At 41.9% G+C, this 133,099-nt stretch overlaps 6 protein-coding genes across 14 annotated transcripts; 3 read left to right on the forward strand and 3 right to left on the reverse strand.

The window, feature by feature from the left end:
• The first annotated feature begins 20,654 nt into the window (after positions 1 to 20,654).
• On the forward strand, positions 20,655 to 45,910 carry mcf2lb (mcf.2 cell line derived transforming sequence-like b). 3 transcript variants are annotated; one of them, XM_078285938.1, is made up of 33 exons: positions 20,655 to 20,738; positions 24,171 to 24,285; positions 28,725 to 28,815; positions 32,758 to 32,877; positions 33,173 to 33,289; positions 33,891 to 34,040; positions 34,501 to 34,625; positions 35,623 to 35,737; positions 35,841 to 35,960; positions 36,322 to 36,513; positions 36,639 to 36,830; positions 37,498 to 37,657; positions 37,939 to 38,006; positions 38,111 to 38,196; positions 38,380 to 38,446; positions 38,548 to 38,663; positions 38,861 to 38,930; positions 39,034 to 39,126; positions 39,246 to 39,338; positions 39,452 to 39,577; positions 40,414 to 40,635; positions 40,751 to 40,843; positions 40,991 to 41,069; positions 41,212 to 41,284; positions 41,467 to 41,573; positions 41,905 to 41,997; positions 42,223 to 42,279; positions 42,666 to 42,740; positions 43,013 to 43,084; positions 43,574 to 43,683; positions 44,347 to 44,459; positions 44,586 to 44,689; positions 44,810 to 45,910. In XM_078285938.1, the coding sequence occupies exons 1-33, from the start codon at positions 20,663 to 20,665 to the stop codon at positions 44,887 to 44,889; spliced, it is 3,570 nt and encodes a 1,189-aa protein (XP_078142064.1). In that variant the 5' UTR covers positions 20,655 to 20,662; the 3' UTR covers positions 44,890 to 45,910. The 3 variants fall into 3 exon arrangements, with proteins under 3 accessions (XP_078142064.1, XP_071775292.1, XP_071775294.1); XM_071919191.2 differs by lacking the exon at positions 43,013 to 43,084 and having other exon boundaries at positions 37,939 to 38,010; positions 38,115 to 38,196; XM_071919193.2 differs by lacking the exons at positions 42,223 to 42,279; positions 43,013 to 43,084 and having other exon boundaries at positions 41,215 to 41,284.
• Positions 45,911 to 47,172: 1,262 nt separating this feature from the next.
• On the forward strand, positions 47,173 to 57,212 carry phf11 (PHD finger protein 11). Of its 4 annotated transcripts, XR_013505140.1 has the most exons (19): positions 47,173 to 47,389; positions 49,073 to 49,177; positions 49,295 to 49,428; positions 49,645 to 49,679; positions 49,804 to 49,889; positions 51,189 to 51,259; positions 51,391 to 51,440; positions 51,529 to 51,582; positions 51,715 to 51,739; positions 52,282 to 52,352; positions 52,473 to 52,561; positions 52,681 to 52,700; positions 52,836 to 52,870; positions 52,956 to 53,020; positions 53,442 to 53,511; positions 54,480 to 54,911; positions 55,039 to 55,110; positions 55,626 to 56,800; positions 56,857 to 57,212. XR_013505140.1 is itself a non-coding variant. In XM_078286101.1 (18 exons), exons 1-18 carry the CDS (start codon positions 47,279 to 47,281, stop codon positions 55,700 to 55,702), a joined length of 1,602 nt encoding a protein of 533 aa, XP_078142227.1. In that variant the 5' UTR covers positions 47,173 to 47,278; the 3' UTR covers positions 55,703 to 57,212. The 4 variants fall into 4 exon arrangements, 2 of the variants coding, with proteins under 2 accessions (XP_078142227.1, XP_078142228.1); XR_013505141.1 differs by lacking the exon at positions 56,857 to 57,212 and having other exon boundaries at positions 54,484 to 54,911; positions 55,626 to 55,691; XM_078286101.1 differs by having other exon boundaries at positions 55,626 to 57,212.
• Positions 57,213 to 57,219: 7 nt separating this feature from the next.
• LOC139927175 (RCC1 and BTB domain-containing protein 1-like) lies at positions 57,220 to 64,445 on the reverse strand. Its single transcript, XM_071919215.2, has 12 exons — positions 64,327 to 64,445; positions 63,039 to 63,294; positions 62,460 to 62,610; positions 62,190 to 62,356; positions 61,497 to 61,655; positions 61,303 to 61,410; positions 60,311 to 60,453; positions 60,024 to 60,214; positions 59,636 to 59,762; positions 59,395 to 59,546; positions 59,155 to 59,285; positions 57,220 to 58,901 (listed from the first exon to the last, which is right to left on the reverse strand). Exons 2-12 carry the CDS (start codon positions 63,162 to 63,164, stop codon positions 58,761 to 58,763), a joined length of 1,596 nt encoding a protein of 531 aa, XP_071775316.1. The 5' UTR covers positions 63,165 to 63,294; positions 64,327 to 64,445; the 3' UTR covers positions 57,220 to 58,760.
• A 1,004-nt stretch (positions 64,446 to 65,449) lies between these two features.
• Positions 65,450 to 83,068, reverse strand: kpna3 (karyopherin alpha 3 (importin alpha 4)). The gene is made up of 17 exons (XM_071919203.2): positions 82,964 to 83,068; positions 79,820 to 79,864; positions 76,442 to 76,531; positions 75,563 to 75,592; positions 75,389 to 75,441; positions 75,198 to 75,293; positions 73,328 to 73,413; positions 72,618 to 72,704; positions 72,357 to 72,526; positions 71,977 to 72,021; positions 71,464 to 71,595; positions 71,194 to 71,322; positions 70,948 to 71,052; positions 70,351 to 70,422; positions 69,396 to 69,558; positions 68,484 to 68,578; positions 65,450 to 68,379 (listed from the first exon to the last, which is right to left on the reverse strand). The coding sequence occupies exons 1-17, from the start codon at positions 83,030 to 83,032 to the stop codon at positions 68,281 to 68,283; spliced, it is 1,566 nt and encodes a 521-aa protein (XP_071775304.1). The 5' UTR covers positions 83,033 to 83,068; the 3' UTR covers positions 65,450 to 68,280.
• A 338-nt stretch (positions 83,069 to 83,406) lies between these two features.
• On the reverse strand, positions 83,407 to 91,708 carry spryd7b (SPRY domain containing 7b). The gene is made up of 5 exons (XM_071919226.2): positions 91,592 to 91,708; positions 90,826 to 90,942; positions 90,257 to 90,423; positions 86,666 to 86,768; positions 83,407 to 84,764 (listed from the first exon to the last, which is right to left on the reverse strand). Exons 1-5 carry the CDS (start codon positions 91,695 to 91,697, stop codon positions 84,667 to 84,669), a joined length of 591 nt encoding a protein of 196 aa, XP_071775327.1. The 5' UTR covers positions 91,698 to 91,708; the 3' UTR covers positions 83,407 to 84,666.
• An 851-nt stretch (positions 91,709 to 92,559) lies between these two features.
• Positions 92,560 to 94,881, forward strand: trim13 (tripartite motif containing 13). 4 transcript variants are annotated; one of them, XM_071919234.2, is made up of 2 exons: positions 92,560 to 92,612; positions 93,287 to 94,881. In XM_071919234.2, the coding sequence occupies exons 1-2, from the start codon at positions 92,580 to 92,582 to the stop codon at positions 94,487 to 94,489; spliced, it is 1,236 nt and encodes a 411-aa protein (XP_071775335.1). In that variant the 5' UTR covers positions 92,560 to 92,579; the 3' UTR covers positions 94,490 to 94,881. The 4 variants fall into 4 exon arrangements, with proteins under 4 accessions (XP_071775335.1, XP_071775332.1, XP_071775334.1 ...); XM_071919231.2 differs by lacking the exon at positions 92,560 to 92,612 and adding an exon at positions 92,649 to 93,185; XM_071919233.2 differs by lacking the exon at positions 92,560 to 92,612 and adding an exon at positions 92,649 to 93,175.
• The last annotated feature ends 38,218 nt before the right edge of the window (positions 94,882 to 133,099 follow it).

Genomic DNA, 133,099 nt, shown 5'->3' on the forward strand with positions numbered 1-133,099 from the left:
GAATGCTAATGTCCCATCCTCACATTATGAGGATTTTTGTCTGTATTGCATTACTCCATGAGTTTTTTCTACGTTGTTAAAGTTATTGATGGCAGTCACTGATGATGTATGGATGTAACTTATACTTTTGGTATGTATTATATTGGGGGGCGGGGTGTTAAAGTCTATTGGAAGTAGGTGGGAGACTCGGCGATGTCACAATCAAATCAATAGAATGTTGAACTGATTTGTCCATCTTGTCCTCCAGCGAAAGATTGTAGCTCATTATGGATGAACCTCTTTTCTACATTTCTGACATCTGAAGTCCTTTGTCCAAAGCTCATCCGTCGCGTTACGCAGCGAGTGACTCGGGAAGTCTTGAATGTCGGATTCTGAAGCATCTTTGTATGTTTATACAGTGTTTCTTCAGACACATTGCCAACTGCAAACATGTATATAGATTTCATATCCGGTGTTGAGTTTTTTACCGGGGCACAAATGCTTTATTGCTTCGGTTGGAATTGGTTAGAGGTCAGGATTTTGTTTTTGTTTGGTTTTCACTCACAGCCAACAGGCATAAAGGATCAGTGTTTTGATATGGGGGCACAACGTCTGACCTCAGAGGTGTAATGGAAGGGCATTGGTGCTTGTTATGCAGTGTCCAGCCTCACTGTGCTGTCGCCATATTGTATGTCCAGAGCTATTCTTAATGTCATGTACCAAGCCCTTCACAGTAACATAGTAAGGTCTATTTTATTACCATGGAGTGATGGGGAATTCATTGTAGTCAAAGAGTGTATATTTTCTTGTCATTGTTCAGACACACTTTGTTAGGCGAGGGGAAACCATCGATCAGTCACATTCTTCTTGTCTTATTCGTGTTGTCCATTGGTATTGATTTTTTTTGTGAATCTTTCTTTTGCTACTTTTGTATCCCGGAGAGAAGAATATATTTTAACTCTATTAGAATGTGTGTTCAAGTTTGTAACCAAAATGAGAACAAAATACATATTATGAAGACATTAGAAAATAACCAATAACTCTACACACTGCACTTTGTTACAACAGATTAGTTTATCCCCTAAAAAAAGGTCTATTGTCCATCTACTGAGGTTTATAAGTGTTCACTCTTCCTCACAAGTTATTTTTCTAAGAAGATTGTAGTGGACAAAAAAAAAAAAAGTGTGACCAAATAACTTGACTAGGAATGAACTGTCTAATGAACTGTCTCTAGCTGTCAGTCGCTGTCTCAAATGGGTTTATCGCACCAGCCTTCTACTGCTGATCAGAATGTCAAACTGCTTTTATAAGTCCATCAGCACAACAGCAGGTGCTCATCTTGTCACTCCTGAGCTTGGCAAAGGTCTGAAACGTCTACTACTGTGCGCTCAAAAGGCAGTGAACAGCACGCTTCATCCCATACCTTCGGTACAGCACTGTTTGTATTACTAAACAGGTTTTGAGAACGTTTTTTTTTTTTTTTTTGTATGAAGATTTTAAAAGATGTTCACCTGTTGACTTTTTGCCAGCCTATCTGTAGCGAATGAGGGCAAAGCACTGTATTGTCATTCTGCTTGTAATAAAGAAACAATAAAAACACTCATCGTCCTCTGTTTTAGTGTTCATGTTGTCAGGATACTCGCTTGAATATAGAAAATCTCCCTGTTAGTCATGCTAACTACCCAGTTCTTCTTCTGTTGCTGCTGCCAGAAATATAAAACGCATCACTTCCTGTGCGCCAGAGGATTTTTCCCTTGAAAGACCTACCAGACACCGGGTGTTTACAACAGCAAAAGTAAAAGCTTTCATGAACTGGCTAAAGGTTGAATCAGTATTATGTGAGTGACAGAGAGCAAAACAGATATTTATTTATAGGAAATGTTGAAGATTATCATCTTAATTTAAGCAGATTTATTATAGCTCAGTATGTACCTATGAGAGTCCAACCACATCTCCTACTAGGTCTACTGTATGTCACTGCATTGTTGAACCTGTCATAGAGACTCATGTTTCTTCTCACTGCTCACTACTGCCAATAAAAAATCTACTTCTCAAACCCCCCACACAGTTAAAAAATAATAGGCCTCCCCACTCTAAACATAGACCTACAAGACCTCCATAAAACTGCAGTCAAAAGAAAGGTCACCACCCTCCTCTCTGACCCGTCCCTCCCCCTCTGTGACCATTTTAAACTACTGCCATTCGGTCATGTGTCCCACTATGTAAACACACCAAGTTCAAAAAAAAGTTTTGTTCCATATGCCATCGCCACCCTTAGCACTTGTCAAGTTGTGTGTCTGAGTAATAATGGTCTTGTATGGATGGACCTATGTCTAACTAATTTCCTCCTTGGGTGTAAATTAAGCTCTCATCTAATAATGAATGTTATACCCATAAGAGCATCAAACATTTCTTTCTCATTTTGAAAGACACATAATTCAAATCAACTGGAATTTACTCATACAAGAATGACCCCAACCCTGCTTGTCATAATCAAGTGTTGCCACATGGTGGCAATGCAGCATAATCAATGGTGCATAGCATCAACTAGGCGCAAGCTTTAGTTCTCTGTAGATGAAAACCTTTCATGACACGGCTGTCATGCCTTTCCTCCACGCTGGAGGTCACTGTTGGATCAGCTGTTTGTGTGAAACTGAAAAGCCGACAAGGCTCTCCTTCATTTCCCCTCCCCCTCTCTCTGTCTACCAGGTCTGCACAGGTTTGCACCATCATGTGTGCTGAGGCTGGAATGTGCATGTGTCAATGAGGCTGTCTCCTCCTCCCTCCTCATCCTCCTCCTCCTCCACCTCCACTCCTCCCCCTTCTCCATCGCCGGCGTCCTCTGCTCTGCATCCCTCTGTGGAGGATCGTCACTGCAGCTGGGGCTGTCACAGCCATAGCAGCCTCAGCATCCTCCCCTCGCAGCATCCCCATCTCCGCAGCATCCTCTCTCTTCTCGAAAGCATCCATCTCTCACAAGCATCCCAGCATCACCCAGGCACACCCCCTTCTCACTTCTCTTCCCTTCAGCTCCCATCTGCCGCAAGAGACAGCAGCCAGGCAGTCAAGCACCTCCTCTCCCTCATCATCGCATCCACATCCCGGGCTAGATCAACCTGCTGCCTGCCCCATTTCCCCTCTTCTCTGCTGGGCTTGCGACTGTGACAGTCCCCCTCTCCTGTCCTCATCGTCATCTACTCTCTGGAGCACCGTTCAGGCAAGCAGGCAAGCTGTCTCTTCTCCCTGCTAAAGTGTCTGTTAGCTGGGCAGCTGGGCTTCCACTGTCCCTTTGGAGGATGATCTTGTGGATGAAGACAGAGGAGATGGCCCTGGGGGAGCTGCTGGAGAGACTGAGGACAGTCACCCAAAGCATAGGTGGGTGACAACAGCACACTCAGCATAAAGCATAGCTACGGTCATTTTATTCTTGATAACACAGGATTATACTGGATTATATTGTCTGAAACATAAAAAAAACCAACTAATGCTAATCAGAATGCAGCCACAACGAGGAAAAATATAGTGACTCTAGCCGAGCTTACACTCTGATTGCATGAAAGGCAAATCAAAACATTGCTATGTAGTGTGTGTGTGTGTGTGTGTGAACAAAAATACAGGACCATGGGGACCAGTTACAAAGCATTGTTTCTGCAGGAAAACAAAACACCAGTTTTAATGGTGCTGCTGTGCATACTGTTTCCCCCTTAAGCCAGGGGTTTGGCTGACAGGCTGTGTTTCTGTTTCAAAACCTGAGTATATACAGTATGCTTGCATGCGGAAATGTGATATTGACCTATATTATTTGATCCTGTAGGGGAAACAGTAGTACATGGTGTTGTGACACTGGAATTCGCGTAACATTCAGATCTGTCAGAGGCAGTGATCGTCCTATTGTTAAGTACAGTTATCACAACCAAAAATGTTCCCTATTATAGTTTTACCAAACACCATAGATTGTCTACATGGATTGATTGCATAAAATGGGCAAGGCTATAGATAAATATATCCAAGTGATATCCATAAAGTATGCCACACAGGGCGTAGACAGGATGAGTGGTATTGTGATACTTCACTGGCCTATTTTATTCACTACTCCACCTTAATCAGTTACAGTATTTGGGATATGTTTGACCTGATGAGGTGTTGAGGGCAGAAATGGGAGACAGAGTGACCTAGATAGGGTCCGTCCACCTCTGTAACCCTGCACAGCTTACCTAACATGGACTTACCTCTCTTCCTCTCTTCCTTTCCTCTCTTCCTCCATCACTTCCTAGATTGTGTTGCCAGGTCTGTATTTTGGCCAAAGCTACGTGTTCATGTGGGTTCATTTACATGCAGTTATCTGAACTGGTCTTTCATATTTGCTCTGAGCAGTCACTGGCAGCTGCAGTGAGAACATTTTAGGTACTTCCCGTATAATCTAAAATTCAGAGCCTTCTTTGTGGTCTGACCATATGGCGATGTAAAACCCCTGGCCGTACTGTGGATGTGATATCCTGGCACTGCAGCCTCAGGATTTATCATCGCAAATAGATGACCAGATTTTTATCCACTTTTCATCTAATCCCTCTAATATGATTTCTAATGTTTGCCTGTCCAGCCTTCTTCATCCTTTTATGGAGATCTCTCTTTATCCACTTACTGCCCGCACACAGCCGCTCTCACAAGCTTGTACACACACACACACACACACACACACACACACACACACACACACACACTTTTGCACAGCATGCCTATTATGTTGTGTTTATTTCCAGCATAGCTCTGTTATGCTGATATTGTTTCAGTGGTCAGTGATGCTGTCCTCATTTAGTGAGACCGCAGCTGCTCGTTTAATGAGAAAAACAGTCATATTCTATTATTGTTTTTCCGGATATCATTCTTGGTTGCTGTACTTCTAGGAGCTGTGTGTGTACAGGTATGTGTGAGTAAGGGAGAGGAATGAGGATTGTATGCTGTTCGTGTGAAAACCCTCTATTCATTTTGCCTGTACTTGACTTTCTAGGCTCCTGCTGCAGCAATTGTATGTGAGCTCTAGTCACATCCTCTCCTCCTCAACACCAGAGATAGTGAAAGTATGGTTGTGTGGGTGGATTGGGGGTGGGTGGGGGTGGGTGGGCAGAGTCACATGACTATACACCAGCTAGAGGAATGAGATTGCACAAAATGTAGAGCTGAAGGTGAATTAGGAGCTGCATCAGACAGCCACAGACTTTGCTCAGGTGGTTAATTCTTTCTGTATTTTAATGACGATGCTGATAATGATGAAAAAAAGGTTATTCAAAGAAACTCCATCAAACATTTTTTTTTACATGCACTGACATACAGTGTAAATCATCATGCTGAACATTTGCAGACAAATAATCCCATCCATGATTGGTGGCACTCTGTTCATGAGAAGATGTGAAGATGTGCTAGTGATGTGCCGGGGAATGAGGATGGGAGCAGAGAAGAGAAAAAACTGTAACACTGATCACAGAAGACAGGAGAGGAAGGGAGAGTGAGGAAAAGAGAGATACAGAGAGACAAAGCGAGCTGAGGGTGAAAAGGATTTAAGATTGTTTAATCTGGCGAGCTGCTCACTTCCTCAGAGCTGAAGCGGAAGTGTCATTTGATAAAATGCAGGAAACTTGGAACTGCTCCACTCTCAGCTTTAGTGGTTAAAAGGAGAAATAGACTCACACACATACTGTTCCTAGTTTCTGACTGTCTGTGCGGTGCTATGAACATGGCTGCGCCTGCAATAGCCTCAGACTGATAAGAGTCGGTATGATCTATTTGTGTAAAAATGCCACACACATTGTGGCTGACAGTGTTTTCCTTTCTTGCTGGCCATCAGGGATCCTTTGAGGTTGAATGATGTATAACGATCCATCCATCCATCCATCCATCCATCCATCCATCCATCCATCACCATCCATTCTTCCATCCATCCATCCATGCATCAGCAGTGTAGTGATTCAATCAGCAGTGAGTGGGCAGAGCTGTTTGGCTGAGCCTCATCACAAACAGCCTCTCCTTAATTCTCTAACCAGGCAATTTGGCCTACTTCCAGTCGATTCAAAATGACACATCTAGATCGGGGAGTCACAGGGCGAGGCATTTTCAGCAGTAATATGTTTGTCTGCAGTGGTTAGGCCATGATGCTTTGGGGGGGGTTTATTTATGGTGCAATAATAGTGACATATTATGTGTGGCGTGTGGAGGATTTTGTGAGCTGTTTATTCATGTGTGTGGAGGGTATATATATTCAAGCCTTTTTTTCTGTGTGTGCCTGCGTGTGTGTGTGTGTGTGTGTGTGTGTGTGTGTGTGTGTGTGTGTGTATGTGTATCAGCACGGGGGCAGACTGCTGAGTTAAGGCCTGCTGTTGCTGAGCCAGGGAGGAGCTGAGGTTTATGAAAGTGTCTGAGCTTTACCTCCTCCGGCCCTCAGGCAGTCCCAGCTGTCTCAGGAGTTGCTGTTCGACCTGAAAAATTTGTCTCAGATCAGGACTCTTGTCTTCTGCTCCTCTGTTGCTCTATTTTATTTTGGATGGAAAGCATATCGGGGATGGTTGTTTTTTTTTAGATTTGACTTTGTGCTCAACCCAAGTCCCGGGTTCCTTTTGTACTCGAGGCCTCGGGGCAGGAGTACATTCAACCTGAGCAGATGAGCCCCTCCCCTACAGGCAGAGCAGGTGTATGGCCAGATGGATCCAGCAGGTCACTATTAGTCTCCAGCCAGTCAGCTATGGACAGAGTGCTGCATGTAGCCAGAAGGCTGCTTGTCTGCTGAGTGCTACTTTCATGTAGAATGCCTTTAATTTAATTTAGTGTCATTTCACTCAGTTAGTCACACATGGATGCTAAAGGATGTCTACACACAGTATGGTTCCAAATGAATTCTATTTTTCCTACATATTTCACCAAAAAAAATGTATATTTCCACAGCAGACTCACTTTATACCAATATGTAAAGTGCTTCCAGTAATCTCCAACTGCAGAGTTTATGATATGACTTTCCTGGTACACCTATCTCTAGAGAGTTAACCTCTACTCCTGTGTTTCCACAGAGGAACTGTAACCGTTGTGCTAGGCTCTCTGGGATATACTGTCTCAGGTTCGCTATCCTTTATACTGTATGTCATCACTGCATATTCTTAACACTGTACATCTTTCTCACCGCAGCTTTCCCCTTATCATTCTCTTTTGTTGTCATCATTCTCAATAGAAACTAGAAGGGCACTCGGAGAGCGCAGACCTCCGCCAAGGTTCGTGCTATTATTGCTTGTTCGTGAGTCGGATCCGGATCCGCTCCAAAATTTAATGGGTTCTTCCTTGGCCCATGCTACACCCTTCCACGAAGTTTCATGAAAATCGGGCCAGTAGTAACAGACAAACAAACAGACAAACAAACGGCACCGAAAACATAACCTCCTTGGCGGAGGTAACTATGAGGCTATGCAGTGGCAATATTAACAAATTAATAATATGTCGTTTTTTGGGTTTGTAAAGTTCTAAACTGATCTTTTATGTTCATTCTTGGGTGGTGAGTTGTTTTTTTAGAGTGTTCATGGCAGTCCTGTGTGGCTCCCTGAAGGAGAGACTGTCTGGTTTTCAGCAGCTTCTGTCATAAATATGAATGAGACACCTGGGAGTCATCACTTTTACTTGTGGGAAGGTGGGGAAAGGGAGGGTGCGTGCGTTTCTGTGCACATGTTTGTATATGTGTGTGCACTGCCCACGCATGCATATATATGTATGTGAGTATATGTGAAGTGAGCGTTGGAGCAAAGGATGATGAAGAGCTATAGATGATTCTAGCATTGAGGAGGTGGGTGATGCTGCGAAGGAGGGGTCACACATGAAGTGAGAGAGAGAGAGAGAGAGAGAGAGAGAGAGAGCAGTAAAGGGTAGAGAGTCATCGAATGCGAGGCTGATGTGGTGTCTCTCCTCCCCTGCAGTCCCCTCATCAGTATGTGGGAGAGTGCAGCTCCTCTCTCTCATCTCTATTCCAAGCTTGTACCATACAAGTGGGAGCCTTTTGCTTGGCAGCTTTAAACACCCAACACACACATGCACACACTCACACACACAAACACACAAACACACACATACACCTCCAGGCTGCCAGAAATCAACCTCCTGCTCTCTCCCACTGACTAGGATTCTCTGTGTTTGCTCCTCCTCCTCAGTTACTGGCCACATTGAACAATCTCACACCCTGAACTGTCTAAACACACCACAAAAGTCATAGTGTTGTAGGTTTTGAACTTCAGCGCCGGTTTTCTGCGTGATTCTCAAAATACTTTTCTGCATTCATTCCTTGTGAGTGAAGGGAAGCATCCGGGGAGATAGAAAGAGGGAAAGAAAAGGCAGATTAGTTCAGCAGTGGCCGGTATAATTAGCCCGAGCAGCAGAAGGGGATTTGTGCACCAACGGCTGCCCCCTCTCGCTACTCCTCCTCCTCCTCCCCTCTAACCCCCTCTCTCTCTCTCACTTGGGAGCCTGCGCTGCTCTGAGCTATCGACGGTGCAGTTGCGATGAGGTGTGTGTGTGGTTGCGAGTGTGAGTGTGAGTGTGTGCGTGCGTGTTCGTGTGCAGAGCCGGGCCCGTCTCACCTCCAGTGTGAACAGTGTTGTGGCTGAGGTTGTGCAGACAGTGACTCAGCTCTGCTTGGTTCTGCTGGCTTGGGATTCTGCTGTGCTCCTGTTTCCTCATGAGGTCTGAGGTGGATCTGCACCGGACACTGGGCTTGTCATGTGTAGCCTATGCAGACCACTCCTCACAGCATGCGTGTGACAGTGTGTCGGCTTGATCCTGAGTGACCTGGCACGCTGCCACAAAGAAGAATCCTCTCTCATGTTTTGTACCTCTGACTGGGTGCTGCACTTTGGAGTCTATTAGAGAGAGTGTGTGGCGGAGCGTTGCAGGTCCAGCGTGGGGGTCTTTCTGGATGACAGAGTTTGTTTGAGTGTGTGAGACCAGCAGCCGGCTCTCATGTCTCTGCATGAGTTTCTGCGGGACGGTGGTGAGGCACCGTACCGGATCATGAACCGGCTCAGTCAGCTGATCCAGAACCTGGACATCTCTGGGCTGGCCTCCCCTTTCCCCTTCAGCCCCGCCAGCCAGAAGGACTCCTGGAGAGACTGGGATGGTAAGACAGAAAGAGGAAGAGAGACACGCGCAGTTCCACTTTGTGTGTGTGTGTGTGTGTGCGTTTGTGTGTCTGTGCACATGTATGTGCATGTGAGCGTGTGCGGGTATGCTTGTGTGAAAGTGTTCATGTGACTCTATGCTAATGTACATGCGTGTGCATGTGTGTGTGTGCGTGTGTGTCTGTGTGTCTGTGTGTCTGTGTGTCTGTGTGGGTGTGTGTGGAGGGTTTGTGCGTGTGTGTGTGTGCATGTTCCAATTGAAGTTCTGACCGGAATTCTGTAGGGCAGTGCGCCCAGAGCATCACACACAGCGTTTCCTGTGGGCTTCCCCTGCTCCCCATTGGGGTGTTTGTGGGTCTGCGTGCAAGTGTATGTGTGTGTGTGTGTGTGTGTGTGTGTGTGTGTGTAAGCCCAGATGCAACACACACTGAGGAAGGAGCAGAAACTGGGCAGCTTCATTGGTGGTTGCTTCAGTTTAGAGTAGTCAGCCTCCAACATAGGGATCTCAACAGCTGCATCAGTGTATTTCCAGGCAAACGCAGACATTGCAACACACCATACCAGCAGACAAGCTGGTACAGAGGAAGGAGTAATGGAAACTGCTGATAAAAGCTGTTAACTTTTCAAGTTGGTGTCAAGTTAGCCAAAGCATTGGCACTTTGAGAGTATTTAGAAAAGGACGTCCGCGATCTGACCGCCACACAGAGAGAACAGCATGTTGAGAAAGGTCAGGAGGAACATTGCAAGACGGGATAGTGGGGCTGGGATGCCCATGGTGCCACTTAAGCCACGTGAGTCTGTGCATGCAGTACATCTGTGCATGAGATGAGAATGTACAAAATGTATGAGATTAACCTTGCATGTGCTTTAAATACCTGCAGCCTTGTTCTTGTCATGACTCTTGTTTATATGTGCCAGCCTCTTCCCTCACCAAGGCTGTTGGAGATTTATCCTTGTTCTGGCCCTGGCTAAATGTCACCGCATATTCCAAGCTATCACTGTGCTGGAGGCTGGAGTGTGTGTGCATGTGTATGTGTGTGTGTATATTTGCTGTGCGCATGTGTTTGCGAGCACAAATATGCATTTTGTGCATGTCTGCTGTGTCTGTGCCTTTAAAGCACTGTTGTCAGGGAGTGTAAAGGCTGTATGTTTCCCCTCTGCTTTCTTCCCAGCTCTGTTTAAGTCATTAGCCATAAGGTGAATTCATACAGGAGAAGAATCAGCCTGCTGCTGCTCCGACAGTTGGTTAGCTTGGCAGACTGAAGCTGCCTAGTATTGATTCTTTAGTTGGGAAATTAGGGATCCACTTCAACATGTTTAGTGTGTTTTTTAATTATTTGGCTGTGTGCTTGCATTTCACACTTTTTCACTAACAAGTGAAAAACACTATCAGTGCGATGAGATAATTTCACCGAAGCAAACCAACTTGCATCAATAATTTTTTGAATCAAGTGTCATTTACTTGACACTAGTGGACCGATCTGTCTTATTCTGCCTTGTTTCAAGATTGCAACGTTTGTAGAAAAGTTGTGAAAGTGAAACTCGAATAGAGACAAGTGGAATTATCTCACTGCACTGGCAGATTTTTTTAATTTTCTTATCAAAGAAAGTAAGATCTTAATATGAGACTAAATGACTTGTTGAGATGGAGGTTTTTTTTACCAGTATTTTATGTATATGTATGTTAGACTGTGAAAGTCTTTGTCGGGCACATTGTGTTGACTCAACCTCTGCTGGATTTGCTCCTATCTCTCCTTTCTCAACCTTTCCCTGTTAAGTAGAATATCTGCGACAGATATACACCTCTGAGTCATTCTGCCTGTCAACCTGTCAGTCTGTCTGTCAAGATACCAGCAAAAGTAAGCCTGCTTTGCAGAAAAAAATGCTGTGTCTGCATCTATTGCCTCATTTGCCTGCACCCTGCGCTCTGTTTCTCTGTACAGTCCTGCCAGTCGTAGAAATAACAACCAGCTCGGCTGACAGAGGGACCCTAGAGCCTGTATTAAGACCATAGCTGATACAGTTGTTGCTTTCTTTCAATCTCAGCATTATTTTTCATCGAATGACTATGACTCATTGAACCCCAAACTTTGGCTTCATGGAGAAACACTATGAATCACTGTTTGCTATGAAGTGATAATGCCTGCCTTTAGACTGTATCCTTCAATAAAACTTCTCTCTGTGTATCAATCTTCTCCAAAGCAGACTGGGGGCTAAACTGTGGTCTCTCTCTTTCTCTGACCCTCTCTCACTCACTTTGAGCTGTGGAGTTCCTCAAGCCAATGGGTTTAGTGTTTGTCTCTCAAGGTTTACGACTGATAACCTCATTCCTGCCCTTGGTCATAGAGCAAATACACGTCAAACACAAGACCCCCCCCCCCACACACACACACACACACACACACACACGCACACACACATACACACACACTCACGCAGATGCGAGCTCTCATACCCACACACATGTAGACACACTCACCGCAGTCATCTCTTCCTTAAATGTTTTACTGCCATTGAACCTCTATTAGCAGATAAGAACTGATTCAAATAGAAGGAGACTGAATGGGATCCATGAGTAAGTTTTGACTGAAAGATGTCTTTTAGCAGACCCGTTGAAATGGACTCCAAATAGCCAAGTTCTATTAAGGAACAGTGTCTTTCTTTGAGAGGTCTCATTAGAATTAAGTCTTTGAGTAAGTTTGTAAGAATGGGGTCTTTTGAGTGGTGTAAACAAGAATGGAGGCTTTGAATGGGTGCAGTCCATGAATGGTTAAATGGGGATGCAGGCAGTGTTTGAATAGGCTGGTCAGAATGGAGGCTTTGTACTGTTGGTCCAGATCTCCTGAGATAAGGCAGACCAGGAGTCCAGGCTCTGTTGGGCTAAGTAAATGAGCACCGGTCAAAAGACTGGGAGCTTCATCTCCTACCTAACCACTGTGGCACAACATAGCATCGCATACAGTAGCATAGTGTTGAATAGTGGCATAAGATAGCCAAAGATAGTTGCTTCAGCCACACACCACATGACTTGTCTTTATTTTTAGTATTTTCCACATTTTAGAATAATAGTAAAGACATCAAAACTATGAAATAACACAAATGGAATTATGCAGTGACCAAAAAAGTGTTAAACAAATCAAAACTATCTTATATTTTAGATTCTTTAAAGGAGCCACCCTTTGCCTTGGCAAAGGCTTTGGAAAAAAATTCATACATAGGCATCAACTTCACTATTTAATATTTGTCTGAAAAACAAATTTCAAGCATTTAAGCATAAGCCTTTAGATCAAAATGGATTTAAGAAAATGAAAAACATAGTACATTCACTCAGGTGTGTCCAAACTTTTGACTGGTAGTGTAAGCTTTCCTGTATTTGACCAATCTTGAAGAGTCTACTGCCATAACTGGATCCCATTGAGAGGTCAGACTCAGCCATACATTAGCAGGTTGGAGGAAGTGTTATTGAACTGGGAGGAGTCAGGTAATTGTCCTTTCAGGGGAGGGATCAGGGTGCTTGGGTAGGCAGGGAGGGTGGGGTCGAGAGCTACACTGCGGCTTTTGTCTACAGGGAAGGTAACCTGAGGTTGCAAAAGGAAGTCCTCGCAGCTACAGTCAGTGAGTGACATCCTGCAGGCTGTAGAGCACCTGCAGTCTGCCAGAGGGAGAGGGAGAGGCAGGGGGGAAGGTAGAGGCAGAATGATAGGGAAGTAGTTACAGTGACACCTGGACAGAGCTGCATGGAACAGGTGTTGCAGGAGAGGAGCGTAGGAGATGTTGGCACGGACAGGAGTGGACAAGACGGAGACTGGGACAGCAGGATGGGGGGAGAGGAGATGAGAGATTCAGGCTTCCTAATGGAGGAGGATGTAGAAGTTGAGTTAGACTCTGGGTTTTGCATGGAGGGGGACTCAGAGCTGAGCCTGGAAGGACAGGTGAGCATATGCTCAGATGAACAACCTGAGGGAGAGGAGCTGGACTGGCCAGCGATTACAGGACACATAGATTCTCTGTCTACTAGAGAGGAACAAATAGAGGGAAAGGCAGGAGAAGACGGAAGGAGTCAAATACAGGAGGAAGGTGAGAGGGAGGCTGAATCAGGGCCAATGAAGGATGGAGAGACCGAGGCAGAGAGAGGTGTAGTGATGGATGAGGAGAACATGGAGGGCAAAGAGGAAGAGATGGAGGGAGCGCTGGAGGTGTGTTTGCGGCCAGTAGAGGAGAGTGGGGGCTACGTACGGATCTCTCTGGAGGAAGTGGAAAGATACTACAGATTTTCACGCTGCTGCCACTGGCTGTACAGTAGGTGTCAGAGCTTTCAGCATTCTCTCTCTCATCTCTTTTCCTCTGTACTGTCTATCACAAGCCTTATTCTTTTTCTGTCACTGTCTCTCTCCCACAGAGTGTGTGATTAATTCTACCCAACGTTCAATCCATTTTCTCTGTTTGTTAATATTTACCTATTTTGTGTGGGTATTTTATCTGCCAAGGATCTGTTATTGTAATTCCACTTTCTCTGCCTGTCTTCTTCTGCTTGTGCTCAACAGTTCTTTACCTTTGGTCTCAACTAGTGTTTTCTGCATAGGACACCACAATATTTGCTTAGGTAACACTTTATTTGGATAGTCCAATGTTGATACTCAACTAATCAGGTGACAGCAAGTAGTTGTTCAACAAAGTGTCACAGCGTATTTGGTGCATCTCTTAGACTATGTAAACCTAACCCTAACCTCAACCCTAACCTGACCCTATTTCTAACATTAACCCAATCCTAAAATTAAACCTAGCCCAGACACTGAATATCTATACACTACTTTCACACTATATGAGTATCACTTGAAACTCAGTCGACTTTTCAGTGACACAATATAGTCACTTGATAGGAAGTTGAGTATCAACATTGGACTATCCAAATAAAGCGTGACCTTTGCTTATTGCTTCTCTATTACCATTGAAACAAAGTAGATCTGTAATCGACATATAATCGGCATATCAGCCACAGAGGAACCAGATGCTCCAAAACAATGGATCCAGTTATGTTTTTGTTGGATGTCCTAATAGCTAAGAGTACTGTATAGATACCATGCTGATTGTGATCTGCAGTGATGGGTTACTGAGTTGGGAGACAATTAATGATGTGTTTGAATAGGTCTGGACAAGCTGGGGGAGAACAGGGGAGCATAGCAGAGTCTTTGTTTTATCAGGTTTGTGATTTCTTTCAGTTCTTTTCAGGATTTCAGTTTTTTTGGACACACAAATCATTTCATTTCTTGTGGAAGATTACTATTTTCCTTCTTTTTCCCCAGTTTTTATGATTTGTGTGTTCAGGCTCTCATCCCTGTTTGTAGCCTCCCATCTCATTTCTTTATAGAGTGTTTGTTGTTTTATTAAGGACCTGCAAGTACAGAGCAATTATTAACCCTAACTTGAACATTGCCCTCTTTCACCCTCCACTGAACCCCCTCACCCCTTGGTTTCTTTCATGATATTAGTGCTATTTAGTGCTTTGCTTTATCTCTGTCACTCCTCTTCCACTGACTGTCTATAAGCCCCTTATTCCCCCAATTCCTACCCTCCCCCATCTCTCTGTTAATGTCTTTCTATTCTTTTCCCTGCCCTGCATCTCTGATCTGTCCTTAATTCAGGCTTCAGCATATTTTCAGCACATTTCAGGTTTCTTATAAGAAGGCAGTATAGGACAGGGCAGGACAGTGCAGTTTGGACTAAATGGATTATTTTTAGATTATTAATTGGAAAGCAATCAATCAATTTGTTCCCTTGTTGACAGATTTTATATTAGTCCTTTCTTTCTGGCATGATGAACTGCATATAAGGCTTTTGCTGTAGTCCTGTTTAATCTGTGTCAGTAGTGGCATGTAGTCCAGGTGTATGACTGTGACCCACTAACGTTTGACTCCTTACCCACAAACGTGAGCAGCATGAGTGTCCACTAATCCCCATCGTTAAGCCTTTTAAAGAACATTAGCGCCTCATCAAGCAGGTGGTGTGTGTGTGTGTGTGTGTGTGTGTGTGCATGTGCTTCTGTAATGTTGGAATGATTTTACAGTCACTCCAATTGGGGATATTTCTCCCAATTTTCCCAATAACACGGATGTTGTTTTGTCAGTGAAAAGCAGAAAGAGGTGCTTTTCTGATTTCTGATGGTTCTGATATTTGGCAGCCTTTGACATATTCATAAACTTGCTGATTCCGTCTATTAATGAGTAATCAGTATCCAGACCATAAATGACCTTATTGTTCAACCTCTGTAGTATTGATTCTTCTGTAAATTCTAATCAAATTTCCTGGATTCAAATAAAGCATTGAATATGTGGTTGCAAGTGTGAGTCTGTGTGCATGTATGCTTATGTGTGTCATTGTGTGTTTGTGTTTGTCATTAAGCTATGTTTGTGTATGTTTGAAAGGTTACTCGTCAATTTTGTTGCACGGTCAGAATAGCAATGATTTTGGTATCGGCTTATTATTAACAATAGTGGAACACAAACAAATATGCATACACACACCACAAGATTAATCTGAGCCCTTGTTGGAAGTGAGCTGCATAGGCCGTCCATACACAGATTGAGATCCATTCAGACCACCTGGGAGACAATCATCTTTGAGATCATCATCTGCATTTGTAAATAAACTTCCCTGTCTCTCATTTGGTCTTTGTGACATCACCGATACTTGCTGAGGAGCTGAGAAACGGAGAAAGAGAGAGATCAGGAAAGAAGCTGGAGTGGTTTCACTGTCCGTCCTTTTGTGGGAAACAGTATCTGATATGGCTGGCCTATCCACTTTCATTCATAGGGCCAGAGCCTTGGGCCCTTAACGATTGTATAATACTGTGTGAATTGGGTGAAGGAAAACAAAGAATGGAAGTATTGTAGGAAGTAATTAGAATAGTGGGGAGGATGAAGGGGGAGACGGTAAAGGACAACGTTAAGAAACATTAGAAAGATGGTTAGGGTACAGTGTATTACAATATAAAAAGTGACTCCACAAACTGACATCTTTGAGGAGGGTATTTCCCACTAAGGGTAACAGAATATTCACTCCCCAAAAACAAAGTGGAAGTATTGGGGGGTGGGGGGTGGTTTGATTCGATATGTGTGGGAGTTGCTGGGGGCAAGGTGGGGCTGAGTGAGGCTGGGTGGGGCGGTGGAAACTGATGGAGGTTTCTGTGTGAACTTGAGTCCGTGAGGAGCGTGTGAGCGCCTCTGAGCACTCTGCAGATGGGTAGACAGTTGAACCTTTGTGTCCAATCGCCTCAGGCAATAAGTGGCCATTATCAACATGGTAGCAACTGTCTCACCGAGTGGCACCAACACAGACACGTCCATTTATCTAGCCTGATTTCCACTTGCCTGGCCTCTGCTATGGAGCCATTCTGGTGTGCACACCCTTGCTTTAGGTTAGTTTTCATAGTTGAAAGCAAAGAGGAAAAGGAAGCTGTTTCTCAAATGACATCTATGCAGATGATTGGCTCTGAGGACAGATCATTAATTCAAAGACAAAAAAGCTCTGGTAGGAGGTGGTTTGATCAATTATATTTTGCATCATTTTTCATCTTAGGGGTATGTTGATTTACAAAGGATGAGCTAGTTTGACCCTTACCTTATCAAACACAGAAACATTTCCTATGGAAGGGAGGAGGAAATAGATTGCTGTAACTGAGTAAGTGAGATTGAATATCACCTTGGGTCATGGCTAACAAGGTGTTGATTTTAGGTTGGGGCTCCTGTCTTAGTTCTCTGCCTGTGCATGTGTGTATGTATGTGTATGTGTATGTGTATGTGTGAGTGTATTCCCTGGACATGGTAGATTAGTGTAATCTATGCCTCAACCTCAGAGGTCTCCTGCTGTCACGCAAGATTTAAAACCACCTGCTACTATAAACAGGAGCATATGTGTTGCAGTGTTTGTGATGTCATGAACTCAGCAAAGGCGCAAGTGTCACTCTCTTTGTGATGTCATATAGCTGCATTCTCTCTGAGGGTATTGTCTATTCTTCTCGTAGTGAACTCATAAACCTATTATTCTTTGTGGAGGAAGTACATTGTTCTTTGTGACATCACAAGCCTGACATTCTTTGGACAGGGAAGTATCTCTGTGATGCAACAATTCATAGAAAAAGACTCTTTTTAACCTGATGAATGTTACATTGTCACATACATTTGTCATTTACAATGACAACCTTCTTTTGATGACCACTTGAAATCTTGCATTCTCATCTCTTAAATCAAAGGGATAATTTCAAATTCATTCATGGATAGTCACCAGGGTTAACAGGTTAATATAAAATCTCTCCGTCATGTTTGTGTTCAAAGTGCCCCCCACCCCATCCCCCTCATAATAGTTAAGCCCCCTGATTAGCTAAAATCTTTGATTAATGTTGTTTTGACAGTCATGGCACCGGCTGCACTTGGAAAGAGAGAGAAAAGTTTATAGACCGGCCAGGCAGGAGACAGAAAGACCAGACTGAGACACACTTGAATGAATTCTGTCCCCAAACACTTTGAGTTTATGAGAAGTGTGCGTGCGTGTGTGTGTGTGTGTGTGTGTGTGTGTGTGTGTGTGTGTGTGTGTGTGTCTGTGTGTGAGAGAGAGAAAGGGCAGTGTCTGTGTAGTGATACCCTGAGGCCAAGGCTGTCACCTGATAGGTCTCATTGCCAAACAAAGAGTCCTAAAGAGGCTTTTTAGTTTGTTTGAACTGCAGTCAGAGGAGGGCCCAAAGTAAAGGGGCTGTGCCTGTAAGGACACAGAGATAGGCAGGTTCACTTAGAGGAAAAGAGGGGAAGGACATGCATAATGATGAGGGAAATGATTCATGTGATACACAGAGATCAAGAAGACCGATGTCATTTGATTTGGAAATTGTCATCCATGCAGTTATGAGAAGGAGCTCCAGTGAGTATGAAGCCAGGCTAGGTGGACCTGCCCTGGTCTGGCTCTGAGCCCGGTGTCACTGCTCTGCCAGGACATCACCACTCTCTGGCTGGAGTGCCAACACAGGACAGGTACTGTGCCACACAGGAAAAGGTCTTGGGATAAACAACATTGTCTTTGTCTTGCTTATTGGTACATTTCTCTGTATCTTTATGTTTCCTTGAGAATGTGTTTTCTTTATAGTTCACTGATTTCTTTGAGTTTACTCAAAGATGTACAGCAATGTACGCAATGTACAGTATAATGGTCATATGAATGATAAAATAAAACAGATATTGGAGTATGGATGCCATATGAAGTAATTTTGATCCAGAGAGACATGAACTGTATGGAGAAACACAGCTCTGCATTTTCCAGCGTGGCAGACGTGTGTTGACTCAGTGTGGAGTGCCACAGGAGAACAGTGCAAACAAAGTCAGGGAAAGATGAAAAGTCAACATTGGTTTTCCTGTTACTACAACTCACCTCTCCATATCACTGTGGTTTGCGTTGCAATCCTGTTTGTATGGTAGCGTTTGTGACTGTGAAGTCTCTTCCCCTCATTTCCCAACATCTTTGGTCCCTGTATGCCCCTCTTCATCATTCTTTCCCTACATCTTCCGTCTCTTCTCTAATTCTCCCATCCCCCCACCCACTTTACTGAAGTATGATGGCGCAGTTTGTGGATGCTAGAGACGCTGTCATGCATGGCTAAGCTAACAGGCCTTTGCTTTTGCATTAGCAGGAGAGCTGCTGTGTGTAACCACAGCTCTCTAGCCCTAGACCTGCTGTCCTGGTGAGAACCAAGTACCTGTAAATAATTCAAAATACACCAAAGGGGAGACGGGGGAAAGTAACAAAGAGTAAAAGAAGCCAGTGCTTCAAGTTTTTCCATGACGTTGAACTATATCAGGTCTGTCTGAAAGTACCACTGAGATGTGGTCCTTATAAAAACCTTGAGTGTTCATGACGTCTACGGAGCCCAACCTGGCTGGAACCAGACATTAAATATGCAGGCATCTCCAGACATCCATCTCCAGTTGTTCTACAGTTGGCAGGGTGGACTGGATTTAGATTCTGACATTTCTCAATACTGTTGAGGTGCCCGTGACACCCATGTGTCTGCATGCCAACCTGCCCCAAGGATTGATATTGAAAATGAGTCAACATTAGCTTCATGCTGCAGTATAAGACCACATGGTAACTGCATCCATTTATTTCAAAGTGAAAAACAGCTGCTAGACAAATGGACAAAGTATAAACCTCATGGACCTTGTTTTTGTTTGGGGATGTGGGAGGTATGAGAGGACGTAGATGTGTGTGTGTGTGTGTGTGTGTGTGTGTGTGTGTGTGTGTGTGTGTGTGTGTGTGTGTGTGTGTGTGTGTATTGGGGGGCTGGCTGTATGAATCATCCCATGGAATAAGTGTTTTTGTTGTTTAAACGTCGAATAACCTGAAAAGATTTCAGTGTTGTGGATCTCAACAAGACACATTTCCACACCAGTAGACAATAAAGTCAATCTTCAATTCTGAATTGTATTTGTCTGTAAAAATTAATGTAAAATTAAAGGGTGTATGAATTTAGCCTGTGTGCAGATGGAGTAAGGGATAGAGAGAGAGAGATAGAGAGACAGAGTAGTAGCAGTAATACTATAGCAAAGAACTCTCCTTTGCCTTTCTTCCTGTATCGATCTGTTTTGCTCTGTTATGCTCTCAGTTTCAACAGTAGTTGAACTTTGGCCAGTTTTCCATTTAACAAGCAATATTGAAAGGTGTCTTTAATTAAAATAGAAGTCAATACATGTACAGTACAGTATGTGAAATTTGTTCAAGTTTAATGCCTATGTATGAGGCCTAGCAGCTGTGAGACTGTGAGATATTTCACAGTGTTTGCCTGTAGTTGACCCAGTTTCACTGCTACTACTCCATATTCATATTCTCTAGGTAAATATCTGGATGTGTGCTTTGTGTTTGGTTACTTCGGTGACATGAGAATACAAGGGAAATATGTTTGCCTGTTTTTACAGGATATTGTGTAACTGCATGTAATGATATTATAATGGCACAAAGAGGTATGTGTCACCTTGCCAAATAGCCAATGACCAGCCGACTAATCTCCACCTTGGCCCCATGATTCTCTGCTGCGCAACTACCCATTTTCTTCCTGGTATAAACCCAATCTCCATCTCCTACTGGGGGACTGGACCTAAAATCTGATTATTTTAATCCTTTTGACCACAGTGCATGGGGGATGGAGAGCTGCTGGAGAGTTGCTGGAGAATTGCTGGGGAAGAAGGGAGGTGGGCCTTTTGCTAAAGAAATTGTGTGTTTAGGTTTGGGCTCTGCCTTTATATGGCAATGTAGCACTTTGTATTGTCTTCCCGCTGTGTTTATGTCCGCTGCTGCACTGGAGTTGGTGATGTGTGGTAAATGTCAGATGAAACAAATACTACGAACCCGGCTGTGTGGCAATGAAACAAACTTGAACTTCTTGATTGCTGCTTCACTGACCTTACATTCTGTCAGTTGGAAACGCCCTCAAGCTCCATGACACGCACCTTCAGCTGTGATGTTTCGCTAATATTGACGTTTTTCTCTGTCCTCCAGATGAGATCATGCAGCAGGAGAGCAGTCCCCTCTGTGCTGCTGACATCACCCCTGACCTCAAGAAGCAGTTTGCCTTCCTCTCCGGTGAGACTTCTTATCTGTCTCTTTCTCTGTCTGGTTTGTATACAGATGTACTGTGTCTTTTCTTTCTTACTGTCTTTCTGGCTAGCCCTCTATTTGTCTATCTTCATTTCAGCCTGTCCCTCTGTTTATTTCTTCATTAGCCTGACTCTCTAACACAAATTCTGATGTGTGCTTAGGCCATTTTTCTCATCTTTATCACCCCAGGAATCAGTTATGTCTGTTCTCGTTCATGCGAAATCTCTCTGCAGTTATGATTTGCTATTCAAATCTCCCCTCTCTCCATTTCCTCTTCACTGTTTGTTTGTCAGGTTTTAGTCCAGTCCAGACACAGGGATCCTCCCCATTGCCTGTCGCTAGTGTGGTTAGCCTATGTATATTTACTGACTGCCTCTACATGTCCAGTTTATGATAAACCTCATGTTTTCCTCACCACAATTTTTGTGTCTTTTCACTGTATTTGTACCGTCTGTTGCCGAGATTGCTAGGTAGTCGTGAGGGGGTGAAGACATCTATTATACACACACACACACACACACACACACACACACACATTAAATGCTGTTCCCTCTATGTGTAGCAGAGGTGACCTTGGGGCTGCGGCAGAGTCGGCATCCATTTTGCAGACAAAGATCTAAGCAGGCGTTGAAACCATGACCATGCACTTGCTGTTGCTATAGCAATGAGAGAAGGAAAAGCAGACAGATTGATATTCCGATCACATGGGCTGACAGAGCAGCTGCTCCGCCCAAGGAGTGAGACAGTGTATGTACGTGTGTGTGTGTGTGTGTGTGTGTGCGTGTGTGTGCGTGAGGTGGGATTGAATGTGTTGGTGTGTCATCTTTTCTGTCAGTGTACAAACACAACTGCAGGGATTTTTTCTCTCACTCTCTTCATCACCTTTCTCTCTCCCTCTCTCTCTCCCATTCTCTCTGTCCGGGTCACGCTCTCTCATTTTCTATTTCACTGCCAAAATAGCCTATCCATCTTAACAAGTCATTTAATCTTAAAACAAATGTAAAAATCTGCCAATGCAAATCAATTTGTTTCGAGAATGTTTTTGAATCTCATGGATTGATCTGCCTTGTTTCACATATAATTTCTTCAACATTCCTGTAACAAATGGAACTGCATAGGAAACAAGTAAAAATGTCTTGTTTTTCACTCGTTTTGAGAAAAATAAGATTTTAAGACTGAATATGAGACTAAATCACTTGTTAAAATGGACATTTTTGCTGTGTTTTCTCCACAGGTTCCCTCATCATCAGGGCTTTAGCAGTAGTGCCCCCATGTGGTCGTAACTCAGTTCTCTACTGGCTTTGTTTATTTTTATTACATACATGCACTTAAATAGCCTACATCACAGACATTTTTTGACTTTCAAATTGACTGACTGAGCTGTCAACACAAGGACTGAAAGTACATGAGTTCTAAATGTACAGCAAATAGTTTTACATTTGCGTGTTTCAAAAATTTGAGCAAATATTTTGAAGTTGCCTATGGTGGGATCTGTAAATATGGACATCAGTTACATGAGCAGGCCCTACATTCAAGAATATGTGTGTAAATGAATATTGATATATCCTCCCATATATTTTAACTAGTCATAATGTAAAAAATATATATATATATCTTAAATTAGCATTTGACTAGTCATAATGTAATGAGAAATATCTTAAATGCTAATTTGCAATGTCTCTCATTACATGACTAGCCAAAATGTTACTTTAAGATATTTCAGATATCTGTAATGAGAGCTACTGGAACTACCACTAGGCTACTCGGCCTATACTGCTGCAGCAGCTGTAGTGTTGTTGCTTGCAACTACCACCTGGCTTAACGGTACTGCTGCAGCAGCAGCAGCAGCAGCAGCACCCACCACATTCCCTGGAGCCCCTGGACTTCGACACAGATATTTTACTGTATTAAAATTCAGGGAAGCTTGCCCCGGCGTGACAGGCAGGGATAGCCACTAGCCTACAACAAGGAGCACAAACTGTTTGGACTGGGTGGCGGATTTGCTTCAGCGGGAGGCAAACCGCGCCGCCAGACTACAGTTTGGACTGGCTGGCAGGTTTGGTCCAGCGGGAGGCGAACCGCGTCTCTTCGTACCAACCACCAGCTCTTCAACGAACCGCCAATGCTAACCGCCAGACCACACCTTTAGAGCGGCTGGACTGGGTGGCGGATTTGCCTCCCGCTGAAGCAAACCCGCCACCCAGTCCAGCCGCTTCGTACCAATCACCAGCTCTTCAACGAACCGCGTTCGCTAGCCGCCACGCCACCTGGTCCAAACTATCAAAATTAACTAGGAAAATTAATAAAAACTTCCACAAAAAAAAAAGCCGCCACGAGTGAAGTGAGAGACACCACCAATACGCTGCGCCTGCTCCATCTCTCGGTGTCTTGTGCCGTTTTGACAGGTTTGCGATCATTGAAGGCTTGTTTTCACAGGGTCCTCATTTCTCTCAGAAACACATTTCAGTGAACTTAATATAAGAGAAAGTTTCCAAACACGCCCATCGAGCGTCCAACAGCTACTAGTCTGAAATGAGGACGATGTAAAAAGGTTCCCAAAGAGAGCCTCTTGCCGCGGTCCAAGCATCAGCTGAACCAGCGCCCAGGGGAGCAGGCTTCATACCTTACCACTGTGTGAAATTAGAGAAATGGTGTGGCTGAAAATAAATAAAAAATAATAAATGTATATGAATAGAGATAAGCTGTTTTAGTAGTCCGTTTTGTCCAACAATGTCTGATAGGAAATAATTGCAATATTTATGTGAAGAATTCCCTGTAAGTCTCCTTTTTCCACGGCGTCACACTCTCTCCTCCCTATGGTAGGCTACCTGTGGGGTGGGAATAATAAACTCTGTTGAATAATTTTAATTGTATCAGTCTCAAGTTCTCATTAATTATCATCTGGATTATATTGTAATGTGCTTTGACATTAGCTTGCTCTTATCTGACTTGGTAGATGTGAAAATGTAAGTTACAGCATTACAGATCCACAATACAATGCTAGTGGTCTTTAAACAAGAGAATGTAATATGTGTGCAGTCATGCATGTTTCATGTAGGATAGTTGGTTGTGTTGATCTTTACTCCATTGTTAAGATTTATGTAGTTACCCTTTTTTCCAAGTAGACACATTACTCTGTAAAGAAAAAATATATAACTAATAGAGAAAAGGATGGTATTAAAAATTGTTTTAATTGTGTTCAAACCTTAGGCCTATATATATCAATAGTTTGTCACTTAGCATTTTCCTTTTTTGGTGAAGGTGATTTATCTTTTACTGTATTCAAAAAGCTCAACAGTGATGCCAAAGTCTGTAGAATTGCAGGAGATGCATTTAAAATTAGTAAAACTAATGTTTTAGACACAATTACGCCACTGAAAGTGTCTAATATTCCTCTTTTTGGCATCTATTTCCCAGGGGGTAGAGGACAAAATGGCAGCCCCATCATTGTCTTCCCAGAATTCCCTGCTTTTGGAGAGATCACGGAGAGGGAGTTTCACAACGTGCTCACCTACCTGACTAGTGTACCCAGGTAAGGTCCCACACCAGCCTCTACAGCCAACACACACTTTTACCCCTCTATACACCCTCTTTCTTACCTCTTGTATTCTCTCCAACTCCACCTTTCTTTCCAATCCTCTCTTTTTCATCCCTTTATTTCACACTCACACCTCACTCACCCACCCTTGCCATCAACTTGCTTTCTCCTCCTTCCCACAGCAGCACTGTACTGCTCCTGAACCTCTTTGAGCAGTCTGGATACACTATTCATATTCATAAACTGTGAGAGCTGCTGTCATGATTATTTTAAACATTATCTAATAAGGTAAGAGAGGCAATAGAGATAAGATAACAAATGATAGGAGAAGATAATAGTTGGATTTGTGAAGATGCCCCACTCCCTTGTCTATGAAGTCTGCCAGTAGGTGGCAGTGGACACTTATACACAGCTTTGCTCTGGATCAGTTTTATAGCATATCATACAGATGTACAGAGGATTTGTTAAATGGATGAGACTGTCATTTTATTGCCTAGATATCTCTGGAGATAGGGGGAGGGTTGTTATTGCTGTGTTAATAAGCTGGCCAATTTATAAACCAGTGCCTTTATCATATTTCTGCAGACTGTCTTTGTACACATGGACAGACCAAATCAGACAAGGGGGGAGGGGACATGGTGCCCCCCCACCCCCTCCCCAAATATCCCTGCGGAAAACCATCTCTTGTCCCTTTCTTCTCTCAAATTTATTTTTTCTGCCATGTCTTTCTCTCTCCTTCCAAATCTTCCTAATGCTCTTCTTCCTTCATCCATTTTTCATGCATGTTTTCCTTCCCGTTTAAGTCCCTTACCTGCCTGATATAGCTTCCCTTCCCTATTTGTCCTCCTTTTTCTGTGTCTTTTTTTCTTTTTCTGCGTCTTGTCTGTACCGGCAAAGTACACAAAAATAGAAACCGCAGTGATTCTGACTGTTTGGGTCTAAATAATGCATACAGACAGCTGAGCTGAGCTGATCTCTGGTGTGTGTGTGTGTGTGTGTGTGTGTGTGTGTCTCTATGGCTCTGTGTCTGTATGTGCATGCTCATGCACAGCTGCATGCACATGTTTGTGTCTGTATTCGTGCATACATGTACATGTGTGTGAGAACCTGTGAATAATATGTTCCAATTCTGTCAACGTAGCTTTTTCATGTGGCTCCTGGAGTGCAGGTATTCACTTTTGAATCATTGTCTCCCTACTGGAGTTCTAATCACAATAAGTGCTGCAAATTGGATTATCAAATGTACAGCCTATATGTGAGGGATATTTTTATTTTGTGCAGCATTACTTTTCTTTAATTTACAAAATTGGAAGCATCTTACTTGTACAACGTCAAAAATGTATTAAAGCTTCAAAAGTGCATAAATCAACAACAGCGCATAATGAGCAGTTGGACATATATAGGCTGTAAATATGCAGAATATGCAATACTTTTCAAGCTCAGCGCAATGCTGCCTGAGGAAGAACACTTTGAAGCCCTTTTCGTCCCACTGTTTTCTTTAATTTCCCCACGCTGTATCCCCTGTTCTACTTCTGGCTAGTGAGGATGATTTTGCAAATCCAGGCTGAAAACTACTAACCACGGGCTAAAGGGCATGCAAAATTTTCATTGCTTCCAGGTGTCTAATTTTACCTCTATCATGGTGTGACTGTAGAGGTGACCAGTCACCTGATGGAGGGTCATCCTCAGTGGTGAGAGTGCGTTGAGCCTCAAGCTGTTGCGAGCAGAGAGGCAGATGGCTGGAGGTACCTGAGGGACCAAACCCCCCCAGCAGAGCACACACAGAACACAGCTAGGGGCAAATGTCCAGCATCTGTGTACCGTGACCTTGAATGCAAAACTAGCTAGTCTTTAAAGGAATACCTATGGATCAATATTAATTGCAGAGGCTGTTTCCATTTTCCATACCATACATGTGTGCACTTGTTATCATAGTGAATACATATTTCCTCTGAAAATTGTACTTTAATAGAAATATTCAATTTTCTTCAAATCGTGGTTAAAGGGATGACTTTGGGGTGTTGTTTCAGTTAAGAGCTCCTCTGAAGGTGTACCGAGTGTTTAATTAATTTTCCTCACTGCCAATCCTCTGACAGGGCATGGGATTTTCTGGGTCCTAATCCGTTTTTCTATGAGGAAAGGCTCATTTATGCTTTGCATCTCCAAACACACTGAGTAAATGAATTAACAGCTGTGTCCTTGGGCAGACCACGTTCCTGCCCCCCCCCCCCCCCCCCCCCCCCCCTCTTCCTCCCCCTCTATCTCCCCACCATACTCTTTACCTGGTTACTTCAGGTTAAAGAGGTACAGTAAACACTGAGAGATTTGACCAGATTTTAAATGCATTCTGCTATCATGGTGATTTAAGCTGTTTTCAATTTAATATACCACTGCCCCTAAATTCAAACAATCATTTTCTGTGCACTGTTCAGCAGCTTACCAAAGAGGAAGGGGAGGGGGTAGCAGTATGTGGAAGTGTGTGGCTACGTCTGCATATGTATTCATGCAGCAAATTTCCTTCATCACTGCATTGCCATTAGGCAGAGCTTTTTCACAGCTCAACACACAGCAAGCTTCCACACACTTTGCCCTGGGAAATCCAATTATTTAGACACCCCTCCAAGTGCAGCTACAACTTTACCGATAAACTAGAGGCATTTTATGAATATTCAAATTAAACATTTTTTTGTGCAACTGTATCTGTTCATCAGCATCAGTGTGTTGTGCAATAATAACAACATGTTTATTAAATGTCCTTCTACTTGCTATGCTCAACACCTTCCTTTATAGAATCCAAATTCTAAATTGCTGTTTATATTTTGAAATAAATCAATAATCATATGGGATACCACAAATATAGCCAATAAGCTCCCACAGACTAGGTCTTTGTGTTTTTAGCCGCGGCAACAGCAGCAGAAACCCATTTTGTCATGTTCTGATGATGTTCTTTTTCTCAGCCTCTGGCGCTGTGTGTTCACCATGAACCAGCCTCCCATTTCAGCAACCATAAATGTCTTAGAGGCAGAGCAGCTCTTGTCCCACTCTCCCTCTTTCCCCCTCCTCCTTCTCTGCGGCTGAAGCAGTGGAGATGTAAAGCGCCGCTCTGTGCTTTGAATGCCTGAGCGGCTGAGAGCGGCTGAGAGAGTCTGTGGGAGTGATGGAGCGAAGAGGAGCGGGGAGGGTGGAGGAGGAGAATATGAAAAGATGAAAGGAGAGGCACAGTGAACAAAAAAGCACGAGAAGTGCCACTATCAACATGAATGTCATAGGGAGAGAGAGCAAAGAGAGACAGACATGGAGAAGCATACTGTATTCTCCTAATAATAGAAGCCTTTGGAGCCACTGCGGCTTCACTCTTTTCTTCGAGCCTGTCCCCTCCCCCACATCTATAAAGACCTGCTGACTGGCCACTAGTGCTGCTCATCACCTTGCAGCCATGCTGTAATAGGCTGGTGGCACGGCAGCTCCCAGCTCCTCATTGGCCGGCTGATGCATGCGGTGCAGAGGCTGGATGCTGTGATGGTCTGAAGCATTTGGCTCCCTCTCCTTCCAACAGAATACAACACACTGGGATCTACCTCTCAGACACATCCTCATCTCCTTTCTCTTGCCTTTATTGTTTCCAGGACTGGACTTTTTTTTATCACCTGCCAGCCTGTTTGTGCAGTGATCGGGAATAGCAGAGTGGTGGTCATGTAAGGAGATACTGATAAGGAGGATGACTGATATCTTTCTGTATGCAAGGTGCTGGCAGTCAGTGTTGTGCTGCTGAGGTGAGCTGCTCACGTGTCACCTATAGGATCTGCGTGTTTTTAGGCATGCTGAAGGGATTCTGCTGACACGCTGCACGTGGGATTGCCATTGAGTACTCCACCGGCTGTGTGTGAACCGTATAGCCCTCCTCTCTCCTGGGACCACAGAGGACAGGGGGGAGGGCACAAGCAGAGAATTGGGGGCTGGAGGCTGATGGCCAAGAAATCTGGGGGTGCTGAACAGCACCTCTTTCTATGGACTGGACCAGCTGTCTAAGGAGATAAAGAGCAGAACAAAACAACAAGCTGCAAACAACCTCTTCCTTTCTCCACTCATTGCGCACAGAGCGAGGGAAAAATACATGTATGTTTCATGTTTATGTTTTTCATTTTGGGCTCTGGTGGTTTCTGAGAGCTCTCTACCCCTCCTTTTTTAAAATGTGACTGTTATGGGTTGGAGGCATTACTTTGCAGTATAGGTTGCTACTGCATTATCTATGCGGCTGACTTTCTCTGTGTGGTTTTCTGCGGCCCTCCAAACTATGTTGCACTATGTGTTTTTACATTGTGAGGTAGAGTTGATGTGTTAAACCAAGCTCTGCTCTCCCCTCAGCCCTCTAGGTGAGTAGCGTGGGCCAGTGTTTATTTGTGTTCACTGAAGTGCTTCTCTGTGTGTTGCAGTCTGTCAGCGACAGGAGTGGGCTTCATCCTGGTCATTGACCGCCGGCAAGACCGATGGGCGGCCGTCAAGGGGACCCTGCTTCGCATCGCAGTGAGTTTTTCTTTGTGTGTGTGTGTGTGTGTACATGTGCGTGTCTGTGTGAGTGTGTGCACACTTACTTTCTTACTGCATTGTCTATGTTGTGTATCCCTTTGTGTCTGTGTGTTTGCGTGTGTCTTTGTTGAAGAGAAGCGTTATCTTTAATCAACTGTTGAGTGGAGGAGCCCCCGGGTTTGAGAGGCACTCACCTCACACCTTCACCCCAGGGGGAGAAGAGCTTTGTGAGGCAATAGAGAGGTGTGGGACCACCCCCCTCTGTCTTTCAGAGCTCCACATCTGTGTCAGGGAGTAGATAATGGACTAATATCACTACCACCCCGGGGGGCTGATATGAGCCACCCCCATCCCTGAACTCCCCCCACCACCATCAAAGCCTGCCATGTGTTTCCATAGCTGGAGGGAAAAATAAACAGTCACATGCCAGAAAGACAGGAGGAGAGCATGTTGCTCTGGTGTCAGTTAAGCTTTCAAGGCATGCACTCGTATTCATCGCACTCGTCACTGCTGTATCATATTTATGTCATGATGAGAAACAAGGGATGTTTTCATCACCAATTGCCAAAACAAAATAAGGATACTGAGACTGTTAACTTCGCAGAGAACTGGTTAATAGTGGGCCTGGTTTAAGGGCTCCCATGCTGTGTTTTAGGTGAGGTGTTCGGGTGCAGCCTACTAACCTACTTTGGATGGAATAGTGTGAGTCATATTCTCATTACACCGTAATCAGCTGCAGCGTGCTCACGTTCAAGCACCCTGAGGAAGGGAAACAGGAGGAATCTCTCTCTCTCTCTCTCTCTCTCTCTCTCGTTCTCTCTCTCTCTCTCTCTCTCTCTTTCTTTCTCTCTATCTCTCTCTTTCTTTCTCTCTATCTCTCTCTCCCCCTTCAGCCTCTTTTGTTATTTCATCTGTTCTTGCAATGTCAAAGTCTCCATTTCGCCTCTCTTCCTGTCTTTTATCTTATTTTTACCTCATAGTTCCTCTTCTTATCTCCTCTTTCATTTTGACTACATCACACCCTTTGTTAGAGGAAGAATTGATATCAGTTATGTCATTTATGTGTCTGAATAAGAGGAATAGAGTAGTGCGTCAGCAATAATCAGTGTTGTTTCATGTTCCGGTCTTTCTCACCCCTTTCTGTCTGAAGTACATCCTGTAGTTGTGGTCTTCTCTCCTGGCTGGTGAGCCAGAGTGTCTATCTGTTCATCTATGTGTTTCATGATTTCTGTAGGGAGGTGACAAAGCACTGGCAGCTCTCTGCAGTGTGTGTGTGTGTGTGTGTGTGTGTGTGTGTGTGTGTGTGTGGGTTGGGGGGGGGGGGGGGGGGGGGGGGAATTTCCCCTCTACGCATCACATGATCCCGCAGCATATTGCTTATTTGGACTAAAGCAATACAAGAATTAGCACCTTGATTCACGCTCCATTAGACGGCACCAGTTTTCTCGCCATCTTCATCCATGTCAACATTCAATTTCCATAACCTGCTGTCTAGCCCACAGTGGTTTAGTATTATCAATTATATATTTGATGTAAAGGAAACAGAACTACAGTTGAATGCATTTTTCAGACTCCCTGTAGAGGATAACAATGCTGTGATACTTAAATTTTTTTCACAGTTTATAACAAAATGATACACCTCGCTTTGCTACCTTTTTTGCTTTCAGAACCATGTAGCACTGGACAGTTCCTGACCGCTCTCATAATTCCGCTGAACAGTTCCCTTCAAAAATGAAGGGATATATGGAGAGATGAGTTGTCCAATAGAGAGAGAAAGCGAGATGAATATCACCACCCGTGGTCTCCAGGGACATGGGAGGCCCGCTCACTCATTTCAAATTGAATCAAGCTTTATTAATCCCACAAGGGGGAGTTTACAGGCTGACAGGCTGGTAATGGGGGGCATTCAGTCATCCCTGCAATGGTTTGCCTGTTTGGGGTGATTCAGCCAGGCTGCTAAATGGATGGTAATGAAAGCTGGCACGTGTTGAGCTGCTGCTATCTATTTGTAATGGGGACTAGTTCATGTGCTAAATCACATCACAGTCAGACCATATTATGATGTATTCACTCAGCTAGGCTATGGTAAGGCAATGTTTGTTTGGGTCTGTTTTAATATGTGTAGGCCCCTTGAAGTTTGAGTGTGTGTGGATGTGTGAGAAAAATTAATGAGCAAGGATATTGAATGTTTACCCGTTTAGTCTGTAGAGTGATTCCCTTTGTCTATTTGTGTGTGTACGTATATGACTGTGCTTGTGTGTGTATATGTGTCAATGTGGGTCTGTGTGTTTTCATGAAAGCTACCCATCGCCATGCATGGTTGGGTTTGCGGCTGCTGGTAGCTTGCTGACACACAGGGAAGAGAATAGACTGGTCCTAATTAAAAGTCTACAGTGTTACTGTGGCTTCAGTCAGTCCCCAGAGACACAATCTCCTCACTTGCCATTTATCTGGCTCTTCCTTTGTGTGTGTGTGTGTGTGTGTGTGTGTAGAGAGAGGGGTGTGTGGGGTCCATGTCTAGGTGTGCATCTCACTGTCTACCATTGACAAAGAACAAAGAGCAAGTAGACCATGACGATTACCAAACCACCAGTGACAACCAATCCAAGCAGCATGGTTGAATGGTCAAAAGCTACAACACCCATTCGGGAATCAAGCCACTTTCTGAGTGTGCTGCACAGTGTGTCAGAAGCCATTCCTGAGGATTTGGGTGTATTTGATAGATAATGCGAGTAGGAAGTACTATGATGTAGTATGATGGTGCTTGCTTTGGTGTAAAGTATACCTACCTTACCTGCTATCCTACCATGCTGCAGTACATATGACAAAAACTAGGAATGTTTTGCAATATTCCAGAAATTATAATTTTTCTTCTCTGCTGGTGGTGAGTGACCAGTCTGGATTTGGCGCTTGCCCTTGTTCTGTCTGCTAAGCGAGGAGGAACATTTAATTGATTTATTCATTCCAGTAAGAGTCCCTATCCCAAGTGGTTGTTTGTTAACGAGGTATTCCCGTCATTTCTGCTTAGACCAGCGTTCCCCGACTCACTTGGGAAGAACGGCCAATCAGGCAAAGCAACTGCTCGGGTCATTAGCTAATTAAGCCTGCATTAACAATCGCAGTGCCTCAGGAGGGGAGATCAGTGTCCTCTCTTTCAAACATCATCCAACTGCTTTCACAGCAGTACCTACTCTGCCAGTGGCTGTCAATCATCAGGTTTTAACTGGCATTATATTGGTTCTACTGGCTCAATTAAGTCAGTGATAAGCACATAGCATGATGAATATTCTGAGGGATTAATGTGGATTTTACAGTTACGTCTGGTAAGACATTTTTGCTTAGTTAACATTAGCTTGCTTTGTGCTGAGTATTTTTGTTAGTGCCCATTAGTATTCTTTCCATGTACTGAGGAAAAGCTCATGTCCTACCTCATCCCAATTTAACAAAGGCATCAAGGCTATGCTAATTTAAGCCCTAATAATGCCAGCTGGATAGGGCTTTTATTTTCTCTTTATCTACCCCTGGGTTTATATCTTTCCATGGTGTGTGTGTATGCATGTGTATGTGTGGTTGGTGTCGATTTTTCTACCTCATTATTCATGCAGCAGCATCTCAGCGACATGAAGATTAATGTCCCTGCCTCAGGAAGGTGTCCCATATCCCCCGTATCCTTACCATTCACTCATACTCTACATGCTTCTGCACATGCTTGAATGTGTGTATGAACGATTGAGAGTGCGCACATGGGTGAAGGAGAGAATAAGAGTGAAAGGGAGAGGGATGGAAAAACATTTTAGATAAAGTACAGGCTGTCAGACCAGAAAGAACAGAGTGTCTCCGACTGAAGTGAGATGTTCTGTAGAATCGGGGCAGAAGAGGCTCCTGTCTGTCCCGTTCTGTTATATGAGCAGTGACAGTCTCCATCCTCTCTCCGCTCAGGGATCCTTCCCAGGGAACCTGCAACTGGTTCTGGTTCTGAGGCCCACCACCCTCCTGCAGCGCACGCTCTCCGACATCCTCTTCAAGTTCAACAAGGATGAGTTCAAGATGAAGGTGCCGGTATGTGCAGTCTCCTGAAACACTGTGTATACCATCAGTGTCTTGTGAAAAACCTGTATCTCCGACCATATTTACTGTAGCTGTTGTCGCCCTCTGTGTTTCATGAACTTGGGACCAATCCAAAACATACAACTATAAAGTCACAAAACCCCTGTAAAGTTGACCTTTTGAAGATACGTTTTCAGAGGATGCTCATAATGCATGAAATTAGAGTAATACAGGTAGGATGAAATCAGATGTATGTAATAGTGTGTGTGTGTGTGTGTGTATGTGTGTGTGTGTGTCTGTTGTGTAGGTGATTATGCTGAGCTCCATCACTGAGCTCCACTCTTACATAGACCGCACTCAGCTGACCCAGGAACTCGGGGGAACACAGGAGTACTGCCACGAGAAGTGGATCACCCACCGCACTGTGAGTACATATACGGCCATACAGAGAGCAAGCAGTATGGACACACAGACAATAGTAATAATGATGAACTTTATTTGTATAACACAACTGTTACAAAGTGCTTTAAAAATAAGACAAAACATACAATAGATGAGTACAATACAATAAAAGAGTAGATAAAAAGGAAACAAAGACAAATGAGAATGACATAAAAAAGGAGACAGACACAATTACAACAGGGATAAAGCAGGATATAAAGATTATCATTATGAAAATGGCTTTCCTGTACAAGCGTGCTGGGAGAAGTGATTTAATGGATGACACTGATCTGACTAGCGAAGAAGTGAAGAATCAGTAAGGACACCATCAAAACAAGTTCTACATATCGCTGCTTTTCGATGAAGACCTCCATGTAAACGTTCAGTTCAGTAAAATCATGAAAAGTACCAAAATTGCGACATTTTTATACAACAGCAAGAAATACCAAGTTACTAGATACTATGTCAGGATGATACCCTCTGAATTTACAAAAACTGGATCATACAAACATTCTGATCATCAGTATGTGTGCTGAAAATCTCCTCCTCCTGTCTGTCTGGCTGTTGTTTGTTTTGTGTGTCAGGCCATTGAGGGCTTTGCGTTGATGGTAAAGAAAACGGCTCAGACCCTGCAGTCATTTGGGACTGAGCTGGCTGAAACTGAACTCCCCAACGACATCCAGGCCACAACCTCCCTGCTGGGCACACACACCAACAAGAAGGACAAGATGAAGGTAACACCGTCAACACACACACATACACAAATGTTCTATGACCTCTCTTGTGTTTGTGTGTGTGCGTGTGTATGTATGTATATGTGTGTCTAAGTATCTATGTATGAATGTATGTACTTATGTGTCTGTATGTCTTTATATTTGTGTGTGTGTGTGTGTGTGTGTGTGTGTGTGTATGTAGTATTTTTATGTGTATTTATTTTTAGCCTGTGTCTCATAACTCTAAGTGAGTGGTCCTCAGCCTCTTTTTTTATTTGGGTAACTCTGTTTGATCTGCTGCATGTTGAGGAGTGACACATAAATAAAAGTTTCACACACACACCACAACTCTCTTTCTATATCTCTCTCTCTATATATATATATCTATCTTTCTCTCTGTCTCACACATACACACACACACACAAGTTTAACACCTATATATTTGGATTACATAGTTCCACCCCTCTCTTTGTGTCTGTAGGAGGATCTGTTGGTGGCTCTGGGCCAGGGCAGCAGGCTGCTGGAGAGCATCAATGAGCCTGTGGTCCGAGACCCCGACCACAACATGAACCAGGATGAACTGGAGAACCTGGCCACAGTGCAGAGGTTAGAACCCTAGAACCTAGATCAGTGCAGGATGGCTACTAGAAAACACACACCAGACATAGAGTAGCTGATTATCTAAAAAAAGTACAAGGAATTTATCAAGACTACTAACACCAAAATGTAAGGGAACTAGACTGGTGAAAGTAGTATCATTGCTTCAATAGTTTTACACATCATTCTTCGGTTATCACAAAAAGCTCAGGTTCTATCCATCATTTTTGTAGCATGTCAATTGGGGATAATTATTGTTACGGTAACACTTTATTTGGGTAGCCCAGTATTGATATTCAACTATCAAGTGATAAAAAGTAGATGTTCAACAAAGTGTCACTTTCCTTTTTGCTCCATCGCCACAGACTATTCAACCCTAACCTGACCCTGAACACATTTTAACCCAAAACCCAAACATAACATTAACTCTCACCCAGACACTGAATATCTATAGACTAACTGTTCACACTATTGTGACTATCACCTGAAACTCAGGCAACTTTTTAGTGACACATTATAGTCACATGATGGTGAGTTGAGTATCAGCTTTGGACTATCCAAATAAAGTATGACCATTGTTACAATTGCATTTCATGACCTCCCAGCTGTTTTAGTCTGTTTGTATCCATGCACCAAAATAGTGCCAGTAGACCTGTGTGTTGCTGTTGATGTTAGGCGATTTGTTCATGGCTGTCTAGTCTATGCCCATCATTATGGTCGTAATAAAGGCTGGCGGGGCAGCGTGCTTTGAGGTCAGAGCCAGTATTTTAAGCGACACTGAAGGCACTGATTCCTATGTCAGCAGGCATTAGCTCTGGATAGCACACACAACACGCAAAGGAAAAACAGGAATGTCCAAATACCTCAGTCAGCACCCCCATCACATTCTCTGCTTTTTCTATTTTTCCCTCCACTGCCCTCGCTCTCTCCTCACTCCCTGTCTCACTACTTTACGATACACATTTCTCTCTTTCCAATCCCATTTCTTTCTCTGGTCCTCTGTCAGACTACTGTCTCAGTTGGATGAGACAGAAAGGGCTTTCGATGAGTTCTGGGTGAGGCACCAGACCAAACTGGAGCAGTGTCTCCAACTGCGCCATTTTGAGCACAACTACAGAGAGGTGAGTTGGAGTTAGCTCAGGTGAAATCATCCATAAACTTCTTCTTCCGACAGTCCATTAGATCCCATTTGACTTGCTAAATAACTGTGGTGCTGGTCTCCAGGTGCGGGCTCTGCTGGACCAGGTGTCTGAGAAACTGGCAACCTTCTCTGAAGTGGGGATCAGCCCAGCGCATGCCGACCACATCTTCCGCGAACTCACCACCTATGAGGAGAAAGTCTGTGTAAGTAACACCCTTAACATTAAAGCTTTGTCTAACCATGAATAGTTAAATAATATATTTGTTTATTATGGGTTTTTGTTTGAATACTCAATTCCGATTGGCCTTGCATTCTGAAGTCTGTTGTTTCTGAATAACAGACCACTGTTTCACATAATCATATCAGTTTGCAGCCGACAAGTCCGGACCATTTTGTTAATTTCTAATCAAATTAACTTGTGACACCTTGCGCCAAAAAAAAACAAAAATACATTCCTCCTTGGTTACTGCAGACAAGCCTGCTGGACAAATTTTTTTTAAGCTTGTAAATTACTTTAGCTTATAATAAAATAATATTTGGAAATACTATTTGACCCCTCCACAGGAGGTGCTGGACAGGGCCTTGGCCTTGGCTCGTGAGGGTGACGAGTTGATCCAGAACGCCCACTATGCCGAGGATTCCATCCAGCCCAAATGTAGCGAACTCAGAGCACTCAGCGAGGACCTGAGCAGCAACCTGAGGGCCAAGAAGGACCACCTCCTCAAAGCCATGGAGCTGCACCACAGTTTGGAGAGGGTGAGAAAAGGACACACTCACACACACAACTCCAATATAGTTTCCTTAACCCCATAGTTCACTGTATCCTTTGCTTTTTTCCCCCAATTCTTTCTCCCCTCCTATCCTCCTTTATTCTCTCTCAGGCTGTTAAGTGGTGTGATGATGGTATATACCTGCTGGCGTCTCAGCCTGTGGACAAGTGTCAGTCACATGAGGGGGCGGAGTCAGCCCTGCAGGAGCTGGAGCGTTACCTGGACAGCGCGGGCCAGAACCGTCTGACGGACCTCAGTACCATCTGGATGGAATACGAGGCAGTGCTCAACCAGGAGCTCAGGGTAAGAGGACCGACCCACCACTGATTCAAGAATCAGCAGTCCAGATCCTTAAGAAACTTAGCTGCTAAATGCTACATGTAGCATTTTTAAACATCGATATATCTTTGTCAAAGTAATTGTACCTTGATACCTTTGTGCAATTACTGTAAACAAATGAGACCATGGTCAAGACAAGTAGCCTCTATCTCACAGTGTTGTTGTTAGTGCTAGTGTCTCAAAATTAAGACCACATTTCCCATATATCCTGTTGCTTTCTGTTGCAAAGAGGATGTTCCGTCTTCGGTCACTTCAGTCTTTTCACTTTACTGAAGAGGATAAACATGCTGGAAATGATTTTCCCATTGGCCTTTCAGTCATTTCACCATCTGCCATTGTGAGAAACTGAAAGTTTTAGCTCCATTTGTGCTGGAAGACCAGCCCAAGATTTCCCACAAAATCCAACCCAGTGGGACACAATGTCAAATGTAGAGGCTGCCAATCTTCTCAGCAATGGTCTTGTTTGTTTACAGTAATCATACTAATGTCTCAAAAATAATGTGGTAATGATTTATTGATATTAAAATATTACACATTGCACCTTTAAATCTAACTTTAGATAAAGAAAGATGCATCAAATGCCACATGCTGAACATACTAATACAATTTATGATGATTTACCGTGTGTCAGGACCATGTGGAGAAGGTGTTCCAGAAGCAGGTGTCCATGCAGGAGATGTTTGACAAGCGGAGGGTCAGCCTGAAGAAGCTAGCAGCCAAACAGACCAGACCAGTCCAGCCGGTGGCTCCCAGACCTGAAGCCTTCATCAAGTCTCCTCTCACCTCACCTGGTCGGTCCTCACATCACTCTACATGACTTAACATCCTTACTCTTTGACTCAGACTCTTTGTTAACGTCTATATTACGTCTACATGGCTACTATTCTATCTACTGTAATGAGTCTGATCCCTAGAAAGATATAGAGCTGGGCTGTGGGATGATCAAATCTTGCATTGATGATCTAACACTGTTGGTGTGCAGTAGATGGATGCTACTGGTATAATGTAGTATTTCTCTGCATTTGAAATTACCTATTGGTTGTGACTCTTTTTTCCTCATCCCCTGCCATAGCACACAGAGCACAGCAGGAGAAAAACAGTTCAGAGGGAGACTCGGTGAACGGTGTCAACTGTAAGAAAGTGAGTGGAGTCTCCTCATTATTTTATCTGTATCTAAATTGTATCTTCCAGTTGTTATCTACAGTTGCTGTTCTCTAGTCATGGTGATTTGATGTGTTTCCCAGGGAGATGACCAGCTGCAGAACGGAGGCAGTAACAGCAGACATGCCTCTCTGTCAGAGGAGGAGGAGAACCTGGCAATACTCAGAAGGTGAGGGATTGGCCACAGCTCATTCATCCATAATCAAATTACACAGCAGCCGGACCACATGAAAGCAGATATTCATTATCTAAAATTGTGCATCTTGTATTCTGATTATGCCTGTACCATATCCTTTAACTGATTGATCTCCCTTTCCGTCTCTCTCTGTCTCTCTCTCTTCTCTCTCTGTAGGCATGTTATGAATGAGCTGCTGGAAACAGAGAGAGCATACGTGGAGGAGCTGCTCTGTGTATTACAGGTGTTTATCCATTCCTCCATCCCACAAATCATTACAAAGTTCATCTTTCTTTCTTTTTTGCCTTTGCCTAGAATTCCATGTGTTGTGTTTATGTGTTTCAGGGATACGCCTCTGAGATGGATAACCCAGCGATGGCTCCTCTCATCCCTGCTCCTTTGCAGAACAAAAAGGAGGTTCTGTTTGGCAACATGCCAGAGATCTACCACTTCCACAAGAGGTGAATGAGCGCCCCCTGGCTGTCATTCATCATACCAGCACTGTAACATGACTGTTGAGCCATGGCTCTCATCAAAGCTAATCACCTTCTTCATGAATCTACTTCTTCATCTCTACTCTGTCTCATTCTGCCTCCTCTATCATCCCACTCTTCCTCTGTCTCTTTTATCAGTAACATGATCTATTGTTGTTTTCCAGGACCTTTCTGAGGGAGCTGGAGCAGTACACAGACTGCCCCGAGTTGGTTGGAAGGTGTTTTCTAGAGAGGGTGAGTGAACACTAAGAGGTGATGATGTTCAGCACAGAGGTGTGAATCGAACTGTACTGATGATTCTGTTTCTTATACAATTTGTATGCCTGGCCTTCCTCAGATGACAGACCTGCAGATCTATGAGAAGTACTGTCAGAACAAGCCTCGCTCTGAAAGCCTCTGGAGGCAGTGCTCTGACTGCGCCTTCTTCCAGGTGAATAAACCCTCACCACACTCATCGAGGGGCAGCACTCCTTAAGGCGTTGTAACTTCATATTTATTTGTGTTTATCATTTGACATGAATGTATTCTTCTTTAATTGGTTTTAACCAGGAGTGTCAGAAAAAGCTGGAGCATAAACTGGGCTTGGATTCCTATCTATTGAAGCCTGTTCAGAGAATTACCAAATATCAGCTGCTATTGAAGGTAAGATACAGTCTGTTGGCCGCATATTGACTGAGCTGTTGAATGTTCTTTTCAGTGGAATCCAAGTTCTTTAGTCATTATAGTGAGGTGTGTGTATGTGTGTTTGGTTACAGGAACTACTGAAGTACAGTAAGGGCTGTGAGGGGACTGATGACCTGCAGGACGCACTGTCCTCCATCTTAGGCATCCTCAAGGCTGTCAATGACTCCATGCACCTCATTGCCATTACAGGATATGAGGTGAGGCATTAAACAGGACACAAGCATATCAGACACAACACACACACACACTTGAGATGGAACATGGACATCAGATGGAAGACAGACATATACTGAGTGTACCATTTGAATATGATATTATATATAACATTAAAGCCGCACTGCCCGCACTGATGGACTGGCGACCTGTCCTGGGTGTTTCCCTGCCTTCCACCAGTAGTAGTAAAGACAATGAATGAATGAATAAATAAAGCTGCAGCTTTGCACGGGATGGGACATGCTTCTCTATTACAGCCCCACTTTGTGATTTAGGCCAAAAGGGTTTTTTACATAAAAATCTTAGTGCCGCTTTAAAAAGACTGAACCAGGTAGATCGGGGTGAAAGCTATGATTCCTTATTGATTTCACCTATTACCTCCACTTCACTCATGAAGGGCAGATGTAGATGAAGGAAAGGAGACAGGTTATATAAGGATATTTAAGCAGTGAGACATATGCGGCAGGTATTGTGCAAAAGGGGATGCAAGTCTATATGAGGAAGATGGTGCTAATATTTTATTAGAAGGAACACAGATACTTGGGGCTGACACAGGCACTTCCATTAAAACACAGACACATTAGTCAGAAGACAGACACTGGCACATAAAACAGAACACAAAGTAGACAGAAAACAGACACATTTGATGGACCATAGCCATATTTGTTTTGAGATTACCTGACGAGATAGTTTGTCTTGAAGCCTTTTGCTCTATCAAGAGATAGACAGATACAATTCTGGTCCATGTATTTTTGAATATAGACAGTATATGGTCAGCTATACTGTATAGCATCCTCTCATGAACTCTTTCCCTTGTTAGGGTAATATGAGTGAGCTGGGCAGGCTGCTGATGCAGGGGTCGTTCAGCGTGTGGACGGAGCACAAGAAAGGTCATGCCAAGGTGAAGGACCTGGCCCGCTTCAAGCCCATGCAGAGACACCTCTTCCTGCACGAGAAGGCCCTGCTGTTCTGCAAGAGGAGGGAGGAGAACGGGGAGGGCTATGAGAAAGCCCCCTCTTACAGCTTCAAACAATCCCTTAGTGTAAGCTCCACTACAACTACAATGCTTTGAATTTTGTTGCATCTCTCTCTTTTAATGTTGTTGATTTGCATTGATTACGTTTTTACATCCTTCCACCTTCTATCTATTTTAACAGATGAGTGCTGTTGGCATTACTGAGAATGCAAAGGGAGACAACAAGAAGTTTGAAATCTGGTGCAACTCTCGGGAAGAGGTCTATATTGTTCAGGTATGTGACAAGACAATATACGTAAAAAGAACAATGTGAATTTGCATTTGCATTTGTGCCGATGGATGTCTACTTCCAGCATCAACATAATATACATCCTGCTCCTGAATAGTTTATATGCATCACTAATCCATTGTTGCATTTCAGGCGCCAACAACTGAAGTGAAAACAACTTGGGTAAATGAGATCAGGAAGGTTCTGACAACCCAGTTGGAAGCCTATAGAGGTACGGTTCTTGTCCAATATGCATGTCTAGACCAGGAACTGAAACACTAATGTATCCTCAGTAATGATTATAAAACTGAAGTGATTGTAAGTGTTCCCTCGTGGATGTTTGGAAGTGGCCCTTCACCGTCTCTTTGTTTCAGAAGCCAGCCAACAGAGGGCAACAGACCAGGTTTTCCAGTTCCCTCCTGTGTCAGGTGGATCAGTTAGCCTCAGGTCAGTCTGCACCCCCCTCCCAGTCCATCCTCTCCTCCACTAACAACCTAAATGAAGAGATTGAGCCATAGATATTGTGATGAGTTGATTGTTTTTTCTGTACCATGGCTGATCAGTGACAATCTGATCTTTCAAAGTTCTTAAGCTCAAGGCTCCTTTCTTTCTGCTCTTGTCCCCCACAGTCCGTTCAAGACTGGTCAGAAGAGCTTCAAAAAGACAGAGGAGAAGAAGGCTGAGCCCTGCAGCCCCGACGCCAATTCCTCTTCTTCTCCAAAGCCTGCAGGAAAAGGTCAGAAGAGAGAACCAGATAGACAGATGCAACCCTCCTGTCTTTCAGCAAATCTGCCCTATCACATTCCTCTTCCTGATACACTTACTCCTCTCCTGATACTACTCAGTCACTTGTAGTGCATGTTCAGTGTAAACCACACTGAGTGCTTTGCTTCCCTCTTCTGATGACTAATCCATGTCTGAACTTCTCTCTTTTTTCCACCATTAATTACTTTTCCCTTTCTCTGTTGTTCTACGCCCCTTCACCTTGCTTTCGCTCCCTCTGGTGGCTTCTCTCCTTCCTTCCTCCTTCCCGTCTGTCTCCTCTCCTCGCTGTTCCTCTGGGCCAGACGAGGCTGTGACCAGCCCTACCTCAGACAGAGCTGCTGTGGCTAAAAAGCGCTTTACTTTACAGGGCTTCAGTAACCTCAAAGCTCAGAAAGGTAACTGTAGGCCACTGTGAATTTCACATCCAGCTCATTGCTTCATCGTCTGCATTTGTTAAATGAGATAGTATATTTTCCCTCTATGTTTCCAGTTAATGGGGTCAAAGAATATCAATTTATTGAATCATTTAACTCTCTGAAGGACAACATGAGCTTTAGGAAGTAGAGGACGTTTAATGAAGTGTGATCAACAGGTCAAATACTGCATGCTTCCCTCCACAGAGCCAACTACTGATGATAAAAGTTTAACATTACCCACGATGCAACTCCTTTCAGCAGGTATTACACAGCTCTAGACCCCGGTTTCATTCAATGCAGTGCAATGTAATGGTGCTGATGCATTCTTTTATGGCAGTCAAGCTATTTACAAAATGCAGTTTTAATGTATTCCATTCAGAAAGCACCACAACATTGTTCTGTATTTTTAATAAACACTACAGCCAATGCTTTCCTTAGAAGCCTTTGTTTTAGTTGTTTTCTCTCCTCAGATTTTCTAGCTTTAGTTAGATCACTGTGTATAGAAACCATTTTAGTGGAAGCTCAAAATAGTTCTTACTCATTTGACTCTTGTACTTTTCTTGTCAACAAAATTTCCTCTTTGAATATTTTGATCATAATTTCTTAAACAGTCTTCATTTTGTCTCCTTTTTCTTGCTTGATGCTAGGATCTCCCACAAGCCCCGATCACAAGACCAAACGCCATGAGATAAAGAGCGATCCCACGCCATTCGGCTTCAAAGGTAGCTAGTCTGCTCAACAATGATTGCATGGTCTCTTTCATTGAAGGAGGATAGTCACAGCTATTACAAGCGGTTCAGGCAGTGAGTGAACTGTAGTGCACTGAGCATACAATGCGGTTTAGTTGTTCATCTACTGTATGAAGAGCAAGTTAATGATGCCTGAGCTACAGCCAAGGTCTCTAACTGTAGCTGATGAGTTGCGTTGGCTGTAGCTGCAGTATGCAGGGGAGTGACTGGCTATGTTTCCATTGCCTCCCATCCCTCAGATGCAGGTCCTCCTCACCTCTACCTGGGCAAGGCCAGGTGGTTCAGCACCTCTAGTCTGTTACAGGCAAAGCGGAGAGGTACAATGGCACCAGTTGGTTCACACTATCTGTGTGTCGGACCCACTGCTTCACTAAAAGGCTGCTAAACCCTTTATAGACCTTCTGTCTCAACTCCTGCTTTGCCTGATCCACACTTCCACATTCCTTTCAGACTTATATAGTCACTCATATTGGAAATCATAGACACCGATATGGAGGAATGGCTGCCCACCACTTTATTTGTTTCAATCTTACCAAAGATCAAGAGTTTACATATTGAGTTGCATGCCTGTCTTCCTAATGTTGGTCACAGTTGCTTGGTAGTGGCTCTAGGACTGATTGTGTCATGTTGGGTTTCACTGGATCAGTCGTTTTGGCTGACTTTCCTTCTTTGAACAAAATAGATTTTCGTGGTATTTCCTCTCACTTTTTCACACTTGTAGATCTCTCACTGCAGTCCATGCACGCTTTCAACAACCACTGAAGACTGGTGCTAATATAAACTACCACCTGTCTCCCCCCCACTAGGCTGGACCAAGGCCTCCTTGTCGCTGGATGCCTCAGAGGAGAATGACGGTTATTCCAGTGCTGAGGATCCTCTTAACTCTGACCCAGAGGACGACGGCGGCAAGAAGCTGGTGAGTCACTGTGTGTGTGTGTGTGTGTGTGTGTGTGTGTGTGTGTGTGTGTGTGTATCCCAGGTATTTGCTCATAATTTAGAAAGCCTTAACAACCCATGGAACTGTATTTTGACCATGTGATGCAAAAAACTATTGAAATCAATACAAAATGAAATTATTTGAGGTAAATTAGCAGCTGTTTAGATGGTGTGGCCCATACTGTATAACATATTAATACACTGCTGCTGCTACTACTACTACTAGTAATAATAATAATAATAATAATAAATCCTAGGGGAAACTGTTTTGTCCTCCTATCTGTTCCAGCATAAATCCCATATTCCTTTAGAGCTGTTGTGTCTTATCTTTGGACCTATGTGGATTTTTAACAATGTTTGATCAAATATATAATGTTTATATATATATATATATATATAACATCTAGATTAAATGTATAGCATAGTTGTAGATAACTACAACTACACAACAAGTGTAGAAATAGACAGCAAGTCTATTTCTGCCACCATTTAATTACAGCATTGTATGTCTTGGAAGTACTTTTTCTGCTTATTGTATGTGGGTGAAGCCAAAGGCAAATTTCCATCATGGTGAACAATAGAGTTAATTGCATCTAATCTACAACATATGACATTTCTGTTTTCCCATCTTGACCATGAACAGTGTGCCGGGAAATACACTGTGGTGGCCGACTATGAGAGAGGCGGCGCTCAAGAGCTGTCGGTCAAGAGCGGAGACATGGTGCAGCTGGTCAAGGAGGGGGACGACGGACAGTGGTGAGACTGCAGCCTTAATGACATCTATGAGAAATAGTGATGTATGATAGACAGTGGTAATGACATGTACTGTTTCCAATCTGTTTTCATGACAGAAGCATGTGTGGGTTTTTGTTGTTCATGCAGGTTTGTGCGTAACCTGAGGACCAGTAAGGAGGGCTGGGTCGCTGCTGCTAACCTGCTCACCCTCATCGGAGAATCACAGTCCTGTCAATCTCTCACCAGCTCGGGTATTTAAAAAAACAATCAAAGCCAGATAATTTTGCGAGATTGAAACAGACAATTGTTTAGCAAGAATATTACATCTGACATTAATCTTCAATGCATGTGTGTGTGTGTTTGTGTACCAGAGGGCAGCGGCTCTGGAAACCTCAGCACATCCTCCAGCTGCAGTGAGACCTACACAAGCTTCTCTGACATCAAGCCCTGAATACCTCCCCACCTCCGAGCCGCTCACCCCAGCAAACTCCTCCGCACTCACTGTCACTGCATCACCTTAACCACCGTTATCTGGGCGATGCTATATTGCCAACATCAGTACTCAAAAGATTTCTGTCACATTTCTCCACTGAAAACTGTATTTTTTTTTAGTTTTTGTATCACAAAGGACACCAAATGATGTATATTGAGATGATGGCACATGTTATACATTTGACTGTGGCGCCCTCATGTGGTGAACATACCTAGTAGATTATTACATGACATAATTCCCCATGAAAGTACAGATACTGATCATCTTCCATTCCTAAGCTTGTCCATTCGTTTTTTATCAAGAGCAGGGGATCCATGTGATTGTAATGTAATAGATGTATGAGTGGGCCAGCGGGACTGATCTCAGTTAATGCATCTATTGGCGTTCACAGTAAAGTGAAGGAAGATTAGAGATCACATGTGGATGACGTTTGTCAAGCTGGCTTTGCGTCTCTCGTCAGCTTTGTGTCCATCTGCAACAATTCCCCTGTATCCTTTACAGGAGTTTGTCATTTCAATGTTATTGTAAATATAAAAGGAAGAATGAAATGAATACATATGAGTTGTTTAGCTTTCATGAATGTTGCTCTGAGAGTGTTACCAATCACTTCTTTGTCCTCTGCTTCTGCTGAAGTGTCTATTTATTTATCAAAAATGAAAAAGTCCCACATATTCATGTTTAGTCTCAATTCACCTCTATCTATTTCTCTCGCTGTCTCTCCTTCCCATTCTTCTTCCCTCTGTTTTGTTCAGTTGTATCAGCCTGTCCTTAGAAACATGCGTCTATGTGTTCTGCCACCAGCTGCCCAGACATGCATCATGTAAGAGCTTTTGTCTTGTGGGTCTCTGATGGACTCATGGTCTAACTCTTTGTGGGTCTTCATGTATGCTACAATTTGAAATGTTTCCTAATGTGAATAATCAGAGATCGTTGTATAGAGCTAACTTATTCCCTGTGTAGGGATCATGTTCTGAATGTAGATATTGTTCATTAATTTCGTCTGTCATAAAATGTTTGTTATTTGAGATGCTATATTGTACATTAAGTATGGTAATGTTTTTTTTACATAAAAAACTTGTGATAATTCAGTCATTGGCCTTGTCTCATATATGTGTGTGTGTGTGTGTGTGTGTGTGTGTGTGTGTGTGTACACAATACAGTGAAGCTTGTTACTGGGACATTTTTGCTATGGCTAGATTAAATAATATTTAATAACAATTAAACCAAATTTTTGGTTTCTAAAAAGACAAGGCAGCTGTGGGCTCAATAGGCTTTGAAAGGAAGGCAAGCAAAATGACTGGGTCGATCTTCAACTCAGAGTAAATGAAACTGAAACTATCCAGCTGGGTTGCCAGGTTTAGAAGAAAACCTCCTACTTGTGTTTTCAGTGTCAGATTTTTGTGTTTATTAGCAATGACCATAAATTAACTGACCACTAAAATGATAAGATAAGATAAAATAAGATAAGATGAAACTTTAAAAGGGCATTAAGCAATCTATGACCTTTAGGGTTAGGGTTAACTTCAACCTGTGACATCATGAAATGCAACAACATCAATAGAACTTCTCTCCTATAAAAGTGAAAAGTATGAAACATATCAAGAACATAAATAGAGCATACTGAGACAAATCAATAAAATTATATGAAGATTAAATGAAAATATGAAATATTTTCAATATGAACCCAGATTTAAAAAAATACAAAACGTCATGACATGTACAATAGAAAAGATATGAGAAAAATATTGGATATGAAAATGTGAATTTTCATATCCCATCGAATCCACACCACCAGTAAGCCAACAAATAAAATCATACATGATCAAAGTTTATAGGCCCAGTGGTTGGAGGACATCAAATAATGAATGTATTATTATTTTTTTTTTTTATTGTACTGGAATAAGTAGGTTACATACATGTATATTTAAATTAAATTGTTGGAGAGAGTCTTTCTCTTTTCCTTCTTCAGAAATATTAATATTCCATGATTTCATAAAGACGGGACAATAATAAACAAAGTGACGCCCCTTGAAATGAAAATCCTTGAGTAGAATGCGTCGTAAATTATTATACTTTTTTAGCATCATCAACCTATGAATGGAAGGAAGACTGTAGCTAGGAGGGAATTCACACACACACTGTAGCAGTGCACGCTGATGGGGGATATTTCCGCTACAACCTGGCAACCACTAAACAATAGAATCAACATTTATATCGGCGAATCATGGGGAATATCTGCAAGTTGCTTTCACATTAACTACTCGACAACGAATGAGATTCAACAGGAAATCAGCTAAATCGTCTCTTTCTCTTCAAAAATATCATTATCTATCGTTGGTCGGTAGATATGAGCCCCGGTAGAAAAGTGCTCTGTATACTTTGTCAAAGGTCCGAGGAGACGAAGATAACTGGACCGTTGTCGACTAAAGACTCCGTCACGGCTCATCAAAACTGCTTGGTAAAAACACGACTTTTAGCCTTGTTTTGTTTTTTTGGTTGTTTTTTTTTGCGTTAAGCTATAGTTGTTGGGCAGGGTTATGTTTGAATCCTGGCGTCTTAATGCCGACTAGCTGAGGAAACCTCCATCAGCTCGACAGGCTGACCAGGAAGAAAAGTCCCAGTCATTTGTTAACGTGAACATCTTCATTCATATCAGGCGGGAAGCGGATAACTGAAACTAGAAACTGTGATGTCATCATAATGCAAAGTAGTAGCTTCTCCACACGTAAGGAATTGGGAAAAGATGGTGACTGTGAGTTTAGCTAGTTTAATACATCCATGGAGTTTAGCCATTGCTGTTTATGAGGGATAAGGGCACGTTTTCTGATTCAGACACTGATACTGAGTAAAGCTTATTCCTGTGTAAAAGCTAAAACATACATGTAGCAATAATAATGTAAAATTGTATTGGTCCCTATGGGGGAAATCTGCCTTCACAGGGAGGTCAGAGGTCAGGCTCAGCTACAGAATAGCAGTCCTACAGCTGGTAGAGATTCAGTGTTTTGCTCAAGGACACTTCAGCAGGGTGGATGCTTGTGTGGAGGACAGTCTCTAATCACTATGTCACCCTAATATCTAATGCAGTTTGAGATTTTATACTGAACAAAAATATAAACGCAACACTTTTGTTTTTGCTCCCATTTTTCATGAGTTGAAATAAAAGATCTAAGATTTTTTCTATGCACACAAAAGTCTTATTTCTCTCAAATTTTGTTCACAAATTTGTTTAAATCCGTGTTAGTGAGCACTTCTCCTTTGCCAAGATAATCCATCCACCTGACTAGGGATGGGCATGAGTACTCGATTTGGACGTCAGTATTCGTTCAACATATAGAGTACTCGCATTTTTTTTTTTTCCTTTGTAAAAAAAACATGTATATAGTAAATATAAACGTAAATTGACCCTGTTCTATATTAAAAGTTTACATTTTTTGGACGGGACTGCTACACCTGACAGGTGTGGCATATCAAGATGCTGATTAAACAGCATGATTATTGCACAGGTGTGCCTTGGGCTGGTCACAATAAAAGTTTTTATCACACAACACAATGCCACAGATGTCGCAAGTTTTGAGGGAGCGTGCAATTGGCATACTGACTGCAGGAATGTCCACCAGAGCTCATGTTGCAGCATGGTAATGCTGCAACATGAGCCATGCTGCCAAACAGAGGCCCCATGTTGCAAGGATCTGTACACAATTCCTGGAAGCTGAAAACATCCCAGTTCTTGCATGGCCTGCATACTCACCAGACATGTCACCCATTGAGCATGTTTGGGATGCTCTGGATCGGCGTGTACGACAAAAATGGGAGCAAAACTAAAAGTGTTGCGTTTATATTTTTGTTGAGTGTACATCTGGATGACATCACAGTCTAGATGCTTGCTTCAGGAAAGAGTTGTTCACGTTCACAAATATGAATTGTACTGTGGTAGATTTCTATATCATGTATTAGTTTTAAATTGAGTGGTATTCCCCTCCAAGACTGCCTTTCATGTACAAATTAATCCAGTTCCTGTAAGACCTCTACCTTTAGAACTGGTATGTTTAGACCTGTTTCTAATGGGAAAAATTAGACTTGTGCATTTGAATTACAATGATGTTGCCCATGATATGTTGTCCTTATGGTATCTCATTTGCAGCTGTATTCCTCTGGTATTTATTGCCAGAATTCACCGGAGTTTGATGACTTATTTGGTTTTTCTGTGGAGGATGTGAAGAGTGAGGTGAAACGAGGAAATAGACTGGTAAATTCTTTATTACTGTCAGTTAGTTGTGAAGATATATTTTTGTTTTTTGGATAAGCCTCATTCAATTCTGTGCCGACAAAAACAAATGAAATATGACCCATTTCTTTGCATTAGACCTGTGACAAATGTAAGAAAAAGGGAGCCACTGCTGGGTGTGAAATAAGACGCTGCAAGAAGTCCTACCATTACCCATGTGCTGTTCAAGATGGAGCTGTGAATATTGAGGATGAGGACAATGGGAAATATGGGTTAGTCCAAGATGTCTATCTATCTGTCTAGAAAATATGTAGTCTATCGCATCCTAAAACATCCTCTATATGTTCTATCTGTTGGAAAAAAAAAAGTTTGACATTTACTTATTGGGTTTAATTGCAGTTGAGAATAGATTCTCAAAAAGAATTGATCATTGGTTAATTATTATTGATAGGATTGTAAAAGCACCTACGTGTGTTTTCACTCTTCAGGTTGTACTGCTACAAGCACAGTCAGCAAAGAGAAGGTGAGTGGGCGCCTTTGAGTTTTCCGTGCCATACACTTCCTGTCTTCCTGTTTCTGTTTTTTACAGTGCATAACGTTTTGCTTTTGGGTGTTTAAATCTTTTTTTTTTTTTTTTTAATTATCAGAAGGCAACGGTACCATAAATAGTCCCGCTTCTTCCTTCAGAGAGCCTGTGACTTCTAACTTAAACCATGAAGCTGCATCATCTAAGGTCTGTACCAAGCGATGTAATTAAATACTATATTGAAATAAGGGACATCACAGAAATTTGCAAATCAGTCTTCCAATACAGATGCTCCATTTTTATTTGTGCCTGGGGAAATGTTAATCCCTGGAAGTTACTGGTGAAATAAATTAGGGATGGGCATGAGTACTCGATTTGGACGTCAGCATTCGTTCAACGTATAGAGTACTCGCATTTTTTTTTTTTGCTTTGTAAAAAAAACCATGTATATAATAAATATAAACGTAAATTGACCCAGTTATATATTAAAAGTTTACATTATTTGGACGGGACTGCTAGCAAAAATGATAGATCTGCGCACGCATTGTTACAGGATCTAACGTTACAGGCAGAATGGCGACCAGGCATAAGAGTTATGTTTGGAAGTATTTCGACAAAATAGACAAAATGAAGGTGCAGTGCAAGCTATGTAACGTTAAACTTGCGTATCATAGAACAACTAGTTCGATGATTAACCATTTGCGCATTAAGCACAAGGAGAAAACAGCGGAGTCAGATAACAGGCGGTCTCACATCAGCTCATTTGCTAGCAGTGTTAGCACACGCCGTTGTGATGCCACCAGGGCAGAGAAGATTAGCCAGCTCATCACGAAAATGGTGACTGGAGATATGCTCCCGTTAAGCTTTGTGGAAGGAGAAGGCTTCCGCGAGCTGATGGCGTTTGTTGAGCCGGAGTACAAGCTACCATCGCGGCGAACAACAGCTACGAGAGTGGAGAAGATGAATGAGGAAAGCGCGGTGAAATTGAGGGCTGATCTGCAAAGTGCCGACAAGGTAGCCTGGTTGTTCAATAAATTAATTTGCACTTGTTTTCCGTTGTTGGCCAATTTACATAAATGTGAAAGCATTAGATAGTAATAGATATTATTAACTTTTTAGCGTTAGCCAAACTTTGGTTCCGCTTGTGTGTTTCCAGTCGGACACGGACCCCTCCCGCAGTTTCGCTTGGGTGTTAATTTCGGACCATATTCTTACGTGAGTTTTTTTTTTTTTTTGCGAGTACTCGAGCACTCCATAATAATTTAATGCGAGTACTCGAATATTGAAATTACTTAAAATGCCCATCCCTAAAATAAATTGACATTTTTTCTGTAGTCCAGTGGTTGAACATTAATATCATGCATAGAAAAACAACAATCCCTTAAAATTAAAGTAACTCTGAAACTTCCAGTTGATAACCCCCAAAGACTCTGGCCCCAAACCCTTTATGAGTTACGTCTTGTGTTCTGTCTTTAGAGAATGATATCCATGCTTTATTTTCATCAGGTGTATTGCCTTGCCTGTGACAACACAGAAGAAAATATTAGTTTGGAGAGTTTGAATAATGTTTCTGTCATGTGAGTATGTTCACATTTTGCAACCATCTTTCTTTGTATGTAATTTGCTCTGTATGTGATCTATATTCCAAACGTTTCTTGTTTCTAGTCTGCTCTCAACATCAGCGTCTCATTGTGTTGTGTGTTCTTAGGTTATACTGTGAAAAACATAGGCCCTCGTCCCATGAGAGGAGGCTCAACAGTAAGTTCTGCTCACAGCGCATCTCATGGCGACATCATCATGTGTTTTGTAGTTTCTTAGTATCACAGATGAAATCATGTATTGACAGATCACAATGCAGTGGCTGGACCGTCTTCTTACAGCGGTGACTCAAACTCATCCAGCAGTCTGAAGCGCTTATCTTCCAAGGTACATGTGCTGTTCACAGTCATTTCAAACAGTCAAGTTTCTTAACACCATGCCATGAGTAAAAATTATTCATTGATTTTAATCTCTTTGCTTTTGCTGTTGAAACAGAGACAGTTGAGTTCCGATGGCAAGTAAGTGTGCGCTGTGATAATTTGCATGCTAGACTTGGCTGTTCTCTGAATTTGTGTTTTTTTTTTCCTGCTAAGTTCTGAAGCTTTTGTGTACAATGTGTTGCATTTTGCGCTTTCAGCTAGGGCTGCATGACTATAGCTAAAATGATGACCCTGATTATTTTGCTAAATATTGTGATCACTGTGATATTATGAATCCCATTTATTAGTATTGATGATTTGAGGAACAAAATTATTTGAATGCACTTTTGGCACCTTATATCAGTGTCCATGCCCATTTTCAATGACATTCTAAATGAAATTAAATGTTTCAATATTGCCGATATGCCAATAATCTACAGTCATTAATGGTGGAAAATTATACATGATACATGATTATACATGATTGTTTAGTCCTGCTTTAAGCTGAGAAAGCTTGCTCTTGCTCCTTGCATCCTTCGCATGATGCTGACTACTTGATGCTTTCTGTGGACTTCTTATAAGGTTTAACAGTTACAACTACATCTGCTGTGACACTGCCTGACCTCTCTTCTCTATCACAGACAGGAAGGGACCCCCTCCAAACGCAACTGCGAAGGCTGGAAGAAGAGGATATCAGATGACTCACATTCAGGTTAGCTCATTGCTTCCAGCACATAAAAGGGTGAATGGCACCCATGTAGGTTTAGACACTCTTTATGATTCAGTTACATGATGATACAACACACTAATTTGTGCGATTCATGCTCTACAGATGAGGATAAAGCTAATGAAGACTTGGCAATGTTTGCCCCTTTAGAGTCCGACTTAGACGAAAGCGCAAACTCAAATCCGGACCACCAAGTAAGTATGATCTCCGATTAATCCAGAGTAACAATATCAGTTGAGGCTATAGACGTTAAATAATTCTGTCTCTCTATTCTTTCTCTCGATCATTCATTTTTCTCCACTTCTCTCTCTAGACTGTGCCTCAGTTTAACAGGTACGATCACTTTTTTGTGATTGATTGGAAATGAGTGTAAAGTTCATGTTTTTAAATTCTTATTTGCAAAGTAATACTTAGATATATATATAGGATAGAAGGATGATTATATAAAATGATGTTCTTCACTCACAGCAATGATGCTGAGACTCCTACTGCTTCCATCTCAGGTAGGCTGTCACAGCAGATAAAGTGTACATATGTAGCCAAGACTTGTTACGCAAGAGGTTTGAAAACTCCTGCTGTGTCCTGCAGGAAATCAGCTGGTGGTTCAAAGCAGAGGTGGAGATAAAGACGAGGACGAAACACTCATACATTCAGTGAGTTCATACTTCACCCATCATTACTGTGAAACACGTCCTGCCTTCAAAGTCTGTATCTGCTGTCCTTAATAGCCGTAACCCACTGTATACTGTATTGAACAAAGACACTTTTCTTTAGTTCAACATGTTAAAGTTTAATTCATGTGTTCCTCTAATTCCTCATTTAGTCCTGCAGTAGATTTATTCATTCTCTATGACTCTTTATTCTCTATTTAAAAGCCATGCCTGTGAAAGCCAATTTGAGTTAGTCCAGCCAGTTCACCTTGGACTGTATATACAATTTATATCTGATTCACCTGTGCCCATAAAAGCAGTTTTCCTTTTTGGTTGATGTTTATTTCTCGTATTCCACCCTATTATCACAATTAGCAGAACAGCTACTATTCCGAAATGAAAAGTGGCCTTTGCTTCCCCTCAGGATGCTGAGTCAGAGAGTCTGTTGCTGCCTGTGATGATCTGCATGGAGTCAGAGACTTCCCAGACAACAGGTACTGCACTCTTCGCTCACTGCTATGTCTTCACTCACATACATCAACCACACTGTCCAGTGTAGCCATTCATGTTGTTTTTAGTAAAGGTGGTAGAGATGATAGAGATTTCAAAGGTAAAGATTACTTTGACAGTGGCAGAACTGGAACTCAGTGATAAAATCGCATGAGAAGATGAACTTTTTTTTTTTTTCTGCAGCAGAGAGAAAGATGTAAATAAAAATACAATATATAAAACATTTTGAAGATTTAAAGATACAGTGTCTTCATCGTGCTAATACAGAGCTCTTATTAGCTAGAAAGAAATCTTGCTCTGTTGACTGATAATAATAATTATAATATGAATGTGACACCTAATTGGTCAGAGTGCAGGGTCAGCTACAGAGCAGCACACCTGGAGCAGGAAGAGATTCAGTGTCTTGCTCAAGGACACTTCAACAGGGTGGATGTTTCATGGTTTCAAGCCGACACGGAGGCTTGAAACCAGGTCCTCCATTGGAAAGATGGTCTCCCTACTCATTATGCCGCCCTGCTAGTCGGCAGTTTAGAGATTTAGACATTTTCAGTCCAGGGTAAGAGCTTATCTGCAGGGTGAAAATGTGCATCATTGGCTATCTGCATTTCAGATTTACAAAGCAGATGTCCAAATGTGTATTGTTAACCATTCACATTATCAGTTTGACACATGGAAATAACTTATGTACGGAAATGTGAACAGAAAAATGTACAGCTCATGTGCATGGACATAGATCAGATTATGCAAGCAGTGCAGATGTACATTGCAGTCCAGAGCAGAGCAAAGGAGCAAGGCAGTTCATAGCAGTCCAGAGCTTTGCACAGAGACAGCGCAGTTGCCGAGTTGTGGCAGGAAGCTTGCAAATTGCTCAAAGATCAAACAGATTATATTAACTGAAACCAAGTGATGTCATGTAAGCTCAGATGATGTGTGGAGCTGTCTCTCCTCTCAGGCAGCAGTCTTGAGCAGAGTCCTGGTACCTGCCTCGGCTCCAACCACAGGCCTGACCCACACACCGCCGGGCCTTCCGGTCCACAGGGAGGCCCCGCTGGGCCCGCTGACCTCCCTCCCTGTCCTGGCCGCTCACAACCTCTCGATGCTACCGGGTCAGCTCTGCGCACCAGCTCGCCCGTTTCACCGGCACCCCCTGAAAATAGCTGTGTACCCCCCCCACCTTCCTCTCACTCACCCCCTAATGGCCCACAACACTCCTCCCCTCCCTCTCCTGTGTCCCTTCCCTCAGTCCCAGAGCCCAGCATCGACTCCGCCAGCTTCTGGAAAGGCTGCAACCAGGCCGGGTGTACGCAGGGCGTCTTCTCCGACTTCATCAGCGAAATGAACAACATCTCCAACAGGATTCAGTCGGACCAGGCCAGCCAGGAGGGTGAGGGAGGATAAATGGTTAATGAACTCTGGCACTCAAGCCAATGCCTGACATGGGCCAGCATCACTGTCTCATCATTTACTCCTATCACACTGTGAAATATAAAACTCCTCTCTTCTTTTGACAGATTATAATGTTGCCCTGAGAGTGATGGAAGCCTCTGGGAAACTGGCAGAGCTAATGACCAAGCAGCAGGAAGGTGAAGCAAATATTTTATAGGCAGAATTTCCACTGTCAAATTGCACTACTGTGCCTTTGTGGAAGAGAATCAGGCAGTTAAATATAAAATTTTAGCAGTCAAAACAAGTCGATATAGTATAAATTGTTGCATAACCATGTTACTTCTGTGTATTGTATATTGCTGTTTACTGTTTTACTGTGTGTATATTGTGTGCTGCTATTGCTTTGTTGTTGTAGGAGAGTGAACCAAGACAAATTCCTATCAACTATGTTGACATGGCAATAAAATTATTGAATCTTGAATCTTGAATTAATAAGCAAATAATATAAATTGTTCCCAAATGTTTGAAGTGATAGTGAAAACCAGGCCATTTAGTTTTCTATGTATTTATCTTGTTTTATAAATAATGTTACAGCAATCTTTAACACATACACAAATATTGGCCCGGAATACTAGATCTTCTAAATTCAAAATTGCAGTTTTTCGTAATGAAAATAAAATGCCATCTAAATGACAACTCACCTGTTGTCCAGAATTGAAGAAGAAACAGACAGAGCTGCGAAAGGCCGCAGCAGCCATGGACAAGGTGATGTCGGCCCTGAGGAGATGAGTCCGGACACATCAACAACCTGTAAGATCCTTCCACACCTCTCACACTCGTCTGGAGGTCAATGCTTACATCTAACTTTTTTCTACGTTCTGTGATGGTCCGTTATTATTTTAAAATGTTTTTTTAATATACAGTATATTTTTTTATTGATTGTGCCTTTCATTTTATATTATTTACAAAATGGTAGATAGGGCTGGATATCGAAATACAATACTGGACCAATATTTGGCATCGTTAACAATCCTTAAGGGTTAAAAGATATAAAATGTTGAAATCTTGCAATGTGATTTCAGTTTTATTATGAGCTCATGATTATGAGCTTTTTTATTGAGTAAATCAAGTGTAGATGGTATAATTATATTTAGGAAAGATGTTAGAAATTAATTTACATATTTACATTTATTCATTCAACAATAAAAGGTGTTGGGGAAAACAAGTATGTTTTCAAAACCTATATCAAATGTGAAGTATTGGAAACAGTATTGGTAGTAAAAAAGTTCCATACCCAGCCCTAAAAGTGGAACCAAGTTTTTCTGAATCTTATAACGGTAGAAGTTGTTTTATTATGTATTTTTTGAAATACAATTGTATTGCAGTTGTTCACCCTCAGCACCATGTTCTCAGGTGTTTTGGTGAGTGCTTTTTTCCATCAGTGCTGAGCTGAGATGTAGTATACCATCAGCAGCTTCCTATACTTCAAATGGAACATTTTCTATTGTATACCTACAGTGGAAAATCTAAGTTAGAGGATATTGATCTTTACAACACACTCTTTAGTAAATGTAATCTGATATTTAATGGAACCTAAAAATGTTTTCCCTCATGTAATGATGGTCTTCATCTGGGCATTTGTTCGTTAGTCACATATACTGTACAGTCTCTCTGAATCTACTGGGCTGATTTTGACAAACAGGTAGATGATTCATCAAGCTTTTGGGATCTAGCATTTACTAAATTACACCCATTGGCCCACAGGGGGTGCTACTGGCAAGTGTTTTGCATACATTTCTCACAAAGATGTCCAAGCTCCTTTCATTTGATTCGTTTAAAGGAAATTTTAATTGTCAGTCATTGGCCAAAAGGGGACGCTGATCATTGGTGGAGTTCATATTTACTGTAGGCTTGTTAAATCATGCCTTCAAAGTAGTAAACAGGGTAGTGAAGAGCTGAAATAATGCTGCAATTTAGAATGGAATATTAGCAACTCTAGTTTTTATGGTGTAGCCTATGGTTCATCATGATGTATGGTACATTGTCTAAAAATCTTAAAAGAAGAAAGTTTGTGCCTCAGGTGGTGCCTTATTTTACATGCACAAAACAGACAATTCGCAGAAGTTCATGAGGTCTAGGAAATTAATTTTTGTTTGTCCTGTACCTGTTTTCTAATATCACCACGTATCAGTCTAAGACATGATTATCCTTGTTGTTGTTTGGTTGAATGCATTGTTGATTGATTGATTGTGTTTTTGAATACTTAAACATTTGTCAAAAGAAGACATTGAACACAGAAGCAGTGTATTTATTTTATTTCTTTTTTAATTTTCTTTGCTCGTTTGCAGTGGTCACAAAACTCAACTGGCACTTGTATGCAATATCATTGGCATAGAGGTATAATTCATGATTTTGAATTAATAAAAGTCTGCTCTTCTAGCAACTTTGTTGCATAGAAATAAGCAAATATGTTTTTAAAAAATCTTAAAATCTGTAGAGCAGATGTCACTAAACAACCGTATAAATGTTCTGTAATACTGTAAAATATTGTTTACTGCAAAGGTATTGTTTATTGTTTACTGCAAGATAGACAGACAAGATATGACAGGGGTGGAAAAAGAGGCAAGTGTTATAAAAAGCTAGAATCCAGCCCCTATCACCTAAGCATCAGCAAGGCAACTCTGCTTTAAAGTGATTTCAAACTGCCAAAAAGTTTGTTTTTTGGCTCCAGAACTTTCAGCCAGCAAGTCAGGCAAGTTTAACGCTAAAAAGTGTTGGCTGAAGTGCCAGTTGTCACCAATGAAGTAAAACGGTTTGTGCAGGTAAAAGAGACATGCGGCATAAACACTTTTTTATGTTATGGAGCTTTAGCTGCACCAAGTAATACTTTCCACCCTATGGAATCATAAATGTAGCACACAGATGGATGGTTTTCACATCTGTAACAGTTTAAGACTGTTCCACCTCACTAGTAACCTGAGTTCCTGTCTTCTGGTCATCCTATGACCTAGACATAAGATTACACCTTGGCGTTGCAGCTATGCGAGCAACTAGGACTTATAATCGTGGACTGGAATTTGACCTGCACAATCTCAAAGCTTAGATGCCTGTGCATTGAGTTTGGAGGGGAAAAAATGCCACTGTGCAAAATCCCCTTGCCTGAGTCTATACTCTTGATATGTCACTGTCCAGTCTTCAAACTACTGGTTCTCACCTAGCATCTAGAAGTGCTAACAGCCTGACACCTCATCCTGAATTCATGCTAATGCCATAAATCCACATGGCACATCCAGACTCAATATGTAAAGTAGAGTCCTAGTTAAAAGGAACAAAATCATATCCAAGTTGAGTGGACAAACAAGTGCAAAAGGTCAACAACACTCAAGAACTAGCTTGATCAATTAAATAGAATAATAGAAGTGGTACAATGATGTCGGGAGACTGGCAAGAATCTTTGAAATTAACAAAGAAAATCCATAAAAGAAAAACCAGACGAGGCTATGCCTCTGAATATCCCATGCCATACATTTCAGTCTTGCTTTACATAATGTGTAGACAACAGTAGGCAGTCAGGCACTTTGGCAAACACAGTACCTAACTGGACTGTCTAATGGTGCTGCTATCAGACAGCTAGGCCTAGTGATTTTAGCATGTATAGCTCCCATGTGATAGACACAATTCTGGTCTGGAATGAGATGAATCAAGGATGAGACGGTGATGTCAAGAATCGAAAGACATCCATTGCGTAACCTCTTGTCAGTGAAGGTAAATGTAATCCAGCTGACGGCGTTCCCCAGTATCCCATGGCATCATCCACATCTGTTACTATGGTCACCTTGGGTTGAGGTCAGTTCTTGAAGGCTCCACAGCGGCTGGCTCGACAGATGAAGTCTTTGAGCAGGTTGCCGTCAATCTGCCAGAAGGCAGTGGTCTGGGTTACCTCGGTCAGGTGGTTCACGCAGAACTTAAAGCAGAACTCTTCCAGATCCTAAATGCCAACAAGGAAAACAGTACGTTGGACCACAAACAAGCAAAAAACAAGCAAAAAAACAATACGTTTTCTTGTTGGATGAAACCGAAGCAGACATTATCAGTCCTAATTGTAATCTAGAATAATTGACCCTTAATCTATAAAGGCAACAAACATTTGCTATAGAACAGGTTGAATGGTTTCACATCTACATACAAACAGAAAGTAGTTGGTTTCACCTGTATGTTTAGACTGTTGGGTGAAGACTAACCTCTGCATCATAGCGCACAGCTGCAGACAGCAGGGAGAAGGCATTTTCCACGGTGATGCCCCTCTTTATAATGTGCTGACACAGACGTTTCAGGCGGTTCTCACAATACGACGTGGCCAGGTCCAGCAGCCCTGAGAGAGAGAGAACAGGTACAGATTATACATCGACAGTAGGAACTAATGATAACCGTACTGACAAATGCACCTATCAGTCGGGCTACGGCACGTGTGTGGGTCTGACCAATAGCATCCTCGGGAGGCAGCTCCACGTCGTCTGTGTAGAGGAACTCCAGGAAGGAGCGGTAGACTGGGTAGGAGAACTGGTCTATCTCTATCACCTCCTTCATGTCTTCATTCCAGTGGGACTGGAACATGGATCTGAAGTGTTCACACCTGCGTAGCCAGAGAATAGATACAGCTGTTAGTGTTACATTGTAACACTAACAGCGTGTGTTTGATTACTGTGAGATTACATCCCTGACCTGATCTTGAGCACTGCTTTGTGGACATAGATGTATTTGCCATCAACACTGAACTTGAGGTCAGCTGTCTCTGGGCTGTCAAACTCTTTCTTCAGTGACTGGGCCACAGTCAAGAAGTCGTCATGCTCTAGAGAGAGAGAACATACACAGACATCAAGCTCTGGCATCAGGAAGGTAAGAGAGGTGTAGCAATGCTATGAACGATGTATCCCCCCCCCAAATAAGAGTGGCCAGAACAAGTTCCCTTACTGTTTCTTTTTTTATATAGACAAGAGGAAAGCTGACAGAGACACAGAGTAGAGTAGAGGAGACACAGGACAGAGGGTTTTGGTGGGATTCGATCCTAAGCCAGCAGGGACACAGGTGAGTCCAGAGACAAGGGTCTTACCCATGGAAAGCAGCCTCCACATAACTGAGGGAGTGGCGAAGCATGCAAAGACATCGTCAGTGCAGGTAAAGTGCGTGAGGTGAGGCAGCACGATAGACTGGCCCCTGCACTGCCCCCACATGTACACCTGACCACTCTGGGTCTTAGCAGCTGATGTATGTGTGGAGTGACAGGCAGCGATCTCTACGATTCTGTCAAAGAAGCCAGAGAAGACAGGTCAGTCAGCACAAGCGTATGAGACAGTCAGGACAGATTTTGTTTTGTGTGTGTGGTGACGGTTCTTTCACCTCTCTTTCTCGGTCATGATCTGCACTGGGCTGAGCTGGTTGCTCTTGCTGCCAGTGCCCAGCTGTCCATATGTGTTGGCACCCCAGGCGTAGAGCAACCCTTCGTCTGTTAGTGCCAGGGAATGGGCGTAGCCAGAGACAATCTGGAGGGAACAAAAATCTACCTTAGACCATTTTAACAAGCCAAATCTCAAGTTTTTCACATATAGACATCTTTAAACAATCCAATCAAAGTCTACTTTAAGCAGAATGAAAAGATCAGGAGAATGTAAATTCAGTTCCTCTTGCAAACACACATGTTCACTTTTATACGAGGAAATGTCTATTTTGGTTCACTTGAGTTCTTAAAAGGTCCCGATCCTCTTTCCATTTAGAACTCAACCCTTTTATGACTGTTGTGGCTATAATATTTGTGCTTTTCTTTGATGAAAAAGAGCCAATATTAAAATCAAGGCATGGATATGGGCTGAATCAAATAAGGCCAATCATAGTCCACTTCTCAGCTCTTTCAAACATTAGTCTATAAGCTAATTTGATGGAGCCAGTAAAATGCAATTTTAAAAATCTGTTTTTGACCCAGTCCTGAAAGAATGCAATATTGAGCAACAAATATTCTATGCAAACAACTGCATCCCAAAGTGAAACAAACAAATGAACTAGGAGCACTTGGTGTTCACAATGCGCAAATAAAGCAAACTGGAAAGGGAACTCAAATGCAAACTATAACCAAACTTTGAGGTTTGTTAATCTGCGAAGGGTCTGAGATTGTTTGTTCACACGTCATGTGCACAAAATATGCAACCACATCAATCTGAGTTCACTTTGAACAGCTGAAATGGTCCAAGAAATAGACTCGCCTAAATACTAACTGAAATGAGTATTTATAAAACTGCATTTGTATACAGTATGTGTACAGAGAAGTTTAGTTTGTTTGTGTGTGTGTGTGTGTGTGTGTGTGTGTGTAATCTCACATATCCACAGCAGTGTCTCACCTGTTGTACACATAAGCCCTGCAGGGTCACAAGGCGACAGGGAGTGAGCTGGTTCCCATTATTTCCCAATCCAAGTTGTCCATTCCCATTGTAGCCCCAACCGTACACCTGGGAAACATGAAGAGAAGGACTCTAGTGTTTTGACCGGAGCTGGATTACAGTTCTGTTAGCTCCAGCACAGGTTAGGCACTCACTTCTCCATTGTCCACCACTGCCAAGGAGGAGGTCTGACCACAGACGATACTGACAGCCGCCTTGTTCTGCAAGCAGTTGGACACTCTCCGCGGTGTGGGCTGGTTCGCTGTGGAGCCTGAGCCCACCTGACCACAGTTATTGTAGCCCCATGCATACACCTGGCAGGTGGGAAGTTAAAGATGAGAGGTGAGCTAAAATACTCAAGTGATGGAGAGCTGTATCATACGCTTAAAACAGGGCATTGGTTTTTAGCCTGAGATTATTGTGTGACATGAAAGGCAGCAACTTATTATACAGCAGTTTCAACAACTAACATCCCAGTTAAATTATTCAACAGCCCCTTGTTTCATGGATTTCAAACACATTGAAAACAATTTTTTATGTCTGGTAGCCTGATTGTACAGTGTATTAGAGTATATAGCTGACCGTGTGAAAAATGTGTTTGAAGCACAATAAGTTCTTTATGGCTGAGCTTAGTTTTCCATGTTTTCCATACATGGGGATAAAGTTATGTTGTGATTAGGCCCCTGTAATGGTCAGTGTGACTAAGCATTGCCTATGACCAAAGCTGAATCACCTGTTTTGGTTAGAAACACGTCCTCGGGAGATGCTTTACTTACTTTACCTACTTTACTTATAATTCTGCTGTTAAGTAACAGATTTTTTTCCCCAGAAGCATTCCAGACGCTCACCTCTCCTGAGTCGGTCAGAGCCATAGAGTGATGAGAGCCACAAGCCACCTCTGTGACCTTCTTATTGAGCAGGTTGGCAGACACAAGCACTGGAACCACTCCTTGGTTGGTGGTCCCGTTTCCCAGTTGGCTGTAGCCGTTATGGCCCCAGGCAAAAAGCTCTCCCTCTGAAACACAAAATGCTTAGTCATTCTGCAGCACTGTTTCAAGCCTACTGTGTAGAGAATTGTACTTCCACAACTGAATGCGCCCGCAAAGATGTGCTGCTACCTTCAGTGGCCAGCAGGATGTGGGGCCCACTGCCGTAGCTCAGGCTCACCACCTTCCTCCCACTCAGGAAGTCCAGCTTCTTGGGTACAATGCTGCTTAGGCTGTCCCCTGTCCCAAGGCAGTTACTGCAGTTTAATCCAAACACATACACCTGAGTGCAGAGAGATAAAGGAAGAGGGAGAAAGAGAGAACGAGCGATATGGGTCAGTGATAAGCAGGTCAAAGCCCTGTGACGGCCCCAGTCAGCCGCGTGGGTAACAGGTCACATCCCAGATACACAGACATCAATACCAGTGGGCAGGGCTGATAGGAGCTGTGTAGGTGGAGTCCTGATACCACAAATCCTTCCCCTTTACTACATAATCATCAGTAATACATAAAAATACAGTGAGATGACCACCAGGAAGCATTAGGCCTAGTTTATGAGTCTTTCCTTGAACACCACATCAGTTAATTTCTTCCTTTTTAAAAGCAACCCTTGCAGCCTTACAAATCCATCTAGAAAAGTCAGCCAACAACTTGGCTAAAGTCCCCTTGCTTCCCAACCCCCGTGCCCCTGATTGCCCTCTGACCTCTCACCTCATCATCACTGGTGATGTAGATGACCTCATTGGCACATGTTCCAAACACACAGGCCTTCCGTATGGAGGAGAGCTCCTGGGGCCCCATCAGGGTGAAGAGGGGCCATTTGGTCACATCCACCATGTTGTTCTCGCCCTGACTCCGTGGTGAAGGCGGTGGGGTGGAGGGGCGTACCTCAAACCCAGGGCAGGGCGGGACACGGGAGAGGGGCAGGGGAGGGTCTAGGTGGGCAACACTGCCAGCGCTGCCACAGCTTTTGCCAATGAGTGTGAAAAACATGACCGCACACACAAAGTCAGAGAACATCAAACACTTTTTCCACTTTCATTCAAACACAGCACTTGCTCTTACAAAACAGCACTAATCTCAGTTGGGAAGGGAATTACTTAATACTTACTTTTTGACACAGGTTTTGCCCTTGAGCAAAACTGACATTATTGCAGAGTCTATGCTTTTAGACAGTGTTAACTGTGAAATGGTTTGACATTTGGGGAGAAACGGGCTTTACATACACAATGAAGTTCAGCTTAGTGTGAAAAAAACGTTAAGCAACGTTACCGTTACTTCATCTCACTGAGGAGATTAGAGACAAGTTCGGTCGTAAGGTGTAGCTCAAAGAGATTTGGGGTTAGCTCGCAATCACACTGGTATGTCTAATCACAGCCTAGCACCGATTCTGCTGTTACCTCATTCAATTCATTTAAACGGCAAAGAAAGAGGGAGTTACGTCTCGTAACTGGGCTCCAGAGTTAATGCAATACACAAGCTGATCAACTGTTAAAGCTGCATGCCCGTTTTCTGGCTCTCTAAAATAAATATTGCCAAAAATAGTTTAACAATCCAGTGGGATCAAACCAAGGCTTTCTATTTCAGTACAAGTGAACTTGATGGGTTTAAGGATAAGTTATGTGTTGCGAGGAGTGCCAAGAGAGGTTACGTTAGTCAGTAAGAGCGTTAGCAACTATTATGTTACTTCCAACTAGTTAATGTTAGCTGAGCAGAAGAACAGCAAGGTAATTTGTATTAAAGCCCCCACCAGAGATGGCCCACTCAACTGTTAGATAAAAGCGCTAGCCATTGTTAGAAATGCATTATTCAGCAAGCTGTCTAGCTGACACAACACAACAAAGCGAACGTAGCGAGTACTACAGACAGTGGTCCGTTTGGAATGTTACCATAACCAAAGCTAACTGGCTAAATTTACCTATTTTGCCTGGTAGAAAACAAGAGAGCGAAGAAGATTGAAGCTATAGAATACAAATATTAACAATGCTTTCAAACCCACCTGTTAGACACGTCTGTCTCTGATGTTGTTGACGAGTCTAGCCGACAATTTCACCATTACGAACGGGTTGGTGGGCTGTTTTCTTTCGCTTGCTGTTTGCTGCTGAATCTGCCACACTGAACTCCTCCGACTGTTTGCGGAAGTGAGGAGAAAAACAATATCACGTGATAAAAAAAAAGGCCGCAGTAATCGAACGCAGAACTCAGTTTGATAAAACTGTACATTGGAAACTCCTAGTTGATGAAATCATGAACTGTGTGTTATTCACTGACCAAGCTGGTCATTGTAAATCCGTGAGCAAATGCCCTAGGACCGGGTTTACCCCTTCATCCAGTGGACAGCATGTGTTATTGTTTTGAGGCAGAGACTGCAATCTGAACTTTCTCTGCCGGAATCTGGGTCACAGCAGTGTAAATGTTCCACTGGCCAGCTTGTTATCTGATTGTGCCTGATTGACGCGCGTTTTTGCCACACTTCCCGGGCAGCCCTATTTCCATGTCTGCAAGTTAATAATCACCCACCAGTCAGTGTGTTCACCACACATACTTGGAGTCGGCCAACTGAAAGTATGCCACTTTCACATCAAACTTGTTCATAACAAAACCAGCCCTTCAAAAGTCTACCGTCTAGTGAGCGTTGAAAATGTGCTAGAGCGGCAGAATCCAGCAATTAGACGGGGAGTAACCGTGCCTTGCCTTTGGTCTGGTGTCAGCTCTGTACTGACTGTCTAATAGGCCTAGGTGGTCAGGGAAATGCACATACATCATCACCTACAAGGAGGAATTTTGCAGCCTACCTTTTCAGGACCATGGACAGCTAATGGCCCCATCACCCTCATTCTTTTAGGATTCCTTCTATTTGTTGCTGACAAAGGCAAATGTTTCAATTCTGCAATGGTAAAGATGTGCCTCAGAAAAAAATGGTAGATGCAGGAGTCAAAGTACTTAATTACTAAATAGATATTTTATGTTGGGTCAAGTTACCTGGAGGAAGTGACAAAAAAAAATACACACTGGTTCTCACACACACTTGAAATCCATCCCAGTTAAAAGCATACTCTCACTTTCACACTCACACAACTAAAATTTGACTACTGTGTGTGAATCACAACACTTGCAGCAGGGAGGATCCAACGGCTAAACAGCAAGTTTATTTTGGTTAGGATCAGTAACACAGATCATGTCCTGAGGGCGAGATGAGAGGAAATGATATCAAAATCCCCTGATTGAAAGAATATGGCGATGATGGTTTGTGGTGTGCATGGGTAATGGGTGGGAGGAATGGTGTGTTACAATGGATTACAATGTTCAGTGAATAAGATGGGAGTAGAACAATAACTCTCCACAGCAGAGAGCACCATTGACCATTCCCATGGCAAACTCCAATGATGGGGAGATCACATAATATTCACATCTCCCATTTGCAAAAATTCTCCAATTGCTCAAAGCGTTTTAGTGCTTTCTTCAGTGTGTCCTTTGAGAGAAAACTTGTATTTGTAGAAATGAAAAACAAAAGGCACAATGAATTTCAACTCATTCTTGTCTTTAATATGCACAAGAGTTGAAAGCATCAATGAGCCACCTTAAAGAGAAGAATTCAATCTAAAATTTATAAAAAGATATAAACAATCAGAGGCCAAAACGCTGTCTGTTGCTTTTCTTCTATTATTTTATTTAAAACAACTTTTCATTAGCAAGTAAAAATCTTGCAACAAACATAAGCTTGTATCCGTTTCAGATACAAGGCAACGAAATTGTAAATCTTTAAAGTGGCTCGGTCTAGTCTGCTAGTTCATGACTGTACACCCTCTCTATAGTTTTGTTCATCAGTAATAAACAGCTAGTCCCGAAAACAAGCCTGGGCTGCTTGTAATACCCCCAACCACTATTTAAAACCCCAGCATGACCCCCCCCTCCCCCCCCGCTGTGACCCCCTCTCAGTAGTTAGCAGCCAAACAGAGGATCATGAAGTCTTCAAGACCAGGTCTAGGGTTTGGGTCAGAGTTTTACACCTCTAGCCCAAACCCCAGAGACCAACTGGGACATGGGACGGTACAATTAAACAGCCCGTCACCACTAGGAAAAAACAAAAAAACAAAAAACAAGCCTGTTCCAATTTATCAGCATGTCATCACAATACATATGCATGTTAAAAAAAAAAATAAAACAAAGAAATATTGCTTTAACAAAAAAAAAAAAAAAAAACACCTCCCCAACCATCTTTGACAGTAAGGTTATCGTTCTGAAAAGTCCATCCAATGACTGTCAGCTGCAGCAGCTTTGTACAGGCTTTATGTAAATATATTCATATATTCATGAGACGGCAAGGAGAGATACACATCACATTTTTTGTACAATTATTCAAATCGGTGATGACATGTGACCTCTTCATCAAAAGTAGTAAAGTACTGTAAAGGTCAGTGGACCTGTACTCCTCAGTAAGTCTAGTCTTCAGTGAGTATCGGTCCCTTTCTGCAGGCAGAGACACCAATATACCTCTCAGACGTGTGCATAAGACTGAAGAAAAAAATAAAATAAAGTCAAACAAAAAAAAATGGAAGCTCCACAGCCTCAACCAGAAGAAGCCAAAACGTTATGTTGTTCATCTAAAATATATATATATATATATATATATTTTGAAGAGAGATTTTAAAATAATTAAAATAGAAGAACTTGGAGATCGGATAAGCGATTCGGGTCGATTTTTAGCTCGACGTTTTTGACGTTAAACCCCCTGGTTAGTTTCACATTACAGGAGAGTTCCAAGCAGAGAGATCACTTCCTGCGGGACGCGACCGAGCTTTGTGCTGCAGAGATGTATGTCCTGTGGGGCGGGGGGGGGGAAGGCTACAGCTGACGTGTTCCTCTTCTCTTAAGTCTCTGCGCCTTCACCCATAGGTGCTTCCTCCCGTGACAGGTTTCCACATCCGTAAAAGCAAACTTTGTTCTTGCTCTGCTTAATTAGAGCAAAAAAAAAAAAAAATTTACAGTCGTGTGTTGAGAAAAAAAAAAAAAAAAAAAAAGTGTATATGGCATTTTTCTTCACATTTTTGATGAGCTTTTTTTGAAATAAACATCATTAAGTTTGATAATTCAACAGAGGTCACACAAAAAAAGTGACGTCATTGAGTCAGAAGTCCCGTCAGTCAGTCTGCCACGGAATCCTCTTTTTGCTGTAGAGCCCTTTCACCCCTCCGCCTATCCCAGGACGGTCCTGGGAGGGCAGTGGGGGTCCGTGGTAGTTCATGGCTTAGCTCTGGGATTAACTCTTTAAACTGGGTGAGAGAGGGTTATTGGGTTGCCCGGCCATCCGGTATCTGTGTGACTAAGAGTGTGTGTGTGTGTGTGTGCGCGTAGAATTGTATGTGAGTGTGCGTGCGCGTGTGGGTGAAATAACACCAGAGGACAATCCAGGGGAGGGAAAGCACAAAAATAAACCACAAACAAACAGCAGTATTTCTTCCCCCCATAAGTGATATGATGCTTCTAACAGAAGTATGCACACAAATTCTAGGTGTCAAACAGTGTGTGTGTGTGTATGTTTTGTGTCTGAAAATGTGCTTGTGTTTTGTCATTGTGAAGACTGACATTTGGCAATTAAAAACTTGCCACGAAGGCTTTTCTTCCTTCTGGTTCGAATTTCATGTGATATTTAGAAGCACTGGCAAAAAATGCTGGCAATCCTCCGGATGCAGGTTGCCAGTTGTGATGGTGCTTAACGAATGACCAGGACTCCTATGTAGGGTTGCCATATTTCGTGAAGGATGACCATTTCACAAACACCCCGCAGTGCAGAGGTGGGGTGGGTAAATCCTTCAATAGTGAGTTTCCATGTTGAAGTGATGCTAAGTAAATCCTTCGGTACCAGGTTGCCAGGTTGGAGGAGAGATGGATGAATGTCTGGGGTGATTACAGAGTACCCGTGCAGCTGGTTGAACCAAACACATCCTGGCTTTTAGAAATTAAACTCCTTCGTTTGCATGTTGGAAGCCGGATCGAAGTTGAAGGTCCCTCCTTGAGTGGCTTCGGGGATCAAGCTTGGATCTTCATCAATCTGAAAAGGGAAAGGAGACACATGATGAGATCATGGCAGGATAAGCCAGCTGTTATCTGTATAGGAAAAACACTCAATGAGTCTATGAATGTAGGGAAACTTACATCATCTCCTGAAAAGTACTGGTCAATAATCTCAAAGGCTAGTTTGTAGATATCCTCATTCTCATGCTGCTGCAGATTCTCTATCTTCTCCAGACCTGCAGCGAGTTGGAAAGACGACAAAATGAAGTTCAGACACAACACTTCCTCCATCATTGACAAATGTATGAGCACTGGGAACGGGCTTGTTCATTAACTTCCACAGCTCGATCGATTACACAATTTAATTTACCAAATTGACCAATCAAACAGTTGATCTATTCCCCATTTAATACAATGTGCCTTACTGCTCAATAGGCTATGAAAGCATGCACTCATTTGCCCAGAAGGAAAAGAGGTGGAAAACAATCTAGAGCGACATGAATGTTAAGTGAACAGGAGACTAAAGTAGGCCCAAGTGATATATAAATGCTATAATTTGATAGCAATTCCACTACTGCAATATAAATTCTGTTGTAGATTCGAGAGTAACACCTATATATAAAACAGATCTGTCATCTATACCCGTTTCTGCATCACCTAAAGCAGATAATACTTTTACTTCTCATCTACACATCTTACATCTTCTAGTCCTCACAAAATTGTGTCACATTTTCCAATGACAACTTTCAAATAGCTTTAAATAATCATTCTAACCAGCTAGAGTAACAGTAACAGATGAAGATGAATGAATAAAGCAGTCATAATGATTCATTTGTACCAGATATAGTAAATCTTGTACCCATTTAGAGCAAGGTGGCAAATAGGGTAGAAATTAAGGATGAATTTCACAGTAAAAGAAATTAAAAGAAGTTCCAGTAATCCAACAAACTATTGTACAGATAACTTGTTTAAAAGCTAAACATGCGCTCTGATTCACAAAAGATTTGATGTCATTCATGTCCATCTCTAACAAACTCAATTTCAGATACAGACCTCCGCACTCCTCTATGATCTCAGCGATAGTGCTGGCCTCATCTCCGGCCATGATGAGCACGTTCTTCAGGCCGTCCAGGACGACCTGCACCACCTGGGAGTCCTTCACCGACAGCAGGTTGCAGAACGGAGGGATCACATTCTGCTCAACCAGGAACTCCACCTACACAAACCCACACATACACACCACATCCATACTTGATTACAACATAGGTACATGGTTACAAATGTGGAAAACGTCCTTGATCTTCAGTCACAATGATTTAATAACTATACAAAACATCGCTTAGCTGAATCCTTGAAGAAAAGGGCGTAGTGGTAGTAGTTCTGTTTCTTCAAAAGAAACAGTTCTAACACCTCTAAACATACAGTATACTATTGAAATTATGCAGTATTGTAGGATTAAACATTAATTGCATTGTGAAAACTTTATAGTCTTACACATTCTTTGAGTGTATCAGTGATGTTCAAAATTGCACACAATTAATAAAACATTTTTGCTTGTCAATTTTTTCCCCAATTTGCCCGTTTGGGGAATGCCTATGGCTGCATGATTATAGATAAAATGGTTCCAATTGTTCCAACTGTAAATATTGTGATTATAATTATTAATAATGATCACACCTTTATGATTTGCCAAAATTATTTTGCTGCATTTTTATATGTTACATAAACATCCTGACTATTTAAAAACAAAATTGCATATTCTAAATGAGATGTTTCAATTTTGCCGATAAGCCAATATTCTGACATTATTAGTAGTGGAAACTAAAATTTTGACAAACGATTACACAGGATTAATTGCGTAGCGTTGTCGTGCATTAGGTCAGGTTTCTGAAATTTGAATGAACATTTCAATAAAACGAGAGCCCATAAACACATCATGGCTGTAAAGCTATTGAGGAACAAGCAGCAGATTGCCACAGCCTTGTGTTGGTCCCAAAGCCCAGCTCACCTGGTCTTTCCTCCCACTGATGGTGAGGTTGCTGATGGCCCACGCAGCCTCCTTCTGAGTGCCAAAGTCGCCCTGCAGAGAGACAGGCTGTCACTAATCTGTGGACACATAGCAAGTCTTTTCTACATCACCGTAATCCCAAAGCACACAGAAGATTGAGGCCACCTTTGTGCTCAGCGTCCGCATCGAGAATTGTGTCGTTTCACCGGCTACAAAACATAGAATGTGTGAATGCAACTGAATACAGAGAATTTATATCTAGGCCTACATTCTGCTGTTGCAACTGATTAGTTAAGACACTGGTACCATCCGTTGAGAAAGCTCAAAATTGAGTTTGAGAGTATTTGATTATTAGTGACAAACCCGTCTTGTGTTGACAGTATGTCAAACACAGTCAGGTCAACTGTAGGATGACCGGTCACTATAGAAATTACACTAAGAAAATTCATTTACCTCACCTCGCCCTCTATTACTATTTACCAGCAGTGAGAAAAATATATGGGCACAAAAAGAATGTCCACAAAGGAATGGGCACAAGCTCAAGGAAATGTGTTTTCTCTTTCTCTCCTTCCATCACACACAAACTCATACACACACCTTGGCCAGTTGGTGAATGATCATGGGGATCAGTCCAGCATCGATCACAGCTTGGACCTGCTGCTGGTTCCCAGCTGTGATGTTGGACAGGAACCAGACGGCTTCCTACAAAAACAGAGCAATCAGATATGGTCAAAACCAGGCACTACAGAGAATCAACCAATCACAGACAAGTGAGACAGTGAGATAAAGGTCCAATAGTCCTATGGCCTGAGGCGGTGGGGTATATGATAGTAATTGTGTTACCTTGTTGATCTTTTCCTTGGGGTGTGTAAGCAGGTTGGGGAAGTGCGACAGGACATCACAGTTGAGCACAACCTGTGTCTGTTCGTCTGTCCCTGTCACAATGTTCCCCACTGCCCTCAGAGCCGCCGTCTGCAGCGTGGCAAGAGGAACAAGTAGCACCGACAACAGGACAATGGAAAACTTCAAATTAGTAAATTGGTAATAAATAATCACCTTGCTGCAGCCAAAAGGCATAGGCTAATTAAATGGTTTCATAAAACAAAGTCTGACCTGAACTTTGACCTCCTGGTGGCTGAGGAGAGGCACAAGAAACGGGACAACACCAGAATCGATGACCATCTGGATCTGCTCGTTGCCGCCGTCCGTCAGATAGGACAGAGCCCACACCGTGTCTACTAGGATCTAAACACACACACACACACACACAAAACTTTAGCACCATGTACTACTGTCAATGTATAATGCATTTACTGTTACTCGGCGTGCTGACTGCAGAAAACTGCAATGTTTTTTGTTAATGCATTACATTAGTCAAGGAACTAGTATGTCTCTGCAAGCTGTTTTTAATGTATTTTGGAAAACAATGGGAGCCTATGACCTCCGGGAGGTAGGGAAAACCTGCAGTAGAACAGGCAGTAGTAGCTTATCACTGTGGCAAATACATCAATGGGTTTAGACTCTTTGTGGGTAATAATGGCAATTCAAAAAAAACTAAAATTACACCTACAGAAATTACCAAATTGTAAATGATTGTGATAAATCACTCTTTGCTTTGATACTTACATTTATATCCGTGTGGTATATTAGCACACAGAGGGCGGGCAAAATCTGTGAGAGAGAGAGACAGAGAGAGAGAGAGGGGGAAGGAGAGAGAGAAGTAGGTAGTGAGTGGGTGGGATGTAGGCAGAGGAATAGACAGAGGGATGGAAGCAGAAATGAGGCAGAATGAAAGGAGAAAAAACAAGGAGGAATAGCTGTCAAAACCAGACTTCAAATGTCGCCTTGAGTGCTTTATAGCTAGACAATCCCCAGGGTGATGAGGCTGATTTGGCTGCTGAAGAGGCAGCAGAAAAAACTCTGTGACTCAGCCTGCTGTCACAGAGTCAACTGCAAATCAAGAGGGCCATCTGTCTGGCACATGCACGCACACACTACTGTCCCACCTCTTGTACAGTCTCCATGGGCGGCGGTGGGTCCTTGTTGCGGCAGAGGTTCACAATGACCCAAGTGACGTTGCGGAGGAAGGTGATGGGGATTGAGGGGTTGATGAAGGAGAGCAGGGGCTTGACCACGCCCAGGGAGATGACGTAGTCCCTGCACTGCGGACCGTCGCCTGGGCAGGCAAGGGGCAGAGGTCAACATTACTCTGTATAGTTACACACAAGCAGTATACACACACACGCCTAACTGAGGACGTTACTCACCTATAATGTTTCCTAAAGCCCATACCGCCTGTTCACATACGTTCTGGTGGGGAGAGTGGAGCAGCCGCAGGAACAAGGGAACTGCATCTACACAGAAACATCAACACTTCAACAACATGCCCAGTGTGACATGATAAAACAAATAGTCTTCAGTTCTGATTGGCTAAGTCACATTCAAAGCCAGTGTAAAGTATCCAATAAACACAAACCAATGACTCCATTACAGTTTACTTGCTTAACAGTTAGTCTAAATATTGCTTAATCTAAATATTAGCCAAGCAAAAATAACCCATATACTGGCACTCATGTGTTGCTTGGCAACAACTTTGTTTAGCTACTCTTCAAGAGATATAATTCATGATGGAAGAGCAACATTTAATTATTTTATTTCATCATTTATATTTGAACTATTATTGATTAATAGGATTTATTGAACATTTGCTTTTTTTTAATTTATTTTTTTATAAATACAGCAGTCTGTTTCCGCCATTTTGTAAAAAGCAATAAGCCACTCAATGCCATGCTTTTACAACAGCTGCAAGAGGTGTTGTGAGGCATGATGTGATGATGACATCACTGTGTGACTGTATAAATGATCATGCCTCATTGAGGGAAAAACATATAAACATGTTGGCTCAATGATTCGCAGACAATACACAAACAGACCGCAGGGATAACAGCGGAACAGACGGGGCACAGGGTCAACTTACTGGATTTAACCACAGCCTGAGTCTGCGCCGACGTCCCAGAGGCAATGTTGGTCAGAGCCCAGGCTGCCTCAAACTGGAGGGAGGGGCTGCAGGAGAGGGAAGGCAGAACCAGTTAGAGAGAAAATGTGAACAAGTTGAAGGGAGAAAGCAATTTCAAGGGTTCAAGAGTGGGACAGGGGGAGGGAACGAAAGAATCCTGGTGAAAATCAATCCCACCCTCGCCCCCTTACTGCGGCTGCCACTGCAATCTCTTCAAGACTGACTATTATATTTCCTCTAAGCAGCTAATCTACTTGACTGCCTTTGGCCTTGCAGTTTGAAAAGGGCTTTGCAAAACATTTGTGGAGCAATGTACCTCCAACCTATTTTAATCAGCAGAAGCATCATTGCTCATCAACGCACAGGATCTTGTGCCTTGCAACCGGTGGAACTTTCACAAATTAAGTATTTTTCTTTGGAAAAAATATACTGTAGCTGTGCTTTAAGGGGACGACTATAGAAACAAAATCATTTTATTCTTGAGGTTAACACAAAATATTAGAAATCACACTCTCCCCGGGGTGCAATGTTCACACCACCCACCAGCCAAATGCTGGTAATTTTGGCTATGGCTGGTAAGTCTGTCTACCCTATCAAACACTCCAGCAGGCAACCAACCATCATTTGGAGGTCCTGCTCCATTCTTAAGCTTTAGCTGGGAAGTAAAATAGTAAGAGAGTCTGTTGCTCTTTGTGATTAGCAGCCACTGTGGAGGCCTGTGGGCATAAGACTGTAACCCAGGACCATGCATTCACTGACAGAACACCTCTAGGTGGCAGTGTCAATGTTAAGCCAAGTCATCCCTCTGGTATTATAAATGAGGCGCAGAATAAATAAATAGAAGAATTTGCAATGTAAGTAAATATTCTATGACAATATTATTTCCTTTGCGTGACCAAAAACCACTTGGAAGCTATTAAAAGTATGTCATCCATTTCTGGGTTGTGGAATTTTCCAGTATTTGCAGTTTTCGTGTGCCACAAGCAGCACCTGCTGTGTGCCAGCCGGCTGATGAGCCAACGTTAGTAAGTTAGCCAAACACACAGCGTCCATGCCTAAACTGAGTAAATAATGTACCTATAAATGCAACACTGCTGCTTTAACTCCAATTTGTTTTAAGTAAGATACATAATCTTTGCTGGGGGAAGAAATCACTCATAGATTTAGCTCTATCAGTCATGAATATTACAGGATTTTTTAAGATAGAATTATAGACTCACTGGTGGCTGCAGAGCCATATGTAAAAAGGGTTGGTCATGGTAGAATTCAGCATGCTTATGCTGCAATGCTGCTGCCACCTAGAGAAGTATTTATGTTCTCTTGATGAATGCAGGAGCCCATGAGTTACAGTGTGTTTCCTGGCGTTTTGCATGTTCTCAAAAATATCATACATTTTCAAAAATTAAGCTAGCGTACCATTTTAACATGACACCATCCATCATGGGTTGCCATGGTAAAATCCTTACAACTCCCTGAGTTCTTTCACCCCGACTATTCCCTCTCCCCCCTCGCTGAACACAAGGTCCTGGGAATAGGGGAACTCCGAGAGACAGGAATGCTGTTTTATTTGGCTTGGCCCAGAACGAGGGGACCAGCCAACTGCCCCGTGCCCCACCCCCACACTCTCACGTGTGTCACACCAGGGGACGCACACCCTCGTGCACACAAAGCCTCGGTTCATGCGTAGACTTGATGCTGCAATGTCTAGAATCCATGACATACTGCACAGCGGCTGTTGGTCTATCGACTAGCACTTTGAGTCAGTTCATCTCTTCTGAGACACAGTTGTAACACTGGAGGCAAACAGGAAGTGGTTTGGAAGTGGACTTACTTGTCATCCCTCTCCAGACATTTGACTAGAATGGGCAGGATCCCAGATTTTATCAAGTCATCGATAGGGGGGTTTCTGTCACTCGAGAGGAGTTTTCTGACAAACAGCGGAAAAGAAATGTCAAGACCTTTAAATAGAAACATAATTGGCAAGCGTGTTTGTGTGTGTGTATGCGTTTATGACTCCCTCACCTTGCAGCCTGTACGGCACTGAGCTGGACAACTGCGTTATCACTGGTGGCGTTCTTTGGTGAGAGAGGGAAAAGGCCAGAGGACATGTTACAACATAATTACTCCACAGTAGGGGGCCAGTGTTGGTAGATGTGAAAAAGCATCACAGAGATTTGCCATGATGTTGAGCCTTACCTGTAAGATGGCATCAAGCGTAACATTTTGCTGCACAGAGAGAGAGGGGGGGTTGGGATGTTAGCATTGTTAAAATTGATTAAGCATAGTAAATCATGAAAGGAGAATAACCATCACTCCCACCTGTCAATTATAGGCCCCAGCTGACTTAACACAAAGAGGAAACGATAAGGCTAGATGAAGTGGCTTGGATGTGTTTTTAAAATGGCACATTTTTGTTCTTGCTAATGCTGCTGCAGCCCTGTTAGTTCACAGATTGAGATTGCCAAGCCAATTCATCATTAGCACACATAATACATTGGCTTGTTTTGCAGGCCATTTCTCATCATTTCATTAAGCTACTGAAAGGCCGTCAGTCAGAGAAGTCAAGGGGCTTTGCTCACTATATCGCCATGAGCTGCCCATATACATCACGTCACCGAATGTTCCCTCTGGAGAGACCAGAGACTTCAAATGACGTACTGCAGCAAGAGAGAATGCTTTCCACATTCTTCTCTGTAGAGTTGTGGAAGAGTTATCCCAACTCTTCCATCGATGTGGTAGAATGAAAGGTTTGGAATGCTAAATCCTGCTAAAATTCTCTGCCCAGCTTTCTTCAAATCATGAAAAGTAAATAAAAATGCACTCTGAAATTCCTGTCCCATTTGTATAGTAAATGCCTTTATTTGCAAGAAAAAATAGCCTAAATAAATCTTTTATCCTCCCTGAACCTGTTCAGCAAATATTTCTGCTGTATATCACACACACTTTTAACATGATTTTGAAACACGTAAACACTGCCCACTTGATTGTCACCCTGCTGACCTCTTATCCAGACAGTTAAAGTCTCGCTGCATCTCTATCTCTCTCACACATACCCACACACGCCCACACACTTACTCCTTTGAAGTCTGAGTCGACATCAGAGTCCTCCAGACTCTCCTCCTGTGGGACATTTCTCTTCTTCAGTAGATGTTCGTCTCGTTTGTTCTGACAGAGGAAAAAAAAGACAGAAAAGCAAGGAGGGGAAGAGATGAAAGAGTTCATTAATGCATTCATGAATCTCTAAAGTAACAGTGAATCTAGGCCTACCTCAAAAACTTTTTTCCATTTGCAGAATCAAACTTTTACTTTTTGGAGGATAGCCTAGATGTTAGAAATCCCAATTTAAGTGCGTTAGCCAAAGAAATCTGCCTGCAGGCTTATCCACGAGGCAAACAGTCATACACCTACGGTACCCAGATTTTTGGAGGACCCTGCACCTACACCCTCCCTAAACTCACATCACATCTCACCCATCCCCAACCCACCTCCAAGCAAGCACACCCACACAGCTGAGCAGAGGAGGAAAGAGGTGGGATAAAGAGACACACGGGTTGATGTTGAGTAGGATATCAAAGGCAGCTGCATTACGCACGCGCGCAAGTACGTACGTACATACGTACGTACGTACAGACAGACACACACACACACACACCATCAGTTCACAGGGCATGTGAGTCAGTGGTAGGAGGAGATTCCTTTGGCCTACATTCCTGTGCATCGTGCTGACGTGCGTCACTGATGACTAATCAGCCAGCGCAGTGCTTCACTCTGCTCTGTTCTAGCAGAATGGAATGTGCTAGACCCGAGACCACCTCAGCACTAAACAGCACTGACGCTCTATCTTTTAATACCCCTGGCTGTGTCTGTGCACTACCAAACTCTGCTGAAGACTGTGTTGTTCTATGCAACACTTTGCCAGTATTCTCCGCAAACTTTCCCCAGAGGCTAACACCAAAATGTCCCGAGAATCACCAGCTCAGACAGCCCTAAATCAAGCTGTACCATTGTGAGTAAAGTTGTCAGTCTTCTAAATTTTAATTTGCAAAATGTGATGTTGTCATGCTCTGTCTGACTTCTTGTATAGTTTGTGGAGTTTCCAAGACAGTTTACCCTCTGCTGGACTGCCAACAGCCACAGGTTTTTACAGAACATTGGCTTGGCAGTAGTGCAGAGCTACTCCTCAATCACTGTCGTTATGTCTGGCTCCCAGTCGGAACCAGGGGGCACCTTCACCTTCCACTACCTACACACACCCTCCCTATTCCAGAAGACTACGGAGGAACTACTCCGTCTGATAACACATGACTCAGCAAAAGCCAATAAGCATGTGCGCAAAATTTGTCCTTCAATAAGCCGAGGGGGCATTGGGACACACACACACACACACACAAAAGAGACCTAAGGTGGGTTGTCACACAAACCTAAATCAGCCTCCAACTCAGTGTTCCTCTAGTCATTAAAGGGGAAGCCTACCTGTGTCAGCAAGTTTCATGATATTAAATTGCAGACTTTTTAATACTAGTTAGAATGAAAAATAAAACCAGTTTTGCAGTTTAAATAAATGAGAAAATTAAAACAACTTCAGACCTATCAGCAGAACATAGGTCGGCATGACTGGGCTTATTTCTCACGACAGAAAACACCACCAAGAAACTGCAACGTTTTTAAGACCTCTAAAACTGACTTTAAGACTTAAAATGCTGCATTTAACTGTATTCAAGACCTTTTAAGGGTTGGAATTTAGAATATACTGTATGATTTAATATTTTTCAACGTCTGCAGAGACCCTGACTTATTCCTATAATCTTGGACAGTACTCAGTGCATGAAGATGGACATCCATCTCACCCACAAGAATCAAGGTGCTAAATCTGATGTCATCAAACAGCACCTGCAGAAGTTGCTCCACTGACGGTCTATTTGAGATTGACTATGTGGCCTATGTGGAATTTTTCAGATTCTTTTTCCGAGTGAGCTTTAGCTCGCAGCTCTGACCCAGATAATGTACTAATATCCCCAGAAATATCCCACCGGGTGCTGTCACAGTGTCCACAAAGGCTGTCTCCAAGTGAATGTCAATGGAGCAGCTCTGAAGTGTCACATCACAAGCTAAAGTCTAGGCTCAGTTCTGTCTGGTTTGGAGACTTGTTTGCATACACAAATCGTGATTAAACTGTCCAAAATTCTAGTAATATCAAGTGTGAATTTTGTTTTTAGGTGGAGTCTTGTTTAACTACATCAACGTTGGTAGAAAATTGTACCATCACTAATACCACCACCCCCACACAAAAACACAATTAATAATGTCAATGCACATGCATTGGTTACTAATGTATAAAAGCCATAATACCGAAAAATGTTGTTTTCTCAACTGCACCTTGTACCTAGGTGCATCACCAGCATACCCATAATTACAGTAAGGAGTGCCCTCTCGGCTGTAACTGATATATTTTACAACTCAAGCAGCATAATTTAGGCTGATATGGAGCACAGTATATTTAGAAGTCTATAGGCCCCAGACAAAGCTGCATCAATAATCCAGGTCAGTGGTGAGGGGTTACAGTGGGCAGGATAGAGGTCAACCATGACTGAGGGCACAGAGGGGAGGGTTGGAGCTACAGGCAGCGAAAACACCGCTCTTCACCTCTTGACCCTAAGGGTTACCCTGAGGTTAGGAGACAGATCATTCTGCACGCCCGGTGAGAAACTGAACCCATGTTTGCAGCTGAGTGAAAATGCCTGCTGGAGAAGCAGAGAAATATGTGTGCGGCCCTGTGTGCGCATGTATGTGCCAGAGAGACAAGGAGGGAAAAAATAATAACTTATAACTTAAGAGAAAAGCACTGTAACAGTAGCCTGAAATTGGGTGTCTTTGTTGTACACATGAAACTTATGAGATCTAACGATGAATGCGGAAGGCCAAAAGTGCACAGCAGCTACTGATTCTGACTTGACCATTAAGTTTCTAGCATGTAATATTAAGATGAAGATTCTGAGCATGAATTGTGACAACAGCTGCGATGTGAATGATCTATTCAACCAAATTTAATCTATTCAATCTGCCTCAAGATAAGTATCTGAGAACTTCCCATCAGTCCACTCCACTGTACGTAGAAAATAGGCAGGCCTGCAAAACTGGACTATATTTTAATCCAGGTTTTAGTGTGCCTGTCCCAGACCTAGCTGATATAGTACTTGCAAATAGGTGTTGGTGTTTGTTTGAAGTTGGAGTATTAGATGGGTGGGGTCTGCCACATGAGACAATCAGTACTAGAGACAATCACAGAAAAGTATATGAAACTCAGCTGGCATTATCTGGATTGTCCTGATGTGTTAAACCCCACCTGTCTGGAACTTGAAGCAGGTTTATACTCTTTGACCCAGGTCCAGTGTGTGTGTGTGTGTGTGTGTGTGTGTGTGTGTGTGTGTAGACAGATGCTAGATCTTTTCTCACCTTTCTCAGTTCAACTGTCACCTCATTTCGATGTCTTCTCATAGTCTGTAACAAAGGAATACAAAGTAAATAAAAGGAGAAACAATTTTAGAAAAAACATTTGTCTTGACCTCTCATAACAGGATGGAGGACAAATTCTTGGGGAAAACTTGCAACTATATCTCCTGATTTAAAGAAAATCAAAAAATTCTAAACTTGATTAAATAATCATGTTACTAGATTTGTGTGTTGCATTTGAGCCCACTTGCATTCTTACATAAACTCTTGAATGTGACCCTTCCCCTTTTCCCGCCATTGTCATCTAAACCACATAGTTTCTCTCACCTCACGGTGACCTCTAGGGGTGTCACAGCCAAAAAAAACTTCAGACTTAGACAGGTCGTGGTATATTACAACTACATACAGTTACACTTTTTCCAGGAAAGGCACCATAAGTGTGACAAAGATGTAATACCGATGTTCTTATAGTTCAGTTTTTGCTGCTGTGAAATGATAGAAAAATAAAAAGCACAGTCTATAAAATAAGTAATAAAAAAATAAAAATCACACTGTATTGAAAAGAGTGGCAAGATACAACAGCATCTAGCTCTAAGCCATTACACAGTATCTTAAATCCAAAGTAACCATATTAAATTAGCATACATGAATAATATCATGTAAGCAGATTAATTTGACTTTAACAACAGCACCAACTCAAGCATAAATTTGTATAGAATCCTGGTTTTGCATATGAAACAACACAACAACTTGGTGTAAGAAAGCTATGGGCTAGTGACAGGGATGAAAAACAGCACACGTGAGAAAATATTTTGCCTAATTGCTGTGTTTGTGTGTCTGCTGGGTTTCCAGTCCATCCAGAACAGTTTGAGATGGTCTCAGATCTTGTGACTGTTTGCAGCGGTTCATATTGCCTTCCTAAATAGCCTCTTACGTAATCTGGGCCAGTCATAACTAACTCAGGAAGCTGAGTGAGGAACAGAGAGGTGTCTCCCAACTGCTGCAGATGAACACAGTCATGCTGCCTCATTGACCAGAGAATGTGCAAAGGTCCCTTCTCCAACAGTAAGACATCAACATACAATGATCCAGACTAACTGTTCAGCCAGAATTAATGTAACCTACTTAAATAGGCTTAATTTGCCAAGACCTACTGGTTGCCGTACCCAGACCATGGACTGTGCCTACAACATTACAAAGACTACATGCTTAGAAAAACAACATGGCCACAGTGGCATAGCAGTTAACACTCTGAACCAAAACATCAAAACAATGCCTGACAAGAATAGGTAAGTCTAATTACCTGCACCACTAAAAGCCAATAAAGACATGTGACCAATCACAACCCATCCACATGATGTCCAGGAAAACGAAGGAGCCAAGGCTGCAGTGCATGAATCATCTGAGACTTTCCTGCTCGGCACACTCAAATCTGTTCCTACCAATGTCAAAAATCCACAGCAATCTGTTATGTCTTACGGTTTGCTGACCTAAATAGGCTAAAACCCAAAGTGGCAATTTTCCTGCTTTAGTCGGTGTCACTCACTTCGGAAAACTCGAATTCGTGTAGAGGCTCTTGAGAAACCCCAAGTGAGACCTCCAAGATGCCTGAAATAGCATCAGGAATGCACTTGGCTATGTCTGTCTGTCATAGTAGTAGCCATGTGCTTGTCACACTGGCTCTCCGTTTCAAAACAACCACCAGTGGGTCATCAATCTGTGTTTTTTGGGCAGTTGATGGTGAAACTCCACTCAACAGTGCGGAATAATAAGACACATTGTCGGACATACATTTATCCAAGGATCATCTCTGGATTATCTATACATCAGAACAGTGCAACACAAGCGTGTGTCTCTTTGCCGGTAAACCCTTTTGCCGTAAACTTGGGCAGATGCGCATCTACAAATGAATTCAGACAGATACATAATCCAAACAACTCCAGAGATTTGTTATTATAACGACTTTCTTGAGCCCAATATAACAACGCCATTCTCTTCACGTATATATATATATATATTGGCTTGTACTTATACATCCCTTTGCCAAATGCTTTGGACATCATGCTCGTGATCATATCAGTGAAGTATTGCCACATAGATTAAATTAGACTTTTAATTTTAAGGATGCGGCAATACCTGGAGTTACTGATAGATCTGTCTGTAGCTAATCAATAAAATAACCTGTCGACATCTACCACATATAATAACCTTACACCTATAAGTTGTTTTGATAATGTATGTATGATAATACATATGATTATCCATTTGGAACGGTGGTTAGGCCTGGACCTGCAGAGATTAATGAAATAACGTCAGACAAGTTACCGCTACAGTCAACAGTGGTACTAGCTAGTTAATGTTAGCCATGTTATCTCATATAGAATATATAATCACACCATAGAGACGCGTGACTTTCACTGCATTTAGCGAAACATTTGTCACTCGTCACATCCATACGGACCGTAAAATTAAGGTCACGGCATCACAGCCAGTTAGCTCGTTACTAGCTTAGCTAACAACTAGCTAGAGTTAGCAGCTCTGGCTAGCTCAACAAGGAGGGGCAAGGTTTGGGTTGGCTGGACATGGACCAACCAAGCTATTCAATCTCAACTGATTTGTTACCAAATGATGTTACATGTGTCTATTGTAACAGGGTACTGTTAATTAACGTCAGCTAGCTATCTAACCGAACAATCACCAAGCTTATGATGCTCACTATGGGCCCTGCCTCGCTAGCGACCGGTCTATATCTAACATCTGACGTTAGCTCACCGGCTAGCTAACTAGCAGTTAGCTGACAGTGACAGCAATATCGCCTGCCCTTAATTCCGTCAATTTCGACGATTCAGTTTTGGGGTTGGATAGTTATTTACAAAGACAGATTATGGGCCACTGATCAACCGCGGGTGCCAATGGCGTAGCACTCAAAACTATCGTATAATTAACATTAAGGCTTACTGTATGTAGGCCAATGGCGACTTTTGATGGCGAACTCTCCACGGTAGCTAACGTTAGCTAACCGTGAGCTAGTAGCTAGGCAGTTACAGCCGGGGCCAGGCTCCCCAACGAGGCCCGACAAGACTGCCGTTTTCTACGTAAAACCAATTCGAGTCGTGTATATGCCATCGCATTTAGCCACAGTCTTACCTCGACATCGCGTCCCTTGTTTTTAAAGCTCTTGATGCGGTGGTTTTCCAAGCCGGCGTTTTCTGCCATGGCTGTACAGGGTTTCTCTATTACTCCGGCTGTCGGGATCTCCGTGAAAGACGAGGCACGGCAGCTCCTATGCTGCTGGGTCCGGGGAGGGGGGAGGACGTAACAGATCGCAGAGTGAGAGGAGGGGTTATGCATACCTCCTGCATGGGCTGTCCTCATTTACATGGGATCCTCGACGCACTCATAATAAATGCATCTATGATTAGTTGAGCATAACAGAGACGGTCTGTTTCACAGATGTCAAAACTGTGCACCCTAATCATCATCTCTGCGCATAATAATGGTGACAATTAGGCCCTACCTGCAATGTACCATTATACAATAAGCCTGAAGTACAACACTAATTAAGAGACACTGAAAAATGGATGCCTCCAGACACAAAAGTTTAATGAATCAACAATAATATTTGGATTTGCTTGTACAATCACATCATTAGTGCAAACAAAGACAAGCATTTGAAATATTAAAGGTAATTTTCACACTTCAGTAGCGGATATGCAATGCCAATACAATACAACAGATTGACATTATAGAACCATACAATATCTTCAATCAGAGAGAAACTAGCTCTGCCAATTTTATGATATTCAGAATAAATAGCCCATAAAAAGATATTCAAAGACAAGAAAAACAGCTAATGTTGGATCAAAACTAAAAGGCTGTAGAAGTGATTCAGTCGATTTGAAACAATTTACATTAGTGTCAGCTATTAAAGCAATATTTCACTTTGGCAAAACATTTTCCAGCACCACCACCTCGACATAACTCTACATCAACCTCTGACGTTGGCTGCCCCTGGAATGTAAAGTCACCACCACTTTTTAACTTGGACAACTTCAACTTCAAACAGGTAAATCATTTCTTGGTAAAGACGACAAAGAACATGGGCAATAAAGTGTTACCATACCCCACTTTAAATCGTATGTATTAGAAGTATTTTCAGGTTAAAGGAGGCAAAACAAAAGTGAGTAAAGGATGTGATGCTGTTGGTGACTGGGACGTCAATAGTGACAGCTGATCCTTCATGAACCCACAAACGGCTAGGTTTGCCATAAACACAAATATTATGCCAAAGAGAAATATTGCTTTAAATCTATGAATCAAACAAATATAAATAAATTTAAGGTCTATGCTGACATGTCAGTATGGCATACAAGTTTAGAGATTCCATAATCAAATACATAACCGTAAAGCAATGCCAATAAAACATGGCTTCTGGTCCTGATAAATGGGAACATTTTACCATCGCACCTGAACACTGTCTGGCCGAAAGAGAACATCTATTCACAGATGAACATCTAAGCAGCAACCAAAAACATTTCAGTGTATACAGGTTGATTACTACAGAGACAAAGTAATAAGTAAATGGCTTGACTGTCTTTCATCAGCACACGCTCTTAAGGCCCGTCACAGCTGAGTGATCCCCACTCCATCAAGGATACCCTAACTTCAATCCAGAGCAGCGGTAAAAAGACAGAGTAATCAGGGATAACAAAACAGAGGCATTCAAGCCAGACATAATGACATGATCCAATCAAGGTCAAGCTATAGTGTCACAGAGGGTGCCATGAGGTGTGGGCTGTGAGTATGCATGGTGCTGGGAGAGGAGCAGGGCTGGGAACCGAGGCGCTGCTTTAGAAGATCTGCTGCTCAAACAGGATCTTCTCGAAGCCTTGCGGAGCTGTGTGGTAGAAGTCACTAAATTGGCAGTCTAAGATGGCACTGTCATCCACTAGAACAACAGGAGGGAAAGAGACAACAAAAACACAAGTTCAGGCATTTTTATACATATTCAATGAGAGTCTAATGTACAATGGCATTGAATTTTTTTCTGATATTGAATCAACATCAGATTGTATTATTGTGTAACTTCTAACACAGAGGAAGAATGATGTGTCAAATACCAAAAAGTTAGAACGTTTTCATTGTTTAAAAACCCCCAAAATGATTTAGTACCTCTTGCACAGTCAGTACAGTCTGGTCAAATCTATTCTAACAGCAATAATTTTAATCAGAATGTCTCTTTGAAAGGCTGCTCAGTCTGTTAATACTGGAATCTATGAATGCTGGAATGTAATTAACTCAACTTTGGCTTGGAATACATGGTTGGCTTAACGATTGACTCAATATCCAAATCGGTCCTCAGCAAGCCAAGCAGCAATCACCCCCCTGGCACAGCGATTATGCACTGTTTGATTGCCAATTATCAACATGAGGTGTGGTGGCAGCAGGGCCGATGTTTTTGGGGCTTCTTTGTTAACTAATCACCTCAAAATCAAGTCAATCACTGACCCAAAACTGTATGCCACACCTTACCAGAGTGCTGTTACACAAACGTGGGCCTCCAATAAAAACTCTGAAACATCCACTAGGAAAACATGATTTGAGCTGCAGATAAGCCAAAGTTGAGGTGGCCCAGATTTTATCCCAGCGATTGTGCGGGGCTAAACAAGCTTTAAAGGAAACATTCTGCATTTTACATTCTACTGAACTAGGGGTTCACTTCGTTTTATATGAGGGACAGTTTATTATATTGACAGTCATATATCTAATTAAACTTGATCTATACTGGGCATTGTGAGATAGTGCAGTAATCATTCTGCCTCAAAAGAGGATTTCAACAACAATTTCCCTGTGCCACCATAGTTCATGATAATAATCATTCAGATACAGGATTTGGAGGATTATAGTTTACCATTTTAGAAATTTCAATTAACAGTTTACTTAAATATGGTAACGTATGTGCAATCTAATGGTACAACCAATTTGAAGTATGACAATGACAACTATATTAATAAAAAAATATATACAGTATACTGTCATAAGTATTCAATAATGCACTGCTGGTCATAGTTTGGTTCAAAATCAAAACATAAACCCAGAGCTCCACAAAAGCAACTTGGGTCTTACAGTCAACATATTCCAAATAAACCACTCTGGTAGAGATGTGAAAATGGAGCATGTTCCCTTTCCCACAGTAAAGTTCAGACTGCATTAATGAACAATAGAGGGTAATGGACTAATGACCCTTACAGCCATAAAAAAGACAAAGGAGTTTCTCTTGATCCTTAAACATGGATGGCTTGTACAAGTATAGCTCAACTGAGAATAAATTGGAAAGTTGGAAAAGATGACTATGAAAGCATCCACAGTGACTGTCTGCATGGGAAAGCTAAAAATAAATATTAATTTAATTTAGCCTATTTCCAATCAATTTTCCTTAGTGTTGCTGTAGGCTGTCCACCTTGATCACATCACATATTTGACTCTTGTTTTGCCTGGCATCTGTTTTTAGACAAACTTGCTAATGTTAGCCAATAGAGGCTGAGTTATCATAGGCCACAGGAATAGCCTATAAATTTCCCCAGGAAAGTAAAACCTACAGCTCATATAAACCGGGTCTTAGGTGAAAATGTACAAATATTGCCCTCTAGTGGAACAAAAGTGTAACAGCCTGAATGACATTTCTGAGCATGGAGCTCACTGGTTAGGATCATGGCCGGCAATAATGTTCACAAAAATTATTGTGAGAACCAACTGAGTAAATATATTTTAACGATTATCCCTGGAATAACAAACCTCGCTTGACTAGTCAGTATATCAAGCCAACGATGAGTCAACACATGAACTTACCATAAACAACAGGGTATACAGTGCCTCGGATCCCTGAAGCGGGACAATGCATGTTCTTCCCATTCAGATACAAATTCAGCTCCACGTGGTCATATGTGATGCCCTGAGGAACACAAATAGAAAAGGAAACAAGTAAATCACCCAGTTTTTGTATGCTGAAATGATCATACCTTTACACTTTCAAATTTGTGGCTGTAAACATTCTTAGGATGCCTGGAAAGCTGACTAATTTCCATAAGAACACCAAACATCTTTCACTGCTTCCAGCAATTGGCAGATAATTCAATGAACTGAATGCATGCCCATATATATATATATATTGGGAAATAAGTCTAGTAAATCATTTGCAGCAGCTCCAGGAGTATTCAGATTCCTTCTCATTTTAAGCCCAACTCCAATAGAGCCTAATCCCATAGATTTCTTTGCTTTCTCTCCTGACCAAACATTTTCTGGTGGTTCAGATCTTAATCATGCATTGCTATTGACAACATTTTCAGTTATCAAAGACTTTTGCAAATATGTTACACTGGTCATCTGGAAATGGCTTCATTGCCCATTCAGCAAGGAAGTTCACTCAAAATGTGCAGTTAACAGCAAACAAAACCCCAACATCAAACTGTTCTTGATGTAATAACTATTTTTAAGATGAAGAATTAAAACTGCAGTGAGGTGTGTGCAACAACCAACCAATCGGTCAACAGCCATCTAAATCTATCTTACGGCCAGATCTATGGAGGCCTAATTCCTAAAAATATGTCAGTGTTTTATAAGATCTGGCCGACTTAAAGGATAATTCCGTGTTTGTTTTTTTAACCTGGCCTTATTTTCCTAGTTTTTGCCATCATGACAACTGTGTTCAAAATTTTGTCAGTCTTTGTGTTGTTTTTAGTATTGCTGTGTTAAAGGACGTGTTTTTTAATCGCTTTTTGAGTTCAATTGTTGGAGATTGTGTTTGCCCTTAGTGTGTGTGTGTGTGTGTGTGTGTGTGTGTGTGTGTGTTGGAAAGCAGTGCTCCCTGCAAACTAGTGGCAGGTAAAGTAAATGACAAAATTTTTTATAGCAAAAACTAGGAAAATAAGGCCCGGGTTGAAAAAAAAAAAAAGGAATTATCCTGTAACACTTGTTGACAACAGTTCTCCTTTTCTTCTTTGTTACATGGGACAGCTGGTAATGCACATGTCCAGAAGGCACGTTCTGTAATATATTTGATCAGGGCACAGTCTCTTTACTGCACTAGTCTGCAAGCCACTAGACACTTTACGTAAATAATATATGGCCCTCTGCAGACTGCTAATGTGAATTCAATGCACATTATGTATATTGTTTAAGTTCTATTTTAATGCTTTGTTTTATAGTCTTTTACTGTTGCCGTTTTTTATTGCTTATTTGTTATATTGCTTTTTTATAAACTACTTACGCTACTTGTCTTTTTCTCCATTGACTTCTATTACTTTTGCTGCTGCAACAAACTAATTTCCCCACCCAATGTCTTATCTTATCTTAGATGCCTATACAGTGCTCTCTAGCCTACTCTCTTCAAGATGTTTTTCTCCTCAGCTGTATTGAAGTACTGATTTTGGCAAGAAAGCCTTCTTTTCAGACTAGGCCAAGTACATTTATAATATGAGGAGAGGGCTGGGTTCAGGACCCAGATTTCCAAGGCCAAAGCCACGCTCATGTTTTCAGGCCCACTGAAAACTCAAGTCTGACTAAAAGCTTTTTAATTCTTAGTCACTGGTGGGTATATTTTAGGGAGACACTGGCCTCTAAAAAGAAAACAGTAATTTTATCTTACATTTACTCTGTATACAACTCAGACAAAAATATTACCAAATAAATCTTAAAATGGCAAAATGTCATGGGGTGAATATTGTTACTGGAGTGACTATATAGTTTCAGTAAAGTGGTGATTTAGTTTTTGAGCCACTTATTATACCTGGTACTTCAATATTTTAAGGAAATCACATCCTAAAATCCCATTAAGAAACAGGGAAGATAGCCATTATCATTTGCTATGTAAGAAAAGTAGAATCAGAACAATTATGAAATGAAAACCTTATTCAAAACCCCTCACTACAACCAATAGATGTTTGTATAATACAGTAAATGCTAAACAATTTTTTGCCCTAGACATTTCAACTCAAATTAAAGCTTTTTTTAAATTAGGTATTTCTGTCAGTTGAGTGTCATTCACATGTAATTACAGTCACTTACATTTCTACAATTTTGATAGAATTTTGATTGCTAATAGAAGCATGGCTGCTGGTATACTGATTCTTTAGTATGTTGATGTGTTGGCTTGTTTGCTTTTGGTTGTCTGTAGCATGCTAGCTGACATACTGTTTGCAGGTAGCATGGCTGCTCTGGCTGTTTGTTAGCAGCATGGTTGCTGGTATATTTATTCTTTAGAGTGTTGATATGTTGGCTTACTAATACAATTCAGTTTCTGATCTGCTGAGCGAGCTGTTTCAAGCCAGCAGAACCAGCCGTCCCTTTGGTCTATAATTATTTATACAATTTGGTTTCTGAACAGCTGAGTGGGCTGTTCCATTATTTGGTTGGTAAATGGTGCTTCCAGTGTGATGGTCCTGTAGATTTATGATGTCGTACCCTGGTGTCCTTTATAGTCACCATTTGTGGATTAGTACATCATTCTTTTGACATCTGAATTGGGCTTCTGTATGAATGCTCACCTTGGATTATGGCACAAAGGACTGCAACATCAGATCCTGTGTAGTAGTAAGTGATTGGTAGCACGACATAATGTGCAAGAAGTCAAGGGGAATTAAATGTTTTATCTTGATGACTCTTGGCTACAGCGTGGCCATGTAGTGTGATAAAATGAGTACAACTAAAGACAAACCAAGAAAACATTGAGGTGGTGTGCTAATGTTTTCCTGAAGAGAGCAGGAAAAAACAAGCTTTGTCTTATATTGTGTTGGGTACAGTCTGTCAAACACCACTTTGCACAGATAATGAAATGTGGATGGCAAGAGATGTTTAGTGTAAAGGAGTCTAAGGTCAAAATCTAATTTACTTGTCTCACAAAAGACTCTGAGATAGCTCAGGCTCAGTTACAGACTCCACTGATAACACTGCACATTTTAGCAATAATTAGAGTAGCGCCCCCATCCTGCAAGAAACTGTCTGGACACCCAAGTCAAATTATACCATCTTTTTGTTCTGAACAGAACTGACCAGCTAGCCTGTATGATTCCACTTCATTAATGATTTTAGTGCCTCTGTCTAATTATGCTCACCAGTTCTACTTTATGTAAAAAGTGAAGATTCATAAAGAGTGAGTTATTAGTGGGCTTGTTATTCATTTTAAACTTCAACAATCAAAACATAATTTGCAGATTATGTTCTCATAAGTGAAATAAATCTAGTTTCCCCAATCTAAAGTAGTAGTGATATGAGTGGGTCTATGAAAGAATAGAAACTGGTTTACTTCAAGTCCTTAATGTCATTGATAACTGTAACCTGACTTTGTCCATCACTTCAAACTGCTCATCAGTTTGTCCCTCAGATTGACAGTGCTCTAGAAACAGCAATCAGGTTAAAAGGGGTTTGGCAAATTCTTGCACTTACCACAATGTCACCCTCCTGAGGAAGGCTGTTTGCAGGTAGACGGTTCTTCTCCTCATTGTTGTGGTACACCGACCCATCATGCCTCAGGACTAGGCTGTTTGTGTCTCTGCCCAAAGGCACTTGATTAAGATTCACTTTCTGAGTGGCCACACCTATTCCCCACACACCTAGACACAAAGCACAACACTGAGTTTATTAAACCCTCATCAACTGAGCCCACAGACTAAGAATACATTCTCATTTATGGTGCAACAGAAAGAGTGAGAGGCAGGGTCACATGCATAGCTTCATGACTGTAGTTGGAGACTAAGCACCTTGCTTAAGGGCACTAAAAGGGCAGTCAATGGTGGGAGAGAGAATGTTTCTTGTGTTTGTCAAGATTTTCCTAGCTAGTGAGGAGAATCAAACTAGTGACCTTGCAGTCACAAGATGGTGAGGCTACTAAAACCTGCAGCTTGGTAGAATCAATAGCCCCTTCTAAAACGCACTGGAGAAAGACAGTCTCGGGGTAGGATGGGAACAGAGGTAGGGGGAGAGGATGGGAGTCTGCTGAGAGTCGAGGGGCTTACCGGTGGACTGGATCTTGAACTCAAAATAACTCTTGTTCTGGTGCAGCGGAGCATTGGCGAGACAACCTCCAGTGCCACATATCCTCCGCCCACTCTTTACGATAACAACATCTGTGCCTGCACGACAAACACATTCAAAACATATTTGGCAGTTCAGAATCATAAACATTCACAAAACCAAGTCAGAGGTATATCATATTTCATTCCACCCTGCTATATCCTGTTAGTCAGTGATATCCGGTTTATATACCTGATCATATGTTCTTATTCAAGGCTGCCCCTTGTTTACGTTTACACTTGAAAGATCAAATGCTCATAGAGTAAGATTAAATAAATGGCAATAATGACGCCAGGCTTAACAATAGTAAAGCACGTGCATTAGTTTGTAGAAGGTAAAAGAGGGGAATGCACCTCCAGTGTATGTTTATCCTGAAACCGACCACAATGACTGTTTCAGGGAAGTGTAATATTACAGGGGAGGGAAGTGATTCAGACTCGCCCTGTCTGATATTAAACATCAAAACTGCACGACATTTAACAAAGTGGAAGAATAATAGGTGGTCCGTTACAGGGAGAGGTAATTTTAGGAAGTATAACACCATGCCACACGGAGACACATATTTTTAGAGTAGGCTACGACACTAACAGCAGCTAACGGTTAGCTAATGGATGTGATGACAAACCATCACATCACAGACACGACCAACTGGGCGTCTGTACAGACCGGCTGCTTCCACACAACACAAATTAAAGACAAACTACCTACCCATGTGGTGTGTGTCTAACTGAACAGTGGGCATTTCTTTAAGGGGAATATGCCCCGATCCTCCATCTCCGCAGCAGCCTAGACAACACGTAAACATCGCAGCCATTCTTGATCTGACGCAGAACATCCGGAAACACAGTGGGCCCATATAACCAAAGAGCGCGGGCGTGAAACAGTGCGCCCCCCAAACAACAGCGCCACCCTGCGGCAGAGGCTGGGGTTACCTAAGCCCCTTCTACCCACTGCATCCAATCACATTGCTGGCTAAGATAGGCAGTTGCTCCTGATGGCATGGAAACAAGGGAAGAAAATCAAGGTCAAAATTTCTACACGTGACTAAGTAACTATTGGATATCGATGTTACATAATCACAAGTGGAGGGAAAGCGAGTTTTGGAAATGTATACATGTTCATCCGATCAATTGTGTACAAGGCCTAAATTGGCGATGCCCATTCATAATTGAAGAGCATCCTGAGAAGTTGATTTCGGCTGGTTGAAAGATAAGCCGAGTCAGTGATGTGGCAGGAGTCCAGTAACGAATTCCTTGCTGAAACTCACTCAGGTTCTACTGCTGCTCTTCACTTGCATCTTTTATTGTGTTTACTTTTGGCTTATGCGTATATCGACGAGTGCCCAAAGAGGCGTATGAAGTGGGGCAATAAAAGCCTGCGAAGTTGGGACTAAAACCTAGTTGACAGTCTTTCACGCTGTAATGTTTTGCATAGCAACAGCCCCTCCCCCATCCAACCGGCAGGGATCCTCTGCAAATTTGCGTCCGGGGACAAAAACGCAAACATCCAGAGGTGCAAACTAACGCCCCGTCAGAAAATAGAAATCGTCAGTACACTCGTGCCGGTGCACAATATTGTCCTGCCTGATTATCTGTGGGTAAACGGAGACGAAACGTTCCGTCTGAAGCTTCATTATGGCACTGAAACGGTTAAGTCTTTCCCCGGAAAGGGCGAAGTCTGCACAGCAACAAGCGCCATGATTGCGTTGCACTGTGCGTCTCAGCAGCTGGTGAGTGATTTTTTTGGTCCAGTAGTTGCATGTTACTATGCGCTTGCAAAATCTGTCACAGCCCTTCCTCAGTACCTTGCCAACAGGAGCAACTCTAACGCGAACTCAATTTGTCGGTAATTTGTTTCATAGGAGTGGTTAGACGACGGCAATTTAGCGCGTAGCTCAGCCAACTAGCCTCCTGCTATTTTGCAATGCAATACAAAGCGGATGATGAGTAAATAGTGTGCTGCTGATAGTCTGCGTACAGCAAGTTTTTCACGATGTCGACTTATAAACAGTCTAGTTTTGCGACGTGGTTTTAAGTCTTACTGCGCTTGGTGGTTACAGGAGGACATCAAAAGCAGGATGTTACTCAGATGGGGAAAGGGTACCATTGGCGGAGTACACACATTTTTACAATGTATCCTTTTACGCGGGTACAGAGATGCATGTCATTTTCATTTTGAGGGAGGCTGAACTCCCGAAATGATGGGGAAATCTGTATCCTTTGCGCTGCTATTTTCGTGCGTAATTTATTGCCTGTAGGACTGCCATATGTCCAACTGGGGTAGCATCCCTCTGTAAGTGTGGGTACGTATTAGGTATTTGGATGCCGAGGTGCTGATTTGACATGTTTTTCTCCCCTTCTTTTAATGAATTACTCGTTTCACGCCTGGATAAATGTTTTGCAGGATACCATGGAGCTGCTGGAAGAGGACCTCACATGCCCAATCTGCTGCTGTCTCTTCGACGACCCGCGGGTCCTGCCGTGCTCACACAGTTTCTGTAAGAAATGCCTGGAAGGGATCTTGGAGGGGAACCGAGGTCCAGCTTGGAGACCACCTTTCAAATGCCCCACCTGCCGCAAAGAGACCCCTCACAATGGCGCAAACAGTCTGCAGATTAACTATTCTCTTCGCGGAATAGTGGAGAAGTACAACAAAATAAGAGTTTTGCCGAGGATGTCCCTTTGTAAACAACACAGCGGCCAGCCACTTAACATATTTTGCGCCACAGACTTAAAACTCATTTGTGGGTTTTGCGCAACAACCGGAGACCATAAAGGGCATAAATTCTGCGCCTTGGAGGACGCATATGAGCAGGAGAAAGCGGCGTTTGAAGAGCTGCTCGAGGGGGTGGAGAGCTGGCAGAGCGCAGATATCCTGTCCTGCCTGGAGACACTGGAAGCCAGTAAGAAAAAGGCGCTTCAGTCCGTCTCAAAGGACGCAGAAAAGGTAACCGACTATTTCAACAAACTCATCAGCGCCATTGAACACAAAAAGAATGAGATCCTCTCCGATTTTGAGACGCTGAAGTTGGTGGTGATGCAAGCCTACGATCCGGAGATCACCAAGCTGAGCGCAGCGCTGGAGGAGCAGAGACGGGCGCTCAGCATCGCCGAGTCTTTCAGGAGCGTGTCCGACCCGCTGTGCTTCCTCCAGCAGATGCAGGAGTTCAGGGAGAGACTGAGGGTCCTCCGGGAAACCCCGCTGCCCTCTCGGACGGAGATGGACGTCGGCCCCCTTGTGCGTAATTTCGACGTTAGAAACTGGGACTCGCTGAGGCTCAGAGAAGTGGACAAGATCTCGGTTCCCCATGAGAGTGGCTCCTACCGAGCAGGGAGCTCGCGGATGACAGGTCTCTGGCGGATCATCCTATTTGTGAGCTTGGTGCTGCCCGCCCTGCTCCTCCTGCAGCCAGACAACCTTGCGGGCTACGTGTCCTCACAGACAGAACCATTTGTGACTGCCATTTCCCCGCACCTTACTCACGCTGCTCTGTACTGGCAAGAAGTGACTGGCATCTGCACATGTTTGATGGGTGCAGGTCGGAATTGTATCCTGAACCTAATTGATACCACTGTCGATTTTATTGGCAGCTGTAAGTTGTTTTAATTATTATGGCATCTCTGCCATAAGCACTCACAGCCCCGGTAGTTACACTTTCTGTGTTCCCAGTGGCCCACGAGGTGCATTGAGTGACAGATTTATCCAGCTCAATACAATATTGAAGGATAGTCAAAAACACTTTTGTAAGGTTAACTTAATTATATGAAGTATGTATTTTTTTTAATAAGCTCCATCCGTGTATGAAGCCATAGAATCACACTGAAGTCGTGGTCTCTTGATCTGTAGAGGTGGTGGCGTATGCCTGCAAGTCCTGGCTGATTGAGATATTTTTGTTTACATGAATGCGTCATATCTTTTCTCTTTCGTTTTTTTTTGTAACTCACTATGACAATTTAAGCCTTGTCTAATCTCTTACCTAATAAAACTTCACAAATGGATGTCACTGTCGTTATGTTGTTGTTCTTTTTATTCAGTGCGATAGGCCAAACCGGACATAGCCATTCAGGCCGACAAGCAAACGAATGAACTAAAGCAAGTGGATAAGTGATATCGAAGTGATGAAAGAAATTTATATTCCCAGGCCTTTTCCCTGCAGAGCGCGTCAGCACCAGAATGATGCTGCAACCTCTTCAAGGTTACAAACGTTGCATAACAGGGCCCGAGTGAAATGCTCAGCAGGCTGCAGAAGCACAATGTATTCATGGGAATAAATAGTTGCCTGTGATATTACGCAGGCGGTGGCATGAATCTAACAGACTGACAGCTGTTTCTTCTCTTTCTATGAATAATACTTAAAAAAAAATAATTTAAGGGCCTAGGATTGCCATGCGTGCTGGACAATCACTTTCTGTCTTCACAATATAGGACTTGTTTGAAGAGGTTTCTACGTGCCTCGTTCGTTGCATGACATGTCCGGCCTATAAAGTCAAACATCTGCAGACTGTTAAATTGCAAGTACAGAGTAGGTCTATTTTCTGTCATGCATCTAAACTTTGAAGACAATTGACAGACTTGTAGGCCTGAAATTAAAATTAGATTGTGCGGGCAATTGGAAGTGATAAAAATTCATTTAAATTTAGGTTAGCTCAGTCAGATCCCTGGCTTATAACCAGCAGTGGGCTTACATAAAATAGGCCAAAGCAAATGGACACAGATTGTGAATTGTGCATTGATCATTTATCCTATGATATTTTTTTGTCCCCAATAGAAAGACATTCAAAAATCCCGAGATCAGACCACAAAGTGAATCCATGATGTCAGCACTGACCATAATTCAGGACTCACGTCATGACACGCATATATATATATATAGCCGGCTGTTGCCGGGCAAATATGGGATGAAAATAAAAGTATCACTGTACATAAATATTTTAATTGCCAGTTAGGCAATAAAGCATGCAAATTTACATATAGCCTGCAAAACGTAAAATTCAAATTAGTCCAAATTAGTCTAAAATATTGTGTATAACAGTAGCCTAAATAAGACTTTCTTACGCAATGGCGGATAGCCTGTGAAGCCAGATTGCATGGGAAGCAACTTGTCTACATATTGGATGTGTTGTGAATATTAATAGAAAACTTAAAAACATCAAAAGTCATAATTGACTGCATCATGTAGAGTGGGTAATGCAGATAATGAATGAATAGCCTGTTTAGTGTGTCCGGTGTCCCGTCACAACAGTGAAGCAGGTCCCGCACTGTCACCCTGCATCTGAGTGTGTGATGGAAGCCCAAGTGGGGATCAGAGGATCTCTTTTTATTTTTCTTATATTTGTCATAGACAATATGGTATTTTCAACCTTTTAGGAAAATATGGGTGCAGTTGATACACTGTATAGGCCAACTCAAATCCTGCCAGTGTCCGTGACATAGGCACATTATACCCTAAATAAGCAGGCAATTAAAATATAGGCAACATATGATACATATACATGTATATATATATATATATATATATATATATATATATATATATATATATATATATATATAAATAAAATAATGTATAAGCGAAATGTATATAAAATCTAGAAGACAAAAATAAGAAAAATGTCAGGTGTAAAGACTAAATATTAAAGTAATAGAGCCCCCCTCATTACCTATAAAAAAAAAAAGTGCTTCCATATTTTTGACCTGCAGTGTTCGGAATGCGGACTTTGTTTCTAAATCCAAAAATAAAAGAGTTAAGTAAAACAGTTAAAGTGGCTAAAGCCAAGACAGGCTACAAGAATTCACCTATTTCCAATTCTTTCATTATGAATTATATTAACTTTCACAGAACCATAAAAAATATATTGAACTGGCATTGTCTCATTTTGGTCGGGCAGTCCAGCTTGCAGCCGTGGTATTAAAAAGGGACAATATCTTAAAGGCAAGGAAATTCCTTATTTGGCGAAATTAAAACGGCCTCATATAGGCCTAAATGTTATCAAATATATTTTAGACGTAAATATTCCTTCATTTGCAAATAAGAATGTGTCTGTTTTTTTTTAACTGGTAGGCTATACTTTATTATGCAGAGCCTTCGTGCTTTTAAATTCAAAATAGGCATATTTAGGCAATGCATAATTCTCAATACTTTGTTTTTCTATTTTTCAGTTTTGTTTCTATAATTCCAAATGGGCTAAATGCCTTAATTTCGGTTTATCGATCATTGCCCAAACGAAAGGAAATGAAGAAGTAAAAGTCAAGATAAAATAGGCCCACACGACCACGGGTTTGATCATTTAGCGGCAAAATATGACTAGGCCAAATTATACTAAGTGATCACACAAGATAGACCTGACATGGTTCTCCTTATTAACAAATATCACTAGAAAATTAGATTGTGTTATGGGCCTATAGTGTACAACTGAGTTATTTTTAATCTGTATTTTCATTCGAAAGCAAGACCTGCTGCATACAGCTTAGTGGACAGGTCCAGCCTGCTCAGTGTGACAGACGTGACGCTGTTCTCTCTAATAATTATTTGATTTTTTTTTTTTTTTAAAGAACTGTGGTTTACAACTTTAAGCGTGAGATCTGGGCTTTTTAACCGTTGTTGCCAAATTATCCTAAAGGCCTATAGGCCAACATTAAGTAATTGGGCCATTTTTATTAGGCAAGTCTGATTTGGTTTTATTGTCATCGGATTTCATGGTACACCAGAGTTGCTTGAATGACCTACGCATAAAGTACCGCTTAAATTGAGGGGATTTAACCAGGCTATGAAGCCCCATACTATAGGCTACATGAGTGTTATTTGAGTGAACCTCGACGAGTGCATGAAAGGTTTATAGGAATAAGGTGGTCATATAACACGGAATATAGCTGCGGCGGTTAGATAACAGGGCCAGCTAATATAGGCCTAATAACGACCGACAGGGCGATAGGACTAAAGCCGAAGCGCAAACAGGTTCAGATTATTTTCAGCAGTAAAGAAAAATATCAATTCATGTAACTTAACTATATTTGCATATAAAAAAAAAAGTATGAGAATACACAGACTAATGAATTTAATTCACCCTGCAGCAAATCAGCGTGTGCGATGGGTTATGCTTAAGAAGCCGGACGCCACAGTACTGAGCCTCTACCTCTGTGTGCACGATTTATTCTTTAAGGATGGCTGGGCTATACGAGGCCATGGCTTTTCAATGTCAGCAAAATAGTATACGTCTGTATAAATTAAGTTACAATGATTCTGTACACAAGAAGGTAAAATTAAAATTAATATACAAGAGCATTCTGTTACAAAGTACTAACCTCTTGGCTACATGTTCAACAAAACACATGGAAACAGACAAAAGCCAATTAAACCTTTTATTTTTCAAAGTGCATGAATTTTACAGATATAATCCCATTACAAATTAATGACGGTGAAATGGACTAATGTATGCACATTTTTTGACAATCATATGGGGGAAAACTCAAAATTGTTTTGTGTTAAAACAATGTACCTGTAAGCATCTCTGAAACGGTCAAGCCACTGTTCCTGCATGGCACCAGGGTCTTCTGAGTGCACTCAGTGGTTAGTTATGCTGTTTGCAAGTGGTCAGCTTTGCTTCAGCAGCACGATCAATACTGGAGGCTTCAGCGATAGTCTTAACTCCAATATTTACGTGCTGCTACAGCAAGGCCGCCAGCAGTTGAGAAAGATGAATCCAGCCAGCTTGTTAGGCACATAGACCACCCATAAAACACATTCATGTAACCCACAAATCCCCCACAAGGGTACTTTTACTAACTTTTGGTCATCAGAAATACAACTGCAGCCACATGCAACTGAGTCTGGAAAGACTAACTCAATGATGATGGATAAGTCAACTTCAATCATCTTTGAAAGAGGGAAAGGGTTTGAAGAGCAGCTAAGTCACGGCGGTTGTATGTTCAGGCTTTACTGCTGCAGCACAGTATGGCCTGCATCTCAGTGTAACCCACAAACCATTCTGTGCTGCTACAGCATCGCCAGAACTGCTGCCATGGCTCCTCTTCTTGCCTCTGATTCCTCTCATCTTCTGAGTCATTTGCACCCTCTTCATCCTCCGGGCTGCTACTCCAACACATATGCGTGCACAGACAGACACATACTCCTATTACTTATCCATCATTTATCTACCCCAAAGACGATCAGATGATCACCAGCATCTTTTGCAGATGTAGGTCTTCTTTCCAATCCTGAAGCAGGCACAGAGGCTTTCCATCTGAAACACACAAAAAGAGGGGAATGTAATGCAATCCTTAGAAAGTCCATCTCTAAAAAATGGAATGTTAGGCATCACAGAATTCTCACATTTTGAGTCCAAGAGTTTGTGCGGACTACATTTCCCACTAAGCCAAGTAAACAAGTGATTGCATCTTAGGAAAAATATTGACACAATTGCTTCAAATGTTTGAAATAAGACTGGTCTCGTCCAGAAGTAAAGCTGCTGAATTCTAGCACTGCCACCGCCTTTAGGAGGGAGGACACCATTAGCCAATTTGACATGGTTGACAACTGGTTTGGTATCAGTGATGCTCAATGTAAAACCCCAACAAAGGATTCTGCAAAACCAATTGGGGGAGGGGGGTGAGGGACTATTAACGCCAATTTGTGTAATTTGAGCTAGTTCCTCTTGGCTAGACAGTCTCTAAATAAGAACAGCTACAACAGGGAGAAAAATAGCACCATAAGTCTGCACTTTGCATGAGTCATAGAAATGAATGGCATCAAGTAGCCTAACAAGTCACCATAACACTCAAATTGATGTGGCACCATCATGATGTCTAGCAATGAATAATTAGTTGTATTGATAAGTGCTCCATAAAAGCCTATGTGCACTCTTAGGTTACAAAGATAATTCCTACTCCACTGTATTTAGCCAAGTGTTCACAGAATAGAGAGGCCACCAGTGTGCTTAACCAGGACAGAATGTAAGGGGCACACGCATGCGTGTTTGCATGCAAGCACAGCTACAGATGGGATTAACATCTTACAAGTTTCCCAGCTTTATAGGGAACACATTTGAATTTCAGGTTTAAAATGATATTTCTATGCCCTTGGATACATTGGCCTGTGTTTGTCACAACTGCCTCCTAAAGGCAGAAATGAGAAAGGTTTGTCCTGCCCTTCAACTGTAATGTCACCCAGATGTAAACAAAATGAATTGGTTGAGATGGACATGCTCACTGAAACTATAGGCTTCTTTGGGATCAGGATAAGTTTTCTAGACAGGAACCAACAGCAATATTTTAATATAAAACTCATTTGGGTGTAAGAAGTGAGACAAGGGCACCATAGTAATTGGGGAGACTGTCTTTCAGCTGGAAGTCCTGGGCTCAAACACCCGTGACAACAGAAATCCGCCCTGCTTAAGTGTCTTTGAGCAACACACTGAATCCCTACCAACTGCAGAGGCACTATTTGATAGCTGACCTCGCATTTTGACCTCCATGTGGAAGGGTGCAAGCAAAAAAATAATTTGTCCTTTGGGGAATCAATAGAGTACAGGGTCTAAAATTAACTTTTTGGCTTACCTGCCAAGGTGGCTGGTAGATGAAAAAATTTACCAGCCAGACAGATTTTTTACCAGCCAAAAATAATAAATTGCTTTTTACTATTGCAATTTGCTATTATTACTATTTAGCATGTCATCTTGGTCTCATATGCGATTCTCAATCAATATTATAGTAGTGTGCAGTAATAAGTAGTAGTAACATTAACTGTATGCAGAAATATTAATTCAACTGTTTCAACACTAAAGTGTAACACATTTGAATTAATAAATTCAGTGGTATTCGCCTTTAAGTGCAAGAAGGATCATTTATTAAGGAGTTTGAGAATATAACAATTATAGAAGAATTAACAATAACAAGTAAAAATAAGTAAAGGCCCATTCACATCTAGAACAATAAAGATAACTATAACTATAAAAAGATTTAAATCGTTATAAGTAAATAGAATGTCTGTGTTCACACTACAACTGTAACTATAAAAATATCCAAAACGACAACTAAAACTATATTCTTGGTTCCATCTCAGAGCGATTTTTCTGGCGGTAGAGACAACGATAAAACATTTTCAACCAATCAAACTAAAGTTCTACAAAGAAGGAGTGGGAGAATTCAGTAGTTCACTGCAGTGATGGAGCTGCTGCTGAGGAACTGATGACAGAAGTCCAGAGGAACCCGGCGCTGTTTGACAAAGACCATTGCCTCTAAAAATGTTGAAAAGAAACGTGACATACCGGTCGGGATCGGAACAGCTCTTGGGATTAGCGGTAAGGCTGTTTACTGACCTGGAAGCTAGTTAAATCGCTACCTTTTGCTAGCATGATGCTAAGAAAATAGCATAATCTCTTGGCCAACCTGACTGCAAATGCGCTATTATCCTATGTTTTCAATATGACCGGGAGGGAACAGAGCCCTCCAGTATCCTGTTGAAACCCGTTTAGCCACGGTGACGTTACAGGTGTTTCTCTCAACATGGGCTACAGGAGACTTTACTCTTTGATCCACAGTAGATGTGGTGTGCAGAATCTCCTACTGGTAAAGAAATGAATAGCTTCACTTGGTGACCATTAGTACCATTAGCTCTCATATAAACAAAGCACAATAATGTTATGAAAGCCATAAAAGAGCATTATTATCTGCCATCTCCTCTCTCTTTTGCGGCAATACATGAACCCAAATCCTTCGGCTATGTCGTTATTTACTTTAGCGAGCGAGTAAAATAAAAGCACGTCGGTAAAGTAATCATGCTCCATTTTTTCTCGGAATATTCGGCACCGATATCGTTGTAGTGTGAACGGCCTGAAGTCGCCTGTTTTCTTTCTCTTTCCTGGGGGCTCCACTCCCGCAATAAATCTCCACATGGCTGGGTTTGTTTCAACTGCTCAGATGACAACAAGTACCTCACGTACTGTAAAAAAAAAAATCGCGTGGTTTGATGACTGACGCAATTACGTACTACGCACAACACACGCAGCACGGCAGATCTAGCAGATTGAAGTGACAGCAAACCAGCAGCTTTCTCCAGCGCATGTAGGAAATTCATTTTTTTCTACCGGCCAGAGTGGTGGGTGCTCTCCATAATTTACTCGCCAAAGACTAAATTTACCCGCATTTGGCAACTGGCGAGTGTTAATTTTGGACCCTGATAGAGTATCACAAAAAGCAGCTCTTTACCGATGTATAGGACAAAAACAAATCTGTCTAGACTGTCCTGGCCCATTAACAATAGCATATGTGAATCTTTACATTAATTGGTAGTCCTCCTTTAAGACCAAAACTGCAGTAGGTATGTAAATAGGTAAAATCCGGAACCAAATAATCACAATAATCCTGAAGAAGATTGGCTCCAATGATTGTGTTGCCACTAGAGGTCTCAATGGGCCTGAAAATTTGACCCTGGTCCGAATTGGCCAGGTAAGCACAACCTGAGCCTAACATTAATCAGCCCCTCCAAAGTGTTCCAGTGTTCAGAAGCAGTCACACACATTGCTCCAGTCCAGCTGAGAGCAGAGGACTGATAGAAGACAGCATGTTTGTTTAAATTAAGAGACTAAATATAACGCTATAAATTGCGATTATCAATGAAATGTGCCAGGGCTTGGTGATACATCTGTGATCAAAAAAATTACACTGATCTGGATTTGAATTATATTTCACTACCACTGTTGGCTACTTTGCCATTGGTGAAATACAATTTTCATTAAAGTTGAAGTCCCCCCTACCACTGTCACAACCTATCAAGTCATTTTCTGATTGCTTTCCATTGTAATAATTAACACATACCTTAAAGTTTGCAAGATTTAACCAAACAGACAATTAAGATTTAACCAAACAGACAATATTCAAGCTTTAATGCCCCTGTGGTACCTACAGTTTGTCTGGAAAGGGCTTCATCATTGATAAGAATCCCTTCCAATGGCAATCAATGTTCTGCGCAAGCAGGACAGCAGTGATAAGATCCATGTGGTCTTTTGCCAAACTTGTGAAAGGAAGAGGTTGTCGTCTTTTTTTCAACATTGCATAGTCTTAATAATGCTTCAAAGACTTGTCTCATCATCCTATTTCAAGACATTATACACGTAACTCGTGGTAACTGATGGTCTGCATTACATGCCTGCTGTTCAATGCTGAGTTAGGTAGAGAACACAGGTGCAACAGTGTTGTCCACAGTCAAGAGACCTACACTTCACACTGAGGGAGAAGGCAGGGAAAGAGATTAGTGAGCAGCAGTGGGTGCAGTGCTCCACTTTTTTTAATTGGCGAGCACAAGCCTGGCCCTGTTAATCATGTACAATTACATTTTAGACCACTAGTTAAAAATTGGCGCTAATGAGCACAGTAGGGAAAAATGTGTTTTTCCAGCATGTGCCTAAAGATAGGCAAGTGTGAGGGAACGAGGATGTGCTGAGGCTGTATCAGAGCACGTTTGCGCTTTACATCAAATAGTCTACACTAGATGGGCAAACCAACTGGATTCTCCCTCAGAATCAAACAGGCTAACGGCTTGTCATTCAAGCAAGAGAGGAATTACAACTTTGCCAATCTGTGAAAATTAAAGTCAAGGTGGGGTTTGCAGAAAATGTGTGTAAACAGTACAATAGCAAAGACAATTGTGAAATTAAAAAAAAAAAAAATATGAGGCAAGAATTTGTTCATTTTATAGATTAAGTGACATCAATACACATGCTGTCAACTTGAGTGAAAATTACTATGAAAGCAGATAAAGCAAATAAAGCAGCTCCTCAAGAAAACTTAAGTATATGTTCAGTGTCATCTCAGAAATTCAGGCACTACTCAACCAGTCAATCCTGTTGGGCTTGGACTGAAAATGAAAACTCCACTTGTCACTGACTGTACCAAAGTTGGCAAAATGCCAAACGACTAGTAAAGATCTTTAGATGCATTCTTTAAATCCATATCCATTACCAATTTTACAAATGTTTTTAACATCTCAATAATACATCATTTGGCAGTCTCAAAACTAAACAAATATCAAATATGATTACTAACCAATGCAAAGTACCAATAGCACTTTCATAAGAACTGTTGTTACACCAGAGGCTGCAATCTAAAAACACACATGCACTGCAGTTTGATGCAGAACATAGCATTAAAAAGGACTTCTAAATGATACAATGTTGCTTAAATATAGCTCTATTTTCACAAGACTAATTATCTAGTGATGTCTAGTAATTTGCTATAATTGTTGAGGTCATCAGTGAATTTAATCCTGTGTGAATTTGCCATGCATGTAATTAGTACAAATTCCACATCAAATTACCAACTGTTTTTTTGGCAATCAAGTGGTCTGAATCCACAGCCCAGTAATCCTGGGCACTTTGCTGTTTTTGTTTTATCTTTTAAATGAGAAAATGTTACTTTTTAACTGTTTGATGTTAAATGGTAGCAGGACACTACCTGTGCATATACAGAGTTCATTACATGACATGATATCAAAAAGAACGGTTAACACCTCACATCATGTATTTTTTGTTAAATAGTTTCCTTCTGGCATTGCAATCGGTGTGGCTATAAATTCTACTCAAAAGTGATTTGACATATCAGCCATCACACATGTTTAATTTGCACCTCTACATCAAGGACATATGATGGTCACATCTGGGGGCATGTCAATTATTTTTCATTATACTAGTCCTGCTAATAGGGTTCAAATCACCTTCTATTTTATAAAAAGGTGAAACCATGAGAACTACTGGAAGCCACAATCGCAGACCACAGTAAAGGTGGTTGACTCATTTCCCTGTCGAAGAAATCAAGGAGATAAGCACACGTGGGAGCACGCATATGAATGCCTACACAACACAAAAAAAAAAAAAAGTCTGTCCATTAGTTTCCTTATCTTATTTGCAGACACCGTTTTCAGGCCATTTTTTCACAGGCCACAATAGGATTTTTATACTAATGATTAATTTAACTGAAATTGAATTCATGTTTAATGACTGATGTTCTGAATAAACTACTATTCACTTTAGTAAAAACCAGTAAGGCACTTTGCATTCATGTCAATTTCAGTTCCTGATCACCTCTGTGATAAATTACAGAAAATGTACTTTAGAATTCACCAGATAAGTTGTTTGTTGTATACTCTGTTAAGCTGATAATTTCTACACAAGTCCAGGTGGAACTGCTCACACGTCAATATGGCTCTAACCTCTCTCCATTTCTTTCTCTCTCTGAAGGAAGCATGTCCAGACATGTCGCCTTGCCTGCTCAGCCTTTTTAACCCATTCCTACGACACTTGCACCCTATACAATTGCCTCAAAGAATCACCTGACCCTGAGGGCAAAGGTCAAGTAACCCCCTACACCCCCATTGGGCAAAGGGACATGGACATGACAACCCACCACCTCCCCAGATCAAGTGGTCTGCCTGGCCTCTACTGGTCTGCAGAGTGGATAAGCACAAACTAACTCCCTGAAGCAAATCTACAATGACATTCCAACCTGTGGCAAAAAAATGATCTGAATAGCAATCACATTCGCCCACATTAAAAGATCCAAATCTTGAGTTTGTCATGGTGTTTGTAAAACTTGTTAATGTATTTAAAACCTGAGCCCTGAGGATGTAGAGGGAAGCCTCGCCTAGTCACACATCTGCAGCCAGTACAGCCCAATGCAGTCATGATAAATGTGTTTTAAGATTTAAGAGGCCCTAATAATGAAAACATTGAAAAAGATTAAAATATCAAATATCAATTTAAGATTAGTTTCTCGAATATATTCAGCTATCAATCCAGAACATCATGATTGTATGAATATATACTTTCAATGAAATATCAAGGCTGTGGCAATTTATATAGTACAGTACATACTACATACCTTAAGCCTAACTTCACAGTTGACTTTTTTCTCAGTTTGTCATATTAACAATGCAGACAAACAAATAAATGCATCCCCACACAATTAAAATCCATCACCTCTCAAATATAAGCCAGATAAACACCAAGTATTAGACTAGCCAAATCATTAGCAACCGGAGATTGGCATGGCAATACTTGGATGTTAAGCTAATGTGTTCACAGTACAAATTTACTATATTTGCTATGCTACAACCTTAAAAAGGTGTGATAAAATGTGTTCAGCAGCTACAGGGGCAGCATGTACACAGCATGAGATCACCACAGAAGTGAAAGTAATAAATTGACATGTTTACTGAATACAAAAGTCAACACAATAATTCAACCACGATCACAAGGCAACAAATTGTGATTAAATGTCTATAATGACCTTAATAGTTTTAAATAACAAAATTCAACCATAACATTTAAATGCTTGGAAAGGTATAGACTAGAAGCAAGCAGGGAGGTGGATGATAGATTTTATTGTTCATTGTAATTTACACCAGGCCTGTTATCTATAAATAGGGACTATTCTGTACTATAGAAACACCAGCACTGTAACGGTAGGTGTTAATCCTGCAAAAACCTGTCCCATTTGCACACCCAGCACAACATGTCCAGCATAGCACAGGCAGAGTGACTGGGATTCCTTGGACGCTACAGCCGCGTTGTATCAAATGAATTACAGCAAAACTCCAGAAACACATGAAAACGTGAACCTGAGATCAAAAACAGACTAAGCCTATTTGGCAGGACAACACTAGCAGAGATGTGTGAGTGACCTGTGAGTCATTCCTGCTCTCCACAGGTTTACACCACCCTCTCAGCTTAGTGTGCAATATCTCCATTTACTGTCAGGTGTGAGAGTGACAGTAGGACTTCTCACATTTCAGGCTCACAATATCTATGCCAATGAAAAAACAGTTTCTGAAGCACTGGCTTTAAAAATTAAGTTTTAATTCCCTAATTTATATAATGAATAGCATAATGTAACCTATGTCTAAAACTGGTTTGGTGAAAATACATTTATAATGTCAGATGGAATGTCATGTTCATTATGTTGTGATATGCTTAAAACTGAAATGTCCTTTTGGCCAGTGAGTGAGCATGTCATACAACAGGACAGTGCACGTCTTCAAAAGGTCTAAGTCAAGAGTGAGAATATTTTAAGCCATTTGTTACCACTTCCTTGGGAAGCATGGACACATTATGATAAGGTTCCCCACGAGCACCAGCAGATTCTCTCATCCAAACACACAAATATGCCCACCCTGAAGAGTGAAATATTTAAGCCAAGCGCATATTAACCAAAACAAAATCCCTTAACACACAAGCACCTGCCTCTAAAAACAGTGGGAATAAAATTCACACCTCAATGTTTACAAATAGCTGGAAAGTTATTCAAAAAATTCATGCCTGATATATCTGGCCGGTTAGTTACTACTTCATTGGAGCTGCTATCTCAAGCTTCCTCATACTGCCACGAGGGACAGAGCAGCCATAAATAGGATGCAGACAAAGCAGTACACTGTGATGCAATTTCAAAAGTGTGACCTGAGGACTTGATTCACACTTGACCCATAGCAAGAAATGATAGCACAAATGGCTACATCAACCACCTCACCTGAGGAAGCTTTGATAGCCACCTCAGCTTGTCGCAGTTTAATTACAATGAGTCACCACAAAGAGACTGGAGAACCAGCAGTAAGGGTGAGATTAGGATCCAAGCTGGTGTGTGTGTGCGCGCACACACACACACACACACACACACACACACACACACACACACACACAGAAGCAATAGAAGCGAAAGAGGAAACGATGCATGTGTGAGTTGAGTGGCACACCCATATACGAGTGCACCCATAACACAAACACATACAGACTAGCCTCAAAACACACTTGGGCATTTTTTTGTGTGCATATTCTGACTCAAAAGCCTAGGTTAACACATTTTCACACACACCCTTTCAAATTCAAATGCTCTGCAACACAGTGTAAAAAAATGTTTATCAAACACATCAGAGGAAATATGTTTCATTTTTTTTAAAATTCTAAAATCAACTCAAAGGACTACGAGTTTCATTTTTACACTATTGACTGACTGTGGCTTTACACACACACCAAAGACAAGTAAAAAAAAAAAGGTCATGTGGCGCCTATGTATGTGTCTTCACTGGGTTAGGGTTTAAACATAAAAAAGAAAAATTTAGGTGTTAATATTTTCTGTTCATCTCTGCTACATCAGACCCCTGCTAGGTTAGACCCACCTGCTTGCTACATTATAGGTAGTGACAATTACACACCATGGTATTAGTTAAAGCAGTAGGCCTAAATCCAAATTATAGGAGTTGTTATTTTCAAGGCAAGACCCCAAATTAATTGTTTTGAACAACCTCTCAAAACTGACCAGTGAAGACAGCTTTGTTTGATCACACTGTAAGTGAAAAGTCTGGTCTATCTGCACCTACACTGCCTGACTGGTGGACTGGATGAAGTGTTACCTGCTTACCATGTTAGGGCATAAGAAAATAGAAATCTTTAACAAAAACAAACCAACCAATGACATTTCAAAACAATTATAAATTACTCCAAACTAAGCTCTCTAAAATATGGTTGGCTAATCTAACTCCCTAAGTGAAAAAATAAAGCTGCTGCAGCAGAAATAAAAACACCACTTGTCTCAGTGGAAGTAGGCATACTCTTGCTATATTAGAACTTGCTGCCAGTTCTGTGGCAGGTTACCATAATGCTACCTAAAATGTAATTAGCAACCAGAGACTTCATACTAGGCACTGTAATACTTTACATACTATTAGGCTACTAAACAAGCCCATAAGCACTACCACTACAATACAAAAAAAAAGGAAAAAAAAAAAAAAAAAAAAGAGGATGTACAACCTTTGCACCAGACAATCAGATTTTTTTTTTTAGAGAACAGCTTCTGAACTATGCTACATTTATGCTACAAGTCTAAATAAATTTACCAACATTTTACCAACATGGTGCTAATTAACCACCCTGAATACAAGAATGCTCACAACACATGATCTTACTTTTGCAGGCCACAAAAGTGCAGTGAATTATTTAAAGTTGTAGGATATATTGTAAATATGAAAAACACTATACACAAACTATTACGACACTTGTGATTGACAATGGTAAAAAAAATTAAAAATTGTTAATGACATTACAGTAAACTCTGCACTGTTGAATATTATCATTTTGGTGAAAGGCACAGGTGTATTTTTCTATGCACAAATGTGATGCAGGGAGACACGGTGACCTACTGTATGCAAAAAGCAAAGCCAATGCAAAACATACGCTTGCAGGAAGCATGCATGGACCTGTCATCTTCATATGCTCTACTGCTGCCAATGGTGTATCAGCCTCATCATTATAATGACTGTACACATCCTGCAAAACATATTGACACTTCTCTCCATTAAAGATCACACATCTAAAGATATGTTTTACTAAATTAAAATGACCACAAATTGAATGACCCCAGAACTTGTGAATTATTTCTGAAAATGAACTGACTGATGTCCATAAAACCAAATTACAGGTTCCATTTAAGGCTGCTGAGATCTACAAGTGAAACCAAGACCAGCTTCTGGAAAATAACCAACGAGACCTGTGAAAACCTGTTCCCATCACGGCAAATTTGAATACTACAAAGTTTGTGCTGAGTGGTGCAGAAAGAAGGGAGGGAAGGGGTGGGGGGTTCTCTACAGCCTGGCTACCACACGTGTGAGCAAGTACAAGAGAGGCACAACTTCACCAGGAAATGGGGGTGGGAGCCCATTTTGCCGGAGGGGTCTGAGAAGACAGAATGATGAGTCACAGAATGTCATACTAACATTCTAGATCGGCACAAACACTGCTCTACAACAAGGGTGAAAAGGCAGATGAAAGGGAACGGAGGGGAGACACAGGCCAGTGGTATTTCTGCTACAAGAAGCTTATGGGCGAGATTACAAGAATAAAATGTGTTAATCTACGGCAGTAATAATTTGACTATTGCCTGCATACAGTGCAAGTGTCAACAATTCTGTAATCCTTACTCGAAAGAATGTGTGCAATATCTACACCCATTTAACTTATGTCAGCATGATATTGGATGCACAGACGGTATAAAACTAACAGTGTGAACTCCCAGTGGGAGTAAAAGTTAATACATTACTAGCGTTGTTGACAATGAAATTTCACTTTGACAAAGTGCTACATCCTCCTTTCTAGAGATTAGATCAGACAAATTCAAATCCTTAGTTAAAAAAAACCCAACAGCAGGCACAAAACTAAAAATCAAGCTTGCTTGAGCACAGGTATCACAGCTCATACTGTACATTTATAGACAACACCAATTTGGATTATCATATTGATAACTCATAATGCATACAAATTCTAAAATTGCTTCCATCGACATCTTAATGAGGTGAAATGAGATTTTAATAACCACTAATCTTGGAGTTTTGTTTCCAATGCATGTATTTTTAAATTTTTGTTAATAAAATGGGTCTACTGTATGTGAATCACAATTTTATATTGTGATTTTTTGTTTTATTTTTTTATTCATATACTCAGGACCCTTACTTTGACAATGAATGTTCACTTCAGTCATAAAAATTAAATGGAGACATTAGACCAATTTGAATTGCCATTGCTATCACTCTTCACATTTGATTGGCTGAATTCACATGATGCCACAAAATGTTACACTGATGACACAGGCAGAGAGAGACATTCCCAACCTGTAGTAACCAGTGAGGCAGCAGGTGTATTTTGTTTACTGATATTTTGGGTGGCAATATTTTGTGGATTAATATATTTAAATTTCAGGGAATACTCACTATAAAAAAAAAAAAGAACTACAAATTGTGTTTTGAATAATTACATTTCCCTGCTTTGTTTTCACATTCTTTTCTATCTGCTAGTCTGAAAATCATACTTCCAACATATTCCAACTAAAGCGGATTAACCCAAATAGCATTTTTTTTTCTTTTCTGTGGATCATTTTATCAAGAAGCAACTTCTATATCTGTAATTATCAATAAACAGAGATGGGGGGGGGGGGGGGGGGGGGGGAGAGAGACTGAAAGCTGGTGGTGAACACACACCAGGGGTATGTCACAATGGAGGAAGACGGCTAACAAAGTCACACCAGTAAGTGTAAAATGTGAACTGGCTTAAATATCACAGTTGCCCTTCCAAAATAAATACACCCTCTGATGAACAAGTACATTAAATATCAACAAATTGGGCTATTTATTGCGAAGCAGGAATAGTCACATGATTCTCACATGATTTTAACAGTCACATAATACTGTTCAAAAGGGTGTGAGGCTGTTTCATACACCCACAAATTACAGAAAGTTTTCTCCTGACACGTTCTACCATATCAGACTCATCAGAACTATTAGTACTGTGCATTCCTCCTCCTCCTCTCCACCTCCTGGCTCTTCAATGTGGCTTTCAAAGGGATTTCCCTCACATTAGGTTAGGAAAGTTCACCGAAACAAAATGTCATCTAATAAATATCTTACTATGTAAGGTGGGTGGTTTCACAGTCAAGATGTTATTCTAACAGTTATTACACTAATAGTACAATCTACAACGTGGGAGTCAGGATAACTGCACTTAAAAAAAACAAGACTATTGCAGTCAACATACATGTTCACTCAGGTCATGTAGGTCTTATTTAGGTGGAGGCACAACCCTTTCAGTAAGTGTTACTGTGGCAGAATATAGGACAAAATATAAGTCCTGCAAAAATGATATCAGTAAGCACACTGTCAGACCTAACGGGAATTCCTAGAGGAAAAAAAAAAACTAAGATTATCACTGCAACAGTTCATTCTTTTCCCTGGGCCTGGACAGAGGTGCCTGACAGTGTCTCATGTTCTCAACGCAGTTAACTCCAATTTGACATTTGCAGAAATTTCAACAAGATAATTAACTATACGGGTAGTTGTCAGTTATTCGTATCTGAAATGAATGCAATGTAGTTAAAAGTTAAGAATGCTTTACATTATATTTAACACATAACACCGATCTCTGCTTAGAAGGAAGTAGAAGGGGCGGGTTTAGGCGCACAATAAGAACGACCTTTTTCCTCTCTTTTGGTCCATTACTCAAATAGGCTCATGTTCAAGATCAGTGTTGAGCAGCATAAAATAACACACGTCCAACCCCTCGAAGAAATAATACTTTAAGTCACTTAACCGATCAGATCACGGTAGGATTTGTAGGATTTTTGCTTTATGCATTTAAATTTACTCAGTGTCCAAGCCACCAAAACAGTGGTGCGAAGCTAGGAAATGCGAAAAAAAAAGGCAAAAGGCGAGATGGCAATGACTGAAGAGCCTACTGCATCAAGCTACGATGAACCAGCTACTCCTCGTTAACGAAATCAAAAGGTCCTGTCTAGAAAACTAACCTTACAGCGACGAGCTGCAACCTCAACGACACATTTCTTTTTGAAACCATCTAACGTATACATGTTAAAACACATTGGTTTGGCATCGTTAAAGATAATTACAGTCTTCGTTTAAACGCAACTATTAAAGTTAAACTATCAGAAGTTGCGACCCATGATTGCAGTCGCTTGGCTGAGCGCCACATTCACCATCTAATGTTGGTTAACCTTACTGGTGAATAGATTCAGAGATGAGTCAAGCAGTTAGACAAATAGCCAACTAGTTCTCTGATGTTAGCCATCAAAGTTACATTAAGATCAAAACTATGACTAATAATGAGCTTGCAAAGGCAACGTCAGAGAACCAAAATGAGCACCAAGGCAGCTGCAATAACCTAAGCTAAATAAAACAAAATCCGTATCAACATTAAGGACACCAGACTGTAAAGTCGAAGAGCGATGATTTACAAACTTACCGGGTGTTTTGTCAATAAGAATCCAAAAACCGCCTGCAACACAAAAAATATATTCAATTTAATAGCCCATTCACCAAATTTTGCCAGTCGAAAAAAATGATCAGCCTTAGATAACAAGCTTGGTAACGTAGCACAAAATATACTGTCAGTCCGGTCTCTCCTTTTCATTTTTTCCCTCCCAAGCCAGTAGGTGCAGTGTGCATTTGTTGACACTGCCAGGCAGCCGTGATCCGTACCGACTGTGCCTCCGTCTCTCCAGCCTGGCTGCTTTTGCACCTCCCGCTCAAAACTGGGCTTCAATGCGAAAAAATAGTCCATAATAGTCCAAGTTGTATCAACCACCCCCATATGTCTGTTCCATCGAAACGTAAAATTATTTTTAATTTATTTTTTTTCGAATATTTTCCCCATAACTCCTGGATTAAACGGACCGCTGAACGGGCGCATTATTTTTACAACGCAGCAAAGTCAGAAATCCCTTTTCTTTTTGCTAGCATGCTAAGCTAGCAGGCTAGCTGCTAGTAGTAGTACAAGCTGGCAAAGCTGGCCAACTGGCTAACGTCTCCCCGCTGCGGTCGGTCTCTCTTCTCTTCCACGTATTCCCCCCGTTCAGTCCGTTGATGTTCTCCTACGAAAATCAATTGCACTATTTTTTTTGCTTACGTTAGCTGCCGTTTCGTTGAAATAACGTAATTTCACTCTCTAAAAGCACAGATAGTTACATCTTGAGCGCTTGGTTTCACCCCCCTCTCAGCGACAGCCTTCTCCTCGCAGCATCCTCTCCCCGCAGCTGCTGAAGCAATCGCTGCTCACTCGAAAATGGCGCCGAAAGATACACTCCTCATTCAAATTCGTTAGAGCCTCCCATTCTCCCCATTGGCTGTATGTGGCGCGGACTCTGCGCAGCTGATTGGAGGAGGAAAATGCACTCTCGAATGATCTCGCAGCCCACGCAGCGTTCAGCAGAGGGAGAAATTAACTCTTTGCTTCCCGTAACGACAGAGGCTATAGAAATTGCTTTAATGTGAAAACTTTCTTTCATGTTTAAACCAGGGTTTTTTTTAAGAGTGAGAAATTAAACAAAAAAGAATTGGTAAATTATGGTGACAGTGGACACTGATCATGTCAGTTTTAAAAACTTAAACCTACACAGCAACCTATATAGTCACTCTGCTTCCCCTTACCAAAGACCTATAATAAACCTATAATAAGGATATTTCACAAAAACAGAACATAACCTTAAACAGCGTACAGCTGCTGTAGGTCAAAAAGTCTACCACAGAAAATGTTATGGTAATACCATAGTATATTTAAAAAACCCTACAGTATCATAAGGTCATTATACACTCCATAGACAGACTCAGTCCTACAGAAATATTATACAAATATTTTAGTGATTACAGGAACATTACAGTGACATTGGATTCCTTAACTTAATTCTTGCATGTTATAGTGAATTTAAGCAGGTGTCCTTCATACTAAAGTTTAATATAAACAGCTTTCTTGGAGGGGGGGACTCAAACCCACAGCCTGTGCCTATGAGCATGATAGATGGCCACAGTACCAATCAAGCTCATTCTAAAGCCCATGCCACAATTAACCAAAGGATAGCTCTTGTACCAGTCCAGGACTGATTTTGAAGGCAGCAGGGTGGCCTAGTGGTTAGACGACCCAGGTTCAAGCCCTGTGTTGGCAAACATCCACACTGCTTAAGTGTCCTTGAGCAAGTCACTGATTTCGTACCAGGGATACCATACATAAAAATGTGAATTAAGATATATCCTTGGTCTTTACATATACTTTTATATAGCGTCATGACATATATCACATTGTGTCAGAGTGTGTAAGGACTTTTACATGTGGTGTTTGCATGAAAGTATTTCCAGTTTGTATATAAAGACATTTATACAGCGTTTGTTAGTGCATAATGCATATATAAGGGGAGTTTTATACATTATGCACATGTAAAAGTATTGGACCAGGGTGTATAAGACTGTTGGATACACTGCAATACATTTCTGACACTCTTTGATATAGGTTCTATGAGTGTCCGTACAAAAGTCTATAAAGAGTCACAAACAGTCAGATGACAGCTGAATAAAAGTCATTACCAAGGCCGTAGATTACAGGAGTTTGTCTCAGGACAAAAGATAAAGGAAATCAGTGTCTCCTCATAAGTCCTGGTAGTTGCAAGCCAAAATTATAACTGCATTATTAGTAAGTTTAAAGTATAGCTATACATGTAGTAGCGTGACTATCAAATTGTTGATTGATAAATTCACAAATAACCACATTTCTGTCATGATTTAATGGGCAAATTCAATCATGAGGCATGTTGGGGAATATATGAACAACCTAAGCTTTCAGCTCGGACTCAATGAGGTAAAGGGACTGCTCTGCTACAGAGGCTCAGTCAGCAGTTATATTCTCATTCCACGCCACTTCTGATCATAATGTGCGGCTGGGTTTGAAAGCCACTCTCTCTTACTTTATTTCTCACAGTTCATATGAGGAGCTTGCTTTCTTATCTTAAATTGCTGGTGTGACATCACATTGCCGTCTCAAATTTTAATTAAGTTTCCCTTTCAGTTGCTCCATTTATTATTTTTTCCCCCCCACTTTTGACTGATTTGTTTGCCACACCTTTTTAAAGAGAAGTGGATGTTTAGTTTAAAAGAAACATAAGCCATAACTAAGTTAAATGACATAACTGCTTCTTCTCTATTAAAGATTAGCTAGGCAACACCACACTAGTGCACACACCGCTGTACATGCAAAGGCCAAAGCAGGGATGGGTTGGGCTGCACAGCTCTGCCACAATAACCTCCCTGTTATCACATCTAGCATAGTGTACCTCAGGCAAGATAAACAGAGACAACCATTTCATCCCAATGCATACATAATAACAATACATTATGTTCACCTGTTATGTCAGCAGTAGGCTCTATCAGAGTCTGGCACCCACTGGAAAGCCAGTGTGCACTTTGGCAAAATAATTACAACCTGCTATGAGAGTTTTAGAGTGAGTTTTGGGCAGTCAGTTGTACACATCTTTGACTGAGGTAATATTCCTTTTCTGTCTTTGGAATGGCATTTAATAAAAACTGAATTGCTAATTAACTACTAGTGAAAAACTTACCCCGATGTAATTTCATTTTTTCATTCATGCTAATGACATTTTGAAACTTTCTAATGCTTTAGTCCATAAAAAGCACATGTTTTCACGGCATAGCTGTGTCTGGTAGTAAAAACAAGAGTTTTTTTTTTTTTTTTTTTTTTAAACTCGTGGAGTACAAAAGCAGACTATGAGAGAGAGGGCGTCCATTGTGTATGCATTCTGGTGTAGTGTGGACAATGGGGCGGAGAGGGAAAAAACACACTTGTTTACAGATAAACTGGTTTGGACAGGAAGCCAGTAAGGAGGAGCTCCGTGTTGTTAAACAGGCATGTGGAGAGGCTGGGATGAGCCAGCAAAAACACCACCATGGCCATAGGGAACACCATGATGCAGTATCCAAAGACATCACACACAGACACACACGCACACACACACACACACACACAAACACACACACACAGAGACACGCACATATCCACAAATGCACATATGAAATTACTTATCAGCTATGCAGATTAGTACACTTTTGAAACATGCTGGTTTTGCCAGAGTTTAAAAAAGAATCTGCTGTAGCCACGTCTTTAGTGACTTGAACCGAAAATGTGGTTTGTTTAGCTTCACTAAGACACAAATTAACAAGATAAAAAGGCCCTCGTGGGTCTCTATTAGGAGTGGCAAACAGTAGCCAAGCTCAGCCCAGCCTGAATACTATACAGTTCATCCTGCATTGTGTCACCGTCACATGAGCACACACTGCCTTCCATTAAGGAGGAGATCCTTATGACTCACGAAAACACAAGTCACATGTCACTACACAAATGAACCATGCTACTCACACTGCTCTGTTATCCAGAGCAGCTTTTTTGCAGGCCCAAATGAAATCATCATAATGCATCTCTTCATTAGGAGGGTTGGGACAGAGCGGGGCTCTCCCTTGTCCTTTGGTAGACAAGCGGAACAAGAGCCACAGTGTCACATATCGTAGTGTTGGGCCACAGCAGGGACAACCCTGCTGCAAAGTTGCCATGCTGGGGCACTTTTAGCCCGATGTAATTTGATTTCATGTTAGATGACTTGCGTGCATGGCTGGCTGTTACACTCAGCTGCTTCTCATTCAAGGAGGAGTTTTATGGGATTTTTTTTTCTCTCTCTTCTCTCATGTGACTCAAAAGATGGCCCTTCACACCACCACCAGACATGGGACTGCATCACATCACATAATAGGGAAATGGATGCGAGCAAAAGCTCAGCTCACAACACGCTTTGAGACTCATTAAAGCAAGTGCTTTCAATGTCACATTTCTCATTCCAAAAGCAAATTTAGCATTGCAGTTGTTTTAAATTTAGTTTGTTCCATTCACTCCTTTAGTCACAAAATTACTCCTGAAAGAAAACTTCTGACTAAATCATTTCCATTGATCAGTCAAGAAAATATGACTTTTCTTTTCACTATTTGACGTTAAATATCAATCTGTGTAAATGGAGAGATTAAATCACGTTGGTATTTGAGGATATTTGGCGGTATATACCAAAAGATGATTCCTTCTGAGAAAAAAAAAAAAAACAGCCAACAGCCAAGCAGCCAAAATGAGCAACAGTCTGAAACAAAGAAGTACGAGTGTGAGAGAGTATATAGGCCTACTACATTAACATGGCCTATTCCCTCGTCTTGGTCTTTAGAGAACACAATGAGCCCCACTGAGAACTCCATACTAGAGAGACTCTCCATTGATGTCTCCTTGGTTCCCCTCCCCCCTCCCTCTATGAGACATCTGTAGCAGCTGCCCCCTTGTGCTCCTGTCAGCAGGGCAGGGTGTGTGTGTGTGCGTGCGTGAGTGTGTGTGTAGATGGGGGGGGGGGTTAGAGTGGGGCGTGTTATGACACCTCCCCCTTTGGAGGGGGCCAACCCGCACACTTGTGGGACATCACATTCATCAATGGCTAATAGTCGCTAGCAGGTCACCCTGAAAACACAACAGAGACCTCTGACCTCTTTTTAGCACAAAGGCTGTGTGCTGGTCACATTAGCCCCTGGGCCCTATAAAAAACACACACGCACGCCCCGTACACACACACACACACACGCACACACACACACACACATATACAAAAACTTCTTTTATTCCTAAATTTATTGTCAAAAATGATGGTAAAATATTGTCCCTGTTTAGCTTTAGTAACAAAGTTTGACCTATCCAATGACAAATAAGTTGTTTAGGTTGAAATAAAAGCAAAATGCATAGGAGCTTTTATAGACAGGTTGCTAAACACTATCACATGCTCGGCCAGCAAGCTCAAATTTTACAACACAAGAAGCCCTTTTTCTTTATTGTATGTGTGTGTATAATCTTATAGACAGACATTCTCACACACAGCGATCACATTAAATGCGTATAATTCAAGGAGCAATATTGCATTACAAACAGAGCAGAAGGGTCATGGCAAAAATTACAAGGGACAAGGGGAAAAATCCACTAGTTGCATCGGTAGCAGGGACAAGGGAGGAAAGAAAATGTTTAGTAATAGGAAAGGAAGACAAGCTGGAGAGAGGAAAGGTATCTTCCACTAAGCCAGCCTTGGGCTTGAGACTCCATGATATGAATTGTGAAATTAGGTTCCCATGAAAATTTTGAATCTTAAATGGCAGTGAAAATATCATTAGTTATTTAGAAATGGAAAAAGCTATCGGCAACTACTTTTGAACTGCACAGAAGTCACTGCAAAGGCCGTGCAGCCTGCCAACACAGAATTGTCATTGACAAGACTCTCAAGAGCTGCTTGATTTCTTCCCCTGGGGAGACAAAGAGTGTTTTTGAACTCTGTCATACAGTAAACATCAGTTCCCTATGTGAAAGGCTCATCATTTTCACGTTTTAAATACTGCTTTTTCCAGCCTAAGTGCGGGGTCATCTGCCAAAAACCCTTTGGGACCCCTGCACTAAGCAAGAGCATTTGACTAATGCCCTGAGAGGCTTTGCCAGATAGCAGCGTCTCATGGTACCAAGAGGGAATGAATTGATAAATCATGATGATACATGCTGTCCCCTGGTTGGTGTGTGGGCGTTTCACCTTGATAGAGGCTAACGTGCATTTTCCGTCATAGTTTTCCATTATCAAGAAAATTTGTGGTTACTTTTGAGTCAAGTTTAAATCCTCCGACATTACATTTTTTATGTTGCTCCCTGGTCTTGTAGTAAATTTTTTTAAGATGACTGGGCAGTCCATTCCCCTAAGTCTTTTTTTTTTCTTTATTGAAGCAGCCTGCTGAGAGGGATTACAGTGCAGGGGAACCACAGGAAAAAAAAAATTCTAGCAAGATCCAATCCTAGGCCAGCAGAGTTACCAGCAGGGTTTGGCTGATATGGGTGTTTGAAGGCTGATATCAATACTGATATTTTTGGATTGAAGCCGCTGATTGCAGATATTTTGTGGCTATATTCATTATCTTCAACTTTGACCATGATCATGCCAAAAAAAAATCCCAAAAATTACAAGTATTCAGTGATTCCCCCATAAATTTATTCGTGGCATGAACAACATTTAGACCACAGGACACTAAAACTTTCCACTGAAACCTAGGAGGATAATAAAAATAACTAAATAAATAATAATATTGATAATAAAATATATTTATGCATACTATTGTGGAATCCAAAAATATAATGATTTCAGGTTAAGGGTTCCCCATAGACCAAAAGTGTATAGTATTTGCAATTAGCAATCTCATATGACAAAGCATCTCAATGGACCTGTATCAGACAATCCTATTGGATTCTTACACAATCATATCTGTGTTATAACTTTTTCAATTTCTGCTTCTCAATTTATCTATTAGCACACACTAGACCTATGTTGTGTTTAACCATTTTCAGGTCCAGAGTGCATCTAAAACACCTTCATGAGTGTTACAGTCTTCAGCAAATACTTTTTTAGTGTTATACAGCAAGGTTGCTCTCATATTTATAGAGGAAACCCTCAAAATTGGGAGGCAGCAGGTTTACTAGATGCCAAAGCTGACTTCTGATCAGCCTCTACTCACATGCATCACTCAGGTGGAACGGGCAGAACTGGCTCCATATATATAAATGCATTTTAACCCGTGCCCAAATTCTGAGTCCAGAGACCATTTTCCCGAGCAAACATTTCACACACTCATTTCCACTGTGATCGATAATTTAGACACGCAAAGATTTAAATCTCTGGAGACTGATTTAGATACACTTTGGAAGCATTGGGAGATATAAGAAGAGTTAAATTCCTGGCTTCAGACATGGCAATGGATGGAACTAAAGCTGTCAGGGGGGATAGAGGTAAAGTCGTCGCTGGAATGATGTGATGAGGGGGGAAAAAAAAACACAGCACACAGTATGATCCTCTAAATCTCTTTCACACAGAACATTTACACTCTTACGCATACATACCTCCATATGTGTTCATGAAGGGTCAGCCCATTACATTAGCAGCTCTGAGGATCCGTAGTATTCAGGCTTTTCTCAACTCTGCTTTTGATAACTGAAACAATATTACTAGTGGAATGCCCATAAACTCATATTAAGGTATGTGTGCTCAAAAGTGAAATGTTTCTTTACACTCAGGAGTAGTTCTAAGTGGGCGTTGCCCTGCTGTTGTGTAGTCACTGCACCATAATATTTTCTAATGACGAAGACGAAGAATTTGATGAAGATTTGTAGTTTGGTGGTGAAATGGCTGTCTATATTTGTCTTATTCACCGAATTTACCATAAAGCAGAGCAATTTGATCAAAATAAAGCACAATATTCATTTAAAGTTGGGCCAATGTTTACATGAGAAGAGGTACAATTGTGAGACAAATAACCTCATACTGCATGACAACCAGCCCTATGAGGTTAGTTGTCTTAAGTGCACAACTTGTATTTAATTATATTTTTCTTCTCATCAGAAATAACCTCAAGAGTGGAAAGTAGCTTGCTTTTTATTAGACACCTTAGGCTATCAGTAGATATTCAAAATTACTGAGTATACTGTTGCTGAGAAATGTTATGTAGCCTATGAGCAGTGGAACAATACTCCCTTATATGGTGTCCTTACAGCATTGAACTAGAACCTACACTAGTGACCCATACACAATTTATATTCTACGGGCTAAATATCAAATTAGGCTATGTGACCATGCATGCCATCATTATTATTACACAGACATAACCTATTCACACTCTGCAGCACCTAGGCTGCAAATGATTCACTGACAATGTAAACGGGCTCTGCAAACGCTAAATAAGCCGACAAGCAAATGACTAAAACTTGTCTCTCTTCAAGATGTAAAGACCAAACTAGTCTATTCATTGTCTTATTTCTGAACTACAAATTGAGAACTCCTGCGGAAGTCCCTCCCTCCACGGGCCGCTGTTGTACTTCGATGATGTAACCACTTTCCAAATATAGCGTGTTGCTGATGGCTAAGCGGCTTCCCCACTGGCCGAGGCCCCTGTCAGTCGCGTGACGTCACGCGGATCGTGTTATTGTAAACAGCCCGCCTGCTTTCCACCGACGCTCTCCGCCGAGCCGACTACGCTATCCAATCCTTTGTTCATACAGTGAAAAGACCGACGCGACAAAGCGGAGTGATCGTCCGCTCAAACTGCGGATTAAACCACAAAGCAAAGTTAAATACATGACATAAAATGTTGAAACCATGTCTATTCACCAAAATGATCGCACAGGTCTGTTGGAGTTGTTTGTCGATCACCGGGATCTTCAGGCAACCGGCGATTGCTCAAGGCTACTGGATGAATAACAACAATAATAAACTAGTAGCCTATAATTATCTTGAAGATTAGTCAGTGCACAATGCATTTAGGTCTATTCAGATAGCGTTTGTTCAAATCCCCCACATAAACACTGATTTCACATCCATAGTAGCCTATAATAACCACGAGACAATCTATTAGGTTGTCACCAGCGTATAGTTGAAAGCTCGTAGCCAATGGCTCCTAAATGTCAAGAAATGTTGAAAAAACGGTACAAACTTCTGTGTTCATTTGAAAATTGCATGCAGCTCGACGTCGCCCACGATGCATATGGCATAACTTATATCCTTGTCAATTCGACAGCATAACCTTCACGGGACTTTATATCCCAGTACTTTGTGCTCAGTGTCACAGAAAATCGATCTAAACGACTTTATTTTGGTGGTGACTGACACTGTTTGGTAAACTAAACTAGTCGGGAGGTCACACACCAAAAGTTGAAAGTAGTCCACTGAATGTTTAATCTCACTTACTAGATAGGCTGGATGCGTTTCGGAGTGATCGACTGCATCTCTCTCGCTACCAGCCAGCCGCTGATCACATCCTCAGCTCGACATTTCCATCTAGGCAAGTTGACAACAAGGATCCATTCTCCGACTAAGTGCAGTTTCAGCAAAGCTTCAAGGAAGTTGTTTCTTTTGTTCCAGTATTTTTGGTTGCGTCAATGTTGCGAAAAGGGGGAGGCGGAGCGGTGGCTATAGAGAGCGACCGAGAGAGAGAGAGAGGGAGAGGGAGAGAGAGAGAGAGAGAGAGAGAGAAAAAAAACATCGGAGCGCACCATAGCCTACTTCGCACGCCTGGCCGTTAACGCACAGAAAAAAACCCTCATCCAAATCCCCGACAAAATCGTCTCATCAGATCAGATCACGTGTCTGGGACAACCAGCATCCCTCCAAACTCAGATAGGATAGCTACACACCACACGGTGCCGGGTCCAATGTCCAAGCAGCTCTGGCTACATACTACAGGTCGGTGCGCCCCACGCGCGCATAGAGGAACGGAGGCATTTGCCATAAGAGGCCGGCCGGTGGATATCAGTAGAGACTAGAAGCCGGATCCTACAGGCTTCCTGCCTTGCTCAACGGCGCTCAAATGTTCTATAACTTCACCGACTCGAGGTCTCCAGAAAGGGAACGCACGCGCCTTTCGACTTCAAACTCTGCTAGCTCTTGGACCGTGTTGGGCGGTAACGCGTTACCTTAATAGGCTTTTATCACGTTCCCAGTAACGAGTAGTGTAACGAATTACGAGTTCACACTTACCAGTCAAAAAAAATAAGCTGTTACTTTTGCTATCACCTAAAATATCATTTTTCATCTAGCCTAAACATCAGATTGAAGTTGAATTATCCCCAAACTATAATTACCCCGGTTCGTTTTCTTCACAATAAGCCGCTGTCCCCTCACACGGAGCTATAGCTTAGATGAGAAATTGCTGAGAAAGTTTTCTTTCTCTGGGTGGAAGCATTCTCACTACCACTGGTTTTATCGAGCAAAAAAGATGACAAGAACAATCGACATCTACGCTATTTGGTGCCCTTGTCATTCACAGGAGAGGTAACTGAGTTCTCCTGATTTTTGAAGGTAAGAGAGAGAATGCAGCCGCCGAAAAGTAATGCAACCGCCGAAAAGTAGTGTAACGAATTACTACCCTACTAGGCTGCTTGTGAAATGAGTAACGGGTAATGAAGAGTCTACTTTTTTGATGTAACGAGCCCGACACTGTCCTCGGACCGGAGGGGAGGGAGAGCTGAGACGGCTTACTATGCAGAAATAGGATCATGTTGCTTCATCGGATAAAAAGGTGAGCTCCCTGTTTCCCCGTCGCTGTTACAGTAGCGTTGCGTCAGGAAGTTGTTGGTGTCCGTGAAGTCACCATCAAGACGCCCTTATTCTCTCCATCCAGCTTGATGACAGGCGGCACGGTGTAAAGAGATACGACTCGGACAAAGGCTTAGATCATTTCTGCTCGAAACGAAAATCAGTAAGTGCCTTCAGCTCCCTCGTGTCCTTGAAAACTATTTTGACCTTACAGCGCAAAAGGCTGTGACAAAATGTTAAGCATGATAGTGGGGGAAAAAAGCCTAGAGCTTCTAATGAGGAGGAAATAGTAAATGAGCATGCAGACAGTAGATTGATGAAACGAGCAGGTCCCGAGTTTTCTGCTTTGAAATTGTCCTCTCATCACATATTGAAGGGAGAAAAAATCCACCTCTGCAGACACCAAAGACGAGCAGTGTGCCAGCAGCTTCCTCACAACGCACAACCCGACAGCGCATTGCTTAGGCCTGGATTCTGTATAGACCTTGTAACATGTGAGGAATAGTCCTGACTATAGGCTAATGCATTTGAAATGTGAAAATGAACTTTTGCATCTTTAGTGGTTATTGAACAGTGATGTTGATGCACTTAAAATGATGCTGAAGACGTGCAAATGTGTGCCTTGTATGGGACATTTAAACGCTGTACACTGTTTTGGCTCACGATGACTGGTAGGCTCATAGTTCAACTAGACATGAGACAAAAATAATTGCAATCTTTTCTCGTTTTATGTTAGTTGTAGGAATCAGCTATGAAAACTTGAAATTCATTGATCCGTCACCTAAATCTCTAGGCCTGTAGACGAGGGATTTGGGACATTTTACAAAAGCAATCCCACAATAAGCCCATAGCCTACCACACTAAGTCCACAGAAAGCCTAATTAAGTGTGGCCTAAAGAAAAATATACTCTCAGCCTGCTTAAAAGTCAGTGGCGAGAGAACCGTTCTGATCTCGACAAAGTTCTCAGTTTGTTAAAACACTGATGTGAAAAGCAGACAACAGTGTGTAGAGTTTCGAAGACACATGAAGGAAGTTGATTTGAGAAGAGGTCTGGGCCTATTTATGGCAGAGAAAAAATATTGCTCTTGCACTGTTTGCACAGCTGAGGTGAGCTGTATTTTCCAACAATTATGCCTTACCTCTCCTTTCTCAAAGTCTATCAAGGAAAGGGAATGAAGCGGCCATCCTAGGTATAAGGCTGTAATGGTCGATATAGAGTAAAAGGTGCTGCTTCTTATCAAATTCAAACCGTACAAAGGTTACTTTGCTACCAATAGCCTATTGAGGAGCCTCCTTGACAACAGCAGCCCCCTCACCCTGCAGCAAGCACATGCTTCTAAAGCGGTGATGTGATGGTAAATGAAAAGGTGGGTAAAGTATAACCAGTGTCAACTAAAATCACATGGACTTTCCATAAAGCATTCATTTATGCTTGTTTCCACATCCTATCCTCTGATCGGCCGAACTTCCATCAGTTGATAATACTTAGGCTACTATGATGTAGGCTACTTCATGAAGATTTATGTCAGCCTAAAAAGGTGAGTGAAGTATAAATAAAATATGGATAAGTTTAGTTGGGTTTACCTTCCACTAAATCCCTGGTAAAAAAAAACAACCAAAAAACCCTGGTCCCTGGTAAACCTTGCACTGTGTGACAAAGTAATGGAGCAGGTGCAACCTAAAACCAGTCATCCTAGCGTATATGTCCGATAGGTCAGGTGTTATAGACTATGCACGACCATTGACAAATGAAGGATTAATATCAAGATGCCTTACTGATAGACGCCTGCCCATTTTACTTATTTAAGCGTGTCAGAGGAAAGTGGCAGTCTAAACCCCCTGAAGGAAAAACAGAAAACGAAAAAGCAAAACATGTTTAAAGCATATTTCACACACACAAAATAACGCATGAGATCACCGGTCTAAAATGAGACATCGACTCGGAAAATGCACTGAAATACACATTATAGTCTTTATTGTGAGTGAGCATCTAAAATTTTAAGTTGAATGTTGGCTGTAATACGGAAATTGTTTCTGTCTGGTCGCTGGCTCAGTTGGAGCTGTGTAAGTGTCACATGGACCGATCCCCCTCTCAGGAAAACACGGTGCTTGTTTGATGGAAAATGTGAATTAGGCCTAATTAGCCTATTAGATCATCTTTCGTTCGATATCGCCCACGTTTGGTAAAATTGCAATTGTTAAATTGTCGAGAAGCACATTTCTAACAAATCCACTGTTTGTGGAGTTTGACTGAACTAAGGTTAATTGCACCGCGTGTTAAAAAAAAAAAAAAGTAAAATGAAGTTAAAATCTGAAACATTTGGTGGCTACTTTATAATCGAAAACCTCTTCTTCCCACAAGCCTTGAACTCATTACACTAAAATTTCCTGGCAATTGTTTTTGCTATGAGATCTAGAAATTGGCAAGGGCTATGACCAAATCATTACCACTGAGTTTAGGCGTAGACCGATTTGGTTTAGGTGTTCTATGCACAAATCAAACAGATCAATTGACAGCTGATAAATAAGGGGATAAATAAGAGGGAGCTGCGTCTGTTCAGATGCGGCTCCTCTGGGCCACGCTCGTCATTTGAGCGCGCTCTCTCTCTCTCTCTCTCTCTCTCTCTCTCTCTCTTTCTCTGTGTGTGTGTGTGTGTCACACCCGGTTGTTTTGGGAGTGCCGCGCTCACGGTTATAGGCTACAGCAGTATTTGAATATCTGCCCAACGTGTGGGCAGATGCATAGTCAGAATGCAAAGAAGACACAGTAATCAGGCACCATAATCTGACAGGCTGCGGTTCTCCTTAAAGGTCATCGATGAAGGAAGACAGTAACGAGAGCGTCAGAAAATGAACTCTAGAGAGGTTCTAATCTTTAGGTTTTAGTTTTGAACCCGTCCCAAACTCTGAGTTATGAAGTTTGCGTTGACCTGGTGTCTCTCTCTCTCTCTCTCTCTCTCTCTCTCTCTCTCTCTCTCTCTCTCTCTCTCTCTCTCTCTCTCTCGCTCTCCCTCTCTCTCTCTCTCTCTCTCTCTCTCTCTCTCTCTCTCTCTCTGTTCGAGTCTGCTTTTACACTGGACTGTTGTCTTCAAAGGACGAGACAGATCAGAGGGGGCAGGGCGTCTTCGCTTCATAGGTCTTTGATTAACATCAAGCTGCACGCAAGGCCTAACAGAGCGAGCAACGGCGAGAGAGAGAGAGAGAGAGAGAGAGAGAGAGAGAGAGAGAGAGAGAGAGAGAGAGAGAGAGAGAGAGAGAGAGAGAGAGAGAGAGAGAGAGAGAGAGAGAGAGAGAGAGAGAGAGAGAGAGAGAGAGAGGGAAATTGTGTATACATATGTTTACAGGTTATTTGGGACGCCAACTACATCCAGAGCCTGAAGTGGCTGTTGAAAAGAGGAGGAAAGTCAGGGGAAAAATACTGGAACTAGCCTACAGGCAAATTGCATCCAAATATCCCTCCACGGTGCTTTGAAAATGTTGTTTACGCAATGTTCTTGAGACATTGTAATCGATTTCATTTACTTGACGCATTTTCAACATGCAAGTTTGACTAAGAGCATAAGGAGCGCACACTGCAGATTCAAGTGCATAACATGAGATTGCCAGTTAAAAACATCATACCTTTTACCTAACTCAATTTAAACAGAAATTTAGAATATGAGGAACAACTGAAAGGTCATATTGTGTGGGAGGAATCTATATGACTCATAACAGAAACTCAATGTGTGTGTGTGTGTGTGTGTGTGTGTGTGTGTGTGTGTGTGTGTGTGTGAGTGAATAGGGCGCAAATGACACACTGATAAAAAAAAAAGATATCTCAGTTTTGAGCAGCTTTTCAGACTGTAAACATGATTTTAGTTTATTAGTTATTTAGCCATATGGAAAGTTGACAAAATCAAAAATAAAAGCCTTGTGGTGAACAATAATATATTTATAAGTAAAGCATTATTACCAGAATAATAAACACAGACTATGTGCTTACATGCAGCTCAATAATCTCATAATAACACTACTTTACTTTTCAATTGAGTCAAAGTAACTTCGCCGCCCAGTATCTGGTGGAGGCTTCAGGATGATTGTGATTGTCTTACAAATCAAATTACAAATTAAGATCTTACTGATCTTAACAGTTGCAGAACTCCAATGTGACCGTCCAGCTTTTCAGTCATGATGGGCAGAAAATCCACTCACAGCCTGTGTGTAAACACAGTCACTGTCACTCTATCAATGATATCCTTGTGAGCCGAGGACACGTCCGAGATCAATGATGTTCACTCAATTAACCTGATAGATAAAATGTCAGAAAGGTTATGGATGTGAGCATATGGCTTTCCCCGAGTGAATGTGTTTATGTCCTGTGTGTGTGTGTGTGTGTGTGTGAGACTATGTCTATGGGCCCAGAGAGGAGACAGTGGGTGAGGCCCGTCCCTCCTAAGGCACCCTGTGTCCAGAGCAGAACTAGGTCAACAGAGACCGCTGGTTGGTGAGTTGGAACGGTGCTGCTCTCTCACACACAGGAAAGAAAAAAAGCAAGAGAAGAAAATCCTTGCCTTCGATTCAGGGATAATTAGAGACTGTTTGACCTATTTGTCCCCTTAAATAAACCGTTGGCCATTTGGTTGGGAGTGGGTTGAGAGTGCGCCGTTGAGCCCTTCCCTGGACCCCTCCAATTACGCTTTTTAATGGCAACTTGCCTCCCGTTTTCTGACTTTGTCTCTGTCCTGACTTACATTCAAAGATATTAATTGTTCACTGTGTGAAAGCATTCAGTCAAGTAGACAATCATGCCATAGAGTGAGAATATACAGCTGAAGGGTGCGCTTAACGGCCCATCTTAAACAGCACCGCATGACAAAGTGTCATAAAGTTATCAGTGTAACATGAAAGAAATTTTGCACCAGTTGTAAAGGCAGTGTTGTTGAGCAAGAAGCAAATGAATGTCAATATCATATACATCATAAATATCAACTTTTGTTTTATATTTTTTGTATTTATGTTTCTATAGTATAGCTAGTAAAACCCCAGACAAGTTGACGGGAAGTGACACACACGCACACTCTCCCTCACACATGCACCTATGAGCTATAGCACAAAAGGTGTCCTATATTCACAGAGGGCTTATGGTCTTGTGTCCATAGGGACAGGAACTGTTTCTGTGATAAGTTCTCCTGTCCTATCAAGCTCCGTCTGTGCGCACAATAGGAATCAACAGGTAACTTAGCAACCTGAGCCAAACACATTTTCCTACCCTTTTCTGAGAAAACCTGAGTACAATGGCTAATCACTATATGTTCCCTCTCTTTCTTTTTCCCTACAAAGGCCCACCATCACTCAGATGCATGCACACCAAACTTACCAGCCTGTGAAGAACTGTGTGAAACGAAGAGACTGGGGCTTCCTCTTTATTTTGAATCCTGTTTCCTCCTTGCTCTCAGTAGAGAACTGGACTTGGGCGCCATTTGCATGTGTGTGTGCAACAGTGATAAAGGCATAGAGAGAAAACACACGGAAGTGACCAAACATATCAACTGTAGTGTGTATTGAAAGGGTTCAGCTGTTGCCTTATGAGTGAGGCCTATGACTAAGATCGGAAGAGAGTAGGAGTGTGCCTGTGCCAGTGTTGCCATACCAATACTGCAGAGAAAAGACGGAAGGTAGGAGAGAGTGGATGGTGGTTGGACCAGGCATGGCTACACCAAACAGGACCAAAAATAGCCAATGTACGTGGAATAGGATGGTAGTGAAATCCCCCTCTGATATCACTGAGTGCTTACATCTAGCTGTGTTGTGATGAACACCTTCATCCCACAAGCAACACGATGTGTAAGTGTGTTGTGTGTGCGGGAGGGTAGTATGTATGTATGTGTAAATATCAAGTGTTGTATGCAAGTGTGTGTTTGCGCAATTTACTCATAGAGCAGTGGTTCTCAATCCTTGTCATCAGGACTCAGAGTGCTGCTGGTTTTCCATCCTACCAGCTAGTTAACTGCATTCACCTGGTGTCCCAGGTGTCAATCAGTCCCTGATCAGAGGGCTAGAATGAAAACCAGCAGGATTGAAAGTGTGCATGAAAGCAATACGCCGAAACAGACTTTTTACAGTTATTAGGAGAAGTAGAATGATTGAGAGGACGAGGCTCCGAAAAAATATCAAGACAATCAAATATGTGTAGCCTCTACTCAGAGTCATGACGGTGTGTATTGATAGATGGCTGTGAGTAATAGAGCTGCCAAGAATAGATGCTGGTCGGGGCAAAAAAAGAGAATTTCACAGCTTCATTTCCTTTGGTTGTTTTGCCTGGTTTGATTGTTCCTGACCAAATTCTCTCTCCATTGTGTGTATTCACACCCTCACATCACGACTAGCTCTCCCTCATTCCCCTCCTATCTCTCACCCCTGCTCCTCTCTGTCCCACACTACATGCCTCTCTATTTATATTGTTGAGTCAGTTGGTTACCGACTGTGATAAACGATAAGGAGGATTGAATCATCTTAAAAAACAGCTTTCATCTATCAGTAAACTGTCTTGAAAGCAAACAGTAAGTGTTACTGGCTGCTCATCAAAGGCAAGTATTTGACAGATATCACCAGGTACAAAAAAACAAAACAAAGTGGGCACAATCACAGCCTCCAAGTTTGTCACCGCAGCGATTAATTAAACGTAGTAGAACTTAACAGGCTTTTACACATCAGTCTGTGCCAAGTGGAATGTCCTCAGCATGGGGCAGAAACTCCAGGGACTCCAGAGAAGGAGAGGCCTTCCTCTCCAGCAGGATGCTGGTCCATAGGTGTCTGCTTTCAGATGGCAGGGTGATCAGGCATGCTGGGAGCACACTGTGGAGCACAGCACAGCCAAGTGGACAACAATGGAAACACGCAGAGACACAGGTGTCCGTACTGAGTACCCTTTGTGTGTGCGAGTGTGTGTGTTTGTGTGCACATGTCCATGTGTGCACGCTCATGTGTGTACGTGTTGGTGTGCACAACGCATGTGTTCATATACAAGTGTACATATAGTATTGCACTGTGTGTGTGTGTGTGTGTGTGTGTGGGTGGGTGTTTTTGTGTGTGATTTGTGACGGAAAGCAATGCCTCATTTTAAATTATTGTGTGCATTATGTCTTGTATTTGTGTGTGTGTCTGTATTAGGTCACTACTATTGATTCACTTACTTTCTAGCTGCACTTTAGCTGCACTCATGCGTACATCCCTTAGGATGGTAACACCTGCAAATGGAAATGGAGCAAGTAATCCTAAAAGGAGAAGCATGGCTGTGCAAGGTGGTGAGAATAACAAAAAATAGTCATGTGGAAAACAGAAAATGGAAATACAGATTGCACATGTTCGACTATCCTCCTCAATCATTGTCTCTCTTACAGTGCCCATTCTTCTCTTTTCCTTTCTCTTTATACAAGTCCCCCCTTCCTCTCTCTCTCTCTCTCTCTCTCTCTCTCTCACTCACTCACTCTCTCTCTCTCCCTCTTGCTCTCTCTCTTTAACTCGCTGGAGGATGCTAACCCATCAGGTCCCTTGGCTCTCTTCCAGGGGATGATGTCATTTTAGATGACATCACCATGCAGCGTGTGTGTATGTGTGTGTGCACCCCCCCACCCCACACACACACACACACACCCTCCCTTCTCCTCCTCCTGCAGCCCTCCCTCTACTTCTTTCCTCAGAGGGAAGGTGCTGTTTGACACACACCCGCTATACCCAGACCATCGGCCAAACTGCCGCGCTAGCACAAGTACTGTGAGGGAGCAGGGCAAGGAGAATGAGAGAGACAGACTGCCAGGAAGGCAGAACCACACACACACAAAAGAAAAGAGGAGAGATGAAAGAGATGAGTTAGTCTGGAGGGGAGAGGGGAGCAGGAGTGGGATGGGGTGCGGGAAGAGAAAGAGGGGTGGTGGTGTGGCGAAGGCACAGGGAGGGGAGGGGCTCTGGGGGGCAAGTTAGTTTAATTACACGACATTGCTGCCACCATAATACCACAAGGCCCAGGCATACACTGTCATTAAGCTTAAAACTAGCACATGGAGCAGTGCCACAGACTGTCTAAATTCTGTTTGCGCTCTATTGTCTGTTTTTGACACTGTTATATTTCAGTCTCCATAGCCTGGGACAAAATTCTGATAAATAAGTATGAATTTAGCCTACAAGATGCTATTCTACTGTACAAGGCATCGCTATCCAACAATTCACCTTTCTGAGCATAGCTTTGCACAATAACAATCTACCTGAAGGGGGGAAAGGATATTATTGTAATAATGCAATTTCTTTGCAATTACCTGGTGAATACTGGTGGCAAGCAGCACTCTCAAAGATTTTGTCGTGGCCAATTTAGTACAAACATCTTCTCACTCACATCCTCCATACAAGTCTCAGTGCAGCAGAGGCACTCCCACACTGAAACACGCCTGGGCTTTATTGAGCACTGTTGGCACGCTCTGAGCCAATGATGTCATCCTGGCGAATGGGCCAGCAATATGGGGATCAGCAAGTTTCTGAAATGAGAAATGGTGGGAATAGACATTGAGTGTAGTGGTAGATGTTGGCTTCATTCTGGTGAAAGGTAAGGTTGTAGCAATTTGATGTCAGGTTTCTTTTTTTTTCCTTCTACAGAAGGACAATAGTAAGCTTTGGAGACCGTGTGCCCACAAAAGCTGGTCTCAAATTACATGTTTCAAGTCTCAAAATATTGAAGCGTGGTTGGAGGTTTTCATGTGGTGGTGCTGAAGAGTTTTGATAAGTGGTTTCAGAGTCTGCCAGTGAAATCTGTTGTTTTCGACTTTGTGTGGCTGGGATTGTAACATATTGTGATGCAGATTATAACCATCAGTGTGCGGCGATAATACTCTCATTTTTAGACACGTGTGTGTGTGTGTGTGTGTGTGTGTGTTGAGGTGAAGCTGTCATCATCGGTTCTATAATTGGAGTGTGAGGTCCGGGGCTTTGGTCGTGCCGTTTACCCGTCTGTCCCCTGAGTACAGGCCAGGGCCCCTGTCACCTCCACCTGCTCCGGCCTCCAGAGGGGACCATGGATAAATTTAGCCCAATAAGGAAGCTCGTCTGTGGGATATGAAAAGGGAGAGAGATCCTCCAGATTGTTGGAGAACCGGGGCCCTCATCTTTGTGCCAAGCATAGAGGGAGGGTATTCACTGCAAAAAATGTCCATCTCAAAGGCGTTATGTGTATCATTTTTAAAAATCAATGTATCATTGTCAATTTAATTGTGATCGATAATTGTATAGAAAAGCAATCCAGCAGATTTCCCACGAAGCCCAGTGGCACACAGTGTAAAAAGTGTAGAGGTCAGTAGAGGCAGCCAGTCTTCTTATGGTCTCATTTCTTTACAGTCATTAAACTAATGTGTCAAAATGAATGTGGTAATGATGTATTGATGTTAAAATGTAACACATTGCGCCTTTACCAAAAAAAAATTAATCTCTCTTTGAATCTTATTTTTCTCAGAACAAGTGAATGTGCCAATGGGGTTTCCAATGCAGTTTGACCTGTTTTAAGATTAAAATCAAGTTGCAATGTCTGAAATCACTTAATTCAAGAAAATTCTATGTTAATTTGTATGTTGATTTGCATTGGAAAAGAGTTAAATCATCTCACCTCATTGGATTTTTACTCGTTTTAAGAAAAATAGGATTTTAAGGCTCATTGAAGATTGAATGATTGGTTGCGATGGACATTT

This window comes from Centroberyx gerrardi, chromosome 10, assembly GCF_048128805.1.
Source record: "Centroberyx gerrardi isolate f3 chromosome 10, fCenGer3.hap1.cur.20231027, whole genome shotgun sequence".
NCBI classification, from domain to species: domain Eukaryota; kingdom Metazoa; phylum Chordata; class Actinopteri; order Beryciformes; family Berycidae; genus Centroberyx; species Centroberyx gerrardi.

Bases quoted from the DNA above. Each gene is read 5' to 3' on its own strand.
- mcf2lb (XM_078285938.1), top strand. From the start codon at position 20,663: ATGCAGCAGGAGAGCAGTCCCCTCTGTGCTGCTGACATCACCCCTGAC. The intron at 35,961-36,321 runs GTAAGTAACACC...ACCCCTCCACAG, and splicing joins CCTATGAGGAGAAAGTCTGT to GAGGTGCTGGACAGGGCCTT. The intron at 43,085-43,573 runs GTACAATGGCAC...CCCCCCCACTAG, and splicing joins GTTACAGGCAAAGCGGAGAG to GCTGGACCAAGGCCTCCTTG.
- phf11 (XM_078286101.1), top strand. From the start codon at position 47,279: ATGAGCCCCGGTAGAAAAGTGCTCTGTATACTTTGTCAAAGGTCCGAG. The intron at 49,429-49,644 runs GTTAGTCCAAGA...TTCACTCTTCAG, and splicing joins GAGGACAATGGGAAATATGG to GTTGTACTGCTACAAGCACA. The intron at 53,512-54,479 runs GTACTGCACTCT...CTCTCCTCTCAG, and splicing joins AGAGACTTCCCAGACAACAG to GCAGCAGTCTTGAGCAGAGT.
- LOC139927175 (XM_071919215.2), bottom strand. From the start codon at position 63,164: ATGGTGGATGTGACCAAATGGCCCCTCTTCACCCTGATGGGGCCCCAG. The intron at 62,611-63,038 runs GTGAGAGGTCAG...CTCTGCACTCAG, and splicing joins ACATCACCAGTGATGATGAG to GTGTATGTGTTTGGATTAAA. The intron at 60,215-60,310 runs GTGAAAGAACCG...CTTCTTTGACAG, and splicing joins ATCATGACCGAGAAAGAGAG to AATCGTAGAGATCGCTGCCT.
- kpna3 (XM_071919203.2), bottom strand. From the start codon at position 83,032: ATGGCAGAAAACGCCGGCTTGGAAAACCACCGCATCAAGAGCTTTAAA. The intron at 75,593-76,441 runs GTAAGTGTGTGG...CTCTCTGTGCAG, and splicing joins TCGACTCAGACTTCAAAGGA to CAAAATGTTACGCTTGATGC. The intron at 75,294-75,388 runs GTGAGGGAGTCA...GCTGTTTGTCAG, and splicing joins AGTGCCGTACAGGCTGCAAG to AAAACTCCTCTCGAGTGACA.
- spryd7b (XM_071919226.2), bottom strand. From the start codon at position 91,697: ATGGCTGCGATGTTTACGTGTTGTCTAGGCTGCTGCGGAGATGGAGGA. The intron at 90,943-91,591 runs GTAGGTAGTTTG...TTTGTCGTGCAG, and splicing joins GTTAGACACACACCACATGG to GCACAGATGTTGTTATCGTA. The intron at 84,765-86,665 runs GTAAGTTCATGT...CTGTTGTTCTAG, and splicing joins TGTATACCCTGTTGTTTATG to TGGATGACAGTGCCATCTTA.
- trim13 (XM_071919234.2), top strand. From the start codon at position 92,580: ATGATTGCGTTGCACTGTGCGTCTCAGCAGCTG. The intron at 92,613-93,286 runs GTGAGTGATTTT...AATGTTTTGCAG, and splicing joins ACTGTGCGTCTCAGCAGCTG to GATACCATGGAGCTGCTGGA.